Source organism: Drosophila miranda, assembly GCF_003369915.1.
Source record: "Drosophila miranda strain MSH22 chromosome Y unlocalized genomic scaffold, D.miranda_PacBio2.1 Contig_Y1_pilon, whole genome shotgun sequence".
In the NCBI taxonomy this organism is placed as follows: Eukaryota; Metazoa; Arthropoda; class Insecta; order Diptera; family Drosophilidae; genus Drosophila; species Drosophila miranda.
In genome coordinates, this window is record NW_022881603.1 from 32414270 (window position 1) to 32525746 (window position 111477).

The 111477-nt window shown below is 42.5% G+C and overlaps 2 protein-coding genes, 1 long non-coding RNA gene and 1 pseudogene across 7 annotated transcripts; all 4 read right to left on the reverse strand.

Moving 5' to 3' along the window:
* Positions 1 to 37264: 37264 nt before the first annotated feature.
* LOC117185904 lies at positions 37265 to 70343 on the reverse strand (annotated as a pseudogene).
* Positions 70344 to 72451: 2108 nt separating this feature from the next.
* On the reverse strand, positions 72452 to 74194 carry LOC117191363 (myosin heavy chain, non-muscle-like). Its single transcript, XM_033396259.1, has 2 exons — positions 74025 to 74194; positions 72452 to 72816 (listed from the first exon to the last, which is right to left on the reverse strand). Exons 1-2 carry the CDS (start codon positions 74154 to 74156, stop codon positions 72754 to 72756), a joined length of 195 nt encoding a protein of 64 aa, XP_033252150.1. The 5' UTR covers positions 74157 to 74194; the 3' UTR covers positions 72452 to 72753.
* A 5-nt stretch (positions 74195 to 74199) lies between these two features.
* Positions 74200 to 95417, reverse strand: LOC117191366. 5 transcript variants are annotated; one of them, XR_004474032.1, is made up of 5 exons: positions 93269 to 93750; positions 92180 to 92449; positions 84892 to 87361; positions 79332 to 79472; positions 74200 to 74226 (listed from the first exon to the last, which is right to left on the reverse strand). It is a non-coding gene; the product is annotated as an uncharacterized LOC117191366 (long non-coding RNA). The 5 variants fall into 5 exon arrangements; XR_004474030.1 differs by having other exon boundaries at positions 79289 to 79472; XR_004474028.1 differs by lacking the exons at positions 74200 to 74226; positions 79332 to 79472 and adding exons at positions 83787 to 83976; positions 95153 to 95417 and having other exon boundaries at positions 84708 to 87361; positions 93269 to 95064.
* Positions 95418 to 95811: 394 nt separating this feature from the next.
* Positions 95812 to 97874, reverse strand: LOC117191362 (myosin heavy chain, non-muscle-like). The gene is made up of 2 exons (XM_033396257.1): positions 97694 to 97874; positions 95812 to 95896 (listed from the first exon to the last, which is right to left on the reverse strand). The coding sequence occupies exons 1-2, from the start codon at positions 97823 to 97825 to the stop codon at positions 95834 to 95836; spliced, it is 195 nt and encodes a 64-aa protein (XP_033252148.1). The 5' UTR covers positions 97826 to 97874; the 3' UTR covers positions 95812 to 95833.
* Between the last annotated feature and the right edge of the window lie 13603 nt (positions 97875 to 111477).

Consider the following 111477-nt stretch of genomic DNA (forward strand, 5'->3'; position numbering starts at 1 on the left):
AGTTATTATTCCCTGAATTTCTGGGGCCACTGAATTGGTAGGCAAATTGGGCCCGAATGTTATTTGATTGCAATTCCTGTACCTTTGCCAAGGCATTCGGTAAATCTGGGGGATTCAATGAAAATAGGATTTCTGCAATGCCGCCGTTTAGACCAGTGACAAAAATGCGTAAGGCATTGTCTCTAATTTTCTTATTTGATTCTTTCGTGATTTCACTGTCCTTTCCGTGAGTCATTATTGTCTTATTTATTAACAAGGTCATTTTCTTGTTAACCTCGTTATAGAAATCTATTATTGAAAGGTTCCCTTGTCGGAGAACGCTTAAATCCTGTTCTATTATGTAAATTGGTCTCTTGTCACTGTAAACAAAGTCAAGTCGTGAAAGTATGGCATCAAAATTTAAAACTGTCCCGTGGTTGGTCAGTGCGTCATGTGCTGGTCTTGTTATTTTGTTTCTCAAAATTGTTAAGGCAATATAATATTGCTTACTTCCTTTCTTATATAACTTCACTGCAGTTTCTGCAGCTTCCCTCCATCCTACGTATTGGTTTAACCCACCATTGAAAATTGGTAGGGATTCTATTACCTTTAATGTGGTGTCATCTTTTATTGTCTCGTCTATTGCTTCTGCCTGATAATCTGATACCTGATCGGCTTTAGTTTCTATTTGTTGTTTTAAATTTACAACTTGCTCCTGTACTTGAGAAATTTGAAGTGCTATCAATTGTTTGACCAGATCTGCAGTGAGATCGGTCCTTGTTTGTGAGTTAATCATTTTTAGTTTTTCAAAATCTAAAGTTAGTTGATCCACCTTAAATTTTTCTTATATGTTTGTTTTTATAATCTAATATAACCTAATTGAACTTATATATTTATTAATACAACTTTTGCTCACGGACTATCCGGTAGGGGTCGTCCTTCTTAGTTTGGCTGACAGATCTTCGAACGGGTCTTCCTTCTTGATTTGGCGGACAGGTCTTCGAACGGGTCTTCCTTCTTAAATTTCTTTGTTTAACTGGGTCTTCTGGGGGTCTTCCTTCTTTGGTTTAGCTGATAGTTTCACTTTCTTTGTGTTTTGGTTTGGTTGGTTTTGTTTAAAAACTTTGGTTTTTTTGGTTTTTTTGTATTTTTGAATTGTCTTGATTAGCTTTTGTATTTATTTGTATTTTGTATTGTATTTGTATTTGTATTTGTATTGTATATTGTATTTATTTTTGCACACCCTAAGCTCCGGTTTGTTTCCTTTTTATCTCACTTTTTCTTATCTTATATCTCACAGTCACTCCGCGTTTTTATATCTGAAGGATTTATTCCATTAATTAATTGTCCTTCGGGTTTCGGCACGACGCAACACTTCTATTATTCGGTGCTTTTTATACAACGTCGCCCCACGTTGGGCGCCAATTAAATAACTGCGGTAGCGGATTGTGTTTTTAAAAAGTTTTTATTTTACTTCTAACTTCACTGATATAGATTTAAGTAGAGGGTCACAAAGGATTCCGGTCAAAGGGTTTGCGCGATCTTAATTTTTAGCTCGACTTTGCGGTGTCGTTTCTGGATCAAGACTGACTTGAACTTTCTGATCTTTGCAACGTTGATCCCTTTCGGGAATAATTTTTCTATAAACATTTCAATTGATTTCGCCATCCCGAGTATTGGATTTCGTCATCCAAAGAGAGAACTGTAAAATGCCTAAAGTGCAGGATCTGCAGAAAGCCGGGAGTGAGATTGTTTATGAGAAGCCGGGTGTGGGCAAACATTGGTTTTCCATTTAGGCGAGAGTCAAAGATTGGGATTGCGGCGGGAGCCCTTGAGATTGTACATCTTAGAAATCAATTAGGCGGAGGCCCAAGATTGAAATTGTTTTCGTTTTGGAAAGCCAAAGATTGTTTACAACTCGTATAAGAGCTCAATAGAATTGGGTACGTTAACTTGCATACGCACGCATATGTCCGAATTCTCTTCGAACGAAAGCTCGCTCTTGGCGTGTGAGTTATCACGCTCTCCCTTTCATTACGCTGCACCGCTGCTATACCCTGCTATTTCGCGGGTATGTTCGTACTCACGAATCGATGATCACATGTTGTCCACGACACAGGTCACCCTAGATTCCGATTCCTGATCTTGTATTCACATCTTCTGCACAATTTTAGCTGACATAAATTTCCACTTTAATTCCTAGGCGTTGTCGATTCCGCATCAAGGATGTTGAGTTGCATCTCGCAAGATACGATTAGAGGGCATTCAAAAGTCGATACAGATCGTCCGTACAACGGAAACGCTGGTAATTCGAAGCGGCCAAAAATAAGACACTGGAGGTTGCGTGGGGGGGGGTTAGGCGTGAGAGCGCCAAAGCACGGCAGACCTACAGTGACCAAGAGATTCTGTAATAGATTCGGAATTCAGTGAATGTACCAAACCTGCTTTCCTCTATAATCCCCTTCTTTTTCTCTACGTAGCACTTTGCACTTTCACCACACAATATAGCTTGATCTTGCTTTTTAGTCGATTCTCCGCCGACTTGCAGTTATGTAATTTGGTATGTATTATGTAATACAGGGACACGTGAACTTCCACTAGAGTTTGGCACTATTGGCACAGGCACAACCGAAGTGTTTTGAGAGGAAAATGGAATTGATCCGCGTGTTCACCGTCGCTGTCGGCTTAAGCGACATAGACGAGCTTTAACGGGACCCTTCCATGGAATTCGGTCTCGAGAGACGAAGAAGAACATTCGAGCAATTAAAGCTCCATATTCGAAGTAGCTGTTTTTAAAGCCTTGGTGTTCGAACTAATCAAGTTGGCGCGTGATTTGAATCTGCTTTATATCTGGGAAATTATTAGGGAATTTAATCTGGGTTTGCTTCACTGGCCACTACATGATCAAGTTTCAATTGGATATACTCCTTGTATGTAACCAATTGCATCCATTCATCTTTATCTAAACCGACGAAATTGTTTTTGCTTTGCTGCATCCATATCATTGGAGTGAATTTTCTTGTAGTTGAAAAACCGCATTTAAGTTTTAAATTATGTACTACATAATATTCGAGACCGAAAATGACTTCGTGATCCTGCTTCTTTCTAGTGGACCTAATTCTTTTTGATTGAAGCGTGTCCATTTGGGTTGAATGCTTTTGTTAAACTAAGAACTCTTACTGAATTGGGCTGTATATAAAGGAGATAGGAATCAACGACTCATTCAGTTTATTACAAAATCTCAAACCAACATGAACACAATCGACAGGAATTCAAGCGTTATAGTTTATTTTCAATATCTCTTTGGAAATAATAAACAACTTTTTATTAAGGAATTGGCGTTTATGCAAACCGGAACAGTAACACCAAACTTCTTTCATTTCAAACCACCATATCATCTGAATGAATTGGATAATGAAATGATTAAACAACAAAATATTAATCGTCAAACCATAAATGGATTGGAATGGTCAGATGGTGAAATATCATATTTAAGTTTAGGTGAAATACTTTCAGATAGTACTAAATAGATTTAGCACCGTTATTGTACGTGGTGAAATTAAAAACGAGGGGGAACGTTGTGAGTTGCTGATCGTGACGTCGGGCGCTGCGTAGCCACTGCAAATTGATTTGTTCCTATTGGCTATAAAAATGATCTGATCTGATCCAGATTCAGCAGTCTGATAGATATGGTCATTATCTATGATTCTGCGTTTTTAGTTTTCTCGAATCTGCAATATTGTGGATGCAACAGATTTTCGTCCTTTGTGTGGGCGGAAGGGGGTGGGGCGAAATTTTGAGATACACGTTTTATAGTAAGATCTAACAGGAGTGCGGATACCAAATTTGGTTGCTCTAGCTTTTGTAGTCTCTGAGATCTAGGCGCTAATGTTTTACTCTAAGCAAAGCCGCCTATGCTACGTGTGTGTTAGAGAGAGACAGGGCGAGAAAAAATGAAATTGTTTTCTTGATGCTGGCTATAATAATATTACGATCCAATTCAGATTCCGCAGTCTTAAAGATATGGTCATTCTCTTCAATTCTACGTTTTTGGTTTTCTCATATCTTTAAAATTGTGGATGCCACAGATTTTCGTCCTTTGTGGGGGCGGAAGTGGGCGGGGCGAAGTTTTGAAATATTTTTGTAGCAGTGACATATCACAGAAGTCTGGATCCAAAACATCGTTGCTCTAGCTCTTATAGTCTTTGAGCACTAGGCGCTGAAGGGGACGGACAGACGGACGGACGGACAGACAGACAGGGCTCAATCGACTCGGCTATTGATGCTGATCAAGAATATATATACTTTATGGGGTCGGAAACGATTCCTTCTGGACGTTACACACATCCACTTTTACCACAAATCTAATATACCCCAATACTCATTTTGAGTATCGGGTATAAAAAGTTTACCCAACAAAACACCACACATACTCCATACTCGTCCAAGATCCAAAATCAAAATTCAAAAATCAAACTGAAGCGTGTGTCCAGGTCAGAAAACCCCATAGAAATCAAATAAAACTAAATAAATGCATAAATAAGTGAAGAGGGCCCGCGAAAGCTCTCTTTTTGACCACATAACCATGAGACGATTATGTGAAGGTTGCACCAGAAGCGGCCAGCAGCAGCAGCAACTGTCCGGAGTAAAAGCTTTGAATCATCATCTTCATCATACGTATACGACTACGAGTATATTATGTTATCTTGTGGCACTCTGTTGCTGAAGTTTCTGCTGAAGTTGTTGCTTGATTTCGTTGCCAAGTTGGTCATAAAATTGAGGTGACAATTGCCAGGCTTTGTCTTTGTCTTTGCTGTTGCCCGTTGCCCGTTGACACATTTCACTGCGAAAGCGAAACGCAAACAACACTTTGTACTTCTGCTGTCTCTCTCTCTCTCTCTCTCTCTGTTATGGTCTGTTCCATGTACCTGCACCTGTACCTGTACCTGTCCCTGTCTCTGGGGTAATTGCCACCAAAACTGACCTACTGAAACTCCAAGATGAGCCCCGTCGCACATGTTTGTCACGCCATTGACAACAGCACAGCCAAGCATTGTTTAACGCACAAAAATTTAAAAATCATTTCATTTTGTATTATCAAAAAATAAAGGCAAAGCGAATTTTGTCAGCAGCCCGCTTGGTTTTTGGCCAGGCCAGTGTCACAGCGGCAGCAACAGGCACAGCCACAGCCCCAGCTCTGAAATTGGGTCGGGGTAATTGTTTAGAATAAGTAGCTGCTACCGCTTGTATTTATTTGTGCAACATTTTAACGCAGTGAAATTATGAGACTCGACTCCACGTTGTCTTCGCCTTTACTTCATTTCAATCCGAGAGCTCTGCCAAGGTCTGATCAGCAGCAGCAGCAGCAAGAGGGGCAGCGGATGTCTTCGCCAAGATTCCGCTTTCAGTTCAATTCATACAAAAACGTGTGTTTAGAAAGTAAATTTCTATTGAAGATGGGATTCTGTCTAAGCCATATATAACATTCAACACATGCTCGTACACGTCGAAGATATAAAAGCGAACACTCGGCTGGCGATTTCACGTTGAACACAACACGTTAGCCGCTAATTGAACAGCTGAAAAAGCAGCACCAACAGCTCCAACGACTCCAACATCGGGCGAGATCCAAGTCAACAAAAGTAAAATGATTACATCAGTTATCGCATTTCATTGGAATAGAATGGAATGCCAAAACTGCTGAAATCTGGCTGTGATTCTCATAACAAGGTGTTTGGATGGTTTGCTGTTCAGATCTAGAATTTCCCAGCCATTCCAGTCACCTCCAGTTGCTTGCATACTTCTTGGGGATGCGAGACACAATGGCTCAGGTTCTGTTAGTTACACACACATTTCATTTCCCGAGAACCAGCACTCTGAGTCACACTGCATCTCCAGTAGACTCCACTCCACTCCAGTCCTCGTTCTTGGCAAGCATTTGTAATGCTAAAAAGTTTTTACGTATTTGTACTTATAATAGCCAGGCCCTGAAGCAGTGCACTCCGCCAACAAAGCGCACAATCAGCCTACAGCTAACAGCAAACAGAACCGAAATTACGAGTACTCGGCAAACAAATTCCTGATTGAACGTTAGTTCATCAGTTAGATTTATGGCTCGATGACGGGTGTCACCGAAAATCATTTGAAATAATTATGGGTTAATTGGTGTTCAATGGGCATCGCTCGACCAGAGCCAACAATGGTGGATCCAATGGTGGATCCAATGCAAAACACACAACACAAATCACAAACAGACAGATATTGGAGTCGCCAGCTCGACCTTGTGGCGTTCAGAGAGCGCAGTAAACTCGACAAATACTTAAAAAACGAGGGGGAACGTTGTGAGTTGCTGCGGACACCGCAACTCTACAGTTATACCCGATACTAAGTCAGTATGCTCTCCTCCGGCAGACGCCGCTAATATTAAACGACACGACAAAGAGTGCGTGCGAGAGAGACAGAAAATCAGTCTGCTCGTGACGTCGGGCGCTGCGTAGCCAGTGCAAATTGATTTGTTCCTTTTGGCTATAAAAATGATCTGATCTGATCCATATTCAGCAATCTGATATATATGGTCATTATCTATGATTCTGCGTTTTTAGTTTTCTCGAATCTGCAATATTGTGGATGCAACAGATTTTCGTCCTTTGTGGGGGCAGAAGGGGGTGGGGCGAAATTTTGAGATATACGTTTTATAGGGACATTTTAAAGGAGTGTGTTTACTAAATTTGGTTACTATAGCCTTAATAGTCTCTGAGATTTGTGGATGCCTCAGATTTTCGTCCTTTGCAGGGGCGGAAGGAAGTGTGGCGAAATTTTGACACAAAATGGTCAAGGTCCGATAACACAGGAGTGTGGTTACCAAATTTGGTTGCTCTGGCTTTTATAGGTTCTGAGATCCTTGAACTCATATTTTGCATTTGGCAAAACCGACCATGAAACCTGTGTGTTAGAGAGAGACAGAGCGAGAAAGAATGAAATTGTTTTCTTGATTCTGGCTATAATAATTATACTATCTGGTTCAGATTTTGCACTCTAGAAGATATAGTCATCTTCTACGCTTCTGCGTTTTTAGTTTTCTCGTATCGTCGAAATTGTGGATGCCACAGATTTTCGACCTTTGTGGGGGCGGAAGTGGGCGGGGCAAAGTTTTGAAATATTTTTGTAGCAGTGACATATCACAGAAGTCTGGATCCAAAACATCGTTGCTCTAGCTTTTATAGTCTTTGAGCACTAGGCGCTGAAGGGGACGGACAGACGGACGGACGGACAGACGGACAGACAGACATGGCTCAATCGACTCGGCTATTGATGCTGATCAAGAATATATATACTTTATGGGGTCGGAAACGATTCCTTCTTTTACCACAAATCTAATATACCCCAATACTCATTTTGAGTATCGGGTATAAAAAGTTTTTATCTAAGTATTTAACAAATAATATTATTGATATCGATATAGGAAAAAGTCTCACATTTTATCCAAATTTTTTTACAAACTGTAGAATCCACAAAAAAATTCCTCTTAGATGTGCTCTAAATAATTTATTTAAGCTATTTGTTATCTTGGAAAATTCTAACTACGCTATCTACTGTAATAGTGACTCATATGTTTAGATTTTCAGTTTATATTCAGCACTTGTAGTAACTAGTTGTTTAAAATGGATTCATTTAACCGTTTGTTTGAAAAGGATCCTCACAAAAGCGGATACACACAAGTTGTTTATTGTAATTATTGCGGATCTGATACTCACTTAGAAAAAAACTGCCCGAAAAAGCGCGATCAGGAGACGCGTAATTAGAATATCTTAGATGTTAGAAAACATTTATAAAATATTAATAAATAAAACATAACCCAAAAATGTTTAAGCAATTTATACATCCTTTTACAATGCTTATTTGCGGACCTTCAGGATCTGGTAAGACAACGTTTTTAGAAAATTTAATAAACAAAAGGAATGATTTGCTGAGCATTTCAATTAATCGAATAATTTGGTGTTATGGAGAGGAGCATGCTAAGCCAAATTTTAATACCATCGAATACTATAAAGGAGTTCCCGAAACAATTGAAAATGAAAATCATGAGCCTATTTTTTTAATACTAGATGACTTAATGATGGGTGCATTTAATAAAAATGTCTGTGAGCTATTTACAAAAGGATCACACCACAGGAATTTATCCGTAATAGTGGTTACACAAAATATATTTCATAAATCATCACATACTCGAGATATTTCACTAAACACAAAATACATCGTTGCGTTCAAAAATCCTAGAGATAAGCTACAATTTCAATGCTTAGCAAGACAAATTTATCCTGAAAATTCTCAGGAGCTCTTCAGAATATATAAGGAGGTGACAGATGAACCACATGGTTATTTACTTATTGATCTTACTCAGGGAATAAATGATCTCCTTAGATTTCGTACACATATTTTTAATTCTGAGTATACAGTTTGCTTTTCAGATGAAAATGGTTTACAAAAAGAATCTAAATCGACTGAAACAAACATTTTGTGTATGTGCTCAAAAGGGCAAATAATAAACTTCGAAATGCAATTATAAGTAATTGTGACATTGAGTTAGAAAAAACATTAGTGGAGATAGTGTTGAATACTCTACGAGGAAATCATAAGATATCAAAAAAGCAACTATATGCTCTAAGAAAGTATAAAAATGCATTACGTCTTATTTCATGTCCAAAACGGTCAATAAATTCTAAGAGAAAAGTTCTCATCCAAAAAGAAGGATTTTTACCTGTTTTAATAAGTTCATTGCTTTCGGGGATTTTTGGAAAAATATTGAACAATGCTTAAAAATAAGCATCAATTAACCAAAGTTATTTTAATGCATCCGAATGCATATCAAAAATTGGTAAATAATGCCCAGAAAAACGATTTAATATATATAACGTTTTTGCCTATTTTAAATGATAAAAAAACTAGTGACTTTAATAAATGGATTAAAATACGTCAAGAATTGTGTTACTATCAAAATAAAAAAAGAAATAAGACAATGGATATACGAACTACGCAGAACAAACGACTTTCACCACCTCAAAGCATTGGAATACAAACACAAGACGAGTCAGTTTGGTTAGATGTAAAACCTAACACTTCCATTCTTAACAATACAAATAATGGGTCCTCAAAAAAGGAACTCTCTATCACAAATGAGTTCTCTGATTTACCTAACGACATCGATGATGAAGATTTTCTGACCGAAAAATCTTTCAACTCAAAACCTAATAAGCGTAAAGTTGAGGATACTTCATTTTTAGACACTCAAGCATCAAAAAAATCAGCATTGACTAAAGTGAAGCTTACTGATAAACAGCGAAAGCTAAAAGTAAAACTTAAGAGGTATAAAAGTGAACCAAATCCATTTCAAGACTTGAAATACGTAAGTGGACGAGAAAAGTTGATGAGGGCTGTTAGAAACAGTAAGGCCGTGCAAATTGGAAAAAACAAAAATAATTGGTTTTCCTATAATTAATAAACTGCAAACAACGTAGAACTAACGAGGGGGAACGTTGTGAGTTGCTGCGGACACCGCAACTCTACGGTTATACCCGATACTAAGTCAGTATGGCTCTCCTCCGGCAGACGCCGCTAATATTAAACGACACGACAAAGAGTGCGTGCGAGAGAGACAGAAAATCAGTCTGAGCGTGACGTCGGGCGCTGCGTAGCCACTGCAAATTGATTTGTTCCTATTGGCTATAAAAATGATCTGATCTGATCCAGATTCAGCAATCTGATAGATATGGTCATTATCTATGATTCTGCGTTTTTCGAATGTGCAATATTGTGGATGCAACAGATTTTCGTCCTTTGTGGGGGCGGAAGGGGGTGGGGCGAAATTCTGAGATAAACGTTTTATAGTGAGATCTAACAGAAGTGCGGATACCAAATTTGGTTACTCTAGCGTTAATAGTCTCTGAGATTTTTGAATATCCCCAGATTTTCGTCCTTTGCGGGGGCGGAAGGGGTGTGGCGAAATTTTGAAAAAAACTCGTCTCGGTCCGATATATTAGGAGTGTGGATACCAAATTTGGTTGCTCTAGCTTTTGTAGTCTCTGAGATCTAGGCGCTAATGTTTTACTCTAAGCAAAGCCGCCTATGCTACGTGTGTGTTAGAGAGAGACAGGGCGAGAAAAAATGAAATTGTTTTCTTGATGCTGGCTATAATAATAATCCGATCCAATTCAGATTCCGCAGTCTTAAAGATATGGTCATTCTCTACAGTTCTACGTTTTTGGTTTTCTCATATCTTTAAAATTGTGGATGCCACAGATTTTCGTTCTTTGGTGGGGCGGAAGTGGGCGGGGCGAAGTTCTAAATCTAATATACCCCAATACTCATTTTGAGTATCGGGTATAATGAGTCAATAGAGTTTGAACAGTTTCAAAATGGGTTGATTTTTGTTTACACTGACATTATCAAACCAAGATGTGTTGGAAATAAAAGACCTCGATGTCTTCGAGTATTACATTATAATGGAAAAGAGCAACTTATACAATTCAACAATATTGAATATTATCCGATTGAAATATGGTCTCCAAAAGAAATTTCGATCTTAATTACCGATTCCAAAGGGTATAAAGTACCATTTGAATCTTCAGCAATTCCAATTTTTGTTACCCTTCACTTTAAAAAACGAAAAGAAATGCTATAAATAATACTGTAAAGATGGAAATTTATTCAGAGTAGAAATAACCACCATGACGAAATCTTATCAACAATATTATTTAAATCAGTGTGGAGGAGGGTTGAATCATATAGGAAGTCTTTATGTTTCACCCAGAGTTATCCAACAAGGTAGAGGAATTGGGAATTTTTTTAGTGGTCTTTTTAATTACATAAAACCACTATTCCTTTCGGGGATAAACGCTATTAAAAACTGTTCAAAGTGACCGCCACGATAATTAGATATTGATCTCTAACAACACTGCGCATGTGCCCTGCTGCATATCTATGTTCTCATATCGATGTTCTCATATCGATATTCTTCTTTCGGCGTCTGTCTCTTGCGTATGTTACTCGGAAGCACATATAATTCTGTATACTAATCTTCTGCTGTCTTACAAATAAAATAACTTTAACAGGTTATGGGCCCAGACACCAATTCACCCAGAAACAGTATAAAACAGAAACAGTGAGAAACAATAAACATTGTTTGGTGCTTAGTGAAAAGCAGTGCTAAAAAAATGGCATAGACTCATTAGTGTATGTGTGTACATAGAAAGGCAAAAGAACAAGTTGAACAAATTCGCATTGTGTTTTTTTGATTAGATTTTTGCAGCGAATCGGACTGTTACCGTGGTTTAAAGTCCAAAATAAAGCAGTCCCAACGGATCAAGAAACACAAAAGCGAACGGAGACTCAAGTGTGTATACCAAAAAGTGCGTATGCCAAGCCGCACAAAACCGCGAGTGTGTATACCCAAAAGTGTGTATACCAAGCCTTAGAAAATCGCGAGTGTGTGTGTGTAAATAGCAACTCGGAGGGATACTTAAAAGAAAACGAAAAAACAAAAGAAAGACACGGACAACAGTATTGTCGTCGTAGTTGCTTTGTGCATGAGACGATCGACAGTTACAAATTTTGCACTGTGGGACAATAAGTATAAAAAATGAGTGGAAATATGAATTTCAATATTGAGAAACTGGACGAAAACAATTATAGCACATGGGAAGTTTTGATGAGAAGTGTTCTCATACAAAATTATTTGTGGCCAATCGTCAGTGGTAAAATTGAGCTTAGTGAAAGTACAACAAATGAGCAACGTGCAGCTTTTGAACTAAAGGATCAAAAGGCGTTGGCGTCAATTTTACTTTGTGTTAAATCGACCCAACTAAACAATATTAAAAATTGTGTATCGTCGTCACAGGCATGGCAAAAGGTAAATAAAATTCACAGGCCAAGCGGACCAGCAAGGGTAGTGCTTTTAATTAAACAATTGTTGACGTTAAAAATATCGGATGGTATAAGTGCACAGGAATATTTGCGGAAATTCCAGGTGGTACACGAGGCTTTAGCAGAGGTCAACATAAAGGTTGATGAAAAGATCTTATCAGTTGTGTTGCTAAATGGTTTGCCTAAATCGTATGAAAGTTTTGTTGTTGCGATTGAGACGCGAGATGATTTGCCGAGCTTGAGCATGCTAAAAATAAAAATTTCTGAAGAAGCGAATAGGCAGGAAGATAGCATTAGCAAGGAAATTACAAGAAGCGCGGAAATACACGTCAGTTATGACATCAACAATTTTAAGAAAAACTTTAAGAAGGTCAAAAAGTGTTTTAAGTGCGGAAAGGAAGGACATTTTAAATCGGAATGCCGTGCTAAAAGCAAGCAGGAAGGAGCAAGCAACAAAGGCGCAAACAGTAAAAGCGGGGAAAGATTGGGTACAATGCTTTGCGTAACCGAATATGCCAAAGTGGAACCAGAAAAATATGTACCAATCCTAAGTTTAGCTAAGCCAAATGACCAGATGTTAAATGCATGGTGCATAGACAGTGGCGCAACGGCGCATCTATGTTGTGACAAGGAACGCTTTGTGTCGTTCACGGAAGATAATCAAAAAGTATTTTTAGCCGGCGGTAAATCACTTATTGCTGAAGGGCATGGAACTGCTCAAGTAAAGTTCGGTGATAGATCCGTTACGCTGGAAAAGGTTATCTTGGTACCAGATTTGCAGTACAATTTTATATCGGTCACAAAACTATTAAAACATGGAAAAAAAGTTGTGTTTGAGAAAAATCAAGCGATGATTTTTATTGTTTATGGTTCAGGACAATCAGGAAAAGTGTATGAACATTGTAAATGTTGAGGCAGATGCATTCAAATGGCACAATAGGTTCGGTCATCTACATTTTGACGCATTAAAGGAAATGGTTAACAAGGAGATGGTAATAGGTCTCAAGGGCATATACAAGCCAAAACAAGTGTGTGCAACATGCGCAAAAAGTAAAATTTGCGTGCAACCATTTCAATCGAGCACAAACAGGTCAAAGGGCGTTCTAGACTTAATACATACTGATGTATGCGGTCCAATGCAAAAGCAGTCAATGGGAGGCAATCGATATTTCGCCACATTTATTGATGATTGTTCAAGATATGTATCAGTAAGTTTCCTAAAAACCAAAGATCAGGTTTTCGAGGCTTTTAAAGAATTTAAAAGTCAAGTTGAGTGCCAAACTGGGAGAAAAGTCAAGGTTTTACGAAGCGACAATGGCCGAGAATACATATCAAACGTTTTTGATAATTACCTAAACCAAAATGGAATAAAGCGAAACTTAACAGTGCCATATACACCTCAACAAAACGGAGTTGCAGAAAGGGCCAACAGAACATTGGTAGAAATGGCAAGAAGTATGCTGCTGCATGCTGGGTTAAGTGAATGCTATTGGGCAGAAGCGATTCGAACTGCCACGTATTTGCGAAATAGAGTGGCAAGCAGCTGCTTGAGCGGGGTGACACCTTTTGAAATATGGACAGGTAGAAAGCCAGTGGTATCGCATTTAAGAGTTTTTTGCTCAGTAGCGATAGCTCTAGATAAAACAAAGAAATCAAAGTTCGCACAGAAAGGCTTAGAGTATATAATGGTGGGCTACTCGGATACGGCCAAAGCATACCGTTTGGTCAGTAAAGAAACCAGGAAACTCGTAGAGAGTAGGGATGTCATTTTTGTAGAACCTGAACGGGGCAAACTAGATGCATCATGTTCCAATGACATGGCATCAATTGAGGTTCAACAAAAGCAGGACTCTGAACCCGAAATGGATAGCGAGCAATTTAAAGATCCAGAAAATGAGCCAGAAAATCAGGAGGAGATTAGGTCTAGTAATGACATTCTTGTAATTCCAGAACCAATAAGAGGACCAGGACGCCCAACCATAGTACGGACGGGCAAACCAGGACGACCAAGGAAGCAGTATCATATGCTCAATGCGATACTGGCAGCAGACGTACAAGTTCCACAAAACTACGCACAAGCTGAACGGACTACTGAAGGCGAGATATTGAAAGCATCAATGAAGGACGAGTACGAATCTCTCGTGAAGAACGGCACGTGGTCGCTTACTAAATTGCCTAGCGGGAAAAAGTAGCGTCGTCACAGGCATGGCAAAAGCTAAATAAAATTCACACTCCAAGCGGACCAGCAAGGGTAGTGCTTTTAATTAAACAATTGTTGACGTTAAAAATGTCGGATGGTATAAGTGCACAGGAATATTTGCGGAAATTCCAGGTGGTACACGAGGCTTTAGCAGAGGTCAACATAAAGGTTGATGAAAAGATCTTATCAGTTGTATTGCTAAATGGTTTGCCTAAATCGTATGAAAGTGTTGTTGTTGCGATTGAGACGCGAGATGATTTGCCGAGCTTGAGCATGCTAAAAATAAAAATTTCTGAAGAAGCGAATAGGCAGGAAGATAGCATTAGCAAGGAAATTACAAGTAGCGCGGAACTACACGTCAGTTATGACATCAACAATTTTAAGAAAAACTCTAAGAAGGTCAAAAAGTGTTTTAAGTGCGGAAAGGAAGGGCATTTTAAATCGGAATGCCGTGCTAAAAGCAAGCAGGAAGGAGCAAATAACAAAGGCGCAAACAGTAAAAGCGGGGAAAGATTGGGTACAATGCTTTGCGTAACCGAATATGCCAAAGTGGAACCAGAAAAATATGTACCAATCCTAAGTTTAGCTAAGCCAAATGACCAGATGTTAAATGCATGGTGCATAGACAGTGGCGCAACGGCGCATCTATGTTGTGACAAGGAACGCTTTGTGTCGTTCACGGAAGATAATCAAAAAGTATTTTTAGCCGGCGGTAAATCCCTTATTGCTGAAGGGCATGGAACTGTTCAAGTAAAGTTCGGTGATAGATCCGTTACGCTGGAAAAGGTTATCTTGGTACCAGATTTGCAGTACAATTTTATATCGGTCACAAAACTATTAAAACATGGAAAAAAGTTGTGTTTGAGAAAAATCAAGCGATGATTTTTGAAAACGGAAAAATAGTTATAAAGGCACATCTGGAAAATGGATTGTTTATGGTTCAGGACAATCAGGAAAAGTGTATGAACATTGTAAATGTTGAGGCAGATGCATTCAAATGGCACAATAGGTTCGGTCATCTACATTTTGACGCATTAAAGGAAATGGTTAACAAGGAGATGGTAATAGGTCTCAAGGGCATATACAAGCCAAAACAAGTGTGTGCAACATGCGCAAAAAGTAAAATTTGCGTGCAACCATTTCAATCGAGCACAAACAGGTCAAAGGGCGTTCTAGACTTAATACATACTGATGTATGCGGTCCAATGCAAAAGCAGTCAATGGGAGGCAATCGATATTTCGCCACATTTATTGATGATTGTTCAAGATATGTATCAGTAAGTTTCCTAAAAACCAAAGATCAGGTTTTCGAGGCTTTTAAAGAATTTAAAAGTCAAGTTGAGTGCCAAACTGGGAGAAAAGTCAAGGTTTTACGAAGCGACAATGGCCGAGAATACATATCAAACGTTTTTGATAATTACCTAAACCAAAATGGAATAAAGCGAAACTTAACAGTGCCATATACACCTCAACAAAACGGAGTTGCAGAAAGGGCCAACAGAACATTGGTAGAAATGGCAAGAAGTATGCTGCTGCATGCTGGGTTAAGTGAATGCTATTGGGCAGAAGCGATTCGAACTGCCACGTATTTGCGAAATAGAGTGGCAAGCAGCTGCTTGAGCGGGGTGACACCTTTTGAAATATGGACAGGTAGAAAGCCAGTGGTATCGCATTTAAGAGTTTTTTGCTCAGTAGCGATAGCTCTAGATAAAACAAAGAAATCAAAGTTCGCACAGAAAGGCTTAGAGTATATAATGGTGGGCTACTCGGATACGGCCAAAGCATACCGTTTGGTCAGTAAATAAACCAGGAAACTCGTAGAGAGTAGGGATGTCATTTTTGTAGAATTTGAACGGGGCAAACTAGATGCATCATGTTCCAATGACATGGCATCAATTGAGGTTCAACAAAAGCAGGACTCTGAACCCGAAATGGATAGCGAGCAATTTAAAGATCCAGAAAATGAGCCAGAAAATCAGGAGGAGATTAGGTCTAGTAATGACATTCTTGTAATTCCAGAACCAATAAGAGGACCAGGACGCCCAACCATAGTACGGACGGGCAAACCAGGACGACCAAGGAAGCAGTATCATATGCTCAATGCGATACTGGCAGCAGACGTACAAGTTCCACAAAACTACGCACAAGCTGAACGGACTACTGAAGGCGAGATATTGAAAGCATCAATGAAGGACGAGTACGAATCTCTCGTGAAGAACGGCACGTGGTCGCTTACTAAATTGCCTAGCGGGAAAAAGTAGCGTCGTCACAGGCATGGCAGAAGCTAAATAAAATTCACAGGCCAAGCGGACCAGCAAGGGTAGTGCTTTTAATTAAACAATTGTTGACGTTAAAAATGTCGGATGGTATAAGTGCACAGGAATATTTGCGGAAACTCCAGGTGGTACACGAGGCTTTAGCAGAGGTCAACATAAAGGTTGATGAAAAGATCTTATCAGTTGTATTGCTAAATGGTTTGCCTAAATCGTATGAAAGTTTTGTTGTTGCGATTGAGACGCGAGATGATTTGCCGAGCTTGAGCATGCTAAAAATAAAAATTTCTGAAGAAGCGAATAGGCAGGAAGATAGCATTAGCAAGGAAATTACAAGTAGCGCGGAACTACACGTCAGTTATGACATCAACAATTTTAAGAAAAACTTTAAGAAGGTCAAAAAGTGTTTTAAGTGCGGAAAGGAAGGGAATTTTAAATCGGAATGCCGTGCTAAAAGCAAGCAGGAAGGAGCAAATAACAAAGGCGCAAACAGTAAAAGCGGGGAAAGATTGGGTACAATGCTTTGCGTAACCGAATATGCCAAAGTGGAACCAGAAAAATATGTACCAATCCTAAGTTTAGCTAAGCCAAATGACCAGATGTTAAATGCATGGTGCATAGACAGTGGCGCAACGGCGCATCTATGTTGTGACAAGGAACGCTTTGTGTCGTTCACGGAAGATAATCAAAAAGTATTTTTAGCCGGCGGTAAATCGCTTATTGCTGAAGGGCATGGAACTGTTCAAGTAAAGTTCGGTGATAGATCCGTTACGCTGGAAAAGGTTATCTTGGTACCAGATTTGCAGTACAATTTTATATCGGTCACAAAACTATTAAAACATGGAAAAAAGTTGTGTTTGAGAAAAATCAAGCGATGATTTTTGAAAACGGAAAAATAGTTATAAAGGCACATCTGGAAAATGGATTGTTTATGGTTCAGGACAATCAGGAAAAGTGTATGAACATTGTAAATGTTGAGGCAGATGCATTCAAATGGCACAATAGGTTCGGTCAACTCTACGGTTATACCCGATACTAAGTCAGTATGGCTCTCCTCCGGCAGACGCCGCTAATATTAAACGACACGACAAAGAGTGCGTGCGAGAGAGACAGAAAATCAGTCTGAGCGTGACGTCGGGCGTAAGATATAGTAAGATCTAACAGGAGTGCGGATACCAAATTTGGTTACTCTAGCCTTAATAGTCTCTGAGATTTTTGAATATCCCCAGATTTTCGTCCTTTGCGGGGGCGGAAGGGGGTGTGGCGAAATTTTGAAAAAAACTCGTCTCGGTCCGATATATTAGGAGTGTGGATACCAAATTTGGTTGCCCTAGCTTTTGTAGTCTCTGAGATCTAGGCGCTAATGTTTTACTCTAAGCAAAGCCGCCTATGCTACGTGTGTGTTAGAGAGAGACAGGGCGAGAAAAAATGAAATTGTTTTCTTGATGCTGGCTATAATAATAATACGATCCAATTCAGATTCCGCAGTCTTAAAGATATGGTCATTCTCTACAGTTCTACGTTTTTGGTTTTCTCATATCTTTAAAATTGTGGATGCCATAGATTTTCGTTCTTTGGTGGGGCGGAAGTGGGCGGGGCGAAGTTTTGAAATAATTTGTAGCAGTGACATATCACAGAAGTCTGGATCCAAAACATCGTTGCTCTAGCTCTTATAGTCTTTGAGCACTAGGTGCTGAAGGGGACGGACAGACGGACAGACGGACGGACGGACAGACAGACAGGGCTCAATCGACTCGGCTATTGATGCTGATCAAGAATATATATACTTTATGGGGTCGGAAACGATTCCTTCTGGACGTTACACACATCCACTTTTACCACAAATCTAATATACCCCAATACTCATTTTGAGTATCGGGTATAAAAATGGTAAATGTAACAGAGTTTTTCGTGACAGTACTTAGAAATGATTCCTTAAATGTATATCATGATAACGTTAAGTGTGCATTTACAAACATTGTAAATATTCCTGAAAACTTGAACGATGACTGGGAAGTAGGAATTACAGACTTATATCTAAATAAATGTATAAAAAGCAGGCCTGAGAATACCTCAATCGCATCTGAAGAAACAACAGAATTCGTTATTAGCTTAGTAAATGGAGAAACATTTCAATATGAAAACGAGGGGGAACGTTGTGAGTTGCTGCGGACACCGCAACTCTACAGTTATACCCGATACTAAGTCAGTATGGCTCTCCTCCGGCAGACGCAGCTAATATTAAACGACACGACAAAGAGTGCGTGCGAGAGAGACAGAAAATCAGTCTGAGCGTGACGTCGGGCGCTGCGAAGCCAGTGCAAATTGATTTGTTCCTTTTGGCTATAAAAATGATCCGATCTGGTCCAGATTCATCAATCTGATAGATATGGTCATTATCTATGATTCTGCGTTTTTAGTTTTCTCAAATGTGCAATATTGTGGATGCAACAGATTTTCGTCCTTTGTGTGGGCGGAAGGGGGTGGGGCGAAATTCTGAGATATACGTTTTATAGTGAGATCTAACAGAAGTGCGGATACCAAAATTGGTTACTCTAGCCTTAATAGTCTTTGAGATTTGTGGATGCCCCAGTTTTTCGTCCTTTGCGGGGGCGGAAGGGAGTGTGGCGAAATTTGGACACGAAACGGTCAAGGTCCGATATCACAGGAGTGTGCATACCAAATTTGGTTGCTCTGGCTCTTATAGGTTCTGAGATCCTTGAACTCATATTTCGCAATTGGCAAAACCGACCATGCAACCTGTGTGTTAGAGAGAGACAGAGCGAGAAAGAATGAAATTGTTTTCTTGATTCTGGCTATAATAATTATACGATCTGGTTGAGATCTTACATTCTAAAACATATAGTCATCCTCTACGATTCTGCGTTTTTGGTTTTATCGTATCTTTAAAAATGTGGATGTCACAGATTTTCGTCCTTTGTGGGGGCGGAAGTGGGCGGGGAGAAGTTTAGAAATATTTTTGTAGCAGTGACATATCACAGAAGTCTGGATCCAAAACATCGTTGCTCTAGCTCTTATAGTTTTTGAGCACTAGGCGCTGAAGGGGACGGACAGACGGACGGACGGACAGACGGACAGACAGACAGGGCTCAATCGACTCGGCTATTGATGCTGATCAAGAATATATATACTTTATGGGGTCGGAAACGATTCCTTCTGGACGTTACACACATCCACTTTTACCACAAATCTAATATACCCCAATACTCATTTTGAGTATCGGGTATAATGAGTCAATAGAGTTTGAACAGTTTCAAAATGGGTTGATTTTTGTTTACACTGACATAATCAAACCAAGATGTGTTGGAAATAAAAGACCTCGATGTCTTCGAGTATTACATTATAATGGAAAAGAGCAACTTATACAATTCAACAATATTGAATATTATCCGATTGAAATATGGTCTCCAAAAGAAATTTCGATCTTAATTACCGATTCCAAAGGGTATAAAGTACCATTTGAATCTTCAGCAATTCCAATTTTTGTTACCCTTCACTTTAAAAAACGAAAAGAAATGCTATAAATAATACTGTAAAGATGGAAATTTATTCAGAGTAGAAATAACCACCATGACGAAATCTTATCAACAATATTATTTAAATCAGTGTGGAGGAGGGTTGAATCATATAGGAAGTCTTTATGTTTCACCCAGAGTTATCCAACAAGGTAGAGGAATTGGAAATTTTTTTAGTAGTCTTTTTAATTACATAAAACCACTATTCCTTTCGGGGATAAACGCTATTAAAAACTGTTCAAAGTGACCGCCACGATAATTAGATATTGATCTCTAACAACACTGCGCATGTGCCCTGCTGCATATCGATGTTCTCATATCGATGTTCTCATATCGATATTCTTCTTTCGGCGTCTGTCTCTTGCGTATGTTACTCGGAAGCACATATAATTCTGTATACTAATCTTCTGCTGTCTTACAAATAAAATAACTTTAACAGGTTATGGGCCCAGACACCAATTCACCCAGAAACAGTATAAAACAGAAACAGTGAGAAACAATAAACATTGTTTGGTGCTTAGTGAAAAGCAGTGCTAAAAAAAATGGCATAGACTCATTAGTGTATGTGTGTACATAGAAAGGCAAAAGAACAAGTTGAACAAATTCGCATTGTGTTTTTTTGATTAGATTTTTGCAGCGAATCGGACTGTTGCCGTGGTTTAAAGTCCAAAATAAAGCAGTCCCAACGGATCAAGAAACACAAAAGCGAACGGAGACTCAAGTGTGTATACCAAAAAGTGCGTATGCCAAGCCGCACAAAACCGCGAGTGTGTATACCCAAAAGTGTGTATACCAAGCCTTAGAAAATCGCGAGTGTGTGTGTGTAAATAGCAACTCGGAGGGATACTTAAAAGAAAACGAAAAAACAAAAGAAAGACACGGACAACAGTATTGTCGTCGTAGTTGCTTTGTGCATGAGACGATCGACAGTTACAAATTTTGCACTGTGGGACAATAAGTATAAAAAATGAGTGGAAATATGAATTTCAATATTGAGAATCTGGACGAAAACAATTATAGCACATGGGAAGTTTTGATGAGAAGTGTTCTCATACAAAATTATTTGTGGCCAATCGTCAGTGGTAAAATTGAGCTTAGTGAAAGTACAACAAATGAGCAACGTGCAGCTTTTGAACTAAAGGATCAAAAGGCGTTGGCGTCAATTTTACTTTGTGTTAAATCGACCCAACTAAACAATATTAAAAATTGTGTATCGTCGTCACAGGCATGGCAAAAGGTAAATAAAATTCACAGGCCAAGCGAACCAGCAAGGGTAGTGCTTTTAATTAAACAATTGTTGACGTTAAAAATATCGGATGGTATAAGTGCACAGGAATATTTGCGGAAATTCGAGGTGGTACACGAGGCTTTAGCAGAGGTCAACATAAAGGTTGATGAAAAGATCTTATCAGTTGTGTTGCTAAATGGTTTGCCTAAATCGTATGAAAGTTTTGTTGTTGCGATTGAGACGCGAGATGATTTGCCGAGCTTGAGCATGCTAAAAATAAAAATTTCTGAAGAAGCGAATAGGCAGGAAGATAGCATTAGTAAGGAAATTACAAGTAGCGCGGAAATACACGTCAGTTATGACATCAACAATTTTAAGAAAAACTTTAAGAAGGTCAAAAAGTGTTTTAAGTGCGGAAAGGAAGGACATTTTAAATCGGAATGCCGTGCTAAAAGCAAGCAGGAAGGAGCAAGCAACAAAGGCGCAAACAGTAAAAGCGGGGAAAGATTGGGTACAATGCTTTGCGTAACCGAATATGCCAAAGTGGAACCAGAAAAATATGTACCAATCCTAAGTTTAGCTAAGCCAAATGACCAGATGTTAAATGCATGGTGCATAGACAGTGGCGCAACGGCGCATCTATGTTGTGACAAGGAACGCTTTGTGTCGTTCACGGAAGATAATCAAAAAGTATTTTTAGCCGGCGGTAAATCACTTATTGCTGAAGGGCATGGAACTGTTCAAGTAAAGTTCGGTGATAGATCCGTTACGCTGGAAAAGGTTATCTTGGTACCAGATTTGCAGTACAATTTTATATCGGTCACAAAACTATTAAAACATGGAAAAAAGTTGTGTTTGAGAAAAATCAAGCGATGATTTTTGAAAACGGAAAAATAGTTATAAAGGCACATCTGGAAAATGGATTGTTTATGGTTCAGGACAATCAGGAAAAGTGTATGAACATTGTAAATGTTGAGGCAGATGCATTCAAATGGCACAATAGGTTCGGTCATCTACATTTTGACGCATTAAAGGAAATGGTTAACAAGGAGATGGTAATAGGTCTCAAGGGCATATACAAGCCAAAACAAGTGTGTGCAACATGCGCAAAAAGTAAAATTTGCGTGCAACCATTTCAATCGAGCACAAAGAGGTCAAAGGGCGTTCTAGACTTAATACATACTGATGTATGCGGTCCAATGCAAAAGCAGTCAATGGGAGGCAATCGATATTTCGCCACATTTATTGATGATTGTTCAAGATATGTATCAGTAAGTTTCCTAAAAACCAAAGATCAGGTTTTCGAGGCTTTTAAAGAATTTAAAAGTCAAGTTGAGTGCCAAACTGGGAGAAAAGTCAAGGTTTTACGAAGCGACAATGGCCGAGAATACATATCAAACGTTTTTGATAATTACCTAAACCAAAATGGAATAAAGCGAAACTTAACAGTGCCATATACACCTCAACAAAACGGAGTTGCAGAAAGGGCCAACAGAACATTGGTAGAAATGGCAAGAAGTATGCTGCTGCATGCTGGGTTAAGTGAATGCTATTGGGCAGAAGCGATTCGAACTGCCACGTATTTGCGAAATAGAGTGGCAAGCAGCTGCTTGAGCGGGGTGACACCTTTTGAAATATGGACAGGTAGAAAGCCAGTGGTATCGCATTTAAGAGTTTTTGGCTCAGTAGCGATAGCTCTAGATAAAACAAAGAAATCAAAGTTCGAACAGAAAGGCTTAGAGTATATAATGGTGGGCTACTCGGATACGGCCAAAGCATACCGTTTGGTCAGTAAAGAAACCAGGAAACTCGTAGAGAGTAGGGATGTCATTTTTGTAGAACCTGAACGGGGCACACTAGATGCATCATGTTCCAATGACATGGCATCAATTGAGGTTCAACAAAAGCAGGACTCTGAACCCGAAATGGATAGCGAGCAATTTAAAGATCCAGAAAATGAGCCAGAAAATCAGGAGGAGATTAGGTCTAGTAATGACATTCTTGTAATTCCAGAACCAATAAGAGGACCAGAACGCCCAACCATAGTACGGACGGGCAAACCAGGACGACCAAGGAAGCAGTATCATATGCTCAATGCGATACTGGCAGCAGACGTACAAGTTCCACAAAACTACGCACAAGCTGAACGGACTACTGAAGGCGAGATATTGAAAGCATCAATGAAGGACGAGTACGAATCTCTCGTGAAGAACGGCACGTGGTCGCTTACTAAATTGCCTAGCGGGAAAAAGTAGCGTCGTCACAGGCATGGCAAAAGCTAAATAAAATTCACAGGCCAAGCGGACCAGCAAGGGTAGTGCTTTTAATTAAACAATTGTTGACGTTAAAAATGTCGGATGGTATAAGTGCACAGGAATATTTGCGGAAATTCCAGGAGGTACACGAGGCTTTAGCAGAGGTCAACATAAAGGTTGATGAAAAGATCTTATCAGTTGTGTTGCTAAATGGTTTGCCTAAATCGTATGAAAGTTTTGTTGTTGCGATTGAGACGCGAGATGATTTGCCGAGCTTGAGCATGCTAAAAATAAAAATTTCTGAAGAAGCGAATAGGCAGGAAGATAGCATTAGCAAGGAAATTACAAGTAGCGCGGAACTACACGTCAGTTATGACATCAACAATTTTAAGAAAAACTTTAAGAAGGTCAAAAAGTGTTTTAAGTGCGGAAAGGAAGGGCATTTTAAATCGGAATGCCGTGCTAAAAGCAAGCAGGAAGGAGCAAATAACAAAGGCGCAAACAGTAAAAGCGGGGAAAGATTGGGTACAATGCTTTGCGTAACCGAATATGCCAAAGTGGAACCAGAAAAATATGTACCAATCCTAAGTTTAGCTAAGCCAAATGACCAGATGTTAAATGCATGGTGCATAGACAGTGGCGCAACGGCGCATCTATGTTGTGACAAGGAACGCTATGTGGCGTTCACGGAAGATAATAAAAAAGTATTTTTAGCCGGCGGTAAATCACTTATTGCTGAAGGGCATGGAACTGTTCAAGTAAAGTTCGGTGATAGATCCGTTACGCTGGAAAAGGTTATCTTGGTACCAGATTTGCAGTACAATTTTATATCGGTAACAAAACTATTAAAACATGGAAAAAAGTTGTGTTTGAGAAAAATCAAGCGATGATTTTTGAAAACGGAAAAATAGTTATAAAGGCACATCTGGAAAATGGATTGTTTATGGTTCAGGACAATCAGGAAAAGTGTATGAACATTGTAAATGTTGAGGCAGATGCATTCAAATGGCACAATAGGTTCGGTCATCTACATTTTGACGCATTAAAGGAAATGGTTAACAAGGAGATGGTAATAGGTCTCAAGGGCATATACAAGCCAAAACAAGTGTGTGCAACATGCGCAAAAAGTAAAATTTGCGTGCAACCATTTCAATCGAGCACAAACAGGTCAAAGGGCGTTCTAGACTTAATACATACTGATGTATGCGGTCCAACGCAAAAGCAGTCAATGGGAGGCAATCGATATTTCGCCACATTTATTGATGATTGTTCAAGATATGTATCAGTAAGTTCATCAATGAAGGACGAGTACGAATCTCTCGTGAAGAACGGCACGTGGTCGCTTACTAAATTGCCTAGCGGGAAAAAGTAGCGGTTTACGCAGTTAAGTCCAATCCGGATGGAAGCGTGAACAGGCTCAAATCACGTCTGGTGGCGAAAGGTTGTAGCCAACGCTACGGGATCGACTGCAAGGAAACATTTGCACCAGTTGTACGCCACGCAACTATCAGGTTGATAATTGCACTTACAGTCGAACATGGTCTCCACCTACATCAAATGGATTTGGTCACGGCGTATCTCAACGGCGAATTGGAAGATGAGGTTTTTATGAGACAACCTGAGGGCTTCATCAGCGAAGTTCACCCAAATCACGTTTTGAGGCTTCACAAAAGTATATATGGCCTAAAACAATCAGGAAGAGTGTGGAACTCTACGTTGGATGCAACGCTGAGACGCATTGGTTTTATACCGACTGTCAACGAACCCTGTCTATATTGTAAGCCAGGTAAAAATATGTGTCTAATAGCTGTCTACGTAGATGACATTATTTTGGCGTGTAAGGACCTAGATGATATACCTGATATCAAGATAAAGATCGCAGCAGAATTTGATGTGGTTGACATCGGGCCTATGCAATACTTTTTAGGTATTGAGGTGAAACGTGAAGGCAGTACGGGTGCGATTTCAATCAGCCAACCGAAGTATATTAGAGAGTTGCTCGAACAGTACAATTTGAAAGATTTTCGACAGTCGTCCACGCCTCTTGAAGCTGGTTACCAGGTGGCATGCAACAAAGAGGACTGCCGCAGGGTCGACATCACATCGTTCCAAAAGCTAATTGGAGAGTTATCTTATCTTGCTGTTATGACTCGTCCGGCCATTGCGCATTCGGTGAACAAATTAGCACAACGTAACAAGGATCCTCATTCCGAGAATGAAGCGGCAGCCAAGCACATCCTTCGATATTTGGCAAAAACTATCGACTGGGAGATATGCTACACAAAGCAAGGAAAGGCAATTGAGTGTGTTGTTGATGCAGATTGGGCAAGTGATATGACGAACCGAAAGTCATTCACTGGCTATGTATGCATGTTGGCAGGAGGAGCGGTTTATTGGGAGTCAAGAAAGCAATCGACGGTTGCCCTCGGTTCCACGGAGGCAGAGTACATAGCCTTATCATCTGCAGCAAAAGAGGCGATATACTTTCGCAGCCTACTGATTGACTTGAAGCTGATGTCCAAGGAGTCAGCTATTCAGATGTACGGCGACAACATTGGAGCACAGCAGCATGCTAGAAACTCCATGTTTCATGCACGTACAAAGCACATCGACGTCAAGATACATCATATTCGAGAGGTTCTCAAGAGAGGTGAAGTCAACATTGCGTATCTGCCAACCGATGAGATGATAGCAGTTGTCCTCACAAAGAACTTTGCCAAGGTTAAGCACCATAAATTTGTATTCGCATTTGGTTTAAAAGATCGTTTATAAGTGCTTGACATGTTATTGAATATTAGTTAAGTATATTTAAAGTTTGTAAACATGCGTTGTGTTTAGGAGGAGTGTTCAAAGTGACCGCCACGATAATTAGATATTGATCTCTAACAACACTGCGCATGTGCCCTGCTTCATATCGATGTTCTCATATCGATGTTCTCATATCGATATTCTTCTTTCGGCGTCTGTCTCTTGCGTATGTTACTCGGAAGCACATATAATTCTGTATACTAATCTTCTGCTGTCTTACAAATAAAATAACTTTAACAGGTTATGTGCCCAGACACCAATTCACCCAGAAACAGTATAAAACAGAAACAGTGAGAAACAATAAACATTGTTTGGTGCTTAGTGAAAAGCAGTGCTAAAAAAATGGCATAGACTCATTAGTGTATGTGTGTACATAGAAAGGCAAAAGAACAAGTTGAACAAATTCGCATTGTGTTTTTTTGATTAGATTTTTGCAGCGAATCGGACTGTTGCCGTGGTTTAAAGTCCAAAATAAAGCAGTCCCAACCGATCAAGAAACACAAAAGCGAACGGATACTCAAGTGTGTATACCAAAAAGTGCGTATGCCAAGCCGCACAAAACCGCGAGTGTGTATACCCAAAAGTGTGTATACCAAGCCTTAGAAAATCGCGAGTGTGTGTGTGTAAATAGCAACTCGGAGGGATACTTAAAAGAAAACGAAAAAACAAAAGAAAGACACGGACAACAGTATTGTCGTCGTAGTTGCTTTGTGCATGAGACGATCGACAGTTACAAATTTTGCACTGTGGGACAATAAGTATAAAAAATGAGTGGAAATATGAATTTCAATATTGAGAAACTGGACGAAAACAATTATAGCACATGGGAAGTTTTGATGAGAAGTGTTCTCATACAAAATTATTTGTGGCCAATCGTCAGTGGTAAAATTGAGCTTAGTGAAAGTACAACAAATGAGCAACGTGCAGCTTTTGAACTAAAGGATCAAAAGGCGTTGGCGTCAATTTTACTTTGTGTTAAATCGACCCAACTAAACAATATTAAAAATTGTGTATCGTCGTCACAGGCATGGCAAAAGCTAAATAAAATTCACAGGCCAAGCAGACCAGCAAGGGTAGTGCTTTTAATTAAACAATTGTTGACGTTAAAAATATCGGATGGTATAAGTGCACAGGAATATTTGCGGAAATTCCAGGTGGTACACGAGGCTTTAGCAGAGGTCAACATAAAATTTGATGAAAAGATCTTATCAGGTGTGTTGCTAAATGGTTTGCCTAAATCGTATGAAAGTTTTGTTGTTGCGATTGAGACGCGAGATGATTTGCCGAGCTTGAGCATGCTAAAAATAAAAATTTCTGAAGAAGCGAATAGGCAGGAAGATAGCATTAGCAAGGAAATTACAAGTAGCGCGGAACTACACGTCAGTTATGACATCAACAATTTTAAGAAAAACTTTAAGAAGGTCAAAAAGTGTTTTAAGTGCGGAAAGGAAGGGCATTTTAAATCGGAATGCCGTGCTAAAAGCAAGCAGGAAGGAGCAAACAACAAAGGCGCAAACAGTAAAAGCGGGGAAAGATTGGGTACAATGCTTTGCGTAACCGAATATGCCAAAGTGGAACCAGAAAAATATGTACCAATCCTAAGTTTAGCTAAGCCAAATGACCAGATGTTAAATGCATGGTGCATAGACAGTGGCGCAACGGCGCATCTATGTTGTGACAAGGAACGCTTTGTGTCGTTCACGGAAGATAATCAAAAAGTATTTTTAGCCGGCTGTAAATCACTTATTGCTGAAGGGCATGGAACTGTTCAAGTAAAGTTCGGTGATAGATCCGTTACGCTGGAAAAGGTTATCTTGGTACCAGATTTGCAGTACAATTTTATATCGGTCACAAAACTATTAAAACATGGAAAAAAAGTTGTGTTTGAGAAAAATCAAGCGATGATTTTTGAAAACGGAAAAATAGTTATAAAGGCACATCTGGAAAATGGATTGTTTATGGTTCAGGACAATCAGGAAAAGTGTATGAACATTGTAAATGTTGAGGCAGATGCATTCAAATGGCACAATAGGTTCGGTCATCTACATTTTGACGCATTAAAGGAAATGGTTAACAAGGAGATGGTAATAGGTCTCAAGGGAATATACAAGCCAAAACAAGTGTGTGCAACATGCGCAAAAAGTAAAATTTGCGTGCAACCATTTCAATCGAGCACAAACAGGTCAAAGGGCGTTCTAGACTTAATACATACTGATGTATGCGGTCCAATGCAAAAGCAGTCAATGGGAGGCAATCGATATTTCGCCACATTTATTGATGATTGTTCAAGATATGTATCAGTAAGTTTCCTAAAAACCAAAGATCAGGTTTTCGAGGCTTTTAAAGAATTTAAAAGTCAAGTTGAGTGCCAAACTGGGAGAAAAGTCAAGGTTTTACGAAGCGACAATGGCCGAGAATACATATCAAACGTTTTTGATAATTACCTAAACCAAAATGGAATAAAGCGAAACTTAACAGTGCCATATACACCTCAACAAAACGGAGTTGCAGAAAGGGCCAACAGAACATTGGTAGAAATGGCAAGAAGTATGCTGCTGCATGCTGGGTTAAGTGAATGCTATTGGGCAGAAGCGATTCGAACTGCCACGTATTTGCGAAATAGAGTGGCAAGCAGCTGCTTGAGCGGGGTGACACCTTTTGAAATATGGACAGGTAGAAAGCCAGTGGTATCGCATTTAAGAGTTTTTGGCTCAGTAGCGATAGCTCTAGATAAAACAAAGAAATCAAAGTTCGCACAGAAAGGCTTAGAGTATATAATGGTGGGCTACTCGGATACGGCCAAAGCATACCGTTTGGTCAGTAAAGAAACCAGGAAACTCGTAGAGAGTAGGGATGTCATTTTTGTAGAACCTGAACGGGGCAAACTAGATGCATCATGTTCCAATGACATGGCATCAATTGAGGTTCAACAAAAGCAGGACTCTGAACCCGAAATGGATAGCGAGCAATTTAAAGATCCAGAAAATGAGCCAGAAAATCAGGAGGAGATTAGGTCTAGTAATGACATTCTTGTAATTCCAGAACCAATAAGAGGACCAGGACGCCCAACCATAGTACGGACGGGCAAACCAGGACGACCAAGGAAGCAGTATCATATGCTCAATGCGATACTGGCAGCAGACGTACAAGTTCCACAAAACTACGCACAAGCTGAACGGTCTACTGAAGGCGAGATATGGAAAGCATCAATGAAGGACGAGTACGAATCTCTCGTGAAGAACGGCACGTGGTCGCTTACTAAATTGCCTAGCGGGAAAAAGTAGCGGTTTACGCAGTTAAGTCCAATCCGGATGGAAGCGTGAACAGGCTCAAATCACGTCTGGTGGCGAAAGGTTGTAGCCAACGCTACGGGATCGACTACAAGGAAACATTTGCACCAGTTGTACGCCACGCAACTATCAGGTTGATAATTGCACTTGCAGTCGAACATGGTCTCCACCTACATCAAATGGATGTTGTCACGGCGTATCTCAACGGCGAATTGGAAGATGAGGTTTTTATGAGACAACCTGAGGGCTTCATTAGCGAAGTTCACCCAAATCACGTTTTGAGGCTTCACAAAAGTATATATGGCCTAAAACAATCAGGAAGAGTGTGGAACTCTACGTTGGATGCAACGCTGAGACGCATTGGTTTTATACCGACTGTCAACGAACCCTGTCTGTATTGTAAGCCAGGTAAAAATATGTGTCTAATAGCTGTCTACGTAGATGACATTATTTTGGCGTGTAACGACCTAGATGATATATCTGATATCAAGATAAAGATCGCAGCAGAATTTGATGTGGTTGACATCGGGCCTATGCAATACTTTTTAGGTATTGAGGTGAAACGTGAAGGCAGTACGGGTGCGATTTCAATCAGCCAACCGAAGTATATTAGAGAGTTGCTCGAACAGTACAATTTGAAAGATTTTCGACAGTCGTCCACGCCTCTTGAAGCTGGTTACCAGGTGGCATACAACAAAGAGGACTGCCGCAGGGTCGACATCACATCGTTCCAAAAGCTAATTGGAGAGTTATCTTATCTTGCTGTTATGACTCGTCCGGACATTGCGCATTCGGTGAACAAATTAGCACAACGTAACAAGGATCCTCATTCCGAGAATGAAGCGGCAGCCAAGCACATCCTTCGATATTTGGCAAAAACTATCGACTGGGAGATATGCTACACAAAGCAAGGAAAGACAATTGAGTGTTTTGTTGATGCAGATTGGGCAAGTGATATGACGAACCGAAAGTCATTCACTGGCTATGTATGCATGTTGGCAGGAGGAGCGGTTTCTTGGGAGTCAAGAAAGCAATCGACGGTTGCCCTCAGTTCCACGGAGGCAGAGTACATAGCCTTATCATCTGCAGCAAAAGAGGCGATATACTTTCGCAGCCTACTGATTGACTTGAAGCTGATGTCCAAGGAGTCAGCTATTCAGATGTACGGCGGCAACATTGGAGCACAGCAGCATGCTAGAAACCCCATGTTTCATGCACGTACAAAGCACATCGACGTCAAGATACATCATATTCGAGAGGTTCTCAAGAGAGGTGAAGTCAACATTGCGTATCTGCCAACCGATGAGATGATAGCAGTTGTCCTCACAAAGAACTTTGCCAAGGTTAAGCACCATAAATTTGTATTCGCATTTGGTTTAAAAGATCGTTTATAAGTGCTTGACATGTTATTGCATATTAGTTAAGTATATTTAAAGTTTGTAAACATGCGTTGTGTTGAGGAGGAGTGTTCAAAGTGACCGCCACGATAATTAGATATTGATCTCTAACAACACTGCGCATGTGCCCTGCTGCATATCGATGTTCTCATATCGATATTCTTCTTTCGGCGTCTGTCTCTTGCGTATGTTACTCGGAAGCACATATAATTCTGTATTCTAATCCTCTGCTGTCTTACAAATAAAATAACTTTAACAAACACCAAGCTTCTGAGACTGGAAAGGCAGTAATAAATGAGTTTTGTCGAAAACCTTTAAGAACTATTATCCAAGAACAAAGTAAAATTGCTTTGCAAAACCTGCCATTAATAAGTTAACCCGATTCCAGAATGGGGCAGGTAAAAAGAATAAAAAGAGAAGGTCTAGGAAAAAACTATCTCATTTATCATCTAAAGAAGGAAGCAAACATACGCAGTCGAGACACAAAAAAAAAAAATCAACAAAGAAATTAACTATAAGAGACATTTTTTCTAAATCAAAATGACCACCCATATTGAATGTATGAAAAGCGAATTGGATCTCTTTGAGCCACATCCTACACAAAGCTCTATTCTGAGAACAGAAGAAGTTTCATATAACCCCATAGCTTCGTTGGACAGTGCTTCTTCAATTGAATTCGTTTGCTTAGGAAATGGGGAAACATATCGAGACCTATCAAGTGTTTACTTAAGACTTGTGCAACTAAGAAAAAGTGATAATACCAACATTGAAGGAAACGATGTTGGAGTAGTGAATAATATTTTGCATTCAATGTTTAGAAGTTCGTCCGTATATTTAAATAATATTTTGGTTTCTTAGAGTGATAATAACTATCATTATAGATCGTATTTGCAAACGATTTTAAACTGTGGTAGTGATGCCAGTGAAAGTCACTTAGCCACTCAAGGTTATTATCCTAATTATGGTAAATTAATATCTGGTAGATACGTTAACACCGATGGATCCATTATGCTCAAAAATATTTTCAAAACAGTAATAAGGTTGAACTATTCGGAAAAGTTCACGGAGATATATTTAATCAACCAAAACTGCTTATAAATAATGTAGATTTGAGGATTACTTTTAACATTGAAAAAACAGCATTTTATTTAATGGAATCTGAAACTGAATCAAATCTTAAAATATTGGAGGCCCAACTATTCATGAACCACATAACTATTAATCCGAGAACTTTATTGGCTCATCATCATGTTTTACAAACTAAAAATGCCATTTATCCATACAGCAAAGTTCAAGTAAAATCATTTACAATATATCCAGGAAACAATACAATATCAATTGACAATGCAGTTATTGGACAGCTTCCCAATTTTTTGGCTTTTTGCATGGTAAAAAACAAATCATATTCTGGAAATCGGGCATTAAACCCTTTCCATTTTGATCATTTTAAAATTCAACGCTTTAATCTATTGGTTAATGCAGGCACTTGAGTTTGATTTCTCGAACTCTGAAAATGCTCAAAGCTCTAGAGGATATAATATGCTATTCAGATCAAGTGGAATAAAACATTATGATCGAGGCTTACAAATTACAAAGGAAATGTTTGATAAAAATAGTTTTATATTAGCATTTGACCTAACTGCAGACCATCAAAATGCAACTGTATGCTCAAATTTAATATCACAAGGAGCCATCCGAATTGAAGGACGATTTTCGGAGCCTCTTACAGAAGCAGTTACTTGTCTGGTATACTGTGAATATGACTCAATGATTGATATTGATAAACATAGAAATATTCGTGTTCTATTGTAAAAATGAATACATTGCAAATCGATAAGTTGCTTTCCAAGCATTCAAAAACAAAAACAATTTTTAAAGGAGTTTATCCATCTGATCAGCTGCCTCAAGTAATTTCGAAATATCCTGCTTTAATAATAGCAAACACAGATTCTTCAAGCCATTCAGGAACTCATTGGGTTGCTTTTTACTTTGAAAACAAATATTCAGCCGAATTCTTTGATTCATATGGTCAATATCCTCAAAATAAAGAATTTTTAAAAATATTAAGGAAAAATTCCATAAAGTTTACATTTAATAAACAACCACTGCAAGGTAATTTTTCAAATACATGCGGTCATTACTGTATCCTACATGGAATATTTAAAAGCAGCAAAAAAACATTAAATTGTTTTTTAAAACAATTTAAGAAAAATGATTTTAACTATAATGATTAGTTAATAATACAAATGTTTAAGAAAATTCGTTTAAAATAAAACACAATATTATTTCAGAGACATTTAAGATGTTTATTGAATTTTTGAGCTGGGATACATTCTTTTATTTAAGTTATAGTACTTTAAAATTAGGTCTATAGCTTCTGCTTTCTTATTTGGTAGGGTATGACACAGGCATGTGTCAGGTCCGTCCGTTGCATCGTCATCACTCCAGGGGCATAGCTTATAATGAAAGACAAACTTGGAGTACTGAAGCTCCTTTTCCTCCAGATCTTCCAAAATGCTCATCAAATTTTCAAGAATTTGTACGTGCTCCTCGAAGATCATCACCTCGAATTGCATTAAAAAAAGTTGTATTTGTTTGGCATGCATCTTGCAGCTGACTTCTTGAATCTATTACTGATAATGTTTCAAAGAGCAGGACTCTTTATATCCACGTCTTTGCTCTGTTTCCCTTATATTTTTCTTTACCCATGTATTGGAAATGATAATTACTATATCTAGCCATCTCTTTTTTACATATGTACATATGTATATTCTTAACCTTTTTCTTTATTTTTGTCTTTACATGTATAGTTGTCTCTTCTTCTCTTACATATATATAATGGGAACTCTTTATTTACTGTTTACATATAAATTGGAAATGGGCAGTGCTATATCTATTCATCTCTTTTCCTTTATATATAAGATGTGAGATTCCATGCTCCTTCAACATCTTAAAGGGTGTTTTTGTGGAAAATTTGGTCACATAACTTTTAGGTAAAAATATCCAAAGCGGTTCGTTGTCCTTATCAGTTAAATAAAGGACTACTTTATTTCCAAATGATGTTTTTTTGATTTTACATCCATTGATCTTGTACTCAAATCCTATGCACAGGTCCTCAACCTTGGTGTATCCAACCGCCGGCTTTGTCTCGTTAAGTAATTCTAGGAAAGCCTAGGTATATATTTGATTAAGTGCTTATCATTTTCTATATAGAGATTTAAATATTCTTACATACCATTATAGTAATAGAAACTATTCAACCTACTAACGATTTTATACTAAATTATTTAAAAGATTGCATGATCTTTTATACTCTCATTAATTCAATTTTATACAAATGTGATCTGAGCAGATTGGTAGTTGAGTGATAATAAGTAAATGGTTTTAAAGCTGTAATGGCCAGATGTCTTAAGTCTGATTGGTGGTTGAGTAATAAGGGATGAACTATGGATACACTGCTGTATATTGGTTCAAATATTATATTTACATTTTTGGTCTTATATAACAGTCAACATGAAAAAATTATAAAACAGAACAAAATGCATAGAATTTTTGTTTATATGCTGATCACTTCCTATATAAGAACTGTAAGTTACTGAGATAGGTTAGTTCACTTTTACTTCGAAATAAGGACATTTCATTGCGAGTTGTGCTATTTAAAAACATCTTTTAGTTCCCGCAATGAACTGAAAAAGCACACCTTAAAAATCCACAACTTTAGTTATTCAAAATCAAAATCATCATTTTATCGATGTTACTTATGTCCAGGAACTGAACTGTTTTGGTTGAGAATTGACTTCAATATGCATATTTTATTTAAGCATAACATGGAATTAAAGCAAAAAATATAAAATAAATATTCAAAAATGAAATAATCTGTGCGTTTTTAAATATAAATACCTTTACATAAATTTACCAACTAAGTATAATATGATGTAAAAATGACTCAATAAATTCATTCAAAAGCATCAGTATTCTACCTGAAATCCACTTATTCTTTTTGTGTAATCCTCACTTGGAAGAAACCTGTTTCAAACGAATCCTATGATTCTCTTGTAATAAGAGGAAGTGAAATGCAACCAATCAAAAGTAAAACAGCAAACATTTAAAATAAATAGTGGTTAAATGTGTTATATTTATTATAGACATATGTATATATTATTTTTAGAAAAATACATAAAATATTCTTATTATATAAATATGTATTCGTATTATTAAAATTTCGCCTCAGCTAATTTTACCGCAGCAATTAAGTCATCATCATCTTCATCCCGAAGTAGTTCCTGGAGTTAAGATCTTTTATCATCATCCTGATTATCTACTAAATCGAAAATGTTGTCATCATCCGGGAAAATGTATGATGGATTATCATTATTAGGCGTTGCATTCCTTGGGTCATCGTCGTCGTCATCCCATTTAATGTCACTTAACCAGGTCAAGTTGCTCTCGAGATAGGTTTGGGTCTTAATCCCAAAAATCAAGAACAGGTCTACGGAGCTCGGCTGAGAGTCCAGATTTATGGTTGATTCCGGTTGGGAATCGATAAAAATGATTTCGAGGTCATTCATCGTTGTTGAAAGATTACTAGTTTATGTACTAGCTGTTAGCTGTGAGTAGTTATTATATAGGCACTTTGCTATGGGACAGTGTTAGGTACACAAAGGAGGAATATAAATTATAGAGAAAGTAGAAAGGTTCAAGGGCATCGAAACCGTTTTTCAGGAAACACTTAAAAAATACCTCTAAACTATCACATTAGATTCATTGCAAAGGGATGACCTACCTGTTTGAGGGTTGTTTGAATCGCAACATGGGACCAATCGTAAAAACAGGTTCATTGACAGTAAGAGGGAGGAGAGAGGATGATTTGAGACGATTTTACATGGTTGAGAAGGAGGATTGAGATCGAAGTTAGTTCACATTATCACCGATAGGTGGCGCCACCAAGTAGTACGGGGAAAACTATCCAGACTTGTATGAGATTTTCGAATTTTTCTAGGATTAAACGTACATCTTAGTCAGCCAGTTACCTGTACTGTGGTATGTAGCCATCAGTTTGTATATATGTAAAAATGTTAATAAACTTATATTCTCATTTATGTGTATACTCTGTATTTCCTTAAATAATATGGCATATTATTATTTATAAATCCACGCTTGCAGGAAATAAATCACATGTTCAGTTTTTAATGTTTCTTAAAATTCCCTCCGATTTAATGGTATTTCCAGTGCTCTAAAGTATGCAGAAAAAAATCGAATTTCGATGGTATCGATAACAATTGGAAAAGATGGTCACACTAAAAAGCACAAATTTCAATTTCAATTCTGGTCAAACTACCCCAATTTTGAAGAGAACCAGAATACATGCCTAACAGTACAAAATCATTTTATGTATATAATATAGCAAATTTTATTGTTTAGTTCTAAACAAAAACGAAATTAAATTCGTACATTAGTTGCTTGTTCAACATTTTCTTTCCGATTATCTTTTGTTTTTACTCAGCTCAGTTCGGATTTGTTTCCATTTTGAGAACCGTTTTAGTTGTTAAATGCATGCAATTACATATTGCATCGTATTGCTATGCTATGGGCTGTTCTATAGGTATATGTATTTATGTATGTATTTAAAGATTGATTGCAACGTGGAAGTGAATCCTAAAGATATGCTGAAGGAAGTTAATAAGTTTCTGGGCTTCGGTTGTTTTTGAGTTGTATAATTTTCGTTTTTTATACCCGATACTCAAAATGAGTATTGGGGTATATTAGATTTGTGGTAAAAGTGGATGTGTGTAACGTCCAGAAGGAATCGTTTCCGACCCCATAAAGTATATATATTCTTGATCAGCCTCAATAGCCGACTCGATTGAGCCATGTCTGTCTGTCCGTCTGTCCGTCCGTCCGTCTGTCCGTCCGTCCGTCTGTCCGTCCCCTTCAGCGCCTAGTGCTCAAAGACTATAAGAGGTAGAGCAACGATGTTTTGGATCCAGACTTCTGTGATATGTCACTGCTACAAGAATATTTCAAAACTTTGCCCCGCCCACTTCCGCCCCCACAAAGAGCGAAAATCTGTGGCATCCACAATATTGAAGATACGACAAAACTAAAAACGCAGAATCATAGATAAGGACCATATCTATCAGATTCCTGAATCTGGATCAGATCGGATCATTTTTATAGCCAATAGGAACAAAACAATTTGCAGTGGCTACGCATCGCCCGACGTCACGCTCAGACTGATTTTCTGTCTCTCTCGCACGCACTCTTTGTCGTGTCGTTTAATATTAGCGGCGTCTGCCGGAGGAGAGCCATACTGACTTAGTATCGGGTATAAATGTAGAGTTGCGGTGTCCGCAGCAACTCACAACGTTCCCTCTCGTTAATTTTCGATGCTTGCTCCGATCGGCAGCCAATCGAGGGATGCAGGGAAAGTTTCTTATGTTTTAATGGTTGTTTTATATAAATTTAAATTGGGGGGAAATTGGAGTGTTTGACAACATTGTTTTTGTTTTTGCTTTTTTTGTTTCATTGTTTATGTTTTTTGTCGTTATAAAATGTTGGTTTTGTTGGTTTACGTTTTTAATTTAAGTATGTATAATAGTTTATATAAAAAATAACAGAGAAATTATATAAAAGAAACATTAAATATAATCGTTTATTTTGCTCATCTCTTCTCCGTCCTATTCTCGATCTTGACCTAATAATTAACGCGTCAACTGCCCAAATCCTCGCCATCTAATGATTCATCCTGCACCGATGAGCTGTCGTCACCGCCGCCGCCGCCCCACCACCGCCTCCTCCGCGCTTCGATGAAGGTGTGCCCGTGAGCCGGCTGGAGCTGAGGCCCATGCCGCCGGTGCGTCTAAAGGAAAGGGAGACATACAAGTTGCAGGGTTTACAATATATAGTAGAGGATGGTTCTGGGTAGACGTGCAGTGCATGGGGGAATACAAAAATAACAGAACAGAGGTTGGAGTTGCACGAACTAAGTTCTATTTAAAATAGGAGTTTGAACGGCATTAGTTCGCACTGTTGGATGATTTTGCTGGATGGTGTGTTCCTAACATGCAAAGAGAAGTACACAGAGGTGTGGTTGCTAGGTTTTCTTTGGTTTGGAGTGGATTCTGGTTCACATTCACTGGGTCTGAGGATCTGACTATGGATCTTGGCCAGCAGCACTTACAGCGCCTACGAGAAAGAAGCGAAACGATTCGAAACCTAATGCAGACCCTCACAATTTATAATGAGTGCGGCATCCTTTTTGGGCGAATAGGCCTTGGCCTTTTCGGTCTCGGCCACTTGGATGGAGCTTAAACCAAAACAATAAAATGTCAAAACAATATAGGAAGAATCTGAATCCCGGAAGAGAGCGAAAGAGAGACATAGCGCTAGAGACTTCCCCCATCCGTCACAAAACCCTTGATCGAACAGGGATCTGCACCTACCGTAGTTCAGTTTTGAGTGAGTTGATCTCACGGTTCATGGCCTCCTGCGATTCAATCATATCCTCGCACTCGCGCTGGTACTTGCGCTTCTGTGTCTTCTCCTTCTGCAGTTCCTCCTCCGTCTCGTCCAGAATGCGCTTGAGCAATTTAATGCGGCTATTCAGCTGTGGGAGCAAAACGAATCCTTTAGTATTACCATCGCACAGTCAGGAACGGTCGGGTTGCTTACCATTTTCTCCTTGTTCTGGTCGACATGTCTCCGCTCGTCTTCGATGTTCATCGTCAGCTCCTTGATCTTCTTGTCCATCTTGCGGTTGGCCTTCTGCTGTAGCAGTCGCTCCTTGCCCTCGTTCTCCAGCTGCTCCTCCAGATTGGCGATTTTGGCCTCGAGCGTGGCGATGGTGGCCTTTACCTTGGTACGTTGTGCCGTCTTAATCTCGGCCAGCTTGGCCTTCAGCTCCTTGTTCTGGCGCTCGAGCAGGGCACGTCCATTCTTCTTCTTCTGCGAGTTGGACTTCTCGTTGGCTAGCTCGGTGGTCAGCTGCTCGATCTGCAGCTGCGCCTTGCGGCTGCGGTCGAGCAGAACCTCCGAATTCGACTGCTCCTCCTCCAGCTCCTCCTCGAGTGTGGCAATGCGGGCCTCCAGTCGCCGCTTTTCGTCGACCATCAGCGATCCCTTGCGGGAACTGTTGGCAATCTCCTCGGCAAGCTCGTCGCGCTCCGTTTCGGCCGCCCGTCGGGCCCGCTCCGAGCTGGCCAAATCCTCGGTCAGCTGAAATACTTCTGCCTCCAAGGCCTTGACCTTGCGCTCGGCCTCCTTGCTCTGCGCCTGCAGCTCCTCCTTGGCCGCCTTGGCCTCCTCGGCGTCGCGAAGCGCATCCTTGACTTGTGCTTGCAGCTTCTTGGCGTGCTTCAGGGCATCCTCCTTCACCTTGTTATGCATCTCCATCGTGGTCTCGATCTCTTTGAGGTCGCCCTCCAGCTTCTTCTTCGACGCCACGGCGGCCGTTCGCTGCTTGCGCTCCTCATCGAGCTCCGCTTCCAGATCGCGCAATTGCTTGACCAGTCCTCGTCGCTTCTCCTCCGCCCCCTCCTCCTTGGCCAGCAGGTCGCGCTCAAACTGGGAGCGCAGGGCCTGCATATTGACCTCGAGACGCAGCTTGGCATCCTCCGTCAGCTGGAGGTCGTCCTCGAGCTCCTCGTTTTGTGCTTTCAGCTCGGCCAGCTGCGACTCCAGGGCGCGCTTTGCCTTCTCAAGCTCGTGGACGTTCTTGTCGGCGGTGCCTTGGGAGTTGGCCAGGTCGTCTAGCTCGTTCTGGAGTGTCTTGCGCTTGTTCTCGAGATCTTCGATCTTGTCGAAGGCCTCGTCCAGCTCGCGGGACACCGACAGCACCTTGGTCTCCTTTTCGCGCGCCTCCCGCTCTGCAGTGTCGCGCTCCTGGGCGATCTGCTGTGATATGGCTTTCTCCTCGGCAAGGGTCTTGTCGAAGTTCTTCTGCTTCTTCTCCAACTCGAGCACCTATGAGGGATTGGGGATTAGCAAAGGCAGTCCTTCAAGGAACTATGACGAGGGCCAGGGACCTACCTTCGTGCGTTGCGTCTCCAGCTCGATGGTGGCATCCTCCAGCTCCGATTGGATCTTCTTTTTGCTCTTGTCCAGGCGATCGTTCTGGGCAATCAGCTCCTTCACCTGTCGCTCCAACAACTCGATCTCCTTGTTGAGCCGCTTCTTGCCCTCCTCCAGCTCCTTGGCCAGATCGTCATCCTCCTCAGCCTTCTTCTTGATCTCCTTCATCTGGCCGGTGACCTCGGCCAGCTTGCGCTCAAAGTTACGCTTGGCCTCCTCATCCTCCTCGAGCTGCTCTTGCAGCGCCTCCTTCTCGGACTCGATCTGGCGCAGCTTGGAGCTGAGGGCCAATTTCTGGCGTGTCTCCTCCTCCAGCTGCTGCTGCGCTTCCGTCAGCTGCGACTCCATATTGCTGGCCGACTTGACGGCTGCCGATGCCTTCAGCTCGGCCTCCTCCAGCTGATTGGTGATAGTCTCCGCCTCCTGCTGCAGCTTTGTGCACTTCTCCTGCAATTCCGATCGTGCGCGTTCGATCTCGGCCAATTTCACCTGCAAACAGAATTAGAATAGAGATCGTTCGGCCGCCTTCTGCTTTCGTCACTCACCTGAAGCTCTGCGATTTGGGATTCGGCCTGCTTGCGTCGTCGATCGTTCTCCTGCCGGGAGCTGTTGACGCTGCGCAATTCGGTGGCCAGATCGGCGTTCTCCGCCTCCAGCGTACCCTTGGCCTTCTCCAGCACGGACTTGGCCTTGCGCAGGTTCTCCAACTGATCGTTGATGCCGTTCAGCTCCTGCGAGTGCTTGTGCCGCATGTCGGCAAGGACGCCCTCGTGGTTCACACCCTCTTCCTCCAGCGACTTCTTCAGCGTGGCCAGCTCCTGTTCGCGCTTGGAGCGTAGCTCTTGTTGGGCGGCCGTGGTGTCCAGGGAGTCGAGAAGCTCGTTCTTGAGTGCTTCGAGCTCCTCGCTGAGGTCGCGTCGCACCTTCTCGGCCTTGGCGCGGGCCGCCTTCTCGGCCTCGAGATCCTCCTGGATCTCGGCGAGCTGCGATTCGAGTTCACGTTGGACCTTCTGGGCGGTGGCCTTGGTGGCGGACTCCTCGTCAATGCGCATCATGGTCTGGGTGAGCTCCTCCTCGCGCTTCAACAGCTGCGCCTGCAGCTCCTCCACTTGGGTGCGTCGCTCGTTCAGCTGCTCCCTAAGGTCCGCCACCTCGGTTTCGACCTTTCGCTTGGTGCGGTCCGTCTCCTGGCGCTGCTGCTGATCCTTGTGCATGCGCTCCTCGAACTCGGCGATGGTGGCCTCGTGCTTGGCCTTCAGTTTGGCCAGGTGCTTGGCCTTCTCCTCCTCCTCGGCGAGCGTCTGGGAGAGATCGTTGGCTCGCTCTTCGAGCAGCTTCTTCTCCTTGAGCAGCTTTTGGTTCTGGTCGTCGGTGAGGGCGAGATCCTCCTCGTGCTTCTTGATCTTCCCGTCCAACTGGACCTTCTCCAGCTGCAGCTTCTGGCGCGCGGCCTCTTCCTCCTCCAGCTGCTCCTCGAGGTCCTGGATGTGCAGCTCCAGCTTTTTCTTCTCACCGCCCAGGGCCAACACACGCTCCTCCTCCTCCTCGACGCGCGTCTCCAGCTCCTGCATCATGTCCTCCAGCTCCTGTTTGCGAGCCATCAGACGCGAGCGCGACTCCTCCGCCTCGGCGCACAGCTCAATCTCGGCCTGCAGATGTTCGGCGAGCGTGGTTTTCTCCACAAGCGCCTGCTGGTACTTGCGCTCGTACTCCTGGGTGTTCTTGGCCAGCGTGTCGAGCTTCTCGCGCACCTGCTTCAGCTCATCCTCCTTCTGGACGAGCTTCTCCTCCTGCTTGGTGACCTCCAGCAGGGGCTTGATCTTCGTGTAGAGGCGCCACCACTGCCAGTTGCGGAGCTTGAGGTAGGCGGCGCAGTTGCGCTGAATGATCCGGACGGCATTCAGCTGCTGGAGCCGCTTCTGGTACTTGCGGCGGGCGAGGAAGCCGCGACAGGACGCCTGGAAGATCACGATTAGGTCGGAGATCTTGAAGTCACGCTCCTCCTCGAGATAGGCGAGGACGCCCGCGCGGAAGAAGATCTTCGACTGACCGACTCGATACAGATTCGAGTCGAGTTCCAGCGCCTGGATCATCCTCTCGCAGGCCTTCTTGGCGTCCATGAAGCCCTTGGCGATGACGTTCCGAGTGAGCAGATCGTACCGCTGGCGGAACTCCTGGAAGGGTATGCGATTGGGGAAGCCTTGGCGGCAGATGCGTATGCCCTCGAGGACGCCGTTGCAACGCAACTGGTCGAGCACCAGGGGGCATCGATCTTGCCGGCCCGCTTCTCGTGGTTCGGTATGATACAGCGCACAAAATTGGGATTCGTGTTGCGCAGCGTGTCCATCAGCTTCGTCAGCTGCTCCTTGTATAAGTGGGACACGGTGCGGAACATGCCCTTGCGGGTGCGTGCCCCGAACTGGGTGTCGGTCAGGGCCTGCTGTGCCATGCCAACGATCTCCGCATCCTTCCAGATGTTCACCACAAACGGATCCTGCGAGCCCTGCAGCAGCGACACAATGTTCTCGTTCAGCGGATCCATGTTCTTCATCAGCCACTTGGTCGCCGAGTAGTCCACCCGTCCGGCATAGTGTACGATGGCAAAATCGGCCACGCCCCGGAAGTCGGTCTTCATGAACTTCGGATGCATCGAGTGGGCCGAGACGAGCTTGTCGACAAATGTCTTGTCGGTGGCCTTGGGGAACCAGCACTCCTCGTCGAGCAGGGCCATGATGCCGCCCGGTTTGTCGATCAGGTCAATGGTGGGCTGCAGATCGAGCCCAAAATCAATGAACTTCCACTCGATGCCCTCGCGCTGGTACTCCTCCTGCTCCAGAATGAACATGGTGTGGTTAAAGAGCTGCTGCAGCTTCTCGTTCGTGTAGTTGATGCACATCTGCTCGAACGAGTTGAGCTCGAAAATCTCGAAGCCAGCCATGTCGAGGATGCCGATGAAGGAGGCCCCCTGCCGCTTGGTGCGGTCCAGCGACCGATTGATGCGATTCACCAGCCACTTGAACATCCGCTCGTAGCAGGCCTTGGCAATTGCCTCCACAGCGAACTCCACCTGCTCCTTGGTCTGGGCCTTGGTGACAAAGTCGCGGCCCACCTTGATGCGCGGCGTGAGGAAGGCCCGCGACATGTCCGTCACACTCAGGCCGAGCAAATGGGCAATCTTCTGGGCCACTGTGTTATCGGGTAGCGTGGCCTGGTCGTTGTTGCGCTCCTGCCGGAACTTCATGCTTCCGAACAGCAGGACGGCGCTCACGATACGGAATATCGAGTTGAAGTCCTCCGAGGTCATGCCCATGATGTTCATCGACTTGACGGTGGCCTGGAACTCGGCATAGTCATCCACACCGGGCACTGGCAGGCTGCCGTTCGACAGGAATGCATACGACTTGACATCATCGACTATGAACTTCTCGCGCTGCTCCGGCGAGGCGCCCGCCAGCAACTGATAGAAGATGTGGAATGTACGTTCGTCCTTGGCTTGGCGGATGGCCCGCGACTTCTCCAGCAGATACGTCTCGATGTTGGCGCCCGAAATGAAACCAGAGGCATCGAAATTGATCCGTATGAATTTGCCCTGCATAAAAAGGATCACAAATACAAGGATTACTGGAAGAGTCTCTATCGAAACGTGTGTGGTTGTGACTTACGAAACGCGATGAATTATCGTTCTTGACGGTTTTGGCATTGCCAAAGGCCTCCAGTATGGGATTCGCTTGCAGCAGTTGTTGCTCCAGTTCACCCTGAGTAGCGGGAGGACACAAGAGAATGGGATTATTGCCTGTTCTACAGAGATCTAACGGTGTCTAGGGTTAGCAACAAAAAACGAGGGGGAACGTGGTGAGTTGCTGCGGACACCGCAACTCTACGGTTATACCCGATACTAAGTCAGTATGGCTCTCCTCCGGCAGACGCCGCTAATATTAAACGACACGACAAAGAGTGCGTGCGAGAGAGACAGAAAATCAGTCTGAGCGTGACGTCGGGCGATGCGTAGCCACTGCAAATTGATTTGTTCCTATTGGCTATAAAAATGATCTGATCTGATCCAGATTCAGCAATCTGATAGATATGGTCCTTATCTATGATTCTGCGTTTTTGGTTTTATCGTATCTTTAAAAATGTGGATGCCACAGATTTTCGTCCTTTGTGGGGGCGGAAGTGGGCGGGGCGAAGATTTGAAATATTTTTGTAGCAGTGACATATCACAGAAGTCTGGATCCAAAACATCGTTGCTCTAGCTCTTATAGTCTTTGAGCACTAGGCGCTGAAGGGGACGGACAGACGGACAGACGGACAGACAGACAGGGCTCAATCGACTCGGCTATTGATGCTGATCAAGAATATATATACTTTATGGGGTCGCAAACGATTCCTTCTGGACGTTACACACATCCACTTTTACCACAAATCTAATATACCCCAATACTCATTTTGAGTATCGGGTATAAAAAGCACAATGTACATATGAACACAGAAAACATGCAACAAACAATGGACAAGGACAACCACATGCAGTTCTCTAAGGATTAATCTACGGAAAGCAAGCTAATTTTAAACAGATGAGTGTATGTGTGGTCTTGAGCAGGAGAAATAATACGATAAGGAAATGGGAAAACAGAGCACAGAGCCCCTTGGAACTCTTTTGTGAGAGGAAATGCATCATCAAAACATACATAAATGAATTAGAAATAAAATATGGAGAAGTGGGAGAAACCAGTCCCCTCATTGGGAGAACAAATAAAAAGCGCCCATTTTTGGGAATAGAAACATTAAAATTGGCTTAAACGTAATAGATAACGAAAGAGAGGAGAGGGTCAACAAAACATATAGGGGTTAATATGGCATCCATGTTCCATCCACCTTTCGTTTAGTCTTGGATTTGGTTTTGGATTTGGAAATACTTACAATCAGAATGGCAGGATTCGGCACCTGTTTTGTTTCGGGGGTTTTTTTGGTGTGTTTTTTTTTCGGGTATTCATCGGTTATTCATCAAAGTCGAAAAATGTACAACGAGTGTTTGTATTTGTGCGTGTAAATATATTGCGTGTGTGTGTGTGTGTGTAATAGGACATGAAAATAAAGAAGGTTCATAAGTAAATAATTCAAAACTATATATAGTAAATATTTTGCCCTAGAAAAGGTAGTGCCAAAAAAGAAGAAAAAAAAAACAATAAAAAAAACTATGGATATATTTCCTAGAACGAATGCAAAGTTGTGCCCAAAGTATTATTAATTGTGTGTGTTTCCAGTTTGTACTTTTCTTGGTATCTGTTATCGGGGGCAGCTGATAAGAAAACCCTCTCCCCACCTCGTAAATACCACCTCGTGCTGTTGACACAGACACGCCACCACCAGAGGATAGGAGAGGAGAGGAGCAAAGCCCAATGTCTGAACTAGTTTCTAATCAAACGAACGGCACGAATGAATTCCCTTCGATTCCACTGATGATTCAGTTGTAGGTACCTTCATCAGCGTCTATTTATGGCAATTGTAATCATAATTATTATTACCAGCTACACAAACATTGGTTGCCTCTTCAATTTGGTAAGAAGCAGCAGTTCTAGCCAAGATCGCACCCTCCCTCTCTTAAGGTTCTTCTGGAGGAACATTCATCAGAATCAGCATATCGTATGTGGAGTGCTCCCCCTGATTATGTTTAGTACCGAGAAATATACATAGGAGGTATCCGTATAAATGCCTTAAGTCTGTTTGCAGCTTATCACGTTCCAGCAGCAGCAGGCTCATATAAGGCAGGCCAGTAAACGCATAAAACATAATGAAAAGTGCGTTTGGAGCTCAAGAGCAGCTTGTTTTTTGTGGCTGAAAAGGATTGACTGAGTGTATGCCCAAAAGAAATACACGAAAAATATATACAAATATAATTTGTTTGGTTTTGGCCCCAATTATGGTTATGAACCAGAACCGAATCGAAACAGAAGCCAGTCCGAGAACTGGGGCGCCACCAGCAACAGTTGCCATGCTACAAAAGGAGATGATACCAGCACCAAAAAACCCCCCTTTAAATGTCGCAATTCGAGTGATTTAATTTTCAATTTTTATCAATTGCCCCTCCTCTGCTGCTGCTGCAATTCAATTTCGTTTCGCTTTTGTTTCTGTTTTTTTTTTATGGTGTTTATTTTATTGCTGTAAATGATAAAAATTTGTCAGAAACTTATTGTACAGTATACAGATATACCATATGTGGCAGGGCATCGGTTGATTAATGAAGTGTGCCGCCCCCCTTTTTCCCTTCTTCCCATCCTCCCCCGGCAAACCAGCAAGAGAGCAACCAAACCAAGGAGTAAACCCAAGGAGAATGGGCTTTGGCTCTATGATGCTGCTGTTGCTGTGGGTTTTGATGCCGTGTAATGTGGCAGCGCCCCTCGGTCGGTAGGAATGCATTTCTGCCCGGGGAGGCGAGCTTCGTTGGATTCCGTAGAATGAAACGGAAAGAAAGGAAAAATATCTACTAATCAAAGTTCGCTTCTAGCTCTTGCTTAAGCCGGTTGTGTTTTTTTCTTGCTCCCGCATTCTCCGCCCTTTGCCTAAATATCATACAACATTGTTGTGTCTTTGTTTTGATTTATTATCGCATCTCTTTAATTTGATTCTACCTTGTGTTAACCACCAGTGTTTTGTTTGTAAACAAGTGTTTAATATAAATTCAATATTGCAACGTAACACATCGGACTCGTGCAGGCAATTTGTTATTGTTTTTTTGCCCAGTCTGCTTTTCGTTATCGCTTCTTCGGTGTGCACTGTTCTCGCGCATCAGCGTTTGCATCGCCCACACTCTCTCGTGAGCATAAGCGGGCTGCTCGCATTGTTGCTCTCACTCTCTCTGGATTGCCTATACTCTCCCTCTCTGTGGACTTTTCTTTTGTGTCTCTGCTTTGGTGAGTTTACTGCTCGTTTTCTGCACTTCGTTGGATCATCTGCTTTGAATTATTGCCGCTGCAGCTGATTGTCTGGCTCGCTCTGCTGTCTGCTCTCCTACTTTACCTGCTATCTCACTCCGTTCTTCTTTTATTCGTGCACAGTGATTCTTCTACTGTCCATAATGGCAATTGTTTGCAGTGCAAAGAAATGTGAATTCGGTGGTGTTATCATTGGTGATTCATTTCTTAGCTGCTGGCTGTGCGACAATTTTGCCCACATAAAATGTGCTGGTGGTGGAAATTTTGGCCGGCTGAATGATCTGATCTCGAAACGCATGGGCCTGTCTTGGTCATGTCTGGCTTGTCGGGAGATTGAGGCCGAAATGCGGACATTTATGAGACAGACTCGAACTGGGTTTCTGGATGTCCGGAAACAATTTGTGGCTCTCAACGAGAAATTTCTTGCCCTTGAATCACAGTTTCTTGGGCTCAAACTATTGAGCGAATCGCCTAGACGGAAAATTCCGCATAATGATACCAATCTCTTGCAACCTAATCCGATTGGTACGCCTGCCTCCCACCTTCATCCATCGGAAGCATTTCCGTGTAGTCATGCCACGCCGTTGTCTGTAAATCCGCCAACGGTGGCTCCGGAGTTCTTTACACCGAGCAATGTGCTTCCTTCGAGCACCCAACTCCCCAACAGCATCAATCCCATCCCTGCAGTTTCTGTGGCCGTCACTTCTGACGCGGTGAGTGCTCCTAGTGCGGGTGTGCTGGTTGCTGACGACGTCTTGCCAATTCCTGCTCCAATTCCTGCTCCAATTCCTACTCCAATTCCTGCTACAGCCATTGCTGCCAATTCCTCTGCACTTGTACCGAGATCTCTTTTAGGAGTGGCTCCACCATCTCGATCTCGCTCGGGACTTCAACTTAAAGCAGTGGTCCCTCGGAAAGCAATATTTGTTTCTCGTCTTATTCCTGAGGCTACAACGGAGGATGTTAAAAACATCTTGCCGCTAAACTTAACACTTCGCCTGTTGATATAGTTGTGACTAAATTTAAACATAAGCGCAACATATCATCCTTTAAAATTCTTCTCCCTGATTCTTTACTATCCTGTTCTCTAGAACCGTCAATATGTCCTGAGCATACAATTGTGCATGAGTTCCTTCTCAAAGATTCGAACTCGAATCCAAGAATTACCGAACATGCTCCAAAAAACTGAAGTACTATTTTTCCATGCACTCTCAGAACGTTCGCAGTTTGCTGGGAAAATTGCGTCAAATTCATACTAATAGCGCGTCCTTTGATTTCGATGCCATCGCGTTTACCGAAACCTGGCTTAACTCCTCTGTCAATGATCACGAAATTTTCATTGATAGTTACACTATTTATAGAATGGACCGCCCATCTTTTGCAGGTGGGGTTCTGATTGCAGTTAAATCTGTTTTCTCATCTGAGTTATTCCCATTCAATAACATTCATGGAATTGAATTTGTTGCAGTCAAAGTTCGTGTTGGCTCCGCATTTTTCTATTTAACCTGCTCTTACATTCCTCCCAGGTCTGAGGATGAGCTTTACTTACACCACCTTTCAGCAACTAATAATGTTGTTTCTACATTAGGGTGCAATGATCGAATTATTGTCATGGGGGACTTTAACCTCCCATTTCTTTCTTGGCTGCCTTGTGATGACGCTAACCTGTTGTTTCCCAATTGCCATAATGACTTTATCAATGGGCTAACGGATATTTCCCTTGTCCAAATTAATGCCGTTCAAAACATTAGGGACAGGCTTCTTGACCTCGTTTTTGTTAACGATGGTTCTCTTGCTACTGTATCTAGAGCAAGCCCAATATCTCTCCCTGAAGATCCTTACCATCCAACTTTGTTGATATCACTGGAGTGTACACAATCTGGAGGTGCTGACAGTTCCATGGCTCCTTGTCACATAAAGTGTTTTCGCAAAACAAACTTTATTGATTTAGATCTACATCTCTCGCGTGTTGATTGGTCGTTTCTTTATTCATTACCGAACATAGATGCAACTGTTAACTCGTTTTATAGTTCTATTTACTCCGCCCTTAATACGTTTGTGCCAGATATCACTGTACCTGTATCGTCCAAGCCTTCCTGGTTCTCCAAGTATTTGTCATACTTAAAAAATAATAAATCCCGGCTCTATAAAAAGTACCAGAACTCGGGCTCCACGTTGGCCTTAGCTCTATACTCCTCCGCTCGCTCTCTGTTCCTTGCCGTCAATAGTCAGTGTTATAATCATTACCTTTCACAATGTAGTAGTAACTTTCGTAGTGATCCTAAAAAATTCTATTCGTTCGTTAATTCTAAGCGCAAGTCAAACGTTTTTCCTCCGTCCCTTCATTACCAGAACAAAACAGAAGCTTCTGCTGTTGGTATTGCAAATTTATTCGCTAACTTTTTCCAAACAACGTACTCGTCTCATATTCACAACGCATCCACTCCGTATCCGTACCAGCTACCTCAAGCTAACAGCATTTTTCTGCCCTTTTTCGAGGAAAGCGTTGTTCTGGAAGGTTTGTCATCTATGGACATATCGTTTTCTGCGGGTCCAGATAAGGTACCAAGTTGCATCTTAAAACACTGTGTCCAGTCCCTTTGCAAGCCCTTGACCTTTCTCTTCAACCTCTCCTTGGAACAGTCTTGTCTCCCAGTAATTTGGAATGAGTCCTACATCATTCCGCTTCACAAAAAAGGTTCAAGATCAAACATTGAAAACTATCGTGGTATCGCAAAGCTTTCCGCCATCCCGAAGCTTCTTGGGTTCCTGGTCACCCGGCAACTGCAACATCTTTGTTGCAGCTTGATATCTCCGTCGCAACACGGTTTTTTCAGACATCGTTCAACATCGACTAACCTTCTTGAGTTTTCTAACCTAATCCACCGGTGTTTTCAAATTGGTTTGCAGACGGATGTAGTTTTTACGGAATTCAGCAAGGCATTCGATTCTGTGAACCATGCTCTGCTTATTCAAAAGCTCTCTTTATTAGGGTTCCCAACGAATCTTCTAGATTGGATTTTGTCCTATCTCTCTAACCGTACTCAACGTGGTTTGTTTTCTAACGTGTTGTCAAATACTGTTAATGTTACTTCAGGTGTGCCACAGGGAAGTCATCTGGGCCCGCTTCTGTTTATTTTATTTGTGAACGACCTTCCTCAAGTTATAACATACTCTACTACACTAATGTATGCTGATGATGTCAAAATCTGTCTTTCTTACTCTGATTGGTATTTGCACACACGCCTTCAACTTTTTTTTTTATATTTGTGGACGTTGACATGCAATGACTGCATCTTTCAAGAGGCGATGCAGCTACTGCACCGTCAAGTGGCCCGTGTGACACCAGCAGAAGGCTGTTACGCGCGGATCACAGGCAAAACGCAGCCCTCCCCCCGCCCAACCGACCGAGGGGCGCTGCCGCATGACGCGCGGTGCGTAGCCGAACCAAACGCGAACATGCAAGAAAGATAGCTATTAGACTAACATTCGAGGAAAATTAGTACTAAACTTACTAAGAAACTAAGCATGCAATCAAAGTACAAATACCACTACAGTTACTAATTAATAGAAAGGTGTGTAAGGATTAATAATTTAATAAGAGGAAGAGAATTAGTGGTGGATATAATATGGTAGAGGGAATTATAATCCGAGCATAAGACCCTAAACGGTTCATGCAAGGAATAATTCGATCTACAAAGTGGAAGGAACAACGGTATAAAATTTCTAGTCAGTCTAATAGGAATCGTGAAGTTTATGCGGCTCAACAGATCAGGGCTGTCTATGTCACCCCTGATCAAGTTGTGCATAAATATCACACCAAGCATTTTTCTACGGTTAACTAAGGATGGGAGGTTTACTAATAGTAGTCTACTAGAGTAAGATGGGAGTCAGTAAGATGTGTGCAAATACCAATCAGAGTAAGAAAGACAGATTTTGACATCATCAGCATCCCAGTTAAGGCCCCGCAGAGCAAAGAGTAAAAAGTTTTTCTGTACTGATTCTATACGGTCCTGGTGTACTTTGTACTGAGGGCACCATACACAGGAGCCGTATTCTAAGATCGGACGAACAAGCGAGGTATAGAGAGTCTTTGTTATATAGGGGTCGTCAAATTCCTTTGACCACCTCTTTATAAACCCAAGCACGCTCATGGCCTTATTTACCATGGTAGAAATGTGTTCGGAAAACTTTAACTTGGGGTCTAACATAACACCCAGATCATCCACCAGGGTAATTCTCTCAAGAGAACCACCAAATAGGGTGTAAGGAGCCAACAAAGGGCTAGAACGATGAAATGTCATAACTTTGCATTTCGAGGCATTAAGGTGTAACAAGTTTGCACAACACCATGACTGAAAGTTATTGAGATCGGATTGCAAGCGAGAATGAAATGAAATGTCCTTGTACTGGACACAGAGTTTAACATCATCCGCATACATAAGTACTCGAGAGTATGTTAATACTGAAGGTAAGTCATTAATAAAGAGTGTGAAGAGTAAGGGGCCTAGATGGCTGCCTTGTGGTACTCCCGAAGAAACCTTTACTGGGAAAGAGAGGGAGTTTTTGAAGAGGACTCTTTGAGACCTAGAACAAAGATAGCTAGAAATCCATCTCAGGAGGTTGGGCGGAAACCCTAAAAGGTCAAGTTTATGCGCTAAAAGGGAATGGTTTACAGAGTCGAATGATTTACTAAAGTCGGTGTAAATAACATCCGTCTGTAAGTTACCTTGAAAGCCTTTAATAATGAAAGAGGTAAACTCTAACAAGTTCGTGGTGGTTGATCGCCGCCTTATAAATCCATGCTGAGTTGGAGATATAAGTGACTTGCAGAGATGTTGCAAGTGCGGAGTTAAAACCCTCTCAAACATTTTAGGAATAGCGGATAACTTTGCTATACCTCTATAATTTTTTGCATCAGACTTGCTACCTTTTTTATGGAGAGGAATTATAAACGATTCCTTCCAGATCGGGGGGAAGCAAGAAGAATCAATGGATAGGGTGAATAGTTTAAGCAAAGGTCCACACAGAGCCTCGGCGCAGTACCTGAGTACACAACCTGGAACCCCGTCTGGACCCGGTGAAAACACCGGCTTAACTAGTCGAAGATCATGAAGTAGGGAACATTCATTTAACAAGGGACTGAAAATGCCGTTCGACCTCGGTAAACCGTATGGGTACGGATGACCAGAGTAGCTTTCCTCAGAATAGGTGGTTTGGAAGAATTGGGCAAAAAGATCGGCAATTGCCTGATCATTATTTGCCGACGTATTACAAAATGATAGCGAGGATGGGTGTGCGGACGTTCTACGCTTACTGTTTACGAAGCTGTAAAACTGTTTAGGGTCCTGAGAAAAACGTATCCTGCATCGAGATAGGTAGTTCTTATAGCATTGAGCATTAAGAACTGAAAAGTTTGACCGAGCTAATACATAGCGAGAGTGAGAAGTAGGAGAACCCACTTCTTGAAATTTTTTATAAAGTCTTGATTTTAAGTTTTTTAGACTGGATAACTCTTTGGTAAACCAAGGGGGTTTTCCGGATCTAGTCGGACAAGAAAGCGGGACACAAGAATCGAAAAATGTGCCAAGAGCATTGTAAAAAATGTTTGTGCCTTTTATGATATCAGTGCACAAGTACAAAGCGGACCAATCAAAATCCCTAATGAGGTTATTAAGCTTCGCAAACTCGGCTTTACGAAAGCAGCGGACACGTTCGGGCAGCCTACTCGACCGATCCAATACAGTTGGTCCTATATCTAGCGACACCTCGAAAGTAGGGTGGTAGGCGTCTTCAGGTATAGTGAGCGGAAGGGCTCGGGTTAACAACACTATGGTCGGATCCGATACAAAGCACAGATCAAGCAATCGACCCAAGGAATTATTCACATGGTTGACTTGAGACAGGGATAGGTCAAGCAAGCCGTCAACAAAGTCATGTCGTGACATGGGCACTAGGATACTAGACTCGTTTACCGAAGACCAAACAGTTCCTGGCAAGTTGAAGTCACCAAGAACTATCATACGATCTTTATCAGATAGCGAGGAAGAAACAGCGGTTAAAGCGGACAAGTGCTGCTCATAAATTGAAATATCCGAAGAAGGTGGGATATACGAGCAAGTAATGAATATAGCGAAAGCGGGAAGAATCAGTTTTACACACAGGAATTCCAGTTCCTGTTGAACTTGGACTGTGAAGTGTTCCGACGTGAAGTAAGAGTCCACTGCAATTAGAACCCCCCCTGCCCGACGAGACGAATGGTCCTTTCTAAAAGTTGTGTACTTGAACTTGATCTAAGTGAACTACTATTGTGGTGTTCAACTAATCTTCTTTTTCTGAAACTTTCCAAATGCAAACTTATGACATTTTACCGTCGCGCTCCTCATTTTGTCTCATATGTTCTAGGAAATCATGTCCTTGAGCGAATTTCGAGTTCAAATGACCTCGGAGTCCTTTTTGATCATAAGATGTGTTTCAACACCCATATAGCTGCAACTGTAAATAAAGCTAAGGGTGTTTTAGCGTTCATCAAGCGTTGGTCCAAGTAGTTTGACGACCCGTACGTTACGAAACAACTGTACATCTCGTTAGTACGTCCTATATTGGAGTATTGTTCTTGTGTGTGGAGCCCGCAGTATAAAGAGCAGCAGGCTGTTATTGAATCCGTGCAAAAGCAATTTTTAATTTTTGCCCTTCGGAACTTTAACTGGGACTCGGGTAGAATCTTGCCACCCTACCGGTCTAGGCTAAATCTTATCGACCTGCCGTCGTTGCACCATCGCAGAATATGCAATGGCGTAATGTTCGTGCACAAGCTCCTTCTTGGGACTGTTGACTCCCAAACTCTCTTGGGTCAGATTGACTTGGCCGTTCCATCCAGACCTACCCGTACTTTTAGGCCTATCCGTCTACCCATATGTAGGTCTAATTATGCTGATCATGAACCTTTTAGGGTTTTATGCCATAATTATAACTCCCTCTGTCAAACCCTATCCCCTGAACTGTCTCTTAAACTAAATGCATGCAATATTTATAATCATTTAAATTTAGCTAACTTTTAACTTATATTTTTCCGCCTTTAATCTAAGTACCATTATTAACAGATAATTTGTTAATTTAATAAATAAATAAATAAATAATCGTTCCGCTCTAAGGTTTATATATACAGTGGCGCCGAAAAAAATAGCACCAGTAGGGACGACCGTCTTTATTCCTTCAAAACAAGACCACTGACCAACATTTGCTGGACTTTACTGCAATATAATGTAGCTTTATATGTCTCCTCTCTGAGAGAAGTGTGCTTACTCTCTCAATTCTAACGGTTCTTATAACTTTAGGCAATTTTGCGAAAGAGGAGCGAAATGGAGCACCAACAAAAATAGCACCAGTAACTGTTTTATGTAAAAGCTTCTACTTTTCTGAGCTTCTTGATATTTTAAGTTCTTGACTGAATTAAAAATCGGTGGCTTTAGGTGATTGTGACAAGAAAGTTACAAAATTTTAGTAGTTATGGGTCTTGGAAAACACTAAAGTGAAGAAAAAAGCCAAAGGATCAAAACTTTCATTTCAGAAGGCAGGACCTATGCTAAGGTGTGGCAAATTGTCGGTTGTTCAAAAGAAATGATTAGCAATTCTTTGAAATATGTTTCCAACAAGAAACACGTGGAAGAAAGGCCGCGATATCCCCATTTCTGCTAAAACTACTGGTTCGTGAGAGCAAGGAGGAACCATTTCAGTCGGCCACAGAGCTAAAGCAAGGATCCTAAAAAATCGTCAAGTACCAGGAAAGTTAGATCTTGTTTACAAGAACGTAAAATGGGTACTCGTAGTCCGAGGAAAATTCCACTTCTCACGGAAAGGCATAGGGCAAAAAAAACTTTGGTATGCAAAATAGCACTAAAGTTGGGCCAAAGAAAATGGAGAAACATCCTGTGGTCCGACTAAAGCCAAAATTTATTTTTTGGTGTAAAAGGGTCTTGTTCTTGTGTGAAACGACTACCGAATGCAGAATACAACCCCTGACTCACATGTAAATTCATTAGACATAGAAGAGCAAGCAAGATCGTATGGGCATGATTTTCGTACTAAGTAGGTGATCCAATACATGGCACAACCCCATTATGGATCAACATGTCTATGTCAATATCAAAGAAACAGGGATTCTGCTTTATGCAGAATACGAAATAGAGTTGTTTTGTGTCTTCCAGCAGGAAAATTACCCAAAACTAACTAGAAAGAAAGCTCGAAAGTGGTTCGAGCACAATTCACTTAGTACAATAGATTGGCCTGTTCAGTCTCCAGACCTAAGTCCCATTGCTAATATTTTGGGTCAAGTTAAAAAATATATTGCTAATGCGGAACCAAAGAACAATAATGATCTTTGGAGAATCCTGCATGGTTCGTGGATCAATATCCCAAGGAAAAGATGCGAAAATTAGGTGAGTTTTAATGCCAATATGTTGAGCTGCTGTTGTTGCTACCAAAGGTTTTAAAATAAAATGCCAACCTTTAAATACAACTAAAGTAACATATTTTACAAAAAAATGTGAAAAGTTTCTTTGTATTTTATAGTTCTTTGATTTCTTTGTAAATTGGTGCTATTTTTGTTGGTGCCCAAATTTCTGATAAAATTCTTTTTTTTTTAAATATTCTTAATTGGAGTTTGCAAATCACACCAGTGCTCTGGGATACGTAAATTATACCATAAAGTTTATATATTAGTCTTAATAACGTTCATTAGAACCATTGCTTAAGCAAAATCCGTCAATATAGACACATTAGTCCACTGCACTGTGGGCCAGCGACCCCATTTTTCGACGTTAATTCGAAAAAATGCATGTCAATGAAACTTAATTTTAATTTAACATTTAATTAGTATATACATAAATTTAAAAAAAAATCAAAAATCTTTTTTGTTTTAATGCATCCTTGGCCTTTTTGCAACGTTTTAAAGTCAGCTGTTTGATAAGCTGCAATCGATAGTAAAAAACGCGGGAAACTGTTTGTTTACTTTGAGAGCTTACCAAATTGAAACTAAGTTCAAAAACTGAAATCAAAGTAATGGAAAAGAAAGGCCAGGGTATGTAGAGTTATTATATTAAACAAATTTGTGCTCATGTTTTTGAAAATGTTTTTGTGTGTATTAATTTGTGTCGTCCAAAGGTAGAGAATACTTAACCAATGTGCCCGTCTCTTATGGTCAATAACTAATTTTGTGCGCAATTGTGCGAGAAAGTAATTATGTAATATTGTAGTGCAAGCTGTGTATAAAATAATCCTAAAACTTGTTTTTGCGCCATTTTGCGCCGGTGTGCGCATTTTAATTTATTTGTAGGTGAGGTGGAGTTCACTTATGAAAAGCAGCTCAGTATTTACATTGAGAATAATCGAAACGCCGCAGCACTTTCGAGTTGGATTTTCGAAGAACTGAGGCATACAAAATAAGCACGGAGAAAAAACTTTTTTGTCAGCGATCCAATGGTTTTTGACCAATCCCTTTTCGCGACAACAATGGTTCCTCTCAAATTAATGGATGATATTGGAAATATATTGTGGCTAAGTCGTACTCCTCAGTCTATTAGATTTTGTAGGCCAATCAAACTTGAATTTGTTAAAGAGATTAAAAAGACCATATTATCGAAGAAAAAAAAAATTTGGACGATCAAATTAAAGATTTATCTTCATATGTCTGCACATTTATAAATGGAAGAAACATAACAGTAAAATATAATCTGCATATGACACTTTTAGACGGGAAAGTTTTGAACATTTTGGCTGAAACTAAATCTTGCCAATTATGTCCCATCTGTGGAGCAAGTCCAAAAGATTTAATGGAAAGTGGAAATATGGATCCACCGAAATTTAAGCCTAGACGTGGAACATTACAATATGGCATGAGTCCACTTCACGCATGGATTCGATTATTTGAGTTTGTTCTTAAAATTGCTTATAGAAAAATCTCATACTGGAGAAGATGTGGAGGAATATGGCTCTACATGTCGACAAGCCTAAACAAAATGGAAGTGGAAACACCAACGACGGCAACACAGTAAGAAAAGCCTTTTCAAAACCTAAGCTATTCGCTCAAATCTTAGGTCTTGATGAGTCTCTCATCACATATTTTCAAAATATTTTAATTGCGATTTCCTGCCAGCTGTCAACTGATGCAAAACTATTTAAAAAATATTGTCAAGAAATAGTTACACTATATATGTCCTTGTACTCATGGTTTCCGATATCGGCAACAGTTCATAAAGTTTTAATTCACGGTTTCCAAATAATAGAAGCATCAGTACTGCCAGTAGGTGTTCTTGGAGAAAACGCTTCGGAAGCACGCAATAAATACTATAAGAGTGACAGACGATTACATGCTCGAAAGGATTCACGACGCAACAATATGACAGATGTTTTCCAAAGAGCAATGGAATACTCTGACACTCTGGTATCGAGCATCGATCTGACAAAAAGATTGGGGGGAAATAAAAAGGATCCATTGCCGAAAGCTGTTATTGAACTTTTAGAAACACCATGTTTTGAAAATATTTTTTATAACAATAATGCTTCCCTAGAAACTGATACTTATTCTGGTATGTGTGAAAGTGACGAATCGGATTCCGATAATGAAAATTCATTTTCAATAGAAATAGATGTAGAAGAAGATTAATAATAAATTCGTTGTACTTTGAAAAACTTCAACATTCATCCCCTCTAAGTATTAAGTTTAAGTGTAAAAATATAAATTTTTAAGAATTTTAATAACATATTCTATCATAATGGACTACGTATTAAAAATCAGTATTAGCGAATCTTTTCTTTTATCGGCGTTTGGTGTGGGCTTGGTCTGATCGGTCTAAAATTAAGATATATATATATACACGTCGATAATATTTTGTGTACAAAATTTGAAGTCTCTAGCTTTATTATTTTAATTTACGTCAAAAAATGGGATCGCTGGCCCACTGTGCACTGGTGCTATTTTTTTCGGCGCAGCTGTACATATATGTATCTATAAATACCATCAGGTCTATCGTTATTCAACGCACTCTATCTGAAATCTTAACCTATCCAACCTATCCTAAGCAATTTTAATCTAATCTAAACCAACCTGAACAACAAAAGTGCCAGCAAAGTATATATTATAAGAAACACTTAAGTGTCATTCGAAATTTTCTTATGTGCGTTCTGCATACAATTTGGGCTTTTCCTGAGCTTAAAAGTTCTCTTCTGTTCCCAATTCCACTTTCCAGTTCCTTAAACCAACATTTAAATATTCTATTCAAATATTTTTCGTTGGTTTTCCGGCTCTATGAAAATCACTCACAACACGAAATACTTTTAAATTGTAAGTTGATTTGAGGCAGTACAACACCCACATAAGAAGTCATAGGTGCGAGGGTGTATTAAAGACAGTTTGCCGACTCCAGCAATTATATACATACCATAATAGATACATATATAGTCGTGTGAGTGTAAGTGAACGTATCGTAGATATCTATACGAGTCGTGCATCTCCCTTGAACGTTCTCTCTAATTAATTAATATGGCAAACAATAACAATTGCTGGGAGCAGCTTGCGTGTCATTAATGTGAGTTTAATAACCATTTTATAAGCACACATATCCAATCCAAAATGGAACTGTATCTACGAGTAGAGGCAGAACATACATATGTGTATGGATCTCTCCCACTGATGATGCACTGAGGGAAAAAACTTCTGCTAGAACACATTCCTCATGAGGATTTGGGATTTAGGATTAGGATTATTCCAATTCCAATTTTGAGAGGACCCTTGTACGACCCTTTCTCAACTGATGCAACATCCCATTGGAATCAGTCCACGAATCATCTACGAATATGGAATGTGATTGGAATTTTCCCCCAGTGTAGATACAACTTTGCATTCGTTTCTGTTCTTGGAGTCATTTATCTTATTTTGGAGCCGACGAGAGTTGTTTTCCTTCTTGTACTTACCGCACCAGAGCCCTTGGGCTTGGAGGCTGCCACATAGGCCAGAAATTGGATGACCTTCTTGGTGTTCTCCGTCTTGCCAGCACCCGATTCGCCAGTACACAAAATCGATTGGTCTTCGCGATCTGCAGAGAGAGGGAGAGAGAAGGGTAGACGTAAGTACGATTTAAGAGCGAGAGAGCGGCAGAGTGGGACGAGGAGAGAGTGGCAGAGTGGGACGAGGAGCGAGTGACACACTTCATTACCGCAACAACAACAAATTTGGCTGCTGACAAAACAAAAATGGAAAATGGAAATTAAAATGTTCGAAAAAATGTTTCAAGAAAAAACGAGGGGGAACGTTGTGAGTTGCTGCGGACACCGCAACTCTACAGTTATACCCGATACTAAGTCAGTATGGCTCTCCTCCGGCAGACGCTGCTAATATTGAACGACACGACAAAGAGTGCGTGCTAGAGAGACAGAAAATCAGTCTGAGCGTGACGTCGGGCGCTGCGTAGCCAGTGCAAATTGATTTGTTCCTTTTGGCTATAAAAATTATCTGATCTGATCCAGATTCAGCAACCGGATAGATATGGTCGTTATCTATGATTCTGCGTTTTTAGTTTTCTCGAATCTGCAATATTGTGGATGCAACAGATTTTCGTCCTTTGTGTGGGCGGAAGGGGGTGGGGCGAAATTTTGAGATATACGTTTTATAGCGACATCTTAAAGGAGTGTGTGTACCAAATTTGGTGACTCTAGCCGTAATAGTCTCTGAGATTTGTGGATGCCTCAGATTTTCGTCCTTTGCGGGGGCGGAAGGGGGTGTGGCGAAAATTTGTCACAAAATGGTCAAGGTCCGATATCACAGGAGTGTGGATACCAAATTTGGTTGCTCTGGCTCTTATAGGTTCTGAGATGCTTGAACTCATATTTTGCAATTGGCAAAACCAACCATGAAACCTGTGTGTTAGAGAGAGACAGAGCGAGAAAAAATGAAATTGTTTTCTTGATTCTGGCTATAATAATTATACGATCTGGTTCAGATTTTACACTCTAGAAGATATAGTCATCTTCTACGATTCTGCGTTTTTAGTTTTCTCGCATCATCGAAATTGTGGATGCCACAGATTTTCGCCCTTTGTGGGGGCGGAAGTGGGCGGGGCAAAGTTTTGAAATATTCTTGTAGCAATGACATATCACAGAAGTCTGGATCCAAAACATCGTTGCTCTCGCTCTTATAGTCTTTGAGCACTAGGCGCTGAAGGGGACGGACAGACGGACGGACGGACAGACGGGCAGACAGACATGGCTCAATCGACTCGGCTATTGATGCTGATCAAGAATATATATACTTTATGGGGTCGGAAACGATTCCTTCTGGACGTTACACACATCCACTTTTACCACAAATCTAATATACCCCAATACTCATTTTGAGTATCGGGTATAAAAAGCATTTGTTCCTCATGCAACATCTTGGTATTGTATAGTCTTTGGTTATACATATATGTATGTACTATATTTATGTGTGTATAAGGAGAGTACTGTACTTACCACCCAACATGTTTCTATAGGCACTGTCCGTTATTGCAAACACATGCGGTGGCACTTCGTGACGCTTTATACCCTTATACCGTTCCATAATCTTTGCGGTGTAGATGGGGAGTTTCTTGTACGGATTGACCACAACGCAAAATAGACCGGAATATGTCTGGAAAAGTAAATTATTAATATAAGTAACAAGGGGGCAAGACACCTGCAACCCCCGTGTCTGAAAAATAATGATCTAGGCGCAAGTGTGTTTGGCATTTGGTTGTAGGGGAAATTCTACTACTTTCATATTCATAAGAAGATTGATGCTCTCAAAAAAAGATTGGCACTGTAGCCCACTTTGTATTGGGGTCTGATTTAAGAATCATCTTCTTTTCTTATTGCATAGAGAAATTATATAGAGAGGAGAGAAATATAACAAGAATGGATAGCTTTACCGATCGGGATCGGGATCATCTGGCAGGCTGAAAGTGGCTTCAGGAACGTGGAAAACAAAGCAAAGTTTTGGCTTCATTTTCGATGGCATCGTATGGCATGTGTAGTATGGCATATGTATGTTATTGGAGCTGCAAACATGGGGACTAACGACGAACAGCCCCTGGCAGCCCCTGCAATCGGCAGGCAGCCGGCGAGGGGGCGGCGACTGATGTTCAGTGGCCTAGTTAGTGCTTAGTGTTGCCCAAACTCTAACGCAAAAACACACAGATACAACATGGGCTTGAAGCAAGCCATGTGCTTTAAAGTTGGCCAGCACCATAAACAGCAAACGCATGTATCTGTATTTCCCAGTGGCTGTATCCGCTGCTATATCTGTATCTATAGTTGTATCTGTATCCGCTGGTATCTACCAGCCTACAAAACTGTGACTGCGGCTGCGGCTTTTTGCTATTTGTTGTACGAGTATCATTTAAATATCCAGCAAACATTAAATGCGAAAGGAGAAAAAAAAACAACAAACTTTACGAGGGAAGGGGGAGTAGACAACCCACACACACCCATTCGTGTGTGACAGATACATATTGAAATGGAAAGTACGGATCTCAATGTAAATCTGCCGAAAATCTCTCTCTTTGAGCGGAGGAGCACAGGCCAGGGAAGAGTGGGCCCCGACTGACTCATACATACATATGTGTATATGTATCTACCCATAGTTTAAAGAGCCTCTTGGAAGAAATAACAAAATCACGTCTCGACAATCAGTAACCTTGCTTTAGTAGCCATAGATGTACATATGTGTGCTTGTCAGGCATCCAAAAATGGCAGAAAAAACTGTTTTTTGTTTCTTTGCTTTTTTTGGCAATCGTTTAGAAGTGGCCGTCACTCGTGACGGCAATGTTTACTTTCGGATCTGGGCTCGGATCGCGTCTCTCCACACACTTTTGCGGCACTTCAAGCTCTTTGTATGCTGCTGCACTGAGTCATTATCCTGATGAATGGTTCAGGCAGGCAGGAATTGACCTGCCTGGGTGGCCTGCCCCGATCTTGGGTTGGGCCTTATATGGTCAGCGGATAAGTTAAAATCATGAAATTTATGTAAATCTCAAGCAAGTAGCAACAGCGCCACAGAGGCAATTAAATTACAGCGAGATTTACTTATATTATGGAGGGAGGTATTTATATGAGGTGAGAGGGGACAAAGGCGAGTCACCGCAGAGAGAGATACAAGAATCAGCTTTGGGTGGACTATTATTTTTACGTGAGTTGGGGGGCTTTCTCTGCAACAAGCAGTTCAGCATTTAAAGAAGACAACAGTTCGAACTGCCTTACAGTAGCTCCCTCTCACTCCAGCTAGGGTAGGAGGTAGAAGCAGAGCGGGCTTAGTATGATGCTCAAATTAAAAGCAGCTATTCACTTCGAACAGCAAGCAGTTGAATGGTGTTCAAGCTAGTTGCCTCTCACTCTATCGATTGGAAGGAGCATATTCAAGCAGTTTGATATTCATTTGAAATTTCAAGCAGTTCCATTAGTACTACAACTAGTTGTTGGTTAGTACTAGCTCTATGCAGAGTGAGAGAGAGGAGGGACAGAAGACATAAAAAAACCAAACATTTAGTCTCTTACCAGATTTGTCAGGCATTTAGCGTGTGGACCATTTTGGTGTCCGCATTCAGGCCTTAAGTGGGCACAAGCATTTTATTTGTGTATCGAACGTGTTGCAAGCACAGCAAATCGAGGGGCACATTCAGGCAAACAAGGGCAGCAGCAACAGCAAAAATAAACAAACAAACAAAAAAGCAGAAGGCGGCGTCTTTCATGTTAATTACGTGCTCGAAGACACCTCTACCTATACCTCTATCCACATCACATCACCCATTTCCCCTACCGGCACCCATCCATTCATCCCCCACATGTTGCAGGGGCAAACTATTAGTGCCAATAGTTTTTGAACAAATTGTTCTGCTGATATGCGGGAAATATAATTAATTTGCCACAAAATGCATGCCTCATGTGGCCATAGACTCCGCAACAGCCGCCGCCTCTGCACTACCTCTACCTCTGGTGTCTGTCTCTGTCTCTGCCTCAGCATGTGGCACATTTGCACTCGCTCGTGGCTAAAAATTAAAATCTTGCAAAGCAAATTAAGTGACAGAATTCCCATATTAAAATGCCAAAAAAGATTCGGTTCGGCGTCGCCTGAGTTTGACATTTCAATTAGCGTATCTCAAAGATAGTTAGAACTGAATGGATTCCGAATAGGGATATGGAATGGGCAAAGATAAATACACACATATGTGAATATGTTCATATGGGGAGCCTGTAAAAGTGGCCAAGGCACCAACGTCATCCTCCCTGTCAAGTGCAATTATATTTAGCTGCCAACGCATGGGCCCGAAATGTAAATTACAATTTTCAGCGCTTTTCCCGCGATGCTGTTGCCGTCGAGCAATTGCACCCAGTCACCCGATGGACATAAATCAATTAATTGCAAGAAAATGCAGTCAAAGGGGGGTTATCAAAGCAGGCCGATGCTTTCAATACCCTAGCAATGGGATCTTTTCTATGGCCTAAACCAGGGTTTTGGGTAGCTTGGGACCAGCTGTCTGTGTCTAAGGTATGAAGAATGTATAACCTTACAGTTGGAAATTTTTCTATGCTTGATTCCTATACAATGCACGCTGCTGATGGAGATTGCAATACCCTACGAAAGAGTATACAACATTGTAAATGAAGAAAATTAAAATTTTAATGTTTTGTGGAATATTTCAAACCCAATTTGATTTTCAATCGGCTGCAACTAATTGGCGAAGAGGGGGAAGGAAGGAGGTGGGCTGGACTATGGGAGGTCTTTGGTCAGTTTCATTCGTGCACCATTTTTCCCGCCCTAGCCCCTGCCACTGCCACTGCCACTACTGCCACTGCTCCCTCTGGTGGGCTGCTGACACAACATTTTCTCCGCCCAAATCAATTCGCCGCAAAAATTTTCATGTCCAACAAATTGACCATATTTGTTGCTGTTGTTGCACCAGAGGTGTTGACACTTTGATTTGCATACTGTATCCATGTAAAAGTGTGTGTAAGTGTAATATTATTTTTGTTCTGCCTGCCTGCCGGCCGACGCATATTAATTAAGCTACAAGCTACCGGCAGTCACAAAGTCAGAAGCAGCTGCCAGTCGAATTAATTTAAATTAAATTTAAAAATCAAATTATATGTCAACAAACTATAATAATTATGCCGTTCAACACAGCGACCCTCCCCCGTATTTCCCTTTCTCTCTCTCTCTCTTCTTCTGTGTCACCCTGTGTTATCCGCTCTCTTTACTTCTTTCTTTCTTTGGCGCACTCGGGGCCATGCAACAAGTTAGCGGCCTAAAACACGTCAGCAACAATTGGCAAGCAAATTAAATGGGACAGTCCGCCCGAAAGAGATAGGGGCAGTGTAAAACGAAGAGGAAAAGACAGCAAGAGAGCAGAGAGAGAGGCGAAACAAAGTGCGTGGAATGATTGTGTAAGTTGTAAGCGGGCACACAATAACTCGCTGACAGCAACAAAAAAAAAAAACAAGAAATTAAGTCTAGTTTTGACGTTTGAAGTTTCTGATACCCTTCAATATTAAAGCACCATTAGCTACAGCTTAGAGTGTTTCCTTTTGGGACTACATCTCACGTCGATTCGCTTATGGGTAAATTTTTAAAGCGAATCAACGGCAACGTTTCCATTATTCCAGAATAGACAGAAAACGTCTGGCCAAAGTCGAAATACCCTCTAGCAGCAACAATGCCTGAAAGTGCGCTGAAGCGTGGCCCGACAACAACAAAAACAGCAACAACAATCTAAACAAATTTAAAGCAGTTCGCGCCCACATCAAAAAGTAGAAACAACCGTTTGGGCATTAAATTAAAACTCCCAAGGCAGAAAGACGGACAGAGACAGAGAGCGAAAATTGGAAAGATGGCAGAGTAAGATAAGTAGTAGCAGCGACAAGCTCGTAAAATATGTAAAAAAAAAAGCGTCACATAATTTGTTAGAAAACAATAAAACAAATAAAAACGAGGGGGAACGTTGTGAGTTGCTGCGGACACCGCAACTCTACAGTTATACCCGATACTAAGTCAGTATGGCTCTCCTCCGGCAGACGCCGCTAATATTAAACGACACGACAAAGAGTGCGTGCGAGAGAGACAGAAAATCAGTCTGAGCGTGACGTCGGGCGCTGCGAAGCCAGTGCAAATTGATTTGTTCCTTTTGGCTATAAAAATGATCTGATCTGGTCCAGATTCAGCAATCTGATAGATATGGTCATTATCTATGATTCTGCGTTTTTAGTTTTCTCGAATGTGCAATATTGTGGATGCAACAGATTTTCGTCCTTTGTGGGGGCGGAAGGGGGTGGGGCGAAATTCTGAGATATACGTTTTATAGTGAGATCTAACAGTAGTGCGGATACCAAATTTGGTTACTCTAGCCTTAATAGTCTCTGAGATTTGTGGATGCCCCAGTTTTTCGTCCTTTGCGGGGGCGGAAGGGGGTGTGGCGAAATTTGGACACGAAACGGTCAAGGTCCGATATCACAGGAGTGTGGATACCAAATTTGGTTGCTCTGGCTCTTATAGGTTCTGAGATATTTTGCAATTGGCAAAACCGACCATGAAACCTGTGTGTTAGAGAGAGACAGAGCGAGAAAGAATGAAATTGTTTTCTTGATTCTGGCTATAATAATTATACGATCTGGTTGAGATCTTACATTCTAAAACATATAGTCATCCTCTACGATTCTGCGTTTTTGGTTTTATCGTATCTTTAAAAATGTGGATGCCACAGATTTTCGTCCTTTGTGGGGGCGGAAGTGGGCGGGGCGAAGTTTTGAAATATTTTTGTAGCACTGGTATATCACAGAAGTCTGGATCCAAAACATCGTTGCTCTAGCTCTTATAGTCTTTGAGCACTAGGCGCTGAAGGACAGACGGACAGACGGACAGACAGACAGGGCTCAATCGACTCGGCTATTGATGCTGATCAAGAATATATATACTTTATGGGGTCGGAAACGATTCCTTCTGGACGTTACACACATCCACTTTTACCACAAATCTAATATACCCCCATACTCATTTTGAGTATCGGGTATAAAAAGTAGGGGGAGAGGCGAGCAACAAAAGCAGACATAATTTTATATCCTCCTTCCCATTTAAATGCACTGCATGAAATCTATTAGTAATTGGCTTTCTGATTTTGGTAAATTTGTAATTTTCGAACAGAAAACACTTTTGGCATAACCATTAAGAGCGGATGTTCGGGGGGTTTGAGAGGGAAAACAGGCTAGAGTTAGGAATCGAGTGATTGAATGATATTTGTGTGTCAAATATTTGCGAAGCTTTCAGGCGAATCCTTAGAAAGAGACGAACTCGGGCTGGGTTGAGGACAGAGTTTCGCTTTTCAATAAATCCAGAAAACTTAGGGACTTATTGGGATGGAAAATATATATGTACATATGTACACATGTATTTATGCTGTTGTTGTTTACTCTAAAGTCGTCATCATCATCACTATTAGCATCATGGTGGCTGTCGTCGTCGTCATCTTGCCAACAGCTGGCACAGCGGCAACTTTCAAGTCTTCCAACACAAATTTGTATGTACATATGTATGTGGCGTGAAGGAACCCCATTTTAGACAGAAATGTATAGATATGTATAGATTTTCAAGAACCGAGTGAACGTGCAGACCAAAGGAATAAGTTGGGGTTAACCTAGACATGAGTAGATCCGATCCAGAGCTTCGTTTTTCGCTCGCACTAAGAATGAAGTTTTCATTGATCTGGACTGGGAATCCGTTGAATTCCAGGGCGTTAATTTTATGTTTATGAGTAACGAAGGAAATATATAGTTTAATACTTACATAGATCAAGCCAGAGTAGTATCTGTCTTTAATGTTGTGCAGCACGGAAGCCTCGTTGAGGCACGTCAGATCGGCCATATCCTCGACTTTGTCGAATTTTGGCGGATTCATCTTTTGTATATCGTCGCGCAGAATCATGACCCTCTTGCCGGTCTCGGCCAGTTCAACCTCAACCTCGTCGCCATGTTCCCGCTTAATACTAGCGGCCACGAAGCCCTGCAAAAAAGGAGACAAGAAAAATGTCCATTCAATTAGTCACACTTGAACTTTAACCATTCTGCTTCCAGGAAGAAAAGTATGAGAATCAAAATGTTATTTGTGTATGAGTGAATGAGTATGTATGTATGAGATGTATCCACATCTCGCATCATGTCTTTCCATTTTGATCAAGTTTTATATTCATATAAAGCAATGCAAAATCAGCAATATGATAATAAAGATATAAAAGGGTCATTCGTTATATAGAGCGGCTATACCACGATGCATAGTTTTGGCAATTGCGGTCAGCGTACTTTTGGGCGCACAGATTAGAAAGAAGAAGGATAGATTCGAATCTGGCGGGCTAGGCCGATAGATCGACCATGGTTGCAAGTGTGTACACACAATTTTTTTACAAACACATTATATAGATAATCTCTTACGTTTTATTTGTTTGACCTTTGGGCAAAATCAAATAAAAGCAAGTATTTAAAATAAACCAGTCGAGTAGAAAATTTATTCATTAGTCGGATAAAATTATGTGGGCAGGCCTGAGGGTTCTATTTAGCTAGTAATATTCGCCAGAATATCAAAAATACGTCGGTATATTTTGAAAATAATACCGTATATTTCAGTATTTATTTGAATCGGTAATAACCGGTTGACAACAATGAGTCCCATTCCATACTTTTAAATTATGTTCTTAAATTACTATATTTGGACATCGACTTAGGGTGAATATTACCAATTATTGGGGAATATTAACACGACGCATCCTGACATTCTGTCGCAGCCGTTTCCTGCCATAATTTTCATTGGCGGAAAGCAATAATCGCGTTCCATGTTGCGGAAAAATGCAAGCAACAATGCATACCCTAGGAAAGGATATTATAGAATTGAGAAAATGTTTGTCATCCCAGGCAAAAATTTAGTCTCTGCTGCAAAAGCAAGTATTTAGAGTAAGCCAGTTAGTAAAAAATTGATGCATAAATCGTATAAAATTATGTGGGTAGGGCTGAGAGATATAGATAGCTATTAATATTCCACGGAATATCAAAAACGAGGAATATGGATTATAGAGCTTGAGTTCGTCAGTATATTTACGGTATATTTTGAAAATGCGGTATATTTTGGTATATTTCTAAGGGTAAAAAAATTATAAAATAATAAAAAATTATTTCAGCGGCGGTGAAGATGAAAATACCCGACGAGCCAGCAGAAAAAGTGATTCGGAAGGCTATTCACAACATTAAGAATAGTCATTTTCAGAAGACCTCAAGAGAAAAAAAATACAAAGCAGACAATAATGAATAATAATAAATAAAAATAATTGGAAAAATAAACAATTACAATGTATTACTTTTTATATTAAATGCATGATTTTACGTGAAAAATCATCACTTATTAAGTGCATGATATTTAGGTAAAAATCATCACCTATAAAATGCATGATTTTTAGGTAAAAATCATCGCTTATTATGTGCATGATCTTTAGGCAAAAATCATGCATTTAATAAGCGATGATTTAAGCCAAAAAATCGTGAAAAATCATCGCTTATTAAGTCATGATTTTTCGGCAATGCTCGATGACAATGTCATCGATTATGCCCTAGGACATCTCCATGTTAATGTCATCAGCTCAGCGTATGGCCGGTCATCGACTATGTCATCGGGGGTAGGGACGCGGTCATCGGCGTGTCAGCAGCTGAGTCATTAATGACCCGTACTGCAGGGTAGCTAGAGGCAGTACTCACACACACACACAAACACACACATGCAGAACATATCTCAACACTAATACAGGGACAGAGATTACAAACTTGTTTTGCCTCGCTCTCGCTGGATCCCTGACCCTGCTCTCCCGCTCTTTCGTTCTCTTTTGTTTGGTGTGAGTGAGTCAGAGTGTGGCTGCGATATGCAAATTGGAAAATGTTGTGCAAAACCCTTTTAGCGGCAAATTGATTTGGTTTTTGACCAACTTGAAGAACTGTGGCATCTTTTAACGCTGATGATTTCAGCAGAGAAATGAATGTGCGAGTATGCAGGAGGAATATGTGGGCAAGGGTTCTTCAGTAGAACTCACTTGATTCTCGTGGGGCACCCAGACCAGGCGCTTCTGTGTCCATTCCGCCTGTGTGGCCGGATCATTGTATTGGTTCCGTTCCACCGAAAGGTATTTCAGCTCGGGATCGTTGCGATCTACTTCTTCCGACATTGTAGCGGTGTATTTACTCTCTCTCTCTCTATATATATATATATATTATTCTCACTCAATTCAACTATGGTTTTGTCGTTTGAGTTTTCTCGTCGTAATGTGGGTGCTATTGAGGATTTTTAATACACACTTTTCTGTTGAGCAGAACAAACACAATATAATGAATACGGTTTCGTTTAATTTTCACATCGGAAACACCGCGGCCATTGAGATACAATATTTTTCGCATTTATCTCGAGACGCGCGCTCTTTATCTTAGAAGAGCGGCACAAAACGTAGGCGGCGAGAACAGTTTCAAAAGGGAAGAGCGCAAAAGAAGAAAAAATATGGCCACAGTTGCTCAAGCCGGCTGTGTCTAGAAATGAACCATTAACCAGTTTGCATTCCGAAGAGTGCAGCAGGAGCAGCGGCAGAGCCGGCAGCAAACATTTTTGGTGGCTGGTTTCGGTTTCTTTTTCGAAGCAGAGCAGGTATAAGCGGCCATCATTCCATTCCTTTTCTCCCTTCTCTCTTTCCTTCTTTTGTGTACCGCTGTTCTGCGCTCTCCACATTTCAAAGCAGTTTTCCGCATATTTTGCACATTAATATTGTTTTTTATTCTCTCGTTTCACTTTGTCAGCACTGCATTTGTGCAAATTCAACTCAATTTTCACCGAAATGCACGTATTTCGATGCATTTGTTTCAACAAGCGGCGTCGGCGTTGGCATCGACATCAGCGTCAGCGTCGCCGACAGACCGGAGACTTTTGGGCGTTAAAATTATTCTACATGCATTTTATTTTTTCTTGTCGCGCTTGCTCCTCGCCTTCGGTTTTCGCTGTTTTCTCGCACTACCGATTTATTGATATATTGCTGGCAAGCTGCGTCTTGCAATGTCTTTTTATATGGAAATTGTGCGGTTTTATTTGTTTCAAGCGACAGCTGCACTTTCAGCGCACCAACACACACATGCACACACACACACACACAAACACGCAGGAACTCACATTTCGACGCGTCGCACGTCGTTTCAGCGGTTGCTTTACTCACTGTTTATTGCCTTGTTGCGTTACGTTTCGCGTTCTCTCTATTTTCTCTTTCACTTTTGCCTACTCCACTATCCACTTGCTTCGTGGTCTTCGCGTTGTCTGTGTGTTTGGGTTTGACTTTTAACGATTTTAACGGTAGCACCTCTATAGTTTTCGATTTATTGTCAACGCGTACTCGCATTCAGTATATTTTCAGTATATATTCAGTATATATATACACATAATGGAAGAAAAAAAAGGGTATGAACAGCAGGCAAAACGGCCCTGAAAATGCAACCGCATGCAAGCTGAAATCCACTTTTGCTTAATATTTTCATCACACGCGAACCTCGACATTTGTCTTGGCTGTTTTTGCCCCTTGTCCTTACCCTTTTTTATAGCCCATTTTAAATTACGACAAATTACAATTTTTCGTCGCAAGAAAGAGTGAACGATTTATCAATATGACACATTAAAATTATTAGACGAATAATTCATCAACCCCTTTTGTTACCTACATGGAATTTTTGCTTATAAAAACGAGAAAAAAGAGGATAAAAGGATAAAGTCACCCTTTTGACTTCAAGGTATATTGTTTGTCAACAACGCCGAGGTAAGGTTCGTACGAACCTTGCAATTTGCCTTGGCTGTTTTTGTTTGTTGTCCATACCCGTTTTTAAGGCCCATTAAAAAATAACGACTCATTTTTTCGTTTCAGAAGAGAGCAGAAGTCTGACCGTCTGATAAAAAACGTACTTAGCCCACTTAAACCCCCTTTATTTAAACTGATAATAACTTGAACTAGACAAAAAATAATATTTACTCCTGCAGGTTCTTCATCTTTATATAAAAAAAGACCACGATATTTTTCACCTAAAGTGCTATAAAAATATTTAATCACGAATCATGCTGACTTAATTCGACTTAAGATTAGCTAAGACCTTCAGTCCTCAAAACATAATTTTATCCGATAGATGAATAAATTTTCTAGAAGATTAGCTAGCTTTAAATGCTTAATTTTATTTTATTGTGCCTAAAATAAGGTTTGAGCAAAGAAGGTCAGAAATAAAACGTAATGAAATGGACAGTGTTGCGATGAAAAATCCCTCCAGGCTTGCGAAAAAATATCGGTATTTTTGTGCGATAAGCGCAACTTATCGGCGCTTTTTTTTTAAATAACAATGTTATAAAGCTAAACAAAATGTTTTTACATTTTATTTCTGTTGATTTTGATTTTGATTTTATGACTATAATTATTTCGACCTTGTTATATACATAGTAAATCAGCAACTGCATTTATTAATTTCGGCATCGCAGCATTCAGAAGCCGGATAGGCGTCGAGGCAACAGGCCGGATTGTAGACGAAACAGTCGGTGGTCTGGTGCACTTCCTCTGTACCTTTTTTTTTATTGAATCAATTCTCCTTCGCCTCCTTTGCTTCTTATTTCTCTCTTGCTATTTCTTTTTTATCTTTACTTTATTCAACAAAATATTCCATTTTTTTATTAAAATTCTATAAACATTTATAATCTGCACCGAGCCAACACTAGCTGACGGTACAGACGAGGGCGAACTGACGAAGTAGACGGTGGAAAACGGTCTGGAAAAAATAGAATGGAATATTGACCGTACTTTCTACCCATTCCCAGGTTGTAGATATCGTGCACTTCGTAGTTTTCATTTTGGAGCTGTTTTAGCACAATAACCTTTTTTCACCTAGTGGTGATAGCTTTTTCCACGAACGCAGGTGTCTTATTTGGGATTGTTTCTGACATCTGTCAAAAGTTAAATAGAGTTGTGTGTCAATCTTTTTGCACGTGTGACTTTTCTTGTGAAACGTATATACACGTTCCGCCGACCCACCTTCTCATCGTACTGAGCTAATCATTACAACAAAATTTTAGTTGCTTTACTTCGCATCGCATCCACATCTCGCATCATGTCTTTCCATTTTGATCAAGTTTTATATTCATATAAAGCAATGCAAAATCAGCAATATGATAATAAAGATATAAAAGGGTCATTCGTTATATAGAGCGGCTATACCACGATGCATAGTTTTGGCAATTGCGGTCAGCGTACTTTTGGGCGCACAGATTAGAAAGAAGAAGGATAGATTCGAATCTGGCGGGCTAGGCCGATAGATCGAACATGGAAACAAGTGTGTACACACAATTTTTTTACAAACACATTATATAGATAATCTCTTACGTTTTATTTGTTTGACCTTTGGGCAAAATCATGATGATTTTGCCCAAAGGTCAAACAAATAAAAGCAAGTATTTAAAATAAACCAGTCGAGTAGAAAATTGATTCATTAGTCGGATAAAATTATGTGGGCAGGCCTGAGGGTTCTATTTAGCTAGTAATATTCGCCAGAATATCAAAAATACGTCGGTATATTTTGAAAATAATACCGTATATTTCAGTATTTATTTGAATCGGTAATAACCGGTTGACAACAATGAGTCCCATTCCATACTTTTAAATTATGTTCTTAAATTACTATATTTGGACATCGACTTAGGGTGAATATTACCAATTATTGGGGAATATTAACACGACGCATCCTGACATTCTGTCGCAGCCGTTTCCTGCCATAATTTTCATTGGCGGAAAGCAATAATCGCGTTCCATGTTGCGGAAAAATGCAAGCAACAATGCATACCCTAGGAAAGGATATTATAGAATTGAGAAAATGTTTGTCATCCCAGGCTAAAATTTAGTCTCTGCTGCAAAAGCAAGTATTTAGAGTAAGCCAGTTAGTAAAAAATTGATTCATAAATCGTATAAAATTATGTGGGTAGGGCTGAGAGATATAGATAGCTATTAATATTCCACGGAATATCAAAAACGAGGAATATGGATTATAGAGCTTGAGTTCGTCAGTATATTTACGGTATATTTTGAAAATGCGGTATATTTTGGTATATTTCTGAGGGTAAAAAAATTATAAAATAATAAAAAATTATTTCAGCGGCGGTGAAGATGAAAATACCCGACGAGCCAGCAGAAAAAGTGATTCGGAAGGCTATTCACAACATTAAGAATAGTCATTTTCAGAAGACCTCAAGAGAAAAAAAATACAAAGCAGACAATAATGAATAATAATAAATAAAAATAATTGGAAAAATAAACAATTACAATGTATTACTTTTTATATTAAATGCATGATTTTACGTGAAAAATCATCACTTATTAAGTGCATGATATTTAGGTAAAAATCATCACCTATAAAATGCATGATTTTTAGGTAAAAATCATCGCTTATTATGTGCATGATCTTTAGGCAAAAATCATGCATTTAATAAGCGATGATTTAAGCCAAAAAATCGTGAAAAATCATCGCTTATTAAGTCATGATTTTTCGGCAATGCTCGATGACAATGTCATCGATTATGCCCTAGGACATCTCCATGTTAATGTCATCAGCTCATCGTATGGCCGGTCATCGACTATGTCATCGGGGGTAGTGACGCGGTCATCGACGTGTCAGCAGCTGAGTCATTAATGACCCGTACTGCAGGGTAGCTAGAGGCAGTACTCACACACACACACAAACACACACATGCAGAACATATCTCAACACTAATACAGGGACAGAGATTACAAACTTGTTTTGCCTCGCTCTCGCTGGATCCCTGACCCTGCTCTCCCGCTCTTTCGTTCTCTTTTGTTTGGTGTGAGTGAGTCAGAGTGTGGCTGCGATATGCAAATTGGAAAATGTTGTGCAAAACCCTTTTAGCGGCAAATTGATTTGGTTTTTGACCAACTTGAAGAGCTGTGGCATCTTTTAACGCTGATGATTTCAGCAGAGAAATGAATGTGCGAATATGCAGGAGGAATATGTGGGCAAGGGTTCTTCAGTAGAACTCAATTGATTCTCGTGGGGCACCCAGACCAGGCGCTTCTGTGTCCATTCCGCCTGTGTGGCCGGATCATTGTATTGGTTCCGTTCCACCGAAAGGTATTTCAGCTCGGGATCGTTGCGATCTACTTCATCCGACATTGTAGCGGTGTATTTACTCTCTCTCTCTCTATATATATATATATATTGAGGTTTTTTAATACACACTTTTCTGTTGAGCAGAACAAACACAAAATAATGAATACGGTTTCGTTTAATTTTCACATCGGAAACACCGCGGCCATTGAGATACAATATTTTTCGCATTTATCTCGAGACGCGCGCTCTTTATCTTAGAAGAGCGGCACAAAACGTAGGCGGCGAGAACAGTTTCAAAAGGGAAGAGCGCAAAAGAAGAAAAAATATGGCCACAGTTGCTCAAGCCGGCTGTGTCTAGAAATGAACCATTAACCAGTTTGCATTCCGAAGAGTGCAGCAGGAGCAGCGGCAGAGCCGGCAGCAAACATTTTTGGTGGCTGGTTTCGGTTTCTTTTTCGAAGCAGAGCAGGTATAAGCGGCCATCATTCCATTCCTTTTCTCCCTTCTCTCTTTCCTTCTTTTGTGTACCGCTGTTCTGCGCTCTCCACATTTCAAAGCAGTTTTCCGCATATTTTGCACATTAATATTGTTTTTTATTCTCTCGTTTCACTTTGTCAGCACTGCATTTGTGCAAATTCAACTCAATTTTCACCGAAATGCACGTATTTCGATGCATTTGTTTCAACAAGCGGCGTCGGCGTTGGCATCGACATCAGCGTCAGCGTCGCCGACAGACCGGAGACTTTTGGGCGTTAAAATTATTCTACATGCATTTTATTTTTTCTTGTCGCGCTTGCTCCTCGCCTTCGGTTTTCGCTGTTTTCTCGCACTACCGATTTATTGATATATTGCTGGCAAGCTGCGTCTTGCAATGTCTTTTTATATGGAAATTGTGCGGTTTTATTTGTTTCAAGCGACAGCTGCACTTTCAGCGCACCAACACACACATGCACACACACACACACACAAACATCGTGGAATCGTGCTGGCAGGCGATCTCTGCGGAGCAGGCTGTAGCCAAGGTTACACAGCCGGCAGTGACGGAGAGGGCGGGAAAGAGGGCACGGCCAGAGCCCAGGAACACCACCCACCCGTCCCCGTCCCCGTCCCCAAGGCCGAAGAAGCCAAAACATGGACCCAAAAAGTCAAAAAAAACGGAGAAGAAGCCGCAGGAAGGCCAAATGAGGGACGCCGTAGCTCGCAAGGGACCGGAGGACGCCCCAAAGGATCGAGATGTGGGGTGGGTGAAGGTCGTAGCTAGGCAAAGGCCAAAGCCAAAGCAGCAGCAACGACCAAGACCGCCACGCAGCGATGCAATAGTCATCGCCGCCACCAGCACTGTCTCATATGCAGACATTCTAAGGAAGGTCAAGACAGAGCCAAGTCTTAAAAAGCTAGGGCAATCGGTGCAAGGGGTGCGACGCACGGCAAAAGGAGAGCTGTTGCTGATGCTGGAAAAATCGGCGGACCCGAGAACCCACGAGATGCAGGCAGCAGTCAAGGAAGCGCTAGGAAGCACGGTTGAAGTAAGGAGTCTTACCGAAACTGTCATCTTGGAGGTAAGGGACATAGACGAAGTGTCCACCCAAGAGGAAGTCCTAGCGGAACTCAAAGCGCAGGCAGGGGTGGAAATCTGCGAGGCCGCAGCCATCTCCATCAGACCAGCCTATAGGAGCACGCAGACCCTGACTCTGAAAGTTCCACCGGCTATAGCAAAGCCCCTCCTGGAGAAAGGAAGAATTCGCCTGGTATTGCAGAATACGACCCAAGTCAACTCCCCGAAGATGCTACAAGTGCATGGAATTTGGCCACATCGCGCCTAATTGTAAGAGCAGCCAAGACTTCACGAAGTGCTGCTACAATTGCGCAGGAGCCGACCACCAGGCCAAAGATTGCAAAGACGAACCAAGTTGCATTCTTTGCAAGCGCCACCGGGTGAAGGACCCGAAGCACCAAACGACGAGTTCGAGGTGCCCGCAGTACCAAAAGGCGATGCAGCAAATGAAGGATAGATGAAAATCATCCAACTAAACCTCAACCACTGCGAGATGGCACAGCAGCTGCTGGACCAGACCATAAGGGAGCACCGTATTGATGTAGCAGTCATAAGCGAGCAATACCGGAATCGCAACTCGGGAGAGTGGATTGCTGACTCGAGCAAGAAGGCAGCGATATGGAGCTGTGCGAGTCCCACACAGCAACTACTGCAAACATACGTCGGAGACGGATTCGCCAGAGCCCGGATAAATGGAGTGCACATATATAGCTGCTACCCGCCCCCGAGCCTCAGCCTACAGCAGGCGACGCAGGCACTGGAAAGGATTGCTGAAGATACGCGGGAGAAACACCCTACGCTCATAGCCGGCGATTTCAACGCTTGGGCGACGGAGTGGGGATGCCCGAGAACGAACCCAAGGGGAATGCTCTTAGAATGCTTTGCGACGTTGGATGCCGTACTGCTGAACACAGGCACACAGCAGACGTTCGGCAGAGCTGGAACGGGGTCTATAATAGACCTTACGTTCGTGAGCAGCAGCCTCAGCCGCAGGACAACGTGAGAAGTTAGTGGCTTATACACCGGGAGTGACCACCAAGCCCTCATATGTGAAATCCAGGAAACGGGCGCACCTAACCCGTTCATTGGTAAGCAGATCGGTTATAAGACCGAAACGCTAGAGCCGGATATGGTCCGGGCCATGTTTGAGGACTACGAGACCAACGGTACGGCTGACGAGAGAGCAAGCCAACTGGCTATACATACGCTGGAAGCATGTGATGCCTCCATGCTAAGGAAAAGAAGAAGCCTGAACAACCGCAGGCCAACGTATTGGTGGAACGCTGCAATAGGTAGCGCCAGGCAGGAGTGCCAGCGGAAAAGACGACTATACCAGCGTTCGAGAGGTTCCCCGGAATTCGAGAGGCTCCAAGGAGAATATAAGGAAAGCAGACGCTGCTTGAAGAGGCAGATCAAGGATGCCAAGCGCAAATGCTTCGAAAAGCTCTGCGATGACGCAGATGCGAACCCTTGGGGCTACGCATACAGGCTGGTAATGAAGAGACTGAGAGTGTTCAGTCCCCCGCCGCCAATGTGTGCAGATCTGCTGGTTAACATAGTAGAAACCCTATTTCCAGAGAAAGTGGCAGCCCAGAGGGTGATCGATAGAATACCGCCACCTGAAATAGAAGCCACCACGGGAGCAGAAGTCCTCGAAGCTCTACAACGGATCAAGAACGGCAAAGCACCAGGACCTGATGGGGTCCCAAATGCCGTTCTCCGCACGGCTATTGAGACCAATCCACAAATGTACGTGGATTTATTCAATGCGTGCATGTCCGAAGGGACCTTCCCCAGACCATGGAAGCGACAGCGGCTAGTCCTCTTACCCAAGGGGAACAAGCCGACCGAGGAGCCATCATCCTATAGACCACTCTGCATGCTCGACACAGTGGGTAAGATCCTCGAGCGCATAATCCACACCAGGCTGGAGAAGGCAGTAACGCGTCAGCTCTCACCGAGACAGCACGGGTTTCGCAAAGGCAGGTCCACGGTGGACGCAATCGGCGAGGTATGTGAGATAGCAAAGCGAGCTATCGATGGCACCCGATGGATGTACGGGACCAAAGAGTATTGCATAGTGGCAACACTCGATGTCCAAAATGCATTCAACTCTGCCAATTGGGATCACATACTAGAAGAATTGAGAAACTTTCAAATACCGCCGCATCTGCAGAATATCATCGCGGACTACCTAAGAGACCGAGTGCTCATATATGAGACGGATAAAGGGACACGTGAGCACCAAATCACTGGCGGAGTTCCCCAAGGATCGGTCCTCGGCCCGCTGCTGTGGAACATCATGTATGATGGAATCCTCAAGATGGATATGCCAATGGGCGCCACGGTGATAGGCTTTGCCGACGACATAGCAATAGTCGTAGTGGCAAAACAGAAAGAAGCGGCGGAAGAAATCTGCAACGACGCGGTAGAGAGAGCCAGAACATGGCTATCAGGGAGGGATCTCTCATTAGCCACCCACAAAACGGAGGCGGTGCTCATAAGCAGCAGGAAAGTAGTGGAGACGGCCACGATCCGAGTAGGAGACTGCACTATTAGCTCCAGTCCAAGCCTGAAGTACCTGGGGGTCATGATTGACCACAGACTCAGCTTCAAGCATCACATGGCGTATGCAAGCAGCAAGGCAGGAAAGACGGCAGTGGCCCTATCCCGCATCATGGCCAACACCGGAGGCCCGAAACAGCCAAGGCGAAAGCTACTAGCGAGCGTAGTTGGCTCAACGCTAATGTACGCTGCACCAATATGGGTTGATGCAATGAAGCATAAAACATATGCCCGAGAATGCAACGCAGTCCAGAGGCTGTGTGCCCTGAGGGTGTGTTGCGCATTCAGAACGGTATCCCAAGACGCCGCACTTGTGGTCGCAGGAATGATTCCCATCCATCTGCTGGCAAGAGAAGCCGCAGGAATCAGGGCACAGCGAACCCTGGGGACTACGGACCAGGACACCAGAGGTGCCTTAAGGCAGCGCACAATCCTGCAATGGCAAGATTCGTGGGATAACAGCAGCAAAGGGCGATGGACCCATAGGCTAATCCCAGACCTGAAGAGTTGGCTGAACCGTAGCCATGGACAAGTGGAGTATCACCTGACGCAACTGCTGACAGGACACGGTTGCTTTAAAGCCTACCTGCATAGGTTTAAGCACGAGGACGACCCCTTCTGCGTGGTCTGCGCAGGGGTCATCGAAGACGCAGAGCACTGCTTCTTCGAATGTCCAAGATTTCGGCAAGAACGAGAGGATCTAAGCAACAAGCTTGGAAGAATGCCAGCGGTGTCAAACCTGGCAGAATGCCTGCTGGAGTCGGAAGGAAACTGGGCCTCGATTAGACTCATGGCCGTAACTATGGCTACCAAACTGCGTCGCGAAGAAAGAGCACGCAATGCAAGGAGATAAAGGAGATTATTAAGAGAAGAGCCCTACGGGCATCTCCCCCGGCGAAGTAATATCTCGCGACAGTACCGCCGGGATCCGGGATAGGTGTGGTTGGTTTTAGAGCGGTTAGAGTCCCTCACTTCGGCTTCAGCTGAGTCGGCATGAAGCTTTACTGTAGTCACACAACAACAAAAAAAAAAAAAAAAAAAAAAAAAAAAAAAACACAAACACGCAGGAACTCACATTTCGACGCGTCGCACGTCGTTTCAGCGGTTGCTTTACTCACTGTTTATTGCCTTGTTGCGTTACGTTTCGCGTTCTCTCTATTTTCTCTTTCACTTTTGCCTACTCCACTATCCACTTGCTTCGTGGTCTTCGCGTTGTCTGTGTGTTTGGGTTTGACTTTTAACGATTTTAACGGTAGCACCTCTACCGCATTCAGTATATTTTCAGTATATATTCAGTATATATATACACATAATGGAAGAAAAAAAGGGTATGAACAGCAGGCAAAACGGCCCTGAAAATGCAACCGCATGCAAGCTGAAATCCACTTTTGCTTAATATTTTCATCACACGCGAACCTCGACATTTGTCTTGGCTGTTTTTGCCCCTTGTCCTTACCCTTTTTTATAGCCCATTTTAAATTACGACAAATTACAATTTTTCGTCGCAAGAAAGAGTGAACGATTTATCAATATGACACATTAAAATTATTAGACGAATAATTCATCAACCCCTTTTGTTACCTACATGGAATTTTTGCTTATAAAAACGAGAAAAAAGAGGATAAAAGGATAAAGTCACCCTTTTGACTTCAAGGTATATTGTTTGTCAACAACGCCGAGGTAAGGTTCGTACGAACCTTGCAATTTGCCTTGGCTGTTTTTGTTTGTTGTCCATACCCGTTTTTAAGGCCCATTAAAAAATAACGACTCATTTTTTCGTTTCAGAAGAGAGCAGAAGTCTGACCGTCTGATAAAAAACGTACTTAACCCACTTAAACCCCCTTTATTTAAACTGATAACTTGAACTAGACAAAAAATAATATTTACTCTTGCAGGTCCTTCATCCTTATATAAAAAAAGACCACGATATTTTTCACCTAAAGTGCTATAAAAATATTTAATCACGAATCATGCTGACTTAATTCGACTTAAGATTAGCTAAGACCTTCAGTCCTCAAAACATAATTTTATCCGATAGATGAATAAATTTTCTAGAAGATTAGCTAGCTTTAAATGCTTAATTTAATTTTATTGTGCCTAAAATAAGGTTTGAGCAAAGAAGGTCAGAAATAAAACGTAATGAAATGGACAGTGTTGCGATGAAAAATCCCTCCAGGCTTGCGAAAAAATATCGGTATTTTTGTGCGATAAGCGCAACTTATCGGCGCTTTTTTTTAAATAACAATGTTATAAAGCTAAACAAAATGTTTTTACATTTTATTTCTGTTGATTTTGATTTTATGACTATAATTATTTCGACCTTGTTATATACATAGTAAATCAGCAACTGCATTTATTAATTTCGGCATCGCAGCATTCAGAAGCCGGATAGGCGTCGAGGCAACAGGCCGGATTGTAGACGAAACAGTCGGTGGTCTGGTGCACTTCCTCTGTACCTTTTTTTTATTGAATCAATTCTCCTTCGCCTCCTTGTCTTCTTATTTCTCTCTTGCTATTTCTTTTTTATCTTTATTTTATTCAACAAAATATTCCATTTTTTTATTTAAATTCTATAAACATTTATAATCTGCACCGAGCCAACACTAGCTGACGGTACAGACGAGGGCGAACTGACGAAGTAGACGGTGGAAAACGGTCTGGAAAAAATAGAATGGAATATTGACCGTACTTTCTACCCATTCCCAGGTTGTAGATATCGTGCACTTCGTAGTTTTCATTTTGGAGCTGTTTTAGCACAATAACCTTTTTTCACCTAGTGGTGATAGCTTTTTCCACGAACGCAGGTGTCTTATTTGGGATTGTTTCTGACATCTGTCAAAAGTTAAATAGAGTTGTGTGTCAATCTTTTTGCACGTGTGACTTTTCTTGTGAAACGTATATACACGTTCCGCCGACCCACCTTCTCATCGTACTGAGCTAATCATTACAACAAAATTTTAGTTGCTTTACTTCGCATCGCATCCACATCTCGCATCATGTCTTTCCATTTTGATCAAGTTTTATATTCATATAAAGCAATGCAAAATCAGCAATATGATAATAAAGATATAAAAGGGTGATTCGTTATATAGAGCGGCTATACCACGATGCATAGTTTTGGCAATTGCGGTCAGCGTACTTTTGGGCGCACAGATTAGAACGAAGAAGGATAGATTCGAATCTGGCGGGCTAGGCCGATAGATCGACCATGGTTGCAAGTGTGTACACACAATTTTTGTACAAACACATTATATAGATAATCTCTTACGTTTTATTTGTTTGACCTTTGGGCAAAATCAAATAAAAGCAAGTATTTAAAATAAACCAGTCGAGTAGAAAATTGATTCATTAGTCGGATAAAATTATGTGGGCAGGCCTGAGGGTTCTATTTAGCTAGTAATATTCGCCAGAATATCAAAAATACGTCGGTATATTTTGAAAATAATACCGTATATTTCAGTATTTATTTGAATCGGTAATAACCGGTTGACAACAATGAGTCCCATTCCATACTTTTAAATTATGTTCTTAAATTACTATATTTGGACATCGACTTAGGGTGAATATTACCAATTATTGGGGAATATTAACACGACGCATCCTGACATTCTGTCGCAGCCGTTTCCTGCCATAATTTTCATTGGCGGAAAGCAATAATCGCGTTCCATGTTGCGGAAAAATGCAAGCAACAATGCATACCCTAGGAAAGGATATTATAGAATTGAGAAAATGTTTGTCATCCCAGGCAAAAATTTAGTCTCTGCTGCAAAAGCAAGTATTTAGAGTAATCCAGTTAGTAAAAAATTGATTCATAAATCGTATAAAATTATGTGGGTAGGGCTGAGAGATATAGATAGCTATTAATATTCCACGGAATATCAAAAACGAGGAATATGGATTATAGAGCTTGAGTTCGTCAGTATATTTACGGTATATTTTGAAAATGCGGTATATTTTGGTATATTTCTGAGGGTAAAAAAATTATAAAATAATAAAAAATTATTTCAGCGGCGGTGAAGATGAAAATACCCGACGAGCCAGCAGAAAAAGTGATTCGGAAGGCTATTCACAACATTAAGAATAGTCATTTTCAGAAGACCTCAAGAGAAAAAAAATACAAAGCAGACAATAATGAATAATAATAAATAAAAATAATTGGAAAAATAAACAATTACAATGTATTACTTTTTATATTAAATGCATGATTTTACGTGAAAAATCATCACTTATTAAGTGCATGATATTTAGGTAAAAATCATCACCTATAAAATGCATGATTTTTAGGTAAAAATCATCGCTTATTATGTGCATGATCTTTAGGCAAAAATCATGCATTTAATAAGCGATGATTTAAGCCAAAAAATCGTGAAAAATCATCGCTTATTAAGTCATGATTTTTCGGCAATGCTCGATGACAATGTCATCGATTATGCCCTAGGACATCTCCATGTTAATGTCATCAGCTCATCGTATGGCCGGTCATCGACTATGTCATCGGGGGTAGTGACGCGGTCATCGACGTGTCAGCAGCTGAGTCATTAATGACCCGTACTGCAGGGTAGCTAGAGGCAGTACTCACACACACACACAAACACACACATGCAGAACATATCTCAACACTAATACAGGGACAGAGATTACAAACTTGTTTTGCCTCGCTCTCGCTGGATCCCTGACCCTGCTCTCCCGCTCTTTCGTTCTCTTTTGTTTGGTGTGAGTGAGTCAGAGTGTGGCTGCGATATGCAAATTGGAAAATGTTGTGCAAAACCCTTTTAGCGGCAAATTGATTTGGTTTTTGACCAACTTGAAGAACTGTGGCATCTTTTAACGCTGATGATTTCAGCAGAGAAATTAATGAATCAGCTGTGGGAGGAGCATTTGGTGTGGCTGATTTCGACGGATGTTTACTCAATTTTGTCACCGCAGTGAGAAAGTAATGCTAAATTCAAAGAAGTTGGCCCGGCTAAAAGAAATCAAAATGGAATGAATGAGGTGTGATTCATTCATTTCCACGGCGATGACTCGGAACTATTGAGAGTGCGATAAGACCCAGCCCCAGAGAAGGGACAAACGAAACACTGCGCAAATTGATTAGTTTACTCCGGGCTCCGGGGCTTCTATCAGTTGGTTTTATGTCAGGTAATTTCGTGTTTCGGGCGTGGTTCCCAAAACTGTATCGTTATGGCAGGAAAAAACATTATATATGCGCCTCGTTTTTGACTGTTGCAGCTGCCTGGCCTGACCTAATCGGCTTAAAAGAAGAATTTTTCAAAAATTCTCAGCTCAAAAGTAACCCCCCAAAAGACTGGAGCTGTGAACTGGGACAGCGACTCGAAACTGGTCAAGAGGAAGCAAAGCCAAAGCCATAGCCAACGCCAACGCTGGCGGAGCTCTACAGGTTTTTCAGGTCGCTTCAGGTGAAAGCAGGAGAGAGGAGGAACTGCAAGATGATAGGGCGGGAGGAATATGTGGGCAAGGGTTCTTCAGTAGAACTCACCTGATTCTCGGGGGGCACCCAGACCAGGAGCTTCTGTGTCCATTCCGCCTGTGTGGCCGGATCATTGTATTGGTTCCGTTCCACCGAAAGGTATTTCAGCTCGGGATCGTTGCGATCTACTTCTTCCGACATTGTAGCGGTGTATTTACTCTCTCTCTCTCTATATATATATATATATTATTCTCACTCAATTCAACTATGGTTTTGTCGTTTGAGTTTTCTCGTCGTAATGTGGGGGCTATTGAGGTTTTTTAATACACACTTTTCTGTTGAGCAGAACAAACACAAAATAATGAATACGGTTTCGTTTAATTTTCACATCGGAAACACCGCGGCCATTGAGATACAATATTTTTCGCATTTATCTCGAGACGCGCGCTCTTTATCTTAGAAGAACGGCACAAAACGGAGGCGGCGAGAACAGTTTCAAACATTTTTGGTGGCTGGTTTCGGTTTCTTTTTCGAAGCAGAGCAGGTATAAGCGGCCATCATTCCATTCCTTTTCTCCCTTCTCTCTTTCCTTCTTTTGTGTACCGCTGTTCTGCGCTCTCCACATTTCAAAGCAGTTTTCCGCATATTTTGCACATTAATATTGTTTTTTATTCTCTCGTTTCACTTTGTCAGCACTGCATTTGTGCAAATTTAACTCAATTTTCACCGAAATGCACGTATTTCGATGCATTTGTTTCAACAAGCGGCGTCGGCGTTGGCATCGACATCAGCGTCAGCGTCGCCGACAGACCGGAGACTTTTGGGCGTTAAAATTATTCTACATGCATTTTATTTTTTCTTGTCGCGCTTGCTCCTCGCCTTCGGTTTTCGCTGTTTTCTCGCACTACCGATTTATTGATATATTGCTGGCAAGCTGCGTCTTGCAATGTCTTTTTATATGGAAATTGTGCGGTTTTATTTGTTTCAAGCGACAGCTGCACTTTCAGCGCACCAACACACACATGCACACACACACACACACACACACAAACACGCAGGAACTCACATTTCGACGCGTCGCACGTCGTTTCAGCGGTTGCTTTACTCACTGTTTATTGCCTTGTTGCGTTACGTTTCGCGTTCTCTCTATTTTCTCTTTCACTTTTGCCTACTCCACTATCCACTTGCTTCGTGGTCTTCGCGTTGTCTGTGTGTTTGGGTTTGACTTTTAACGATTTTAACGGTAGCACCTCTATAGTTTTCGATTTATTGTCAACGCGTACTCGCATTCAGTATATTTTCAGTATATATTCAGTATATATATACACATAATGGAAGAAAAAAAAGGGTATGAACAGCAGGCAAAACGGCCCTGAAAATGCAACCGCATGCAAGCTGAAATCCACTTTTGCTTAATACTTTCATCACACGCGAACCTCGACATTTGTCTTGGCTGTTTTTGCCCCTTGTCCTTACCCTTTTTTATAGCCCATTTTAAATTACGACTCAATTTTTCGTCGCAAGAAAGAGTGAACGATTTATCAATATGACACATTAAAATTATTAGACGAATAATTCATCAACCCCTTTTGTTACCTACATGGAATTTTTGCTTATAAAAACGAGAAAAAAGAGGATAAAAGGATAAAGTCACCCTTTTGACTTCAAGGTATATTGTTTGTCAACAACGCCGAGGTAAGGTTCGTACGAACCCTGCAATTTGCCTTGGCTGTTTTTGTTTGTTGTCCATACCCGTTTTTAAGGCCCATTAAAAAATAACGACTCATTTTTTCGTTTCAGAAGAGAGCAGAAGTCTGACCGTCTGATAAAAAACGTACTTAGCCCACTTAAACCCCCTTTATTTAAACTGATAATAACTTGAACTAGACAAAAAATAATATTTACTCTTGCAGGTCCTTCATCTTTATATAAAAAAAGACCACGATATTTTTCACCTAAAGTGCTATAAAAATATTTAATCACGAATCATGCTGACTTAATTCGACTTAAGATTAGCTAAGACCTTCAGTCCTCAAAACATAATTTTATCCGATAGATGAATCAATTTTCTAGAAGATTAGCTAGCTTTAAATGCTTAATTTAATTTTATTGTGCCTAAAATAAGGTTTGAGCAAAGAAGGTCAGAAATAAAACGTAATGAAATGGACAGTGTTGCGATGAAAAATCCCTCCAGGCTTGCGAAAAAATATCGGTATTTTTGTGCGATAAGCGCAACTTATCGGCGCTTTTTTTTTAAATAACAATGTTATAAAGCTAAACAAAATGTTTTTACATTTTATTTCTGTTGATTTTGATTTTATGACTATAATTATTTCGACCTTGTTATATACATAGTAAATCAGCAACTGCATTTATTAATTTCGGCATCGCAGCATTCAGAAGCCGGATAGGCGTCGAGGCAACAGGCCGGATTGTAGACGAAACAGTCGGTGGTCTGGTGCACTTCCTCTGTACCTTTTTTTTTATTGAATCAATTCTCCTTCGCCTCCTTTGCTTCTTATTTCTCTCTTGCTATTTCTTTTTTATCTTTATTTTATTCAACAAAATATTCCATTTTTTTATTAAAATTCTATAAACATTTATAATCTGCACCGAGCCAACACTAGCTGACGGTACAGACGAGGGCGAACTGACGAAGTAGACGGTGGAAAACGGTCTGGAAAAAATAGAATGGAATATTGACCGTACTTTCTACCCATTCCCAGGTTGTAGATATCGTGCACTTCGTAGTTTTCATTTTGGAGCTGTTTTAGCACAATAACCTTTTTTCACCTAGTGGTGATAGCTTTTTCCACGAACGCAGGTGTCTTATTTGGGATTGTTTCTGACATCTGTCAAAAGTTAAATAGAGTTGTGTGTCAATCTTTTTGCACGTGTGACTTTTCTTGTGAAACGTATATACACGTTCCGCCGACCCACCTTCTCATCGTACTGAGCTAATCATTACAACAAAATTTTAGTTGCTTTACTTCGCATCGCATCCACATCTCGCATCATGTCTTTCCATTTTGATCAAGTTTTATATTCATATAAAGCAATGCAAAATCAGCAATATGATAATAAAGATATAAAAGGGTCATTCGTTATATAGAGCGGCTATACCACGATGCATAGTTTTGGCAATTGCGGTCAGCGTACTTTTGGGCGCACAGATTAGAACGAAGAAGGATAGATTCGAATCTGGCGGGCTAGGCCGATAGATCGACCATGGTTGCAAGTGTGTACACACAATTTTTGTACAAACACATTATATAGATAATCTCTTACGTTTTATTTGTTTGACCTTTGGGCAAAATCAAATAAAAGCAAGTATTTAAAATAAACCAGTCGAGTAGAAAATTGATTCATTAGTCGGATAAAATTATGTGGGCAGGCCTGAGGGTTCTATTTAGCTAGTAATATTCGCCAGAATATCAAAAATACGTCGGTATATTTTGAAAATAATACCGTATATTTCAGTATTTATTTGAATCGGTAATAACCGGTTGACAACAATGAGTCCCATTCCATACTTTTAAATTATGTTCTTAAATTACTATATTTGGACATCGACTTAGGGTGAATATTACCAATTATTGGGGAATATTAACACGACGCATCCTGACATTCTGTCGCAGCCGTTTCCTGCCATAATTTTCATTGGCGGAAAGCAATAATCGCGTTCCATGTTGCGGAAAAATGCAAGCAACAATGCATACCCTAGGAAAGGATATTATAGAATTGAGTTCGTCAGTATATTTACGGTATATTTTGAAAATGCGGTATATTTTGGTATATTTCTGAGGGTAAAAAAATTATAAAATAATAAAAAATTATTTCAGCGGCGGTGAAGATGAAAATACCCGACGAGCCAGCAGAAAAAGTGATTCGGAAGGCTATTCACAACATTAAGAATAGTCATTTTCAGTAGACCTCAAGAGAAAAAAAATACAAAGCAGACAATAATGAATAATAATAAATAAAAATAATTGGAAAAATAAACAATTACAATGTTTTACTTTTTATATTAAATGCATGATTTTACGTGAAAAATCATCACTTATTAAGTGCATGATATTTAGGTAAAAATCATCACCTATAAAATGCATGATTTTTAGGTAAAAATCATCGCTTATTATGTGCATGATCTTTAGGCAAAAATCATGCATTTAATAAGCGATGTTTTAAGCCAAAAAATCGTGAAAAATCATCGCTTATTAAGTCATGATTTTTCGGCAATGCTCGATGACAATGTCATCGATTATGCCCTAGGACATCTCCATGTTAATGTCATCAGCTCAGCGTATGGCCGGTCATCGACTATGTCATCGGGGGTAGTGACGCGGTCATCGACGTGTCAGCAGCTGAGTCATTAATGACCCGTACTGCAGGGTAGCTAGAGGCAGTACTCACACACACACACAAACACACACATGCAGAACATATCTCAACACTAATACAGGGACAGAGATTACAAACTTGTTTTGCATCGCTTTTGACAGCGATCTAGAAGTAACATTGGTGGAGGCGAGCCTCAGGAATGTCGTTGACGCTCCTGCAGATAAACCTCCACCATTGTAAGGCAGCATGCGCTGCTCTACTGCTCCACCTGGCCAAGGATGGAGCCGACATAGTCCTCATTCAGGAGCCCTGGATCCTCGGAAACAGGGTCTCCGGTCTGAGGACTTCTGACTACAAGCTATATGTAGCTGAAACCGCAGGTAAAATTCGTACCTGCATTCTTGCAAAAAGAGAGTTGCACCTATTTTTGCTCCCAAATTTCAGCAATGAAGACCACACCGCAGTGAGCCTCGAAGGCCAGGAGCGCTCACTGAGGATCTGCTCCGCATACATGGGGCATGAACAAACAGACCCCCCTCCACACGCGCCTCTCCGGGCTCTAATCGCAGACTGCTCGGCCAAGGACATCGGCCTAATTGTGGGGTGCGATGCCAATGCACATCACTGTCAGTGGGGAAGCACTGACACAAACGAAAGGGGTGAGTACCTTTTCAGTTACTTACTGACCACTCAGATGGTCTTACTAAACCGGGGTAGTGATCCCACCTTTATCATTAAAAACCGCAAGGAGGTCCTGGACCTCACGCTTGCCTCTCATGAGATACAGCGTAACATTGTATCCTGGAGGGTCCTGGAAGAGCACTCCTTCTCGGACCACAGGTACGTGGAAACTGTCTTCTCCTTCTCAGTACCGAAGCCAGTCCGATTCCGAAACATCAGGCGGACAAACTGGACTCGGTACTCTGATTACCTCTGTCGTGTTCTCCCTGAGCCCCCATCTGAGGAGGAGTTCTCCACGGAGGCCACGACTCGTCTTCTTAAGATCTTTACCGACGCCTGCAATAAGGCGCTCGACAAAGCATGCCCCTCTGGCAAGAACAGAGGCCGGAAGAAACCTGAATGGTGGAATCCGAAACTGGGTGAACTCCGGAAAGCCTCCCGGAGACTCTTCAATAAAGCTAAGGCTGAAAACGTTGAGCAAAACTGGGCCGAATACAAGGCCAGTCTGTCAACCTACAACAAAGAACTTAGAAAAGCCAAACGCGCCTCCTGGCGTAAGTTCTGCAGCGAAATCGAGAGTAACTCAGAAGCCTCACGCTTGCGCAGAGTTCTCTCGAAGACAACACCCACCCTGGGCTACTTGAAGAACACCGACCAGTCGTGGACTACGTCCAGCGAGGAGTCGCTAAATCTTCTCCTAAATACCCACTTCCCTGGCTGCGATGAAAACAGACCCAACTACCTCGCGCCTCCTTCTGTCGCCTCAAATGCCATCTTGGGACTGCTAAGCCAGGAAAACATTTCCTGGGCGATCAGAAGCTTTAAACCCTACAAGTCCGCGGGGCCAGACGGCATTTTCCCTGCCCAACTGATTCACGCGGGACATAAAGCCATTAACTGGCTCAAAATAATTTACGAGGGAATCTTCTCCCACGGGTGCATTCCTGACACCTGGCTTCAGACCAAAGTCGTATTCATACCCAAGGCAGGCAAGCCCTCGCACACTGCCCCAAAAGATTTCAGACCCATAAGTCTATCGTCTTTTCTTCTAAAGGCGATGGAGCGGCTCCTGGGGCTGCATCTAACGGCGTGCATTCCGTCCAGTCTGATCTCAGACTCCCAGCATGCCTATCGGAAGGGAAGATCCACCGAAACGGCCCTACACTCGATCACATCGATCATCGAAGCGTCCCTTAACTTTAAGGAGTACACCCTAGTAGCCTTCCTCGACATAGAAGGCGCCTTTAACAACATCCTTCCGACCGCCATCACGGGCGCACTGACGGATCTGGGCGTTGACTCCAGGACGGTGAGCCTGATCGATCAGATGCTACAATGCAGGACGGTTGAGGCATCACTGGGGACGTCAACGTGTACCAGATTTGTCAGCAGAGGCACACCGCAGGGCGGAGTCCTCTCGCCCCTCCTATGGAACGTGGCAGTGAACACACTGCTGCGGGAGATAGAGGGGGGTGGCTGCCGTGTGGTGGCGTACGCGGACGATGTTGCCATAGCATTCTCCGGAAAATTTCCGCAGACATTGTGTGAGTGCATGACAAGTACTCTCACGAAAATGTCGAAATGGGCAGACAAATGCGGGTTAGGCGTCAACCCGTCTAAAACGGAACTGGTGCTTTTCACTAGGAAGTACAAAGTTCCGGTACTGATTCCCCCAAGACTATGTGGGGAAACGCTAGTCTTCAGCAACAACGCCAAGTATCTTGGCCTAATCCTCGATAGAAAGCTCGATTGGAAATTGAGCATAGAGGATAGAGTAAAGAAGGCCACAGTGGCCCTCTATACCTGCAGGAAAGCCATCGGACTAAAATGGGGAATGACCCCCTATATAGTTCGGTGGCTCTACACCGCCATCATACGACCAATCATGCTCTATGGAGTGGTGGTATGGTGGCCAGCCTTGGACAGAAGGACATGCCTCAATAAACTCAGCAGAGTTCAACGCATGGCAGAGCTATGCATAACTGGCGGGCTACGCACTACTCCAGGGGAAGCCCTGGATACTGTGCTGGACCTCCTCCCTGTGGATCTCATGGGAAAGAAGGTGGCAACACTTTCCGCCCTCAGAATGAGAGAAGCCAGACTGTGGAAAGCATCCGCGGTTGGGCACTCGGGAATCCTGATGAGACTCCCGCAATTACCAGAGAGGACAGATTACTGTATCCCCAGTGATCACCTCTCGACGCCCTTCCAGGTATCAATCCCATCTAGGGAGGACTGGGAGATGGGCGAACCAGGACCTGCAAATGCGGTCCACTTCTACACTGATGGCTCAAAGCTAGACGGCCGCGTGGGAGGCGGAGTCTACTGCAGCGAGCTGAACATCAGTCATTGCTTCAGGCTCCCGGATCACTGTAGTGTGTTCCAAGCGGAGGTTGAAGCCATCAAGGAGGCCATTTCGATTGTCTCCAAATTACTTCTAGATACGCACTTAGTGTGCGTCTTCTCGGACAGCCAAGCAGCTATCAAAGCTCTAGGCTCAATATCGTCGAACTCAGCGACTGTAAATGACTGCCGCAGGTCTCTGCACGAGATCGCAGAGCAGTGAGATCTCTTCCTTATATGGGTCCCCGGCCACAGGGACATCGAGGGGAATGACGAGCTAGCCGGGCAGGGTACTACGATTCCTCTCCTACCGGAGAGGGAGCAAGTAGCGATGCCCTTGGCTACCTGCAGGCTCCTAACGCACGAATTGTTCGAGCAAAATGCCAATAGGAGATGGCAGCAAACCGTTTCCTGTAAAGTCTCAAGATTGATATGGCCATATCGATCGAAGAAGCGCTCAGCAGAGCTGTATAAACTCAGCAGAGCACAGTGCTCTGCAGTTACTAGAGCCATTACGGGACACTGGCAGATCGGCACTCACGCCTCTAGACTGTCAATCCCTCATAACGACTTCTGCAGGAGTTGTCGCGACGAGGAGGAGGAGGAATCGGTCCCCCACTTCTTCTGCCACTGCCCAGCCCTTGGAAATCGTCGTCTTCGTATTCTCGGGGCCGCTTTCCTCACGGACATTTCGGACCTGTCCGTAATCAAACCAGGGACCTTGTCCAAATACATCCAAGCCACCGGATGGGACTGCCCTTAACCTGCAGAAGTATGCTCTCACGGTTCGGGCAACGCGAAGGGGCACATGCCCATGCGGCAACACAACGGACCTTTTATAGGTCCAAGTGAGCTTGGGGGCGGGAGGCTCTTATCCCCCCCCCTCCCGGCTACCGCCTTAACCTAACCTAACCTTTGCCTCGCTCTCGCTGGATCCCTGACCCTGCTCTCCCGCTCTTTCGTTCTCTTTTGTTTGGTGTGAGTGAGTCAGAGTGTGGCTGCGATATGCAAATTGGAAAATGTTGTGCAAAACCCTTTTAGCGGCAAATTGATTTGGTTTTTGACCAACTTGAAGAACTGTGGCATCTTTTAACGCTGATGATTTCAGCAGAGAAATGAATGTGCGAATATGCAGGAGGAATATGTGGGCAAGGGTTCTTCAGTAGAACTCACTTGATTCTCGTGGGGCACCCAGACCAGGCGCTTCTGTGTCCATTCCGCCTGTGTGGCCGGATCATTGTATTGGTTCCGTTCCACCGAAAGGTATTTCAGCTCGGGATCGTTGCGATCTACTTCTTCCGACATTGTAGCGGTGTATTTACTCTCTCTCTCTCTATATATATATATATATATATTATTCTCACTCAATTCAACTATGGTTTTGTCGTTTGAGTTTTCTCGTCGTAATGTGGGTGCTATTGAGGTTTTTTAATACACACTTTTCTGTTGAGCAGAACAAACACAAAATAATGAATACGGTTTCGTTTAATTTTGACATCGGAAACACCGCGGCCATTGAGATACAATATTTTTCGCATCGAGCGGCACAAAACGTAGGCGGCGAGAACAGTTTCAAAAGGGAAGAGCGCAAAAGAAGAAAAAATATGGCCACAGTTGCTCAAGCCGGCTGTGTCTAGAAATGAACCATTAACCAGTTTGCATTCCGAAGAGTGCAGCAGGAGCAGCGGCAGAGCCGGCAGCAAACATTTTTGGTGGCTGGTTTCGGTTTCTTTTTCGAAGCAGAGCAGGTATAAGCGGCCATCATTCCATTCCTTTTCTCCCTTCTCTCTTTCCTTCTTTTGTGTACCGCTGTTCTGCGCTCTCCACATTTCAAAGCAGTTTTCCGCATATTTTGCACATTAATATTGTTTTTTATTCTCTCGTTTCACTTTGTCAGCACTGCATTTGTGCAAATTCAACTCAATTTTCACCGAAATGCACGTATTTCGATGCATTTGTTTCAACAAGCGGCGTCGGCGTTGGCATCGACATCAGCGTCAGCGTCGCCGACAGACCGGAGACTTTTGGGCGTTAAAATTATTCTACATGCATTTTATTTTTTCTTGTCGCGCTTGCTCCTCGCCTTCGGTTTTCGCTGTTTTCTCGCACTACCGATTTATTGATATATTGCTGGCAAGCTGCGTCTTGCAATGTCTTTTTATATGGAAATTGTGCGGTTTTATTTGTGTCAAGCGACAGCTGCACTTTCAGCGCACCAACACACACATGCACACACACACACACAAACACGCAGGAACTCACATTTCGACGCGTCGCACGTCGTTTCAGCGGTTGCTTTACTCACTGTTTATTGCCTTGTTGCGTTACGTTTCGCGTTCTCTCTATTTTCTCTTTCACTTTTGCCTACTCCACTATCCACTTGCTTCGTGGTCTTCGCGTTGTCTGTGTGTTTGGGTTTGACTTTTAACGATTTTAACGGTAGCACCTCTATAGTTTTCGATTTATTGTCAACGCGTACTCGCATTCAGTATATTTTCAGTATATATTCAGTATATATATACACATAATGGAAGAAAAAAAAGGGTATGAACAGCAGGCAAAACGGCCCTGAAAATGCAACCGCATGCAAGCTGAAATCCACTTTTGCTTAATATTTTCATCACACGCGAACCTCGACATTTGTCTTGGCTGTTTTTGCCCCTTGTCCTTACCCTTTTTTATAGCCCATTTTAAATTACGACAAATTACAATTTTTCGTCGCAAGAAAGAGTGAACAATTTATCAATATGACACATTAAAATTATTAGACGAATAATTCATCAACCCCTTTTGTTACCTACATGGAATTTTTGCTTATAAAAACGAGAAAAAAGAGGATAAAAGGATAAAGTCACCCTTTTGACTTCAAGGTATATTGTTTGTCAACAACGCCGAGGTAAGGTTCGTACGAAACTTGCAATTTGCCTTGGCTGTTTTTGTTTGGTGTCCATACCCGTTTTTAAGGCCCATTAAAAAATAACGACTCATTTTTTCGTTTCAGAAGAGAGCAGAAGTCTGACCGTCTGATAAAAAACGTACTTAGCCCACTTAAACCCCCTTTATTTAAACTGATAATAACTTGAACCAGACAAAAAATAATATTTACTCTTGCAGGTCCTTCATCTTTATATAAAAAAAGACCACGATATTTTTCACTTAAAGTGCTATAAAAATATTTAATCACGAATCATGCTGACTTAATTCTACTTAAGATTAGCTAAGACCTTCAGTCCTCAAAACATAATTTTATCCGATAGATGAATCAATTTTCTAGAAGATTAGCTAGCTTTAAATGCTTAATTTAATTTTATTGTGCCTAAAATAAGGTTTGAGCAAAGAAGGTCAGAAATAAAACGTAATGAAATGGACAGTGTTGCGATGAAAAATCCCTCCAGGCTTGCGAAAAAATATCGGTATTTTTGTGCGATAAGCGCAACTTACGGCGCTTTTTTTTTTAAATAACAATGTTATAAAGCTAAACAAAATGTTTTTACATTTTATTTTGTTGATTTTGATTTTGATTTTATGACTATAATTATTTCGACCTTGTTATATACATAGTAAATCAGCAACTGCATTTATTAATTTCGGCATCGCAGCATTCAGAAGCCGGATAGGCGTCGAGGCAACAGGCCGGATTGTAGACGAAACAGTCGGTGGTCTGATGCACTTCCTCTGTACCTTTTTTTTTATTGAATCAATTCTCCTTCGCCTCCTTTGCTTCTTATTTCTCTCTTGCTATTTCTTTTTTATCTTTATTTTATTCAACAAAATATTCCATTTTTTTATTAAAATTCTATAAACATTTATAATCTGCACCGAGCCAACACTAGCTGACGGTACAGACGAGGGCGAACTGACGAAGTAGACGGTGGAAAACGGTCTGGAAAAAATAGAATGGAATATTGACCGTACTTTCTACCCATTCCCAGGTTGTAGATATCGTGCACTTCGTAGTTTTCATTTTGGAGCTGTTTTAGCACAATAACCTTTTTTCACCTAGTGGTGATAGCTTTTTCCACGAACGCAGGTGTCTTATTTGGGATTGTTTCTGACATCTTTCAAAAGTTAAATAGAGTTGTGTGTCAATCTTTTTGCACGTGTGACTTTTCTTGTGAAACGTTTTTACACGTTCCGCCGACCCACCTTCTCATCGTACTGAGCTAATCATTACAACAAAATTTTATTTGCTTTACTTCGCATCGCATCCACATCTCGCATCATGTCTTTCCATTTTGATCAAGTTTTATATTCATATAAAGCAATGCAAAATCAGCAATATGATAATAAAGATATAAAAGGGTCATTCGTTATATAGAGCGGCTATACCACGATGCATAGTTTTGGCAATTGCGGTCAGCGTACTTTTGGGCGCACAGATTGAAAGAAGAAGGATAGATTCGAATCTGGCGGGCTAGGCCGATAAAAACAAACACATTATATAGATAATCTCTTACGTTTTATTTGTTTGACCTTTGGGCAAAATCAAATAAAAGCAAGTATTTAAAATAAACCAGTCGAGTAGAAAATTGATTCATTAGTCGGATAAAATTATGTGGGCAGGCCTGAGGGTTCTATTTAGCTAGTAATATTCGCCAGAATATTAAAAATACGTCGGTATATTTTGAAAATAATACCGTATATTTCAGTATTTATTTGAATCGGTAATAACCGGTTGACAACAATGAGTCCCATTCCATACTTTTAAATTATGTTCTTTAATTACTATATTTGGACATCGACTTAGGGTGAATATTACCAATTATTGGGGAATATTAACCACGACGCATCCTGACTTTCTGTCGCAGCCGTTTCCTGCCATAATTTTCATTGGCGGAAAGCAATAATCGCGTTCCATGTTGCGGAAAAATGCAAGCAACAATGCATACCCTAGGAAAGGATATTATAGAATTGAGAAAATGTTTGTCATCCCAGGCAAAAATTTAGTCTCTGCTGCAAAAGCAAGTATTTAGAGTAAGCCAGTTAGTAAAAAATTGATTCATAAATCGTATAAAATTATGTGGGTAGGGCTGAGAGATATAGATAGCTATTAATATTCCACGGAATATCAAAAACGAGGAATATGGATTATAGAGCTTGAGTTCGTCAGTATATTTACGGTATATTTTGAAAATGCGGTATATTTTGGTATATTTCTGAGGGTAAAAAAATTATAAACTAATAAAAAATTATTTCAGCGGCGGTGAAGATGAAAATCCCCGACGAGCCAGCAGAAAAAGTGATTCGGAAGGCTATTCACAACATTAAGAATAGTCATTTTCAGAAGACCTCAAGAGAAAAAAAATACAAAGCAGACAATAATGAATAATAATAAATAAAAATAATTGGAAAAATAAACAATTACAATGTATTACTTTTTATATTATATGCATGATTTTACGTGAAAAATCATCACTTATTAAGTGCATGATATTTAGGTAAAAATCATCACCTATAAAATGCATGATTTTTAGGTAAAAATCATCGCTTATTATGTGCATGATCTTTAGTCAAAAATCATGCATTTAATAAGCGATGATTTAAGCCAAAAAATCGTGAAAAATCATCGCTTATTAAGTCATGATTTTTCGGCAATGCTCGATGACAATGTCATCGATTATGCCCTAGGACATCTCCATGTTAATGTCATCAGCTCAGCGTATGGCCGGTCATCGACTATGTCATCGGGGGTAGTGACTCGGTCATCGACGTGTCAGCAGCTGAGTCATTAATGACCCGTACTGCAGGGTAGCTAGAGGCAGTACTCACACACACACACAAACACACACATGCAGAACATATCTCAACACTAATACAGGGACAGAGATTACAAACTTGTTTTGCCTCGCTCTCGCTGGATCCCTGACCCTGCTCTCCCGCTCTTTCGTTCTCTTTTGTTTGGTGTGAGTGAGTCAGAGTGTGGCTGCGATATGCAAATTGGAAAATGTTGTGCAAAACCCTTTTAGCGGCAAATTGATTTGGTTTTTGACCAACTTGATGAACTGTGGCATCTTTTAACGCTGATGATTTCAGCAGAGAAATTAATGAATCAGCTGTGAGAGGAGCATTTGGTGTGGCTGATTTCGACGGATGTTTACTCAATTTTGTCACCGCAGTGAGAAAGTAATGCTAAATTCAAAGAAGTTGGCCCGGCTAAAAGAAATCAAAATGGAATGAATGAGGTGTGATTCATTCATTTCCACGGCGATGACTCGGAACTATTGAGAGTGCGATAAGACCCTGCCCCAGAGAAGGGACAAACGAAACACTGCGCAAATTGATTAGTTTACTCCGGGCTCCGTGGCTTCTATCAGTTGGTTTTATGTCAGGTAATTTCGTGTTTCGGGCGTGGTTCCCAAAACTGTATCGTTATGGCAGGAAAAAACATTATATATGCGCCTCGTTTTTGACTGTTGCAGCTGCCTGGCCTGACCTAATCGGCTTAAAAGAAGAATTTTTCAAAAATTCTCAGCTCAAAAGTAACCCCCCAAAAGACTGGAGCTGTGAACTGGGACAGCGACTCGAAACTGGTCAAGACGAAGCAAAGCCAAAGCCATAGCCAACGCCAACGCTGGCGGAGCTCTACAGGTTTTTCAGGTCGCTTCAGGTGAAAGCAGGAGAGAGGAGGAACTGCAAGATGATAGGGCGGGAGGAATATGTGGGCAAGGGTTCTTCAGTAGAACTCACCTGATTCTCGTGGGGCACCCAGACCAGGCGCTTCTGTGTCCATTCCGCCTGTGTGGCCGGATCATTGTATTGGTTCCGTTCCACCGAAAGGTATTTCAGCTCGGGATCGTTGCGATCTACTTCTTCCGACATTGTAGCGGTGTATTTACTCTCTCTCTCTCTATATATATATATATTATTCTCACTCAATTCAACTATGGTTTTGAGGTTTTTTAATACACACTTTTCTGTTGAGCAGAACAAACACAAAATAATGAATACGGTTTCGTTTAATTTTCACATCGGAAACACCGCGGCCATTGAGATACAATATTTTTCGCATTTATCTCGAGACGCGCGCTCTTTATCTTAGAAGAGCGGCACAAAACGGAGGCGGCGAGAACAGTTTCAAACATTTTTGGTGGCTGGTTTCGGTTTCTTTTTCGAAGCAGAGCAGGTATAAGCGGCCATCATTCCATTCCTTTTCTCCCTTCTCTCTTTCCTTCTTTTGTGTACCGCTGTTCTGCGCTCTCCACATTTTAAAGCAGTTTTCCGCATATTTTGCACATTAATATTGTTTTTTATTCTCTCGTTTCACTTTGTCAGTACTGCATTTGTGCAAATTCAACTCAATTTTCACCGAAATGCACGTATTTCGATGCATTTGTTTCAACAAGCGGCGTCGGCGTTGGCATCGACATCAGCGTCAGCGGCGCCGACAGACCGGAGACTTTTGGGCGTTAAAATTATTCTACATGCATTTTATTTTTTCTTGTCGCGCTTGCTCCTCGCCTTCGGTTTTCGCTGTTTTCTCGCACTACCGATTTATTGATATATTGCTGGCAAGCTGCGTCTTGCAATGTCTTTTTATATGGAAATTGTGCGGTTTTATTTGTTTCAAGCGACAGCTGCACTTTCAGCGCACCAACACACACATGCACACACACAGACACAAACAGCCAAGGCGAAACAGCCTGGCCGTCCCACTATGGTGGTTGCGTAGGCTTGGTTGATTCATATCCCAACTAGCACCGATCTGGCTCTGAACCCTGGTGCTCATAAGGCCCAGGGTCAACCCTCGCATGTGCCTCACTCCACGGAAAGACACCCATGGGATCACCACGGTGACTACGTACTGCGGCCAGGAATAACGAACTCGAGTGGAGATTCTTTTTACATGGACAACACCCCTCACACACCAAACACACAGATAGAGAAGATGACTGAGGACGCAGTCTTTGGTAGGCGCAACGCCCTTACCAGATCCCCACCACCGTCAGCACCTGCGAAAGCTCAGGGATCGAGCATGTTCAAGCCCGGCCCGGATGGCAAAGAGAAGGAGCGACCGCACTCTGACCCATTAGAGCTGCTAAAAAACCTGGGCACTCGGGCCAATGAGCTGGTCAAGAGGATGAACGACCAGCGGCATGTGGACAACGTGATGAAAGATTTAGCCCTGAGAGTGGTAACCCTTCAGTCCCTGGTGGTCAAGAATTTCGAGAAGCTGCACACCAGGACAATTGAGACCGCCACCACTGGTACCCAAACAGCTGCGAAGCCGCCACACACCGGCTCAAAGAGGCTGCGCGAGTCGCCTCAAATGGCTGCGGAGCCCACAAAGAGGCAGAGAGGCACAAAGCTTCAACAAGCGTCGACCCAGCTCAAACCGCCGGCGCAGTCCCAGGATGAACTAACCCCCTCGGGTACAGTGGACCATGGTGCCACCCCAGCCGCTAAGAAACAGCTCAAGTGGCAGCAGGTGGGCCCTAGGGTAAGGAAAAAAAGGGAGCCCCGTGAGCGCGAGCCAAGGCCAGACGCAATAATCATTCAACCCCAGGGCGAGCTTAGCTATAGCGACATCCTCCGTATGGTCACCAGGCGCCAGGATGGCAAGCTTCAGGAGGTAGGGGATAATGTTAACAGAATCCGGAGGACGGCAAAGGGCGAGCTGCTGCTCGAGCTCAACGGCGCGAGCAAAAGCAACACAGCTAAGCTCAAGGAGGATATCAGCGCGGCACTGGGACTGCAGACGGGCATCAGGGCGGTGTCAGAAGAACTCTGCGTGGAGGTCAGGGATCTCGACAGCCTGGTCGAGAAGGAGGACATCGCAGCAGCGATAGCTGCATCGATAGACGCCCCCAGCGTGGACACCAGCGCCATTAAAAGTCTGAGGCCATCGTTCGCTGGTACGCAACTGGCAGTTGTGTGCCTGCCGCCCGTGCAGGCAAGAGCCCTGCTCATGGTGGGGAAACTTAAAGTCGGATGGACAAGCTGTAGGATCCGGGAGCGGACAGCTCAACGACGATGCTACAGGTGTCTGGAGTTTGGGCATCTAGCAATCAGGTGCAAGAGCGCGGTGGATCGCACCGGATGCTGCCTCAGATGCGGCGTGAACGGGCACAAGGCGGCAACCTGTCAAAGCGATCCGCGGTGTTTCAGCTGCACCGCTAACAACAGCAATGAGACGAACCATTATGCGGGTAGCAGGAGATGTCCAGCAGCCAGGAGCGTGCCCAGCTTGCCGGCCCAATAATGAAGGTTATGCAGCTCAACCTCAACCACTGCGCTGCGGCTCAAGACCTGCTGAGCCAATCCATAAGAGAATTGGCAATTGACCTCGCCATCCTCAGCGAGCCATATCAAACTAGGGAGTCCCCTGGGTTCATCTTGGATGCCACCAAAAAGGCCGCGATGTGGCTATGCGGGGCCACGCCATTGCAGCTTTCCCTCTCAAGCGCTGCTGCTGGGTTTGTGCGCGCCAAGGTCGGAGGTGTGTGGATATACAGCGTCTACCTTGCCCCAAGCCTGACGCTCTCCGAGTTCGCAGGTACTCTAGACAACCTAGCGGCTGATGCTAGAGGACGTCACCCAATAGCCATTGGAGGGGACTTCAACGCGTGGGCTGAGGAGTGGGGAAGCGTGGCGACGAATGCGAGAGGTAGAGCTCTGCTGGAGATCATTGCGCCCCTGGACATCGCGCTCCTCAACGAGGGAAACCAGCATACCTTCTCCAGAGCAGGAACAGGATCGGTCATCGACCTTACATTTGTCAGCAGCTCACTTTTTAATTCATCGGGCTTGAGCATCAGCAACATCTACACAGGGAGCGACCACAGGGCAATTATATGGGACACAGGCCAACAGACGTGTAGCGTAGAGACAGCTGCGCCCAGATGGAGATGCTATCGCGCCGAAACGCTCAATACGGCCCTGTTCATGGAGCTTATGTCCAACCTCACGGCGAATGGAAATGCTGAATGCATGGCCAACCATGTCATGGAGCATCTGGAGGCAGCATGCAATGCCACCATGGCGCAGAGGAAGCACTACGGTCGCCACCACCAACCTGTGTTCTGGTGGAACGAGGACATTGCCGCGCTACGCCGGGAATGCAACCAAGCTCGACGCCGCTACCAGCGTTCGCGCGGAAGCACTGCCTTTCCGCAATGGCAATCCACGTTTAGGGACTGCAGAAGGGCCCTCAAGGCGGCCATTAGGGATAGCAAGCGCCAGTGCTTTCTCAAGCTATGCGACTCTGCGGAGCAGGACCCATGGGGAAGGGCGTACAAGTTGGTGACGAACAAACTTTGCGCCAAGAGGCAGGCACCCCCATCGGACCCCGACACGACAAGATCTATCGTGGAGAAACTCTTTCCGCACAGGGCTGACCACATCGGGGATGTCCGTTGCCTCACACTGCAGCCGTACAGTCAGGCACACATCGAGGAGGTGTCACTCGAGGAAGTCGAAAGCGCAGCCAGGAGCATCAGCCCGAACAAGGCTCCTGGGTCGGACTCTATCCCGAACAGAGCCCTCTTGCTCGCCCTCTCCACGCGTCCGGACATCTTTGCGAAGCTGCTAAATCAGTGCCTTCGGGAAGGAGTGTTCCCTGTGAGGTGGAAAATACAGAAGCTAGTGCTTATTCCCAAGCCAGGCAAGCCGCCGGGGACAGCGTCGTCGTATAGGCCTATCTGCCTGATCGACACCGCGGGTAAACTGCTTGAGAAGGTGGTCTGCGCGCGACTGGAACGCTCCATCGCGGAGGCTGGCGACCTCTCACCGCACCAATACGGCTTTCGCAAGGCCCGATCCACGATAGACGCCGTTCGTAAGGTGGTGGACATTGCCTCCGGTGCAATTGCCGGCACTCGGTGGAAAGGCGGCGGGAAAGAGTACTGCCTAGTAGTCACCCTAGACATTAAGAACGCGTTCAACACGGCGAGGTGGAGCTGCATCCTAAGGGCGCTGGAGAGTTTCGACACACCCAGGTACCTGCAGCGGATGGTACAAAGCTACTTTGAGAGAAGGCTGCTTTTGTACGACACGCAGGCTGGCACGGAGGAATACGAGGTATCGGCAGGCGTCCCGCAGGGTTCAGTGCTTGGCCCCACTCTGTGGAACGCAATGTATGACGGCATCTTGCGACTCAGCCTCCCCCACGGAGTACACATGGTGGGTTTTGCAGACGATGTGGCTGTCCTAGTGGTGGCAAAAGACCTGTCAGTCGTGGAAACGACCTGCAACCAAACGATAGCGCGCATTCAACAGTGGCTGGACCTGGTCGGGCTCGAACTCGCACCCCACAAAACAGAGGCAGTGCTGGTATCCAGCCGGAAGAAAGTCGAGACGGCCAACATCTCAGTGGCAGGTACCCCGGTTTCGTCTAAGCGCGCTATCAAATACCTTGGTGTCCTGGTGGACACACGCCTCTGCTTTCGGGAGCACTTGGCCTACATGGGCACGAAGGCGGCGACCACCAACGGTGCGCTCTCGAGGCTAATGCTGAACACCCGAGGACCAAAGCAATGGCGGCGACAACTGCTAACGAGTGTCACGAGATCGGTGATGCTATATGCGGCGCCAATCTGGGCAAAGGCCCTTCGAACAGCGAGCTACGCACGGGGTCTGGCAGCCACGCACCGCCTCTCTTCGATTCGGATCACCAGTGCCTTCCGAACGGTCTCGGACGAGGCAGCACACGTGATCGCGGGCATAGCACCCCTGGAATTCCTGGCGGATGAACGGTCCACATACTACCAGGAAACACATGGCAGAGGAATGGACGCGGCGGCGAAAAGGCAGGTACGCATGGCGTGCAAACAGGAGAGTCTCAGAAGGTGGCAACAGCGCTGGGACACGACCACTAAGGGGCGTTGGACCCACCAGCTTATCCCGTCCATCGACGCGTGGGTAAGCAGGAAGCACGGGCAGGTCAACTTTTACCTGACTCAGCTCCTCAGTGGTCACGGCTGCTTCCGAAGCTACCTTCATCGCTTCGGGCACGCGGACTCCGCAGAATGCTCTTGGTGCGGGCACTACGTGGAGGAGGATGCCGAGCATGCGATATTTTCGTGTGGCAGGTTCGCAGCGCAGCGCCAGCGGCTAGAAGAAGCGCTGGGTGGAGCCGTAGTCAAGCAGAGCTTGGTGCCGTGCATGCTCCTGTCCCCGGAAAACTGGGAGGCGACGAGCTGCTTCGCGGCGACCATTATGAGGGAACTGCGCGCTGTTGAGCACCAGACAAGAGTCCAGTTAGTCTAAACGAAGCCTGCACATGTGTGAAGCATTGCTTCACGGCCGTACCACACATGTTGGGCTTGCATAGCCTAACCTTTAATATAGTTTGCTTTAAGTATAAAATAAGTTGTAAATACAAGCAATTAAATGGAATTTAAAAAAAAAAAAAAAAAAGGCGAAACAGCCAAGGCGAAAGCTACTAGCGAGCGTAGTTGGCTCAACGCTAATGTACGCTGCACCAATATGGGTTGATGCAATGAAGCATAAAACATATGCCCGAGAATGCAACGCAGTCCAGAGGCTGTGTGCCCTGAGGGTGTGTTGCGCATTCAGAACGGTATCCCAAGACGCCGCACTTGTGGTAGCAGGAATGATTCCCATCCATCTGCTGGCAAGAGAAGCCGCAGGAATCAGGGCACAGCGAACCCTGGGGACTACGGACCAGGACACCAGAGGTGCCTTAAGGCAGCGCACAATCCTGCAATGGCAAGATTCGTGGGATAACAGCAGCAAAGGGCGATGGACCCATAGGCTAATCCCAGACCTGAAGAGTTGGCTGAACCGTAGCCATGGACAAGTGGAGTATCACCTGACACAACTGCTGACAGGACACGGTTGCTTTAAAGCCTACCTGCATAGGTTTAAGCACGAGGACGACCCCTTCTGCGTGGTCTGCGCAGGGGTCATCGAAGACGCAGAGCACTGCTTCTTCGAATGTCCAAGATTTCGGCATGAACGAGAGGATCTAAGCAACAAGCTTGGAAGAATGCCAGCGGTGTCAAACCTGGCAGAATGCCTGCTGGAGTCGGAAGGAAACTGGGCCTCGATTAGATTCATGGCCGTAACTATGGCTACCAAACTGCGTCGCGAAGAAAGAGCACGCAATGCAAGGAGATAAAGGATAAAGGAGATTATTAAGAGAAGAGCCCTACGGGCATCTCCCCCGGCGAAGTAATATCTCGCGACAGTACCGCCGGGATCCGGGATAGGTGTGGTTGGTTTTAGAGCGGTTAGAGTCCCTCACTTCGGCTTCGGCTGAGTCGGCATGAAGCTTTCCTGTAGTCACACAACAAAAAAAAAAAAAAAAAAAAAAAAAAACACACACACAAACACGCAGGAACTCACAATTCGACGCGTCGCACGTCGTTTCAGCGGTTGCTTTACTCACTGTTTATTGCCTTGTTGCGTTACGTTTCGCGTTCTCTCTATTTTCTCTTTCACTTTTGCCTACTCCACTATCCACTTGCTTCGTGGTCTTCGCGTTGTCTGTGTGTTTGGGTTTGACTTTTAACGATTTTAACGGTAGCACCTCTATAGTTTTCGATTTATTGTCAACGCGTACTCGCATTCAGTATATTTTCAGTATATATTCAGTATATATATACACATAATGGAAGAAAAAAAAGGGTATGAACAGCAGGCAAAACGGCCCTGAAAATGCAACCGCATGCAAGCTGAAATCCACTTTTGCTTAATATTTTCATCACACGCGAACCTCGACATTTGTCTTGGCTGTTTTTGCCCCTTGTCCTTACCCTTTTTTATAGCCCATTTTAAATTACGACTCAATTTTTCGTCGCAAGAAAGAGTGAACGATTTATCAATATGACACATTAAAATTATTAGACGAATAATTCATCAACCCCTTTTGTTACCTACATGGAATTTTTGCTTATAAAAACGAGAAAAAAGAGGATAAAAGGATAAAGTCACCCTTTTGACTTCAAGGTATATTGTTTGTCAACAACGCCGAGGTAAGGTTGGTACGAACCTTGCAATTTGCCTTGGCTGTTTTTGTTTGTTGTCCATACCCGTTTTTAAGGCCCATTAAAATATAACGACTCATTTTTTCGTTTCAGAAGAGAGCAGAAGTCTGACCGTCTGATAAAAAACGTACTTAGCCCACTTAAACCCCCTTTATTTAAACTGATAATAACTTGAACTAGACAAAAAATAATATTTACTCTTGCATGTCCTTCATCTTTATATAAAAAAAGACCACGATATTTTTCACCTAAAGTGCTATAAAAATATTTAATCACGAATCATGCTGACTTAATTCGACTTAAGATTAGCTAAGACCTTCAGTCCTCAAAACATAATTTTATCCGATAGATTGTTATGGGCGGTTTTGGACAGAGCCGATAGGTATCAGGGCTGGAGAAGAAAGAGACAGCGGCATCTATAGTGGATCCTGGGAAGCAGTGGCAGAGTTGCGTAGGAGAAAAGGAAACGGGGCGAGGAGGAAGAAAAGGGAAGAGTTTCCGGTGGAGAATAGTGGAGGCCGCACGTGCCCTGAAAGAAAAAAAGGAAACAAAATCGGTGATCGTTGAGACGACGATCCCACCAAGACATCAGCGGCAGGCATCAACATCAGCAGAAGCGGCGGACATCGGCAGCAGCATCGCGGTACTGGCCAGGCCGGAAAACTGATGCGAGAACCGTCAGCGGAGCACCGGCACCAAGGAACCGTCAGCGGAGCACCGACTGGAGACACGTTTCTGTCCCCACACACCAGCCCCCCCCCCGGGGAAAGAATCCGGACTTCAAAGCAGAAATACACACACACGATTCACACACACCCACCTTCATCCACCCACATCACACACAAGGCACGCATGTATACCCTCATTCATAACACATCACATAACATCACCACATTTCGCACATCTACACCCGTCCGACCCACAATTAAACAATATATCACGATCATATAAAAAAACACCACGATCAAACGTAAACATCAGCAAGCATCAGGAAGCAACAACTTCTATCAAAGGGGGCTGCCAATTCGGCCGAAATAGGGTTTATTTTGTTGTTAGTATTTTTGTGTTAGTATTTGTTTCCTATATATAAACCTAGATTATTAATTAATAATGTTCAAGTTAAATAAGAAAATATAATGGATATTGTTCGGAGCAGAACCCAGCCGATTAGCTGCTTGCCAATAGCACCTAATTCTTGGCCCTCAGCCGCTTATTTTGTTTGTTACTTATGTCTATGTCACTCATTTGTTTGTTAAAGCTTTGCGCTTGCTTGCCCTGCTAAACGCTCTCTGCCAGCTCGCTCTTCGCTATCTCCGCTTTGCGTCGGCCGAGCGAAGCTGCGCTTAGCGATCGGAGCGGCAATGTAAAGGGCAGGCAAGCCACACTTGCAATTTGGATGTCACGCATTAAAGAACATATCGTAATTTTATTTCTGCGCCGAGTTTTATTTAATTCGAAATAATTAGTCGGCCGACTGGGGATAAAAAACATTATCTCCACATAAAATTTGGTGACCCCGACGTGATCTCTGAGTTGCAGTGTCAATTAATAATCATTCGCGATCGACAATCGTTAGCCCTAGCAAATTTTCGGCGGTTAAGCACAATTCGGTGCTAAAACACACTTACATACACCTACATACACGCATTGCTGGCTATTAATTTCTCTGTCGCGACAATTCGGTCAGTGCAGTGCGGTAGGCAGTGCAGCGAACTCACTAATACACACAAGCGGAGTACAAAGCGGAATCGGACAGCTCGCACAGCCGCACAGCTAAAGGCATTAGCTGTAATCCCTTTGCTTTCGGTTCCCACGTTTATACGTATACAGGGTGTCTTTTTCGGTCGTGCTGAGTGACTCTTTTAAAACCTCAACATGGCAGCACCTGAGCCTACCAATGTCGCGAACGCAGCAATGCCGAGTGATGTAGATTTCTACAAGCACAAGGCCGAGTCCATCGCGCGCCAACTAAAGGCCATGGATCGCTTTCTCACTAAGGAAGAGCTTGCCGAGTTAGATGAGGCAGAACTTCAAGCTCGCTTAGAGCAAATCGAGCGAATGAATGCGGATTTCGATGCCGCTCAAACGAGCCTTGAAAGGCTGGATTTCCTGCAGTTAGCCCATGATGCCCGGCTGGACTTTTCGAATGTTTATGTCAAGGTTAGGTCCAGGCTGTCGCGGGAGTTGATGGCTGCTCGCACGGTAAATGTTGCCAATTCAACGGCTCGGCATACTCTCGAGGGGAATTCGTCGTTGTTCGCCTATAATAGTATAGGCCGTTCTCGAATGCCCGAGTTGCAGCTTCCGCGATTCGGGGGGAACTACATGGATTGGCCAGAATTGCACTCGATGTTCTCGACAATGGTGCACAAAGACCATCGTATACCAATCATCGAAAAATTCCAATATCTTCGTGGATGTCTAGATGGTGCTGCGCTGGATACGATTCATTCCTTGGAACTTTCTGAGGAGAATTACGACAAGGCGTTGACTTTGCTAATGTTGCGATTCGATAATAAACTGTTACATTTTCAGGCACACGTCAAGGCTATTTTCGGGCTGCAAGGGGTGGAGAAGGGCTCAGCTATCGGCTTGCGCGCGCTCAGCGACAAAATCAATTCGCACTTGCGTGCACTTCAGACCTTGGCGACCCCGCAGGAGATTTCGGATGGGTTGCTGATCTTCATCATAGGCACGAAACTGGACCACAAAACAAAGGAGAAATGGGAAGAGAACTTGCCGACGTCAGGATTGCCTCGGTGGTCAAGCATGGCCTCATTTTTGGAAGCGAGATGTCGGATGCTGGAGAATTTGGGATCAGCCATGGCAACAAGTCCTAGTCAACAGGTGGGAGAAGACAATCCTGTCACCCTTATCACCTCCAGTAACGACCATCCTAACCCCATATGTAACCATTGCAATTCCTCCGAGCATTACATATCTAGATGTCAGGCATTCCTGAATCTCTCTGCGTTTGAACGATACAAAGAAGCAAAGAAGAGCCGCTTGTGTTTGAACTGCCTCAACAAAGGCCATGAATTGCAGAGGTGCAGGTCAGGACTTTGCAGGCATTGACAGGCCAAACATCACACGCTACTCCACATTCCATCGGGAACTGGTGCTTCATCTTCCTCTTCACCGGCCGAGGAATCGATCCAGCAAGAGGCCGCGACTGTGCTTCTAGCAAGCGGGTGTTCTAGCCCTCCCCCCTCGATCCAGAAATCTCAGCCTAGCCAGAACGTGTTGCTACCTACTGCCCTCGTCCATGTAACAGATCGTTATGGAGCACTTATCCCATGTCGTGCCATTTTGGATTCTGCATCACAGGCAAACTTTGTAACATCTAGACTTGCTGATCAGTTGCAGTTGGATCATTGCTCGTCTTATGTTCACATCTCTGGAATCGGAGATTCCATTCTACCTTCGAGCAAGTCTGTACATATAGTTGTACAATCCCAGGACGCAAGCTATCGAGCTTCCTTCGCTGCAATTGTCACCAACTCAATTACGGAAATGCAGCCTAACTTCGGCGTAGACGCAAAGGATTGGCCAATGCCGAATAATCTAAAACTAGCTGATCCTAATTTCTCCAAGCCCCAACGTATCGATCTGTTGATAGGTTCTGGTTTGTTCTTCGATTTAATGTGCGTCGGACAGATTCGACTATCAGCCCAATTGCCAACATTGCAGGAGACTAAACTTGGTTGGATAGTATCAGGAAGCATTGATAGCTCGGAGAATAAGCGTGCAGCTTTAGCCGCTTTTGAAAATTCCTCGTGCATCTCTATTGACGATTTTCGACCCACAACGCTGGAGTACCAAAACTTAGAGCAGCAATGCAGGAAGCAGCTGCTCGAGTGCCAGGTGCAAGTGGAAAAACTGCGATCGGAGAATCAGGAACTGCAGCGCGAACTTTTCCATATATTAAAAACCTACATATCCACGCCAAATGAAATTCAACTTTCAACAGTTTCTACATTGCCAAATTTACTGCGATTCTATGCAATTACAGAGGTTCCCGATGATCAAGACGTAGTCACGACAAGCCGCCTTCGTAAAGAAGCGCCGATTGCTGCGTTCGACGATCATCCCAGCGTAGCCGCCAGCTGCGCCCAAGCAAGCATCTTCAAGAGGGCCGTTGGAAAAATAGCGGTTCTGCCCCTTCAGGATGGATCTGTTGAAAGCCTTTGCCTTCCAACGGGGGGTGAATGTTCGGAGCAGAACCCAGCCGATTAGCTGCTTGCCAATAGCACCTAATTCTTGGCCCTCAGCCGCTTATTTTGTTTGTTACTTATGTCTATGTCACTCATTTGTTTGTTAAAGCTTTGCGCTTGCTTGCCCTGCTAAACGCTCTCTGCCAGCTCGCTCTTCGCTATCTCCGCTTTGCGTCGGCCGAGCGAAGCTGCGCTTAGCGATGGGAGCGGCAATGTAAAGGGCAGGCAAGCCACACTTGCAATTTGGATGTCACGCATTAAAGAACATATCGTAATTTTATTTCTGCGCCGAGTTTTATTTAATTCGAAATAATTAGTCGGCCGATTGGGGATAAAAAACATTATCTCCACAGATATAAAAATGAAAATTTGAAAAGAGTCATGAGTGAATAGAAAACGGTAGTTGGGTGGGACGAGAGCGAGAAGAAGAGCGGGACCCTGAATATGAAAAGGGAGCGGATTCAAAAGGTGGCGCTCAAGGAAGGGTGGGACCCTGCTAGGGATAACGAAACCAACTATCCCCGCTGACGAAAGTGCCAACGAAAAACAAGTCTGTCCTATAAATTAGATTTGTTTTTTTTGTATGTTTTTTTTTTGTTTTTTGTTTTGTTCAATCCGTACCCTGGCTTATCGGGTCGGAAGCACCCCTGACTTCCCCGTGAGCTAGCTGGGAACGATAGGCCAGGGTGGCAAAGAGGCGGATCATAACAAATGGCGCCCAAATTGTAATAGAAGGGATCGATTTTAAACGCGAGTCTTAAAGACCCGGTGTAAAATGGAACCCTGGTAGAACGAAACTCAGCCGGTCCGCGAGCCGGGAATAAAACCTAGCCGTCGTAGCCGCTGAGAGGAGTAGAAGAGAGGAAAAGGGACATGGTAGTTATGTATCGGAGGTAGAAGGAAAGGAAGAGTGTGTCCCGAGTTGTGGTCCAGGTATTACCAGGTGGTAGTAGCCTCGTTGTCCGACTCGTGGAGCTCGCTGTCTGGATCTGAAAAGAGGAAGAGGTGCCGGAGGATCTGTCGAGTCGTGGTCCGGGTTATGTCCAGAGGCATTAACGTCGTTGTCCGATTCTGGGGGATCCACGGTGATCTGAGGGAGGAAACAGCAAAGGGAGTTGGCACTCAGAAAAAGTAAGCGAAGGTAAATAGCAAGGGGAAAAGAAGGGGGTCCGCTCACCTGCAAAACAATTAATGCAGTTGTCTCTCGTCCCACCAAACAAATTAAAGGTGAATTTTTGTCTGAAGCAGTTTGGGAATTATATGTTTTTTTGTTAGTGATGTACTATTGGAAAGCCGAAGCAAGAAAACCCAAAGGGAAATCATTTTTTTTTTGAGGACTGACGATCCTCGCTAGCATTGTTTGGAAGCAATTTTAGAAGTAGGCATTAGGCAAGTCATCGGAAAAAGAGTTTTTGTTTGGGAGAGGAAGTATTTAGTTATTTAGTGTGGCATTTAATTAGGCGATTAATTGTAGATGTAGGTGTTTATTTATTTGATTGAATCAGTTTGGATATTTAGATTTATCAATTTATTGATTTCAATTAACCGATGTATGTATTTAGATTTATTTATTTGGTTATCTAAACATGGAATTAATTATTCGCTTATTTATTTATTGCACTATTTATTTATTTGTTTTCTCGTTTCGATTGAAGGTATTGAGGATTAATTAGCCAGGAACTAGGTGTTTAGTGGAGTAGGGTAGTCAGATAATAAACAATCAAATTTATTTATCACCAAGATAGTTAAGTAGATAGGGAATAGACGAAGGAAAGGAGTACGTTAGGAAAATTGGTTGATGAGTGACCCGGAGATTTTTAAAGGGTCGGGAAAGACAAGGCGTAGCCCAGAGGCACAGCGCAGGTACCAGCCGTACAACATGCCGCCGACTCGGTCCCAGGACGGTAAAGCCGGCAGTAGGCCGGAAGAGCCGTCGCAAGTGGCGGAAAACGTACATGCGGGTTGTACCAGGAGGACCCAGAGGCCGGAGCGGTAGGAGGTCAACAGCGAACCCGTAAGGACCTGGTGTTACCGTCCGAGTTAAGCTCAGCCATGAACGCAGCCTTAGCCCAAGCACAGGAGACCTACCGAGCGTCGCTCGGGCAGCAAATGGAAGCGCTGAGATCGTCAATTCAAGCAGACATGCTAGAGTTCATGCGAGAGATCAACGCTGTGGTGGGTTCGTTAAAAGCGGAGCGAACGGCGAGTGATGCGAATGGAAGGAATCGGGGACCAAATGCAACCAGTCTGGGAGGAGGTCAACAGGAAGCCCCCGCGAACCAGCAAGCACATCCAACGCACTTGTTCGTGG

Coding starts and splice junctions, on each gene's coding strand:
- LOC117191363 (XM_033396259.1), bottom strand. CDS start 74,156: ATGTCGGATGAAGTAGATCGCAACGATCCCGAGCTGAAATACCTTTCG. Junction 72,817..74,024: donor GGGTGCCCCACGAGAATCAA/TTGAGTTCTACT, acceptor ATCCTTTCCTAG/GGTATGCATTGTTGCTTGCA.
- LOC117191362 (XM_033396257.1), bottom strand. CDS start 97,825: ATGTCGGAAGAAGTAGATCGCAACGATCCCGAGCTGAAATACCTTTCG. Junction 95,897..97,693: donor GGGTGCCCCACGAGAATCAG/GTGAGTTCTACT, acceptor ATCCTTTCCTAG/GGTATGCATTGTTGCTTGCA.